Below are 144,179 nucleotides of genomic sequence, written 5' to 3'. Positions count from 1 at the left end.
ACACAGGTATAGTCCTGTGATTGTTGCTTCAGTCTGTGAGTCATAACTTTTGCTCAGTTATTACACAGAGGAGCTTTTTTTCTTCTTTCTTCCCCTCTGTCTCCATCACTCATTGTTTCTTTTCTTCAATGATGCTCCCTGAGCTCTCGACAAAGGATTTGATGAAGACATAACGTTTTAAGATCTTCCATCCAAGACTCTCTTACTCTGTGTAATATCTGGATCTGGGTTTCTATTTTTGTTCCATTCTGCTGCAGAGAGAATCCTCTCTGATGATAAGCATAACAGATTATCATTAGGAGTCATTTTAGTGTTGCTTTTGATTTTTTAGACCAGTCCTATGAGGATTTACTCTAGGACTTATCTAACCTCTACCATGAGGTGTTATCCAGAACTCTGGTTATTGGTCATACAAGCAGTGTCAGGTATAACTTCCATATCATGGTAATGGGTTACTCTCTGAAGGTTATGGCCAGCATTGCCACAACATAATTTGCAGGCTGGGAAGATTGTACATCTAAGGTTTTCTGGTTGGGTTACTACTTACTATTTTCATTTGTTATCCTGCAAATTACCTTTCTATGTCATAGATACTAGAACATGGGCATGAAGGTTGTATATAGGCACCAGCTTGATCTCATCATGTTCAGTGAATTCTGTGGGCGTTTTCTTCAGCAGTGGAGTCTTGTGGTGAGTTTGTGGAGAGCGACCCATTGTCTTTCCAATACACTGTGTTGTTTGGGGGTTTCTAAAGGACCCTTGAGACAATGACTCAATAGGATGAAATCTCATCCTAGGTCTTGAAGCTTCCTTTAGTGACAAGAAAGGGCCCCTAGGAGTTCAGTCTTCTAAATTATCTGGAGACTAATTTAGGATTGCTTTCATATATTATCAGAAGTTTCCACCACACTAGGTTTTTATACTGCCCTCAAATGCTTTTCAGTTCTATCCATCTCTCTCCCCATTGTCTCCTGCAATGCTATTTCTCCTCTCTCCTGCCTTTTGGTCCTCTCATTCTTGTTATCCTTTGTGGTGAGTAGAGCACAGATCTTGGCAATATATACCTTGGAGTCTAATCAAGGTTCTCTAAAATAGAAGAATTTTACGACATGATTTAGTCTTTCCATGGTGTAATTCCTCCTTGCTATTTTATTATTTCTTTTTTTTTGGAACAGGAGTGTTTTTTGAAAGGTATTTTTTTTTTTGAGGAACTATGTGACAATTGCTATCAAATTTCAGGTATTTAAAATTGTGAAGTTTGCTTGCATTTTAAAAGAGACTTGGAACTTGAATAACGATGGAACTGTTGATACCTTAGTTATTTTTGGACATGAATAAATTGTTTTTCCTGCCTTGTCAAGTGGATATAAACTTTTCTTGGCCAAGAACAGAATGGCATGAATAGAGAGCTGTTGAGACAATTCCAGTGAACTAGAATTGCACGATCAGCTTATGCTCTACTTCACAGCTCTCTGGGAAGTGACCAAGTCACATAGATCTTGCTATGTTAGGTGAGTAAGACGAATGCTGCCAGTTCTGAAACATCAACATCCTATAGCAAAGCTTGTGTGCTCACTTGTGGCATAATTGGCTGATGTTTTCCCATCGAAGAAGTTGGGATGAATGGAAGGAATTGAAGTTCTTTAATGTATCTATTCAGTGAATATTGGGCCTCTGTCTGTACTTTTTAACACTCTTCCTGGATCACTATGAGAATGATACATTTTCTCTATGCCGTTTCTCACAATTACTTTCTGTCTAATTAATTTGTGTTGTTATGCATTGAATGCATGTTTGTTTAGATTTCCTGGTCATAATTTGAGACATCTGGCTGTACACAAACAACCCTTGCACCTAGCCAGATTTTAAAGCATTTTATTCTAAGCTGTCCTTCCAATGCTTTTACGCTATTTTTGTTTATACTCTGGCTCTTCCATTTAGTTGTATCACTTAATTATATGTGTTTCCACAGTTCTTTTTTTTTTCTTTAAAACCCTTGAAGTTCTCATAAAAGATAGTATAGAAAGCTATCTCAATTACTCTTTTTCAAAATTTACATAACCTGGGAGGGAAGAATGGAAGGATACAAGGGATGGGATAACCATTGAGATGTAATAAGAATAAATTAATAAAATAAAATTTAAAAATAAAAATAAATCAAATAAAAAATAAAAAAATTTACATAACCTATAATTCCAGGTTCTTCGGAGACAGAGGTAATGTGTGTATAAGTATGAGATAAAAACATGTCATTCTCACACTGTAGGATTTTCTTTAAAACAACACTGAAGTGTGTAGGTTCTGAAAAAGCACTAATCCATGAAAAATAAAGAAAATTGAGCAACAATTTCAGGCAATTAGAGGCTAAGAGGTAACAAGTGAGTGTATTTTTTTTGATTTTTTGGGACAAGGTTTCTCTGTATAACAGTAGTGGCTTTACTTAGACCTGCATTTGTAGAACAGGCTGATCTCAAACTCACAGAAATCTTCTGCCTCCGTCTCACAAAACTAGGATTGAAGACATCATCACCAAGTCCAGCTGTAACATGTTATTTTAAATCAGGTTATGGAAGAAAAAAAGATGAGGCTTTCACTCTGGAAGGTATAGGCACTGAGTGTGTCAGGATCCTGGGGGAAATGGAGTGTTTTCTAGATCTTTTTATCGATTGGTGTCCATGAAGGAGGACCAAAGGGAAAGACATTAGAGATCACAGTTGGGATTTTGTGACTCAAATTTTGGTCATTAACTACAATGAAAACAACAAGCATTGAATTTGGAAGAGAGCATTACAGAATACATGAGAGGGCTTGAATGGAGGAAAGGGGAATGGAATAGCATTAAAAAGGTAAAAGAAAAAAAAACTAGATCTTCGCTAATAATGCTCTCCATTGTCATTCACCCAGTTAAAAACAATTAAAGCAAATTATATGACTTTGAAGCCAGGTCAGATGATGCACTCCTTTAATCCCAGCCATCAGAGAGGCAGAGGCAGGAGGATCACTGTATATTGAAGGCCAGCCTGGTTTACAAAGCAAATCCAAGACAGCCAAAGAGACACACAGAAACCGTATATTTGGAAAAAGAAGAGAGAGAGAGAGAGAGAGAGAGAGAGAGAGAGAGAGAGAGAGAGAAAATATAGAAGACTTTAATGATTTTGATTGTGCACACAGTATCCAAAATAGACACCACACCTTTAATTTACAAAGTAAGTCATGTATAAGTGTTCCATAAAGAACGTGAGTGCAGCCCATACACTAGATATATATTTAATTAATTGCAATTCCACACTTTTGAAGGTAAAAAGAGAAAAAATATCCCAGTTTGAGAAAACAATTGGCATATCATGAGAAGGTTCTATAGAATACTTCTTTCCTAACATGTCTGTGTTTTTGTATCTGCATAATCACAAACCTGGCACCCATTCCACCTCCAGGATAGATGAAAGCTATAAACAGAGAATAGCAAAACACAAGATTATAGAAAGAAAAAAACCTCAAAATTTGAAACTGTATCTTTTTTTCCCATTTCCCATTTGAAGACAGAGGAATAGACCTGTGCAGGAAAAAAACGAATTTTTTTAGCCATTGCAGGTACACGTCAGGATGATCAGTCAGGTCTTTTAGCTTATGTATTCTATGTGGGCACAATGAAACTATAGCAAGCCCACATGGCAATTTTTCCTTCATTTTGTTAATGTATTTCTCAGCCAGAGCTGCTGTGGCATGTACTCTATCAATATGTTGTTTACATCTGTATCCCATGCACTGCTTACTTCAACCAGGACATGTTCTTTGCTTAGTTTCAGCCATGGCTCCTTTACCAGTGATGTTATTTCTCACAATTCTGCTGCTACCATCAATGTTCATTGAAGGAAAGGTAAGTTTTAGGTGGATAATTACACCAAATGTTCCTGATAATTTTGTAAAATGATACACTATAAAAATACAGAAATACTAATGGTTTGGTGGTTACAACATTCTCATTGTGGTTTTGCAGAAATTAACAGGACTATGGACATAGAAAGTTTGGTTGTGCCCTCCACCACTGGCACCTATAGTACCTATTAGTGACATGTGGGAAATGAGCACATGAAAAGGGAGATGTGCCACAAATATATGTCACTTACCAGACATCAAATAGGCACATTAAGGAGCTTGAAATATTTGTCAGTGAATAAAGCATTAAAAGTTGAGTTGAGATATAAAGCTTGGCTTTGTGAAATGTGAAGCTGGGGTGGAAAAATCCAGCAGCAATAAAGGACCTTAACTCAAATAAAGTTGAATATGAGGACCAACAGGCAAAATTCTTTTTGTAATTTTTTTAAAAGATTTATTTATTATTAAGTATGCAGTGTTCTGCCTGCATATGTGTCTGCCAGCCAGAAGGGGGCACCAGATCTCATTATAGATGGTTATGAACCACCATGTGGTTGCTGGGATTTGAACTCAGAACCTCTGGAAGAGTAGACAGTGTTATTAACTTCTGAGCCATCTCTCCAGCCTCTTTTTGTAATTTTTAAATTAATTAATTTATGCACTTTACATACCAATACTAGCCCACCCTTCTCTCTTCACAACTCCACTCCCTTCTCTTTTTCCCTCTTACATCCCTTATTCATAAAAAAAAAGAGAGACAGAGAGAGAGAGAGACAGAGAGAGAGAGAGAGAGAGAGAGAGAGAGAGAGAGAGACAGAGAGAGAGAGAGAGAGAGAGAGAGAGAGAGAGAGAGAGAGAGAGGAACAGGAGACCCCCTACCTACCCAACAACTCTAGCTATTCAAGTTGCATCATGACTGAACACATCCTCTTCCCTGTGGTCTGATGTGGCAGTCCCTCCAGGGGGCAGTGATCGAAAAGCAGACAACAGAGTAATGTCAGAGACATGCCATGCTTCCCTGATTAGGAGACCCTCATGAAGCCTGAGTTGTGTGTCTGTTACATCTGTGTAGGGGGGCTAGCTCCAGTCTCTACGTGGGCTTATTTGGTGCTTCAGTCTGCAAAAGCAACTGTGAGCCGTGGTTAGTTGGCTCCGTTGGAATTCTTGTGGAGCTCCTGTCACCTCTAACTCTTTCTGCACATCTCCCCACTTTTCTACAGGACTCTCTACACTTTTGCCCAATGTTTGGCTGTGAGTCTCGACATTCTTTGGATGCACTGCTTGCTGTGGCCTCTCAGAGGACAGCTATGCTAGGATCTTGTCTGTGAGCATAGCGGAGTACTTAAATATTGCTCTTCACCATAAGCCTCCACATTTCTGTGTAAATTCATACTTACATCTTGTTCAGACAATTCACAAGCATTTTCATACCTCTGCACTTGATCCCCACATACACATATCTACAAGATAATGCATCAGCGGGAAACAGTGCTAATAGCTCATCAGTTGAATTTCTAACACTAATCTGAGCAAATAGAAAAACAACCAATGCACTAGACTAATTTACTGTCCCCACATAGGTTAGATTTTCTATTATGATCTGAAAGCTGGATGTTGAGCAGCCCTGTTGGGTTTGCTGCAAATCTGTGAATTAGCACGAGTAGAGTACTGAGTGAGAAACCTGCTCTGGAATAAGCATAACCCCCTCTCTCTTTAGATAAACTGGAGGCCAGGGATCCCCGTAAAGTCTATTGTAAGTCTTGAGCTCACAGTCCCTTCCCTTGACCTGCTTTTTGTATAAGTACAGTGGATAGGCTTGTGTTCCTTCTTGTACAACTTGCTATAAACAATGTCCTCCTCCTCATGCTCTTGCACAGACTCCAAAAGAATCTTCTGCTGATCAGAAGACAGGTCCCAAGGCTGACTGCCAAGGTGAACGACGTGACATAGAGAAGCTGGAGAAGATGCTCTGTGCCTCCCATCAGCACCAATTACTGTCTGAAGACCTGGCCAATGCTGAGCAGCTGAAGCCAAACCTGTGTAAAACCTTCACTGTGTTGAGAGAATGTTTTCCTCACAAGCAGCAAGAGGGCTCTGTAACCTTTTGGAGAAATGCCAATAGGACTCAAAGGTCCCCCAAAAGGCGCCAGGAAGACAGTGGGGTATTAGAATTGAGCCTGATTATAGGTAGAGTGTTAAAAGTATTTGTAGTTTTTTGGTTAACCTATATATCGAAGTAGGAGCTTCCTGGCATCCTACCTGCTGTGCCTCTTATCGTCCTCTTTTGCAAATTCTACAACTGCTTTAGGCAACAACGAAAATAAAAGACAATAGGGTCATTGTTGTCATTTTGGTTTTTATGTTTAATTTTGCTAAATTTAGTAATAAAGAGTATTAGCCACACCTGATTCTCACCACAACAAATGCTTAACGTCAGTTCAGAGGAAATGAAGACATCTCTATTGGGTTCAGTGTTTCAGGAGCTTCAGTCCAGTTGGTTCACTCTAGCCCACACAACTCCAATCACTGACATGACCTAGTAGAGATGCCAATTATCCTGTTGGATGTGTATGAATAACATCCTGGTTCCTACTAATATTCATCACATAAATGTTTTAACAAAGAACTATCATATACAGTTAATGCTTAATACAAAGGAGAAAGTAATAGAAGCACAAGACAAGGGTGAGTCATAAGAGCATGGGATAATAGCAAATACAATAAAATTTTCTTCTTTTAAAGTTTATTTTTCTCTCATATAATACAATCCCAAGCACAGCCTCCCCTTCTGTAGCATACTATTGATGCTCTGAAAATAATAGTGGGACAATGAAAGAGCTTTAAAGGGGAGGGGAGAGAAACATAATCCAGGGGGAGAGGAAAAGAGAAGAAATAAATAAATCTAAGATTATGTACTATTTCCTCTTCTATTTATGATAGAGTACCATAATCAAGGCAACCTATACACAATAATGTATTGAGGTTTCTAACTTGAAAGATACAAGAGTTCATGAAGGCAGAGCAGAGGCAACAGGCACGTAGAAAGGACTCAATCAGAAGCAGAGACGCTCTCGCCTTGCTAAGTGGTGTCCTCTTTATGTTCATTCTACACCAGTTTTGCCACGCCTCTTTCTTTATTGCAACTCCTCTCATAATACTATTTCTAGTAAACTGGCTTGCTCCACATTTACTCTAATTTAAACAGAGAATACATTAAGTTGTCACCACAAATAAGAGAGAAGATTACCCATTTATCCTCTTAGCCTGCATAATCTCACTCAAGACCTTTATCTCAAGTCCTTGCATTTGCCTGAATATTTCATGATTCAATTTTTCTTTTTACTTGAAGAATAAGCCATTGTGTGTATGTCCCATAAGTTTCTTAATATTATTTTAATTAATAAATTAATTAATTCACTTTACATTCTGACTTTAGCAGCCCACTCCCTCTTTCTCTCCTGATCTCATATTCCTTCCCTCTTGCCCTCTCCCCAACTTCTATTCCTCGTAAAAGAGGAGACGCCCCCACCTCCTCCAGCTCATCAAGTCTTATGAGGACTGAGCCCATCCTCTTCCCCTGTGTCCTGCCTAGGTGGCTCCACCAAGAGGTGGTGGATCAAAAAGCAGGAAACAAAGTCCATGTCAGAAATAACTACTGCTCCCCTTACTAGGCGACCCACATGAAGCCTGAGCCGTCCATCACCTCCATCTGTGTAGGATGCCTAGGTCCAGTCTATGTATGGTCTTTGGTTGGTACTCCAGTCTTCCCAAAGAGTGCCCCATTCTAATCATGGAATACAGGTGATGAACATTCAGATTATCGCTATTTCCCCACTACTTTGAACACAACAGAAGAAAACATTGTTGTGAAATATTGGTACAGATGGATAGAAAATCCTTTTGGTATTTGGCAAGTGAACATGTCATTGAATCACATGGCATGTCTAGTTTGGTATTTTTGGCCAACCAAAGGCTGATTTCTATGGGTGCTGCACTTACTTTTAGTTGATTTATTGTTTACTTTTCCTCTCAAATGTTGCTTCCTCTGCCTTCACTCCTCCCAGGCGATACCTCTCATCTCTTTCCCCAATCCATCCACGTACCTTATGGAGGGATAAGAGGAGACCTCCCATGGATATCAACCAGCCTTGGTATATCAAGTTACAGTAATACTAGGCAGATTTTCTTCTATTGAGGCTAGAAAAGGCAGCCCAGTTACAGGAAAGGAATCCAAAAATAGGCAATGTAGTCAGAGATAGCTGTGACTCCCACTTTAGAATACTGACATGGAAACTCAGCTGCATGCCTGCAACATATGTGCAGAGGTCTTAGGTACATAACCATGCTATGTAGCTCAGTTCAGTTGTAGTTCAGGCTCTAAGAGCTACACTATTGAAACAAGTTTTTCTTAAACTCACCATCCCCATTCCTTCTTCTCCCATTCCTCTCCTATTCCATCATCACTTCCCTTCACCCTCAAACTTACGTGCTTACTATCTTTTCTTCTTTAAGGCTGCTGGGTCCATTTATTGCTACATGTATGTGCATGGGCACAGAACCGTTACAGGTGCATGGGTAGACTTTCAGGAAGGATTATAGGCCTAAAGAAAACTTATTCTTCCTGCCCAATTATTATTGATGGACCACAGCTTTTTAACTAATAGGAGAACTTTTGGACCTCCATCTAGTCACAGTGTGGTTTTCCCTGACTTAATTTCTGCAAGTATATATTGTTCTTTTTTGCATATCTCTGATTGATAAAAATTATGAGCACTTCTTAAATCATTTCCTATATGTTTGTGCTTCTTCTCTTGAGATCTCTCTATTTCATAAGTTCCTTTTTATTTTGGCTATCTATTTCTTGGATTTTAGTTTCTTGAGGTCTTTATATATTCTAGACACTGATCCTCTGTCAGATAAATAGCTAGGAAATATTTTCTTACCATTCTGAAGACTAGACCTTCTCTTTATTAAGAATCCACCTCAGTGTACATAAGCTTTTTAAATTTCATGGCAAACATATGTCAATTTTTGGTCTCATTCCAAAAGGCTTTAACATTGCCTATTAGTTGAAGGTACACTCTACATTTTATTTCTAGATATTTCAGGTTATCAAGTCTCATAGTGAAATATTGATCTATTTAGGATATAGTTCTATGCAAAGAAAATGATAAGCATTTAGTTTTATTTTTCTGGACTCCATGGTGCCCAGCACCATTTGTTTGGTTTTTTTTCACCTTTATTAATTTATTCTTGTTACATCTCAATGGTTATCCCATCCCTTGTATCCTCCCATTCTTCCCTCCCTCCCATTTTCCCTTTATTCCCCTCCCCTATGACTGTTCCTGAGGGGGATTACCTCCCCCTGTATCTGTTCATAGGGTATCAAGTCTCTTCTTGGTACCCTGCTGTTCTTCCTCTGAGTGCCACCAGGTCTCCCCCTCCAGGGGACATGGTCAAAGGTGAGGCACCAGAGTATGTGAGAAAGTAATATCCCACTCTCCACTCTCATTTGTTAAGGACAATATCCTTTCCTCAAAGCCTACTTTAGATGGTTTTGTCAAAAATCAGGAAGCTGTAGTTCTGTCAACTCCTATCTTGGTCCTCTGTTCTATTCATTGATGTATAAGTATGTTTTGCATCAGGATCATGCTGTGGTTCTGTATGTACCTTGACATGAGTTATAGTGATACCTCCAGTGTTGTTGATGTTAGACAGGGTTGCTTTGGTAGTGTAGGGGCTTTTATGATTATACTTAAATTCTGAGACTTTTTGTCATATCTATGAAGATTGACTATGGGGCTTTGATTCATTTGTATTGAGTCCATGTATTGCATTTTATAGAATAATCCTCTGCATAAAAACAATTTTCCTCTTTCATTAACTGAATAGCTATTTCTTTCTCCTAGCACCTTCTCAAATTTCATTTTTAGTGTTTGAATGTTATCATTAAAGAACTCTTTAATTTACATGGATGTATTTATTGGCCAGGCATTTTTATGGGATCTTTTCATGATTATTTGCATATAATATTAGGACGGTCTCTCTTTGGTGGATATTAGTTTTGTGTTCTGTCAACTTCATGAAACTGGATCTGCTTTAAGAATCCTAAGATATTGTAGTCTCCTTTCTACAGAATCATATCTGAAGCCAAGATCCTCTGAATTCCTGTCTTTCTACATGTATTCCCTAATTTCTTTTTCCTTATGGTTCTAAGACTCAATCCGTACAATGAGTAAACACCTTCATTTTTTTTCTGACATTATTGATAGCATTCAACTCCAATTTGAATTCAAATGCTAATAATAATAGTAAAGAACCTTTCTGTTTATATAAACATCACAGATTAATAGGTAATGTTTTTTGGTGAATGTTGACATGCAGAAGAAACTACACAGATCAAAGTGATTGAGAGTATACAGGTACATGAAAGTATTGAATAGAACCAGGACTGAGAACTCTTTAAGACCCCAGCTACCCAGACCAAGTTTACACTTAGCATCTGATCTGTACAACTCAAAGCAGCAGTTCTCCATCTCTAGGTTATGACTCATTTAGGCATTGCACTCAGACATTCTGCATATCAAATACTTATATTCTGCTTCAACACAGTAACAGAATGATGGCTAGTTAGTAGCAACAAAAGAACTTTATGGTTGGTGGTCACCACAATATGAGGAACTATGTTAAAGGGCCACAGCATGAGGAAGATTGAGAACTTTTGAAAAATTATATGTTACACTGCAAAGGCCTTGACCACGCCAATCTGTCTTCTACATATCTAATGTATTCATTAGCACACAGAGGCAAAGAACTTCCAACTATGCAGGATTTCCACTCAGTTTGTTAACACCCATTGATGTTACTGCATGGTTGTATTGCAACCTATTTTGGCAATGGTTTGTATATAGGCATAAATCTTATGCCTCCTTGTTATACCTCCAAGGACCTGTGCCTTGTCTCTGAAGCTGATGCAGTTCTGAGGCCAGAAACAGACTTTGTCCTCATGACTTGGCACTTCTAAAGACCAGCTAAATCAAATAATACCTAAACTAAATATCACAGTAACACTTCTTTGACGTGTATATCACGTGTTTTCTGGGAGTCAGAACAAAGACACACTGTTCCTTGACCATCAATCAAGCAAGGATTGAACCTCACACTGGCAGCGGAACTCCGTCTTGGAATGCAGGGCTCTAGCTGGCCTGGGCATGGCAAACACAGGCCTGCTTGTTTTTGTTTAGTTACTTGGACCTTGACTCGTTCCTGAGATAAAACACCAAAGTACAACAATCAAAATTCAGTATTTGGATAATACATCCAATTAGGATTTACCAACTAAGCCTAACATACAGTGCCCCCTTTTCTCCTGAAAACTCAATTCCTTCAGAAACAGTCTTTTATGCTTCTTTTGTTTTCTTCCTATCATGTAACTGTTATTGCTGCTGCCTCTGCTGCTGCTGCTGCTGCTGCTGCTGCTGCTGCTGCTGCTGCTGCTGCCGCTGCTGCCACATTTCCAGCCTCCACAGCCAACCACTGCTTTCCTCTGCAGGGTACTAAATCTCATTTGTGCTGAGAATGTGGTGTCTGGGTTTGTCCTGTACCAATTCCATCAGTAAGAGTGAGCCAGGTGGTACTGGTTTTGTAGGAATGAAGGGACCATGAGGAGCAGCTGAGGTTTGGCACTGAGAGAGACAAGCAGAGGCCATTGGTGAAGGTGTAAACTCCATGGCAGTTGAAGACCTAGACTGAAGTGGTCATGCAAGATGTTAAGACTTGACACCATAATTAGAGCTTATGAGAAGCTACTGTTAAAACTGCAGCCCAGTTAGAGCAGTAGATCCCAATGCTTTAGAGAGGTCAGTACCCTAGGAGAAGTACATGAGCAACAAGAACAGCAGCAGTGAGGTGAGCCAGCCGTAGCTTTAAATACATGCTTGGGTGATGCAAAGGGCACAGATGGAAAAGTGACTCCAGCTCCTTGGAAGATCCCAGATGCTGGTGAGTGAATGCCAGAGAATAAGATATTGACTTATGTACACTGTGGCAGTTTGGTTTCCTTGGTTCAGATTGTGACTGTGTACTGGCTCTGCCTTTTGGAAGGAACTTAATTTAATTTTGGTTTCTATAGGAGCCCATAGCTGAAACACATTGAACATTAAAACTGAACTTAGATGAGTAGAGAAAATGGATATTCTAAAGAGACTAATATTTTAATGTGTTTGAATATTTAGTAATTTTCAATTTAATTATGTTTTTAATATGGAATGTTGGGTATGAACCAAAATGAAAATGTGTAGCATAACAGTTGTATGTTTTGGTGTCAAGGTGACAAAGGGTCAGTTGTGACGGCTTGTCTTATGTCAACTTGACAAACAAACTAGAATAATCAGAAATGAGAAAATCCCAACTGAGAAAATGTATCTAAAAGATCAGTCTGTAAATAATTTTATTTAGTGATGAAAGAGTTCCCATCCATTGTAAGTGGTTCTAATGAGAGTGATCACTAAGGAGTGTGGGGTTGTGTGGTTACATATGGAAAGGAGCTCAGATGAGTTTTGCAGTTATCAGTATACACCATATGAAAAAGAATCTATTCCCAATAAAATCGATATTTTAAAAAAGAAAAATATACAAGTTAATTAACTTACAAAGTATGAGCTCCATAGCCTTATTAGCTAATAGTTTATTTCTTTTTCTGTTTGCACGTTTTAAGAATGCACTGACCACTTCCACACATCCCTTCACTTTATTGGCCTTTCTCTTGCCCCTGCTTTTCCAATACCTTTTGCTGATTGGAGCTTTCTGCAGTGATAGGCGCCCTCTCCAAAGTCATTTCATCCGTGTAATACTAGCCCAACTTCATTCAAGTAATTCCTCCCAAAATATAATTATAGCAAACTGGATTCATCTACATTAGCTCTAATTTTAACACCAAGAGCACACATACCTATCCCTACTCATGAGGGGGAAAATGGAGCATTTATTTTTCTGAGCCTGGGCACCTTCACACAGTCTCCACTTCCTACCATTTACCTGTGGAATTCATGAGTTAATTTTTCTTTACATTTCAATAATATACCTTTGTCTACCTGCACCACACTTCATCAATTATTCAGATGTTGGACATCTAGATGGATTCAAATTCACAGCCATGGTAAAACCAGAAGAAATTAGCATTGACTTTCAAATATTGGTAGGGAGGGATAAAAATTGAGCCTGCTTGACACTGTGGCCAATGAAAATGGGTTGGCTTGGAGCACTGTTGTTAAACAATAAATTCTGTCACTGTAGACAAAGAAGAGTCCACCTATTTCAGTGGTTCAATATACACATAACAATAGGTGTTTTTCCTCACTTATATTCCAGAGTCATATTTTTATAGGAAATCCATACAGGCCCACACAAAAGTGTGCTGTACAAATCTCCTTGGCAAGATTTATTTAATTTATAATAATTTATTCAGATTATGTCCTGATATTATACCTTATCTTGAATTTTCCAGTTCCCACACTCTTTCCTTTTTCTGCCCTATTCCCAACCTAAGGCCTCTGACAGAAGAGGACCTCCTTCCCCAATGCATGACCCCAGCCATTCAGGTGTCTTCCAGATTGCCTGCTACTGCTTCCTTTTTAGGCTGCCAGGCCTCCACATCAAGGTGATATGATCAAATCAAGGGTACCAGAGTTCATGTCAGAGGCAGCCCCTGTTTTTCCCACAACCTAGGAATTCAAGTCTTTCTTCCAACTAAAAGTATCCACCACATTAAATGTTTTTAATCAAAGAACTTAAAATATACTTACTAAGGAAAATAAAAGTAATGCTCAATCAAAAATTATGGAGAAATCATTAACTAAAACAATGTTTCTACTTTCAAAATAGAGTAACATCATGAGAAATGTGACTCTCAAGTGATAACTTTGTGTTTTGGAATCCTTTTACTGTTGCAGTTAATTTTTTTTAAAAACATTTTTATTAATTTATACATATTACATCTCAGTTGTTAGCCCATCCCATGTATCCTCCCATTCCTCCCTTCCTCCCACTTCCCCCCTACTCCCCTCCCCTCCCCTAAGTCTGTGTCTGAGGGGGACCTCCTCCCCCTGAATATGCTCATACGGTATCAAGTCTCTCCTTGGTGACCTATTATCTTTCCTCTGAGTGCCACCAGGCATCTCCGTCCAAGGGACATGTTCAAATATGGGGCACCAGAGTTTGTGTGAAAGTTAAATCTCCTTCTCCACTCAACAGTGGAGAATGTCCATTGGCTAGTCCGGGTAGGGGTTCAAGGTTTTTACTGCCTATTTTTTCCTTGGCTGTTGCCACAGTTTGCGGAGGACCCCAGGGCCCAGACTCGCCTGTAGTTTTCCAGGACCCACTGGATCCTTCCATTTCCTCTTTCTCCCAGGCTTCTCACACCTAAAGTTTCAATAGGATGTCCTCCCCTCTTACCCACTATTCTGGTAGGTACAGTTTTTCATGGGGATGTACACCTTGGACTAGTGTCTCGATATAAGTGGTGGCGCACACCGGTAGGATTTGCTGAAGGAGGCAGAGGCAGGAGGATCACGAGTTCGAGGCCAGCCTGGACTACACATTTGAGGGTGTGGAGAAAGAGGAACACTCCTGCATTGCTGGTGGGAATGCAAACTAGTACAACCACTTTGGAAAGCTATCTGGTGCTTTCTCAGAAAAATGGGAATAGGGCTTCCTCAAGACCCAGCTATTCCACTCCTTTGAATATACCCAGAGGATGCACTCTACACAACAGGGACATATGCTCAACCATGTTCATAGCTGCCTTATTCATAATAGCCAGAACTTGGAAACAACCTACGTGTCCCTCTATAGAAGAATGGATAAAGAAACTGTGGTACATTTACACTATGGAATACTACTCAGCTATTAAAAACAAGGAATTTCCAAAATTTGTGGACAAATGGATTGAACTAGAAATTGTCATAATGAGTGAGTTCACACAGAAGCAAAAAGAGCTAAATGGCATTTAATGTTTTAAGACCAGTACTATAGGGATTTACTCTAGGACTCTGTGCTATCTAGACTCTGGTTCTTGGTCACACAAGCACTGTCAGGTATGAATTCCATATCATGGTAAAGGGTCTCAATTACAATCAGACATCAATGGGGTTCCTTCCACAAGGTTGATGCCAGAGCTACCCATTGTCTTGCCCAATGCATCATGTTGTTTGTTCATTTCTACAGGACCCTTGAGACAACAACTCAATGGGATGAAATCCAGTCCCAGTTCTTGAAGCTTCCTTTTGTGACAAGAAAGGGCCATGAGAGGGTCAGTCTCCTACATTGTTTGGAGACTTCATTAGGCTTGCCTTCACATGTGACAGGAAGATTCCATCCTACTGGATTTCCATACTGCCCCTCAAATGCCTTTCAGCTCTCCCTGTTCTTTCCCCATTACCTCCCACAATCCCTTGTCTGCTCTCCCTTGTTCCCCTTTGTGGTTCCAAGACCACAGATCTTAGCAACATATACTTTGGGTTCTGATCACGGTTCTGCAAAATAGATTCTATTTCTACAAAATTTCACCCCAGGTTTTAGTCTACATTGGTGCGATTCCTACTTTATATTTTATTATTTCTTCTTTTTTTTGGAACCTGACTTTTCTATAAAAGGTATTTTTGTCGAGGAAATATGTGACAATTACTATAAATTTTTCAGGGGTTTAAATAGTAAACTTTCCTTCTGTCTTAAAGGAGACTTGGATAATGTTGGAACTGTTCAGACCTTAGTTATTCTTGGATATGGATACATTTGTTTTTCCTGCTTTGTGAAGCAGATATGAGCTTTGGTTGGCCAAGAACAGAGTGGCATACATTAAGAGAATAACAGGAACTAGAATTGCATGATCAGCGTATGCTCCAGGTCACAACTCTCTGGATGGGACCAAGTCGGATAGATCTTGCTAAGTTGGGTGAGTAAGACGAATGCTGTCAGTGCTGAAACATCAACATTTTTGATTTATCTATTCAGTGAATATTGGACCCTGTCTGTACCTTTATCACTGTTCCCCAGTCAGTATGAGGACAATACATTTCTCTTCTCTGTTTTTGTTAAAATTACTTTCTGCCTAGTTATTTTGTGTAGTCATGCTTTTAATGCATGCCTGCTTAACTTTACTCACAATTATATGAAATATCTGGCTGTATAACACCATTCACTTAGACAAGTTTTAGAAACACTTTATTCTAAGCTGCTCTTCCAATCCTTTTGCACTGGCTTATTTATACTGCGGCAGTTCCATTCAGTTATATCAGTTTATTATATGCATTTCTACAGTATACAGTTTTCTTCAAAAATCTTGAAGTCCATTTAAACGTACTATAGAAAGCTATCTCAATTAAGCATTTGTAAAATTTCTTCAGCCTATATCCCGGATACTTCTGAGACTGAGGCAGTGTGGGTATAAGTTAAGAACATCTGTGATTCTCCTACTGTGGGATTTTCTTTAAAATATCACTGAAGTGTGTGGGTTCTGCAAAAGCACTCATTTATGAAAAATAATGAAAACTGAAAAATAATTTCAGGCAACTAGAGACTAAATTGTGACAAATGAACTGTTTATTTTATTTTTGAGACAGGATTTCTCTGTGTAATAGTACTAGCTGTACGGAAACTTGATTTAAAACCAGGCTGCTCTCAAAACACACAGAAATCCACTCCTTCATCCTCCCAATTACTGGGATTTAAAGAAAGCACTTCCAAGCCCAGATGTAACATGCTACTTTAAATCAGGTTATGGAATGAAAAAGATGAGGCTATGTCTCTGGAAGATATGAGCAAGGAGTGTATGAGGATCCAGAAGACCTGGAATGTTTTCTCGATCTTTGGAATTGATTGGTGTCCATAAGGGAGGACCAAAGGAAAAGACATGACAGATCACTGTGGAGTTGTTTAGACTCAAATTTTGGTCAGTAACTACAACAAAAACAACAAGCAGTGAATTTGCAAGAGAGCATTACAGAGTACATGAGAAGGCTTGAAGGGAGGAAAGGGAATGGAATGGTATAAAAAGTTTAAAATACTTGATCTTTGATGATAATGCCAGGTTACCAAGAAGAGACTTGATACCCTATGAGCATATACAGGGGGAGGTAATCCCCCTCAGGAACAGTCATAGGGGAAGGGAATAAGGGGAAAATAGGAGGGAGGGAAGAATGGGAGGATACAAGGGATAGGATAACCATTGAGATGTAACAAGAATAAATTAATAAAAAAGGAAAAAAAAAGATAATGCCCTCCATTGTCATTCAGCCAGTTAAATTTTTGAAGCAAATTATATGACTTTGAATCCGGCCTGGTGGTGCACTCCTTTAATCCCAGCCATTTGGGATTAATGTAAGTCATGTTTATGTGTTCAAGAAAGAAGGTGAGAGCAGCCCATGGTAAGGGGTCTTTAGCAGCACCTAAAGGATGAAGGACTTGGTGACTCATTGAGAACTGATATTTTGTGCAATGAACAGAGGGTGTTTAGACCTTAATAAAAATATCAAACAATACATCTAACAAGATAGGGATTAAGGTAGCTCAAATACACTAGATATATGATTAATTCATTTTGATTCCATATTTTTATTGAAGGTAAAAACTGAAAAAAATATTCCAGTATTAAAAAAATTCTCATATCATGCAAATGTTCCTTATAAGATCTCACTGCTAATGTGTCTGTATATTTAAATCTGCATAATCACAATCCTGGCACCCGCATTCACATCCATTATAGGTGAAAGCTATAAACAGGAAATAGTGTAATAAGAGATGATAGATGGGAGAAAGTCATATCCCACTCTCCACTCTACTGTGGAGAGTGTTCTGTCCATTGGCTAGATCTGGGTAGGGGCTTAAGGTTTACCGCCTGTATTGTCCTTGGCTGGTGCCTTAGTTTGAGCGGGACCCCTGGGCCCAAATCTGCCTATCATAATGTTCTACTTGTAGGCTTCTAGGACCCTCTGGGTCCTTCTACTTTGCCTTTCTCCCATGATTCTCTCATCTAGAGTCTCACTAGAATGTCCTCTCCTCTGTCTCAGTTTCCTGGTAAGTGAAGGCTTTCGTGGGACATGCCCCTTGGGCTAATATGCAGATATAAGTGAGTATATACCATTTGAGTCTTTCTGCTTCTGGGTTAGCTCACTCATTATGATCATTTCTAGCTCAATCCATTTATCCACAAATTTCGGGAATTCCTTGTTTTTAATAGCTGAATAGTATTCCATAGTGTATATGTACCACAGTTTCTTTATCCATTCTTCTATTGAGGGACACTTTTGACCATGTCCCCTGGAGGGGGAGACCTGGTGGCACTCAGAGGAAGGACAGCAAGTTACCAAGAAGAGACTTGATACCCTATGATCATATAGAGGGGGAGGTAATCCCCCTCAGGAACAGTCATAGGGGAGGGGAATAAGGGGAAATTGGGAGGGAGGGAAGAATGGGAGGATACAAGGGATGGGATAACCATTGAGATGTAACAAGAATAAATTAATAAAGGAGGAAAAAAAAGACCTAAAAAAAAAAAAAGAGATGATAGATGTAGACTAAAAAAAAAAAAAACTCAAAATTGAATGTTTTTTCCTGTTTCCCTGTTGAGGGCAGAGGAATAGACCTGGGCAAAAAGATAGTAGGAATTCTTTAGCCATTGCAAGGACACTTCAAGACTATCAGTCACATCCTTCACTTGTGAATCACACCAATTAGAGGCAAGGTGGGCAAGATGAAACTTGAGAACTCCACATGGCAATGGTTCCTTCGTTGTGTCCGTGCATTGTCAGCCAGAGCTGCTGTGGCGTGTCTTCTATTAATGTGTAGGTTGCCTCTGTGTCCCATGCACTGCTTACATCAACCAGGACATTTTTCTTTGCTTAGTTTCAGCCATGGCTTTATCACCAGTGATGTTATTTCTCACGGTTCTGCTGCTGTCGTCAGTGCTCACGGAAGGCAGGGTAAGTTTCAAATGGAGAGTTACCTCAAATGTACCTGACAAATTTGTAAAATGGTACACTAAATAAAAATACAGAAATCCTGATGGTTTGGTGGTTACAGCATTCTCACTGTGGTCTTTCAGGAGTTAAGGGCTCTGGAGATAAAAGAGTATGGTTGTTCTCTCCCCCACTGGCACCTATGGCTCCTACTAGTGACACATGGGATATGAGCGCATGAAACGGGACATGTGACACAAATATATGGCACTTGGCAGATATCAAATAGCCATAATAAAGGGCTTGAGATACGTGTCAGTGAGTAAAGCATTAAAAGTTGAGTTCAGATAAAAAAAAAAAAAAAGCTTATACTCTACTGCAATTATAACATTCTGAAACGTGAGGCAGGGTCCGAAGAATCCAGCAGCAAACAAAGCACCTTGTCTCAAATAAAGATTAACATGAGGACCAACAGGCAAAAGTACCTTTTAAAAAATTTTTAAAATTCACTAATTCATACCATTTATATCCTCATCCTAGCCCCTCACTTCTCTTTTTCCAGCCCCGCTCTCGCTCTCCACCACCACTGTTGCTTCCTTATCCCATTCCTCAGAGGAAGGGAGACCCATCACTACCCCACCTACCCTGGCTCATCAATTTGTACCATGACTGTGCACATCTACTTTCCATGGGGTCTGGTGGGGCAGTCCCACTAACACGGAGAGAAAATCAGACAACAGAGTCCATGTCAGAAACAGGCCATGCTCCCCTTACTAGGAGACCCGCATGAAGCCTGAGCTGCTATCTGCTACATCTGTGTCGGTGTCCTAGCTCAAGTCTATTCATGGTCCTCGGTTGGGGCTTCAGTCTCCTAAGGCCCCTTCTGGGCCCAGGTTAGGTGGCTCTGTTGTTCTTCTTGTGGAGTTCCTGTCACCTCCAGCTCCTTCTGCCCTTCCCCCAACATTTCTAAAAGACTTCCTACACTTTGCCCAAAGTTTGGATGTGAGTCTTCACATGTCTTTGGATCCACTGCTGGCTCTGGCCTCCCAGAGGACAGCTATTCTCGGATCTTTTCTGAGAGCATAACAGAGTGCTTACATAATTGCTCTTAGTCAGAAGCCTGAACACTGCTATGTAAATTCAACCTTATATCTTGTCCAGAAAATTCACAAGCATTTTCATACCCCTGCACTTGATGCCCACATACAGATAATGCATCAACTTCAAACAGCGCTAATAGCTCATCAGTTGAATTTCTACCACTATTCTGAGCAAACGGAAAAACAGCCCAGTCACTAGACCAATTTACTGTCCCCACATAGACTAGATTCTCTGCTAGTATCTGAGAGCTGGATGTTGAGCAGCCAGCCTTGTTGTGTTTGCTGCAACTCTATGAATTAGCACTGGTAGAATACTGAGTGGGATATCTGCTCTGGAATTATCCTAACCCTCTCTCTCTTCAGCTAACATGGGTGAACAGAGATCCCTGTAAAGTCTACTGTAGGTCTCTTCCCATGATCTACATCTTGTATAAATACAACGGATAGGCTTGTTTTTTCTTGTACAACATGTTATAAACAATATCCTCTTCCTCGTGCTCTTGCACAGGCTGAAAACGACTCCTCCCCCGCTGCTGGCCACAAGACAGATCACAAGGATGGCTTGAAGAAGACTGACTACCAAGGTGAAGTACATATCAGGCCAAACCTGAAGAGCTTCCTAGTTAACATCTATAAATTCCAACTATTCCCTGAAGATGAGGATATGTTAAGCCTGTATGAAATCTTGTTTGCCCCAAGCATAATTTTTCCTCAGGAGCATCAACGGGACTCAGTAACCTTCAGGAGATCTGCCAATCAGCTTCCAAGGCACAGAGTCAGGGTCCTAATGTACATATTTACAGGAAGAGTCAGGTATTCTTTTGGTGCTTTTAGATACTTTGATTTCAGGAGATGATTAAGTAGAGGCCTCCTGGTGTCTAACCTGCTGAGCCACTTGCTGTGCTCTTTTGCCAGTCCTACAATCTCTTTAGATAACCACCAATAAAGAACAGTATATTAACACAATAAATTAGCCTCTCCTTCCTCCAGTTAAATACTGAAAATGGCCAGAGGCAGCAAAGAAGGGGTTCTGAAGAGACGTAGAAGGAGAAGGCAGCTAGAAATTAGCATCTCTTCAAAAGCCAATGGCCTCACCTTCCTTTCTGTAAATTCTCATCTTATTTCACAGCAGATTCCCAATAAGTTCCTCATAAGCCACTTACTTTTTCTCACTGTAATCTGATAAAATGTGAATGGAAATGCTTTATGCTATGAACTGTAGAGCTTTGTAGTTATACGAAATTAAATGTCAGGTTATCCCTTTAACTTGTCTTGATAATGTATATAAGATACATTTGATCCCACCTCTCAGACTCTCTTATTTCCCTCGTCTCCCATGAAGTGCAAACTCTCTTCCCAATAATTTATTCCTCTGTCATGACTTTTTGTTTTGTTGTTTGAGAAGGCACTGTGTTTAAGCAGGGATACACACAGGGTTATGTGTATAAAGTGACTCCTGGAACAACGCAAATCACCAGTGGCTAAGACACTGAAGATACTGACTCCCCCTACTCCAGAAGCTATCAACATGTAATGACTTCCTGGAAATGGCCTTTGTCTCTCTTTTATCTATTATTGAACTTTGATAAGCTCAGTATTGTGCATAGCCTGTTCATACAAACCTTTGTCCATTTCTCCACATAGACAGAGAATAAGTTGAGATGGATGTTCATATTCGTTCAAGTCAGTTCATCTCTTACAAAGCTGATAAAGCACTTGTTCTTGAAGACAGGCCTTTATAATCAGAACAGCCTTTACATGATATTTAGATGGCTGCTCCTCAACTCCTACCATCCTCTCCGGGAGCAAGTACTCCTCTACTTGCTCATTGTGCATACTAGCTAGAACATTTGATGTCAGCATTGAGCTTGTGAGGGTCTACTCAGAGAATGCCTCTGCTTGATACTTTTGTCACAGAAAGGCCTAGTTGCAGATGGAAGCTTCCTAGTCTGTGTAGCTTTCCATGGAACTTTTGATAGTGGATTCTTGGCAATTGATTTTATTTTTATGTATATCATGTACAAATTTATACAAAGTGATTTACCATGAGATTTTGAATTTTTAGTTCACTTGAGGATTTTCTACTTGACAGGACAGACTATCGGCTACCAAGCTTTATTACCCAATTGAAGACAGTACAATATGATTTCATTGTATATTATAAATTGTAGTTTCATATGCATTTTTAAATTTTTTACATAGAAATTCACATAGTATATTAAGGAAGGAAATAAATCAGTAAGATAAATATCAAAGCTTTTAAATCTGCTAACAGTGGTTTTCTGCAAATAAATGGGAAACAATAAAAATTTTATCAGTAGATTTATATTACATAGGAGATATATCTCATTGTAAAATGTTACTCAAACACTGTTCTGAATGCAGAACTTTTTGGTCTTTTCCCTAAATAACCCGGCATCACAAACTTCTAATTCATTATAAACAGACTAATCTGTAACACTATTTTTACTAAAACTCTGCAATTCTCTCACATGAAAATGTATCATTATCTATTCTAGTATAAATTTTCTGCTGCTAAAAACCGTAGTTTATTTTTTAGTAAAACCATAATCCACTGTGTTTTTTGTGTTTGTTGTTGATGTTGTCTGTTGGCTCTGATTCTTTAACTATTCTACTTTATTAGGGATTTATTAATGGCATGTACCTCCCTTACTACCCGACTACCCTAATTAGGAGAGAAAGGAGATTAAGGGAAACAAGAATGAAACCTTATGGGTATCAGTTCTGTGGGACAATTTCCCTGGCATTCTTCTCAGGAATCTAGCAGATCATCTATCTGACAGAAGAAGCCAAACTGTCTATTGAACTATCTTGGAAGTATCCACCTATCACAGCAGCCAATCTTGAAACTTCAGGTGCCATGGGCAGTAACGTCAAATCTCCCTCTCTGGTTCCCTAATTTTTCTCTCTTCTCTCTCTTCCTCCTCCAAATCCATGGTCGTTTTCTGCCATACAATACACTGGCAGGAATCGCCTGCCCTTTGTATTTTGTCTTGAGCTAATACTTCCTTCCTCTGAGTCTATAATAAGATGTTTATCAGTTTGTAGAGACAAAGTCTGAGTGAGGTCAAGCATCCCAAGACTGTTTTCACCTTGGGCCCAGACTAAGGCAAGATTACATTCTCTTTACATTGTTTGTTGGTCATTGTTGGGGTTGTGGTTTTTATGTTTCATTCTTTTAGAGTGGTAATAAAGGAGTATTAGCCACATCTGATTCTCAAAAGGACAAATATAGAAAGTCAGTTCACAGGAAATGAAGACATCTCTATTTGGGCTCAGTGTTCCAGAAGCTTCAGTCCAGTTGGTTCACTCTAGCCCACATTAGTCCTCAATCACTGACATGACCTAGTAGAGACGCCAACCATCCACTATACTTTGGATTTGCCTTAGTAAAATCCTTGTTCCTATTATAATCACTCATCCCATAAGTGTTTTTAATCAAAGAACCATAATCTACACTAATGCTTAATAGAAAGAAGGAAGTAATGAAAACTCAACACAAGGTTATGTCAAAACCCTATGGCACAGGATCAAATGCAAATAATACAATTTTTCCTTGTTTTAAAATATCTTTTTCTCTCAGATAATACTTCCCTAGCAGTCTTCCCTTCTTCAGATCTTCCCAATCACTCTCCCCTTACCCCGGATCCACTGCTTCTTCACTTTTCTTTCAGAAATGTGCAGGCCTCCAGGGATAACAATTTAACAAGGCCTAACAATAAGACTAGGCACAACAATTATATCAAAACTAGACAAAGCTGATCAATAGGAGGAAAACGAACCCAAGATCAGACAAAAGAGTCAGAGATACCATTACTCCCACTGTCAGGAGACCTACGAAAACCCAAGCTAAACAACCACAGGTCATATAAAGAGGAACTAACACAGACCAATACAGACCCCATAACTGCTGCTCCAGTCTCAGTGAGCCACTGTGAGCTCTGCTCAGCTGACTCTGTGGGTTCCATGATACCCTTCTTTACATGGAAACAAACAGAAATGGAAAATTTTACACTGGATGATGGTAATCTAGACCCAGAAAGACAAACACCAACATATTCTCTTTTATTGATAGATACTCATTCCATATCTTAAGATTTTGCTATATAACTTGAAGTCATGGAACAATCTGGGAAAACAGAAATGGACCATAGGGACAGGAAGTGAGAAGGGGATGCAGGGATGGGGACAGGATAATACTGATGTTATGAACATATTAAGGAGAAAATGCAAGGGCTTTAACTGGGAGGGGAGAGAAAGGTAATGCAGGAGGAGAAGAAGCAGAGAGAAATCAATAAAGCTAATATTGTATACTCTTTATCCTTCTAGCTTATGATAGAATTCCACAGTGAAGGCAACTTATAGATAAGGGTGTATTGAGGTTTGTGACTTGAAAAACACAAGAGTCTATGGAGGCAGAGCAGAGGCAACAGGCATGGAGAATGACCTCAGTCAGAAGCAGAGGTAGATCAGTGGGAATGAGATGAGTCCTTGAACCTGAAATGCCAGCCCCAGTGACTTATTACCTCCACCTCACCTCCTAGAGCTCTCCAATCAGAACCACCAACCTGGAACTGAGTGTCCAAATGTCAGACCCGGTGAAAGAACTTGCCACTCAAACCACCTTAATGTACAGAGAAATAACACATACAATGTATGTCCCGATACAAATGCACATATACGTTTAATGGAGTAACATTCCATCAGGTCACAGTGCTCTCACCAACAGCCATTAACTATCTAATGAAAATGCCAGTTTCAGTCATGGCAAAACTTCCCTCAGGTTCTTGATTAAAGAAATAGAGTTGTCTCCCAAAAACAATATGTGCTATATCCTTGCATGGATGACTTGTTGAAACAAGACTGGTATTTTTTTTAAGACTTCATGTTCTTTGTACATGGAACTTATAGGAACTGAACTGGAACTAAATCTAATAACCTCTGTCTGAGAGCTGTCTCCAACTGTATAGGAAGGAATTATTCAAGATGCTAAGTGAGAAATAAAAATCAGTTACGTGGAAGGACAGAGGGAACTGGGTAGGAACGGACATGGGGACAGGAACAAGGGTGTGGATTAGAAGTAGGGAGAACAGGGATGGGAGAAATTTGGGGTTAGATTCAGGTGGCAGAATGGAAGTCAGGGGTGAGGGCATCTGAGAAAAGTGTCAGGGAACTGGAACAAGGGAGGCCCTTGGAAGTCTATGGGGGAGGACCCTAGTTCTGGGGATAGGGAGCCTGGAGTGGCTACCTCCTGTAGCCAGGAAGGACTTCCAATGGAAGGATTAGGACATCAACCTACCCACAAAACCTTCCACCCAACATTTGTCCTGCCTAGAAGATGTGCAGGGACAAATTTTGTCCCTACAAGAGACAAAATGAAGCAAAGATTGAGGGAATGGCCAATCAAAAAAATTGGCCCTAATTGAGACCATCCATTGGAGAGAATCAACTCTTATTTTTGAGATTTTTTTTTATTCATTGAAGTAATTTATTCAGATTGCATCTCAATTGTTATCCCCTCAGTTGTGTAATTTCCTGTTCCCCCATCCCTCTTTCATCCTATTCCCCTACCCTAGGTCTGTGACAAAAGGGGTCCTCCTCCCACATCATATGACCCAGTCTTTCAGCTCTCATCCTTGTAGCCTACCCATCCTTCCTTGAGTGGCACCAGGTCTCCCCACCAAGAGGGAAGTGGTCAAAAAGGGGGCACCGGAGTGTATGTCAGAGTCAGTCCCTGCTCTCCACACAACTGTGGAGAATGTGCTGTCCTCTGGATAGATCTGGATAGGGAGTCTAGGATAACTATAAGCAATGTCCATGGTTGGTACAGTAGTTTGAGCAGACCTGCCTGGGTCCATCTCTGCCAGCCTTATGTTCTTATTGTAGGATTCTAGGACCCTCTGGATCCTTCTATTTCCCCATTCTCCATTACCTCTCTCACCTGGAGTCCCAATAGGAAATCCCAGTATCTGTCCCATCTCCTGCTAAGTGAAGACCTTCAGGGGACATCCTTGTTGGGATAGGGTACAATTATACGTGAGTATATATCTTGACACTATAAATGTCACTCTGCTATTCTTGTAGACAGGAGCCTAGTAAAACTCTCCTAGAGCCATAGATGGCAGCTGATGGCACCAGATGCTGAGACTCACAGCCAAACACTAAGCAGAACTCAGGGAATGTTGAAGAAGATTAGGAGAACGATTGAAGAAACAAGGGTGGGGGAGTCAAGCATTCAACAAGAAGACTTACAGAATCAACTAACATGAGCAGTTCAGGTTCACAGAGACTGACACACCAACCAAAGAGTATGCATGGATTGCTCTAGGTCCAATCACATATGTAACATACGCACAGCTTCATCTTCATGTAGATCTCCCAACAACTGGAGCAGGTGCCATCTCTGATTCAGATGCCTGCCTTTGGACACAGTTCTCCAAACAGGGCTGCCTTGTCTGGCCTCAGTGGCAGAGGAGGCTCCTAGCACTACAGACACTTAATGTGCCAGGGGAGGTTGGTACATGTGGGGCATCTCCAACTGCTCTGAGGAGAAGGGGAGTTAAAATGAGGAGAAGGGCTGTGTGTGGGAGGACTGGAATAAGAGGTGGGGCTGCAATCAGGACATAGGTGAATATATTAACTGATAAACTAAAAACTAATGGATATAATAATGGATATAATATAATATAATATAATATAATATAATATAATATAATATAATATAATATAATATAATACAATAATGGATATAATAAAACCGTGATAAATAGTATTATTTTTAAACTTCATAGACTCTAGACTCACCCAGGTAATGGGCCCTGAGCATGCCTGTGTGTGATTTTTCTAGCACACTACTTTAGGTGGGAGGAGCCATTCTGACTATGGGGAGGACTATTCCCTGAGAACAGGATCCTAGACTACATAAAGTAAAACCCAAGCTGAATACAAGCTTGCCTTTATACTTTTCTAATTCTTTTTATTGAATGTGTTGTGTCCAGTATTTTGAAGGATATTTCTGTGTAAGAAATTATGTTTCTGAAAGGAATATTTTTAGCAAATAAAACTGGGCACGGTAGAGGTTTCTACATGTTAGTCTTATCTGATGAAATGAAATACCTAGCCATAGTTCCTTTTAGGTCTCTAAATTGGGAAAGAAACACATGTGACTAGACAATACCATTTGCTAGTCTGCATTTCCCAAAGAAGACATGAGTGAGCACAAAACAAGCAGCGCAGGGACAAAATCTCACTAACAAAGACAAAGTCATTTATTATGAAAGATGGAATCTCCTCATCAAATGATGCTAGAAACAGACGTTGTACACGTGTGTAACAAGATGAATCTAGACATCTAGAAGATGTCACACCATTAAAAATAAATTCAAATATAATCAGAAATACACATTTAAACAGTACTGAAAGAGCTTTAATAATACATGGATGAAGGCAGGAATATCTTGCTTATTTGTTTCAAGCAAAATGGATCACCTCAAGCATAGGCAAATTCTAGCAGGATTTTTCCTGAATGTTTTTCTGTTTCTCTAAAGCTGCAAACTAAGTGATACTTGATGCATCCGAATGCCCATGCTTGAGAATACTGTGATACTAGTTTGTAATGTTTGCTTTTGGAGAAAAAAAAACACATAGAATAGACATCCTAGTTCAAAGAGAATTGAAAAATTTTTTGTTAGCCTGTCATCTTAACATGTCAGAAAATGAAGAACACTTTGACTTTTAAGTGTTACTTCATTAGCTTAAATCTGTGATGTCTTTTCGCTACCTAGTACTGGGTGTTCCCCTGACTAGGAGCGTCTCTCTTCCTCTTGTTTCTCTCTTCCTCTTTTCCTCTCTCTGTCTCTGTCTCTGTCTCTGTCTCTCTCTGTCTCTCTCTGTCTCTCTCTCTCTCTGTCTCCCTCTCTCTCTCTCTCTCTCTCTCTCTCTCTCTCTCTCTCTCTCTCTCATTAAAAAATGTTACTGTCCTGCTTTGAGATGTCATGAATACTAGGAAAATACAAGCTGGGATAAAGGGATATGTAGAATTATCTAAGCCCTTTTTCAGTATCTACACTAAAAAAGAAAGTGTCCTCCTCTCTGACACTTAAAAGTCAAAAGTTGAAATACTTTTAAAATCTTACCAATTCCCTACTATATACTGACCTTGCCTGTTACAGAATGGTGTCCTGAGCTTTTATAGAAGGACTGGTTTTAAATATATCGAATGTCTACATTCTAGACCTCTCTGTCAACATCTAGAAATCCAGAAACTTCTCTGCTTCATTTTCTGCTTGTGGTAGTTTAAGGTAAAGTGGCCCCCATAGGCACTATTAGAAGGTGCAGCCTAGTTAGAATATGTATGTCTTTGATGGAAGATGTGTGTCACTGTGGAGTTGGGCTTTGAGGTCTTAGATGCTCGAGCTAGGACCAGTGTGCCACACAGTCCCCTTTCTGCTGCCTTTGGATCAAATGTAGAACTCTAGGCTCTTTCTCTAGCACCAGGTCTGCCTGTGTGTTGCCATGCTTCCTGTCATGAGGATAATGGACTAGACCTCTTAAACAGCAAGCCAGCCCCAAGTGAACGTTTTCCTTTATGTATGTATGTATGTATGTATGTATGTATGTATGTATGTATGTATATATATCAGAAAAATGTATGTGATCATTAGGTTTTCAAAAAACTAAAACTGTCATGTAAAAGATAAATTCAAAAGTATGAGATGACATTTGTACATTACATTAAAAATCTGTACACATATAAAAGAGTGCTACCACAAACAAAGTGCACCACACACAATACTGAAATGAAAATGGAGTAGATAGCTCAGTAAGTAAAAAGCCTTTGTTTCTGTGTGTCTGAACATGAATTTAGATGCCCATAACCAACACGAAGGCAAATTCAGAAGCATGAGCATCTGTAATCACAGTATGCCCATCCTCAGTGTTGGGAGCAATCATAAAAAAGGCACTCACAATCAGGAAAAAATAATCCATAACCGCAGTCTATAAACATTAGTTATTATACTTACCAAACATGATGAGTCTTCGTTGCTCATCCAGAAAACTTCTCTTTGCACTACAGAAATGCACAACTAAGTAAAATGCAGAGATGTGGATCCCAGTCTGCCACCTAAGGCTTAGAGAATATAGTTCAGAGAAAATGCCCCAGAAAATTGAAAAGTAAAATAATGAAATTAAGTAGCAATCAGGTCTGGATAGGCAGACTTTAAATACTGACATACTGTGTACAATAAGAAAGATAGATTGATGATGGTATTGCACAATATAAAGTCATTTGGCCATACCTTTCAGCAATCTCTAATAAAACCTTGCAATGTAGTCAAAACTTTGATTCAGTAAGCAGCCCTCTTTGAATATACCCAAGGAATTTTAATATCGCCTCCACTCTAAAGTCTCATAACTTTAAAAAAATTCTTGTGAGATGTCTTCCATTATGAAAATGTATTCATAAACTGTGGTTAATCTAAACAACAAAATTTTATTATTATTCTATGCTTAGTGTTCAGCCATGACAACACAAGATAATATAACATGTATGTTATTAAGTGAAAGATTACAGTGTGCAAGAGTGACATTCTGCATGCAATTCCAGGTAGGGAAAAAGAATTGTGAACATAGTAAAAAGAATCGAGGTTGATGGGGAGGTATGTGTTCTTCCATGCCCAGTTTCAGCATGAGCTCATATTGATTTGAGGATTTCCAGCTGGGCCTCCACACTATCTGGAATATTCTTTACAAGAATAGGAACAGCTGTGGTCAGAAGCTGCAGGGTGAGGACCCCATATACCAGAGGTCTAGAGAGAGAAGAATGGGCAGAAGAGGGAGGGAGGGTGGAACAGGAAGATAAGAGTGAGGGGATAACAAAAGAATAGGGAATTACTCAAAAGTAAAGTTAATGTAAAGATGAGATTCACATTATTTTCAGCTGTTTCACAAATAACTATTTTAATAGGTATACTTTTGTTTCAAATGTGTAGAATATAAATCAAGAATCATATTCAAAGAAAACTAAAAGCTATGTCAATTGCTATGACACCCTCCACCACTGACGACTGAATGTTGACAAGCCCTATCTAGTGCAGGCCTGTACTGCAAAACATGTCCATTTTTTCATGTGGAAAAGTCTGAGCTGGATGTTCATACACTTACAAGTCAGTTAAGTTCTTTCAAAACATAAAGAAGCGGATGGTAAAGTGCTTGTTCTTGAATATGGTCCTTTGAAAATACAACAGCCTCTTATATTTCAAACTGGCTGGCTACCCTTCTGCCTGGCCACATATCCTGGAGGCCTAGTAGGGATATTTTCCACTAAATAGTCATTGAACAAACCTACAGAGAATTTAAGGTAAGCTTTAAAAGTGTTGGAGTTTTTCTCAGAAAATGCATCTCTTTGACGGTCGTATCACAGAAAGACCTCAAAGCAGATGTAAAATTCACAGTCTGTGTCACTTCCCATAAAGCTTTGGATGGTGGACCCTTGCTGTGTGAATTTGTTATTGTCTATATCTTTACCTATTTCTTAGACAGTGATTTGAAAAAATAAAAAAAAAATGATGTTTTAATTTGCTAGATTTCTTTTCAACTTGTCAGGACAGAGTATGGTCCACTAAGCCTGACTCTTCAACTGTATCATCTATTGGTCCAGTGGAAGACAGTCAAATCTGCTTTTAATTTTGTAATTAAATTGAAGCTTAAACACAGTTCTAAATTCTTAGCATAGACATTCACATATTATTTAAAGACAGGAAAGAAAATTGGAAGATTAAATGAAAATTTTAATGTGCATACAGTGGCTTATGTTCAGGTAAAGATAGAGCAAAGCAAGTTTTACCAGTAGGTGACATTGCACAGGCACTTCTCACTCTACAATGTAACTCACACTCTCTAGACTGCACATTTTTTCCCTTTTACCCAATTACAACTCTGGCTCACAAACTTCCAGTGCAATAACAACTGGCTCATCTATAGCTCTAGTTTTACTGAAACGCTGTATTTTCTGCTCTTAGCTGATGGCAACAACTACCCTCCAGCAAGCATACAGAAAGATGAACACTTTGAAAATTATTATTATGAACATATATTTGAAACTATGACATACAAAAGCCAAATGAAAATGTCTATCACTTAAATGTATCACAAAGGAATATGAATGTCAAAAATTTTAAATCCCTTCAAATTTTCATTTGACATTAATAAGGACATTTAGGGACTATGTAAAATCTTTCCTAAAAACAATAGAAAAATGTCTGAGTAACAATAAGGCAGAGAAGAAATTAAGATGAGACAACAGTTGCCATTTTGCCTTCCTTAAGAAAACTATCTCATTCATCGGGAAAAGATGATCAATTCATGGAAGATTATGATCTCCTAGGAGATGACAAGCCAAACCAAATATTTTCTGCTTATATCAAAGTAATGAGTTGTTTCAGTTTGTCATACCCTAAGCACTCAGATTTCACTCTTTAAAATCATTTTTGTGTTCCTCCATCCCCAATTTTCACTTGTGCTTATACGGATTTGAGGATTTCCAGCTGGGCCACCACACTATCTGGAATATTCTTTACAATCGAGACTTGATACCCTATGAGCATATACGGGGGGGAGGAGGTTCCCCTCAGACACAGTCATAGGGGAGGGGAGTAAGGGGAAAATAAGAAGGAGAGAGGAATGGCATGACACAAAGGAGGGGATATCAATTGAGATGTAATATGAATATATTAATAAGATATATTAAAAAATAAAAATAAATAAATAAAGGCTTTATCAACATAAAAAAAGGACAGCTGTGGGCAGAAGGTAGGGGGAGAGGACCCCACATATCAGAGGTCTAAAGGAGAGGAATAGGGCAGAGAAAAGAGAGAGAGAGAGTGGGAATAGGAAAATAAGAGGGAGGGGATAACAATCAGGATATAATATGAATAAATTATAATAAAAATTGAAAAAAAGAATAGAGAGCTACTCAAAAGTAAAGTTAATGTAAAGATGAGGTTCACGATCATGTTTGAAATCCACCTTCATTTTCTAATCTTTCACAAATAATTATTTTAATATATAAATTTTTGTTTCAAATTTATAGAAAATAAATGAAGTTATAGTCAAAGAGAAGTAAAAACTGTGTCAGTTGGTAACAAAACAAACCACTCCACACTCCGAAAGCAATGTTGCCATCTTCTGGCTACATGTTAATTGCAAATTTTAAATTATTTGTGTTATTTCAACACAGTTTGCCACTGATGCTTAATTTTTACAAACTATGATGTCCATAGACTTGTAAGTCCAAACTGTTGGGGTGCATAGGCACATGACAGTGATAAAACTTTTCTTTTAAACTACATATGGGTGTCTATTATGGAATCTTCCTAATATTGGTGATGGCCTTAAATGTACTCTCAGAGGTGAAGAAACCAAATACATTAAAAATATAGCACACACACACACACACACCCATACATACACACACTTACAGCTCACACACCAAAAGACCATGGAGTGTGAAAGTAAACTCTGTGGTAATTTGACAGTATTTACAATGTTAAAATTATAGTTGTTGGTGACACATCAGAGCTTCAGTCTTTGAAATATAGGAAGAAACCATGGATCTTCCCAGGAATCTGGGGGAAAAAAATCTAGTCACGCAGGAAGTAACAAAAGCAGCATACTGATGGAGAAAAACTCAATTTCATGCATTTCCTCATCTGCTCATGATAGAAAGAGTGAGGCCACATTGCCTAAAGTTTCATAGAGACCACAGGTCCTACTTGCAATTCACTCTTTGCTGGTCCACCCAGTAGAAAAAAAAATATCATTACTCTGTAAGGAATAGGCAATTAGTATGCGGTGATTCAGGGCAAAGGAGAATGTTTCCTATTCCCTTGTGGTTATTTGTGCCTATAAAGTAAGAGAAAGAAAAACGCATTGCAAATATTTATGGAGAGATTTTGACTCAAACTTTGTCATAAATGCCAATGAAAGAACAGCCCATAATTTGAGAGATAGAGAGAGTGTGTGTGTGTGTTACTGAGTGTATGAAAGGGTTTGAAGAGAGGAAATGAGTAAATGGCATTTTAAAAGGTAAAATATACATATATGCACAGTGTCTATGCATTTTTCAACCCAGATAACATTCTAAAGCAAATTACTTCTGAAAAAAAGAACTTATATGCCTAATGTGCACACAGTAAACAAAAGAAAGTACCTCCCCTTTAATTTACAAGGTAAACCATTTCTATGAGTTTCAGCAGGAGGGCTAATACATCCACACTAAGTGGCCTTTAGCAGAATCTAAAAGTATGAGATGCAGCAAATCCTGATAGTGGGTATTATGTGAATTGAGCAGACCGTGGTTAAAAGTTAATAAAAATGTGAAATCACCCACCTATCAAAGCATAAATGGGGTGAACTAAAATAGAACATACAATTCACTAACTGTGTTTATATTTTCTTATTGAAGAAACAAAGTGAAAATTGACTCAAATACAAGAGAAAATAACTTGTACTTACAACTTACATAACTTACAACTATTCTTCAAAAAAGTCTTTCTAAGGTTTCAGTATATTTATTTCTGCATAATCCCAACCCTGGCACACTGATTTATGCCCACTACAGATGAAAGCTATAAACAGAGAACAGCAAAATAAAAGATGGTTCACAGTGAAAAACGACTTTCCAAAATTTTTAATTTTTCCCCCTAATATCCTCTTTTGAAGACAGAAGACATGTGGAGAAGAAACTAGGAGTTCTTCGACTTTGCGAATAGTCAACAGAGACATCAGCAGAGTCCTTTAGCTTTTATATCATCCCAATTAGAAGCAAGGTTTGTGCAGTTACACTACAATGACCCCACCTGGCATCTCCTCAGTTGTTATAGTGCTAACAAATTTGCCACACACAGTTGCTTTGGCATAAATTCTATTTTATGTTGGTTATTCTCTGAGTCCCATGCACCAAGACATGATCTTTGCCTAGGTTCAGCCACGGCTGCTTTCCCAGTCATGTTGTTTCTTATAACTCTGCTGCTGCCATCAATGTTCACTGAAGGCACTGGGAGTTTAAAATGGAGTTTAATGAGTTTAAAATCTCAGAGCTGACAACTTTGTGAAATTATACACTGCTTGAGAATAGTGAAACCCAAAGAGTCTGATAGGTTACAGCATTACTGAGGCGGTCCTAGAGCACTTAAGAGGGCAAATGTGATATGGGAATAAGTACAAAGTCTCCACCACTAGCTCTAAAAGAGCCACAAGTGACAGGTAACAACAGGATACTTGAAAATGCAGATGCGTTACAAATAGATTTGGGCCCAGGGGTCCCACTCAAACTAAGGCACCAGCCAAGGACAATACAGGTGGTAAACCTTAAACCCCTACCCAGATCTAGCCAATGGTCAGAACATTCTCCACAGTAGAGTGGAGAGTGGGATATTACTTTCTCACATACTCTGGTGCCTCACCTTTGACCATGTCCCCTGGAGGGGGAGACCTGGTGGCACTCAGAGGAAGGACAGCAGGTTACCAAGAAGAGACTTGATACCCTATGAGCATATAGAGGGGGAGGTAATCCCCCTCAGGAACAGTCATAGGGGAGGGGAATAAGGGGAAATGGGAGGGAGGGAAGAATGGGAGGATACAAGGGATGGGATAACCATTGAGATGTAGCAAGAATAAATTAATAAAGGAGAAAAAAAGAAAAAAAAGAAAAAAGCAAGCAGTGAATTTGAAAGAGAGCATTAAAGAGTACATAGGAGGGATTGTAGGGAGGAAAGGGGGATGGAATATTACTTAAAAGGTAAAAAAAAAAATACTAGAACTTTGCTGACAATGGTTCTCCCTTGTCGTTCAGCCAGTTAAAAAATTGAAGCAAATTATATGACTTTGAAGGCAGGCCTGGTGCTGCACTCCTTAATCTCGGCCATCTGAAAGGGAAAGGCAGGAGGATCACTGTGAGTTCAAAGCTATCCTGGTCTACAAAGCAAGTCCAAGACAGTCAAGGGGACACAGAGAAACCCTATCTGGAAAAACAAAACACAAAACAAAAACAAAACAAAAAATCAAAAACAAAAATAAAACAATGAAAAATAATTAGAAAAAACAGACTTTGACAACTTTGAAAGTACACACATTACACAAAATAAGACACTACACATTTAGTTTACAAAGTAAGTCATTTTTAAGTGTTACATAAAGAATGTAAGAGCACCCTATGCTAAGTGGTCTTTAGCAGCATGTAAAGGATGAACAACTTGGTGACACATTGTGAACTGATATTATATGCCATGGGAAGAAAGTGTTTAGACATTAATGAAAATATCAAACAACCCATCTAAGAAGAGATGGATTGAGCAAACTTTCATACACTAGATATACAATTAATTAATTGTGATTCCATATTTTTATTGAAGGTACAAACTGAAAAATTATTCCAGTATAAGAAAAAAATTGGTATATCATGCAAAGATTCTTTGCAAGATTTCATTAGTAACCTGTCTGCATATTTATATGTGCATAATCACAACCCTGGCATCCAGATCTATATCTATTATAGATGAAAGCTATGAACAGGGAATAGCAAAATAAGAGATAATAGAAAGAAAAAAAAACTCAAAAAATTGAAATTGTGTCTTAGTTCCCATTTGAGGACCAAGGAATAGACTTGTGCAGGAAGAAACTAGGAATTCTTTAGCCATTGCAGGTGCTCTTCAGGACTATCAGTTAGGTGCTTTACTTTATGGATCCTACCAACTACAGGCAAGGTGGGCAGAAGGAAACTGTAGAACTCAACATGGCAGTGCTTTCTTCATTGTGTTCATGCATTCGTTGGCCAGAGCTGCTGTGGCATGTCTTCTATCAGTGTGTTGCCTACATCTGTGTCCCATGCACTGCTTCTTTGCTTAGTTTCAGCCATGGCTTCCTTACCAGTGATGTTATTTCTCACAATTCTGCTACTGCTATCAATGCTCATCAAAGGAAGAGTAAGTTTAAAATGGAGAGTTACCTCAAGTCTACTTGACAATTCTGGACAATGGTACACTAAATAAAAATACAGAAACACTAATGGTTTGATGGCCATAGCATTCTCACTGTGGTCTTGCGGAAATTAACAGGACTATGGAGATCGAGAGTATGGCTGTGCCCTCCACCACCGGCAGCTATAGTACCCACGAGTGACATGTGGGAAATGAGCACATGAAAAGGAAGATGTGCTATGGCTATAAGACACTTAGCAAAAGCAAATAGGCACATTAAGGGGCTTGAAATTGTGTCAGTGAGAAAAGCATTAAATTTTGAGTCCAGGTCTAGAGCTTGTCTTCTGTTGCAGTTCTACCTTTGTGAAATGTGAGGCAGGGGAAGAAGAATCCAGCCGCAACCAAAGCACCTTGTCTCAAATAAAGATTAATATGAGCACCAATAGCAAAAGTATCTTTTTAATATTTAAAATTAATTTATGCGCTTTACATCTTGATTCTAACACCTGTCTTCTCCCTTTTCATCCCCACTCTCCCTCTCATTTTCCACTTCCCCCTCCCCTAGACCTCAGAAAAGGGAGACACCCTCCTCACCCACACACCCCCAGCTTATAAAGTTGCACCAAGACTAAGCACATCCTTTTCCCCTGGGCTCAAGGGTGGAATCCCCACCAGGGGGGAGTATTCCAAAAGCAGGCAACAAAGTCCATGTCAGAGACACCCCATGCTCCGCTCATTAGGAGATCCACGTGAAGACTGGGCTGCTATCTGCTACATCTGTGTAGTGGTCCTACCTCCAGGCTATGCATGGTCCTTAGTTGGTGCTTTAGTCTCCAAAAGGCACTCCGGGCCCTGGTTAGTTGACTCTGTTGGTCTTCTTCTGGACCTCCTGTCACTTCCGTGTCATTCTCTCCATACCCCTACTTTTCTCCATGAGTCTCTACATTTTGCCCAATGTTTTGCTATGAGTCCCCAGATCTCTTTGGATCCACTGCTGGCTGTGGCCTCTCAGAGGACAGCTGTGCTAGGATCTTCTCTGTGAGAATAGCAGAGTGCATAAATATTGCTCTTATCTGTAAGCCTCCACACTGCTGTGTAAATTCAACCTTACATCTTGTACAGACAATTCACAAGCATTTTCATATACCTGCACTTGATCTCCACATACACATATCTACATGATAATGCATCAACCTGAAACAGTGCTAATAGCTCATCAGTTGAATTTCTACTACTAATCTGAAAAAAAATGAAAAATAACCCATGCACTAGGCCAATTCACTGTCCCCAAATAGATTAGATTTTCTGTTACGATCTGAAAGCTGGGTTTTGAGCAGCCTGTGGGGTTTGCTGCAGTTCTGTGAATTACCATTAGTAGAGTACTAAGTGGGAAACCTGCTCTCGAATTAGCATAACCATCTCTATCGTCAGCTAATATGGTGACCAGAGACCCCTGTAGAGTCTTTTGTAAGTCTTGAGCTCACAGTCTCTTCCCATGATCTGTATCTTATATAAATACAGTGGATAGGTTTGTGTTTCTTCTTGTATAATTTGCTATAAACAAATCATCTTTATCATGCTTCCATGCAGACTCAAAAAAAGCCACCACATCTGCTGACCACAGAACAGATCCCAAGGCTTCCTTGGACAAGACTGACTGGCAAGGTGAAGTACATAAGATAGAGAAGCTGGAGAAGATGCTCTGTGCCTCCCATCAGGACCAGTTATTGTCTGAAGACCTGGCCAATGCTGAGCAGCACAAGTTAACTCTGTGTAAAATACTGACTACTCAGAGCAAATGTTTTCCACAGAAGCATCAAGAGGATTCAGTAACCTTCAAAAGAAATGCCAATAGCATTCCAGTCAGGATCCAGAAAGGCACTGTACTGCACGAAGTCATATACTCGGTGTATAGAACTCTGAAAGTATCCATAGACTCGTGGATTTCTTAGTTATTAAAGTAGGAGCCTCCTGGTATCCAACCTGCTGATCCTTTTATTGTGTTCTTTTGAAAATACAATCTCTTTAGATACACCCCAAAATAAAGGATAGTAGGGACAGCAAATGAACACAATAAAGTCACAGAGTCAGGCATGTTGGCTCAGTGAACTGCCTGCCCTTTTGAATAAACTTGACAAGCCAGGACTTTTCTGATGCTATGGAAAGACAAAAGGACAAGCCACCTCTAAGTAAAAAGGCTACATAATATTTTTAATGATAGTTTTATTTTAAATATAAAAAAGGAAAACAAAGGATCAACCAAGGGTCAGGAAGACCAAGTTTAGGGTATCAGGTGAAGAGATTGATCTTTGATTTATTAACTATATGCCAACTTAAAACAAGATCAAATAGAGTTGCTTTGTTTAACATCTTTTGTAACCATAGGGCTTTATGATACCAATCATGAGGAAGAAAGTTTTAAGGTAAAGAAAGCTGATTGTATCCTAAAGTTAATTTTTAGTTCTCAGGAAATTTGCCATCTGCTTGCTTTGTTCCCCTTATTCCTATATACTTATGTAACCGAAAAAGATTTCAAGCTGCGCAATCAATGATTAAAGTCTTTAAGGAAACGACTTTGTGTATAAATAAAGCTTACAAGAGACACAACTTGTCAGAGCAGGTAAAGCCATGGTGTCCCATGTCTGACTCTTTCTTCCCTCCTCACTGTTACATTCACCCTTCTTCGGGGCTTGAGCTCCGGGCAACCAAGGACTATGTATGATATGGATCTAGACCCACTGCTCAGATTTAGTAACACAGTCTCCTTGTGAATCCCAGGTGTGGAGAGGAGGGACTACTTCGAACATGCACTCTGGCCACCAAACTTAGGTCACCTGCCCCTAGCAGGGTGATCTTGCCAAGCTACAGAGGGAGAGGTTACAGGTAGTACAGATGAGACTTGATAGGCTAAGGTCAGATGTTAGGGGAGGAGAGTTCCCCTTTCTGAGTACAAAGGGAGAAAGGGAGAATGGATAAGGGAGGGGGGATCGGGAGGGAATGAAGGAGGGGGATACAATCAGAATGTGAAGAATTTAAACTGCAGAACAAGGAGGGAACATATTGCTAATCACACTATATGGGACTAGCTCTGAGGCTGGCTGAGACATGAATGTCTAGGTATAGACAATGCTTCTTGTTGGCTACAGACATTAATTGCTTTTAGATGCCGTTCTTCATATGGCATGAATGAAGATTTACTCATGTCTTTTTTTTTTTCCTGCTCATACAAAGAGAAAAAAAAACAGCCTTAATTGTTCTGTGAATCACACACACACCTTATACACTTAAAATTTTAGGACTGTATAATGCTTGTGAGAAATTATATACTTTGAGAACAAAAGAACCAGACACTGACATAGGATCAGTCCTCACTGGATGCATTCCTCTCAGCATGCTGGACACTGACACGCTGTATCCTTCTTCATGTTCCAGCACCAAGTGCTTCAATTACTGTTCCTCATCAGAACACGACAGCTCCCAGGACACTTTAAAGAAATCTTCCAATCCCAATTGGTCCAGCATTTCAGACTGTCCCACATAGGACTCTAATTAAGCCTGGAATTTCTCAACATTTAGAAACTGGACCACAAATGTGATTCCTAGATTGTTTAAACATTTCTCCAATTTTATTTGTGCCCTTAACCAGGTATTATTCATCCCAAATCAGCCTGAAGAAACTTTAAGAGAATGATGCCCCATTTCCTTTAACGAAAATCAGGTGGTTTTTTGGTTGTTTCTTATGCTATAGAGGGTTATTATGAATGGAAATTGGTTACAAGTTTTTATTGTCTTATTTAGAAAGAAAACAAGATTAGGCTCAGCAATGTCTCTCTTTTCCCTTATCTTACACTCTTAGGTAGCGAGATTGGGGTTGAAAAGAAGGGGGAAATACAGAGATACATAAAGAAGATAGACCAAAAGTAGATTAGTGAATCTACTCCTCAACTTAATGCCTTCAACACTCACTCATAAGGTTATTCTTCACACAAGGATGATGAGCATCAAAGAACCTCCTTATGGAGATGGCTTCAAATGTGGCAAACAAGGCACAGAGGAAGATGTCATTTCTACCACAGACAGAGTTCTGCATAAAATAAGGGCAAGCTTGGATGCAGGCAGAGTCAATAGCCAAACTCTGCCAAGTCAGGGTAAGCAAGTCCTCAATAGTTCCTGCCTCATAAATATGTCTGTCAGATATATTGGGCCAGAAAGCTGACGAAGATGCTCCCACATCATACTGAAATTTCCCTGACTATGCAGGTAGAAAACTGTCTCTGTCACCTTCTCATTTGGAAAACTACTAACTTATACTCCTGGCATACTCAGTTAATTAAGTTTATTACTTCTTAAGACTTTGATGGAGTTGGAGACCAGGTAGCTTAGTTTTACAATGAAGTTTAGTTGTTTAGGGGTTAGATGTTTTAGATCTAGGTAGATATTTGAAGTTGATAATGACAAAATGTTATGGATAATGATTTACACTCCGAATTTTAGATGCACCTTGATAGGAAAGATGTTTTCTTCAAGGCTGTCAAAATACAAATAGCCAAAACACTAAGAATGTAACGTTTATATAATTCCTGATTGTGTCACAGTTCTTCTTGCCATAGGTAATCTATTGTATGTATGTGTAATAATATAAATGTATATCGACAAAAATAAAAGAATTAAAAAAAATAAAATCATGTCCATGTAGGAGCTTGAGTTCTTTATTGAAAGAGGTGGTTACTTGTGTTTAAAGGAACATAATAGAAATGCAGATGCCAAGCTTCATCCTGCTAGACACTGTGGAGTAAGTTGATTGTGATGTTGCTACAGACATTTCTTCCAATATTAATTGTTTCTGGACACAAAGAGTTCTCTCTTTCTCCTCTCTGTCTCTCTCTCTGTCTCTCTCTCTCTCTCTCTCTCTCTCTCTCTCTCTCTCTCTCTCTCTCTCTCTCTCTCTCTCTCTCACCTTTTTTCAAAGTTCTAGAGGTTGAATGAAAGACCTGTTTTGGTACAACTTTCAAAATTCTCCACTTGAGTCACTTCCCTTACATTTAAAGTACCAAAGTTGGTCGAAATCCGACGCTGTCATCCTAAGTGAGACCATTGTTTAAAGGCTGCGTGAAGAGATGGCTGTATAAATCCAGGATGGAGAGAAGTCTGGTCATTTGGGATCCGCCTTGTCACTAATCTATGTTCCCCTGTCTCAGCTACACCTGTACCCCTTCTCTGGTAGTCCCTCATGCTTCGCACAGGACATGTTAGTGAATTTTGCCTTCGCACAGGCAAGTAGCCTGGCACTTTTCCTTAAGCAGATCATGTTCACAGCCTGCTGAATTCTTCAAGGATTCACAGTTACTGAGGAAATCTTCAAAATTACAGCTATTGGCTACAAAGAAAGCAAAGTCAGTTATTGTCTTGACATTATCTGAAGGAGCAACAGAAAACTCTACTCACTAAAATGCCCAAGAGAGGTCGGAAGGAGAAACACACTAGCATCTCACCGCTGTGGTGGGTCTCCAGTGACACACAGGGGACCTTGGCTGAGCTCAGTGACTCATCACACACACACACACACACACACACACACACACACACACACACACACAATGTCTATCTGCTGAGTCAAGTACAGAACCCATTAGGTAATGTAGCTATTTTAACACATGGTGAGTTAAATAAGCTTCTTGGCCCAACTTTTAGCCCATTTCAAGTCCCCACAGGACACATGTCCATTAGTGGCTGTGCTTATAAGGCACATATTATAAAGACTCTTTCTTTCATCTCACATTTTGGAGACACAACTTTATGCTTTCAGGAGTAACTACCCTTTGTAGATGGGCTGAAACAAGAGCAATCTGTCATGTTTTCCTCTGAACTCCTCAGACCTTCCAAATTGATTGCTCACGGCCATGGTCTGCTCACATTCTTCCTACAATCTCAAGGACATGGAATTCCAACAATGCATTTAAGTCTGGAGCAGAAACCAAGATCCTCCCTATTTCCTTTACTTCTTACCAGGATGCCCTCAGCACTCAAACACTGACTGTTCCTTTGGCTTATATCGAAATAATACCCAGTGCATTTAAAGTGCATTTCCACACTGCTTCTGTGTTGGCTTTCATTTATGATTTCTTTATACTGGGGTCAGGAAGTTTTAGAGAACTTGAGAGATAGTCTCTTTTGTTTAAAATTTGAATATCCATTGAAAATAAGATAGATTCCAAACTGTTTAGCAAGTAGAATTCAGCAGAGGCACAGTCATTCAACATGTTTTCTTATTAATTTGTAGCTTTGATACTAATGTTTTACATTTTTGGTACACAATTAAGTCAAGAAGAATGCTAAATAAAAGTGAACACACTTGAGCTTCTTAATTCTATCATAGTAATTTTAACAAAAAATATCTGAAATGCTAAAACCTGATAGTTATGCCCATTTCTATTTATTAAAAAATAAGATGCATGGTATTTATTGTCTCCTTTATTTGCAGCCATGTCTTTTCTATAAGCCAATGCTGTAGGCAGATTGGATATTGTAACTCAATGTTTGCAAAAACTATCATGTATTGATAGAAAAAGTGATCATTTTAAAGGTAAACACTATGTTTCTGAGTATAATAATATAGAAATGAGAACATAAGCATAGTGAACTCAAAGACTAGCATTGTGAGATGTAAGATTAATAAAACATAGTCTCAGTTCCTATAGATATACATGATTTAATTTTTTAAAACTTTTGTAGAGATACATTTATTTATTATGTATACAGTATTTTGCCTGCATGTGTGCCTGAAAGTCAGGTGATGGCACCAGCTCTCATTATAGATGGTTATGAGCTACCATGTGGTTGCTGGGAATTGAGCTCATGACCTCTGGAAGAGCAGACAGTGCCCTTAGCCACTGAGCCATCTCTCCAGTCCAATGATTTAATTTTTAATATTTAAGTTATATGTATATATATATATGTGTGCTTGCATATCTGTATCTCCAACACCTGTATTCAGGTACCTGCAAAGGGCAGAAAGGACACTAAATATCCTAAAACTACAGTCATAGTCAGTTGTGAACCAGCAATGCTCAGTCCCTGAAATAGAATGTAGGTCCTCTGTAAGAACACCAAGTACTCTTAACCACTGAAGTATATCTACAACCCTATGTTCTTATTTTTTAAATACCAATTTGGGCCTACTGATATTAAATTTAAAGAATGATTTGTTAAGGACGGACACAGTGAATAGTCTCAGCACATCATAGACATTGAGGTAAATGTTCCATTATGTAACATACATAAATTTATTTTCATTACAAATAACAAGTTACTAAGCTGTATAAAATATTTATCTTAACATTCCTTGGGTAGGTTTTTCGTCTTCCAAGAATATACCAATTTAATCAATTATCCAGTCCATAGAATAAAATAAAATGCTAACTCTATGATAAACAACCAATAGATCACCACACACTTACTGCATAGTCCATTTTCACAGTTATTGGGACAACTAGCACAAGGTTCCCCTTGCTGGTAAGGGGTGGTCTTTTTCATCACGTTGTTACCCCTGGAATTTGAAACATAACAATTATTTTTCCCTTGGTCTTGCTTGTATGCACTGAAGCATGAATTAACATGCATACATGGTTATGCACAGTTTTCAGGTTTTGTAAACAAAACTAAAAATTAGAATTTCAACAGTGTAATTCAGACAAAAATCCAAATTAAGAAAACACTTCATACGTGAGCCCTTTGTTCTAGTATGCTGTCTGTTGCTGATATAAACATTGGCTAAAAGCAGCTTGCTGGGGAGGAAAAGGCTTGAAACAGATCATAGGTTACAGTCTATTACTGAAGGAACCGAAGGCAGGAACCCTGAAACCGAGACTGGAGAAATGCTGTTTACTGGCTGCCTCCAGGCTCAAGTTCAGCTATTTTTCCTTTGTAACGCAGGTCTACCTGCCTAAAGTTGGTATAGGCAGCAGTGGGCCAGACCCTCCTACAATAATAAGCAATCAAGAAAACGCCTCACAGACTTGGACACTGGTCAATCTGATATAGGAAAGTCCTCAACCCAAGGAGAGAACCAAGATTAACCATCACACCATTTCTCTGATGGCCGTTCATCAAACTGAGTAAAGAAATTGTGGTAACTGGCATCCAGAAATTTCCCCTTTGTTGCCAAATGGATGAAACAGTCACTAAGGCAAGACCCTGCAAAGTTTGGGCTAAGGACACACATGACTCCAGAGAAAGAATAACTCCTAAATGGGAGTGGTGACGGAAAATTGCTCATTGCTAAATACTGTTTGAAACTGATATATACAAAAGTTACTCTAAAATAGAGCGTAGAGTTTCAGTGTTTGTTTCTTATTGCCGAGGGTGAATATATTGTTTGTGTGTGGTTAGCAACATGTACTTAAGCTACTCAGGCCAGTCCTTAAAGAGATATGTGCAAAATTTTGATTTTCACTAAGAAACAAGGACAGTTTGCAAAGTTTCAACATGTGCCAACATCTAAGGTATCATATCTTATAGGAATTAATTTGTGACTCGTGATCGTTACCACGTGGGTCAGTTGATGAGTGTGAACATATATAGGACTCTAAACCTTAGTTGTGCGCATGGAACAAGAGGCCAGGTCAGTGCAGCTGGGTCTCAGTGTACTGAGTGAGCACTTAGAGAAACTACTGGGTTCCTAACAATGCTATGCAGGTCCATTCCCCATCATCTTTCCAGTATTCATTCTAGGTACTGTTTCTTTTTTTTCTATTTTTTATTTTTTTCTCCTTTATTAATTTATTCTTGTTACATCTCAATGGTTATCCCATCCCTTGTATCCTCCCATTCTTCCCTCCCTCCCCATTTTCCCCTTATTCCCCTCCCCTATGAGTGGGATATTACTTTCTCACATACTCTGGTGCCTCACCTTTGACCATGTCCCCTGGAGGGGGAGACCTGGTGGCACTCAGAGGAAGGACAGCAGGTTACCAAGAAGAGACTTGATACCCTATGACCATATACAGGGGGAGGTAATCCCCCTCAGATCTTGTTTCTTATGCCTACCTGTGTGATGCTTTTATGATCAAGCAATAGATTTAGGTATTTATAGCCATGGTCTGGGAATCTTCTCTAGTAAACCCTAAAAGATGTCTGTGCGGAAAAACAAATTCTCAATTGAAAACCTCTCCTAGTATAGTTTTATGTCACCTGAGAAACCATCTCAAAAAAGAAATCTGACAGGAAGTGTGCTTCCCTGCCCCTCTCAAAAAGTAAATGTTTAATTCAAACTAAAAAAATATGTTGTGGTTACATATTTAGAAGAGCAGTCTCTCTTTTTGTAGATAGTAAGCAATTAAAATATTTGAATAGAAACAAAGTAGAAAGCAAGGTGTACCATTCCTGTTTGTAAACCAACAGCTGAAACCATTTGTTCTAGCATCAAACATGGCCAGTCCTGGACTGTGAAATTAGCCAAAGAGATAACATGACATCTTAGAGAAGTCCACAGCACAGACGGTCTCTGAACGTACATGAGCCCAAGGAAGGATAACTGAAAGCAAGGACATCATATCTTGAACAATGAAGGAGATCTAAGATCTGTACATTGAGAACTGTGGAACTGCTCTCTTCTCTGACAAATTCAAGTTGTCTCGATCTTATAAATGAAAAGCCCTGAGGGCTAGAGAGATGGCTCACATTCACCCGTCCCTTGGTGGAGCTACACTTGTGATTCTAGTTTGCTTTATATAAGAAATTTCACATATTAAATTGCATGTCAAATTATACACATTTAATTCTGAAGTGCATACTTACGCAGGACAGTAGTGGCAGACATAGAAGTATTTTAGGATATCTTGGTTGGGACAGTAAGCAACTCCACACCCAACTTTGAAAGATGAATACCAAACAAGCTACAAGTCCATGGTAGATAAAGAAAAAAAAAACATGAATACTCATTATAAAACTGGTAAAATACTCGAAAATAAATATTAACATATCTAACACATAAATATGTGGGTGCTTTATTCTATACAATATGTCTTGTAATATATTTACTTTTTGAAATCACAGTAGTAAAATTTATTTTTAATACATTTTAAATACTGACCATGCAATGTGGGTTCCACTCTTTTTTCCATTTATAATGAAATATGTACTATATGCTTTCCTATCAACAGTTTTTCAGATCTATATACCTTAAGGTATCAATTAAATGATAGGACTATATATATAACACCTACTCAGCCTGTCCCCTCCAACTGAATATAGGAAGGGTCCATAAGCTAGAGAAGCTTTGGTCCGTTATACCTCAGTTACTGCCATCACCACATGCTCTACCCACCTGAGTGTAGTGTCCAACAGCTGCATTGGGTCTAGCCCCCACACCATACGTAAAATCTTGTTTTTCGTCATACCAGCTTTGAATCACAGTTGGCCAGGAGGTAGGGTCACTTGACATATAGAGATTCTCACCACATCTTATATCTGGGAAGGCATGTATTTATGAAGAAAACAATAAACGGCAAGGTGGCAAGATAAATTGACTACAAAAATGCAAAATGTTATACTTCAGCCATCGGGAGTATAGTGGGAAACTCTTGATTCAGGTAGGAACAGAGTGCCTGTTACTTAGGTTAACTACTTAATTATTTAAATAATTGATTAACTAATCAGATGAGAAGTCAGCCATCTGATACAACCAAGGTGGCCTAAGCAGGCAAACATTTGAATAGACTATGAAACCCTATTCTTTTAAAAGCCTTCTCTATTTGTAGTGTCAAAACTGCAGTCTTCTAGGCACTAAATTCTTCATGTGTGTATGCCTTGTGTCCTGTCATCTTTATGATGTAAGCTTTGTAAAGTCAATGACTAACAATTTGCGCATTTTCTCCTCTGTCACATTCATCAGTTTTCACAAAGAAAAGTCTGGTTTTTTAATCGGACAAAGGCATTTGATGCAGTTTTTTAAAGAGGCAACTGTCAAGCAAAAAGAGGGTTTCACAGACTCAAGCCCTTTCTTGGAGAACTAGGCACAGCCAGAACAAGCCTCATGGTAACCACATCCTCAATCTGTATAAACTTGAAATAGTCATTACTGCATAAAATGACTATCAAGCATGCTAGAGTACCTCCATTAATAGAAGGGAAAAGGAACAATATAATAGTACACTTGATCTCTGAGACTCTGTCAGTCTTCTACTGATCTGATTATCTCTTCACAGTTCTGTTATTATTACAGCAGCAATGATAAAATAACAGTAGATCAATGGAAACAACACAGTGATGACTGGCCACTTTTACAGAGGGCTTCTCTATGTGTAACATGCTTCAAGATATAAGTAAACGTTTTATGTTAAGTCTGTGCATCCAGCTGCCTCCCTCGTGTTTCTGTGCTACTCCATCAAATGTGTCCTGTTGCTCTTTGGAGTCTTCGACACTAATCTATAAGTCCATCAAACCCACAACACAGAAAACAATACTTGTGTTGGGCTTGGGATTGCACATCATTAGTCCCAGAATTGGAGGTCAGAGACAAGAGGATCACAGAAAGTGAACAGCCAACCTGGTCTACATAGCCAGTTCTCACACAGCCAGGTTTACAAAGTGAGATCCTGCCTAATCAAAAATAAATAGATAAATGAAAGGAAAGGGAAAGAAAGAGGAAAACCACTTCACTGCTTGACATAATTTTAAAATAACATCAACAAAATATTCAGTCTACATAGATTTTGAATGTGATTTCAAAACATGAAGTATTTTGCAGCAAAATTAAGCAACAACTGACAACAATTATATACCATAAACACAGATATCAAAATGCTGAACAACTGTGCAATATCAAAATGAGGGGGCAGAAGATTAGACTTGATAAAGCTTGAAGAAAAATATCTAGTATGATATGACTTCAGTGTATTCTCTGGCTTGTCATTTTCTTCTAAATGTTGTTTTTCTAGTTTGAGATTTTTTTAAGGATAGAGATGATCTTCTTTGCTTATGTGCTTGAAGACAGCAAATGATAAATTCCATGGATCATATGTAAAATATAAATGAACATGAACTATATTACTATAACTATATCTGAATACATAAGTAAATGATTTTGAGAGGTTGTATAAAGAGTATTTATGTTCAAAGTCTTAATGAAATATCCTACAAAGGACTCAATATAGAATTTAGTCATTTATTCAGTAGCCATATGTAAAGTACATACTGATTTTCCGCTCTTCCGCAGTACTGTGCTCTAAAACACATTTATTAGCCCACTTTTGAGCATTTGTTGTTGCTTCTATGCTCCATTCCTAAATATCAAAAGAGGGGAGGAAGAGAGAGAGAGAGGGAGAGAGAGAGAGAGAGAGAGAGAGAGAGAGAGAGAGAGAGAGAGAGAGAAGAAAAGAAAATTACAATGATCCAACAATAATGAAAGCATATAATTTGATTAATTAGCAAGTCTATATAACTTCTGTCAAAGTAGTTTCTAATTATCACTAATATTTAAATTAATTAATAAAGCTGATTAATAATGAACATTAAAAGCAAGCCTCTTTCGTTTGTGTAATTACAGTATATGCCAGTATCCACATAAAAACAAGTCCATTAAGGATATATATGAGGACAAACTACATTAACTGTAAAGCCACATTTAGGATGTGTGTAAATTATGCTAAATGTTGATATGTGTGAAGTATTCTAAGAATATTTTAATAATCTAAGCTTCTCTGAGTTACTACAAGTTCTCTAGTGCCCGTTGCTTTCATAGGTTAATCTTCCATTAACAATGCCCTGGGAAATGCTTCCCATTAAGAAGGGTATGAGCTTGAGAATGGAGAGATGGCTCAGTGGTTGAGAAAACCAGCATCCTTGTCCATAACCAAGTTCTATGGGGAATCTGATGCCTCTGGTCTCCACAGTCACCTATGCACAATATTTACATGTGCCGGCACACATACGCGCACAGAGAGAGAGAGAGAGAGAGAGAGAGAGAGAGAGAGAGAGAGAGAGAGAGAGAGAGAGAGAAGAGAGAGAGAGAGAGAGAGAGAGAGAGAGAGAGAGAGAGAGAGAGAGAGGCTGGCTTGTGATACATGCTGAGGAAAGACAATGAACAAAATGTTTCACACAGGATGCTCAAAGATTAGGCTTCTAATTCTTCCTAACTTAATAGATCCCAAACCTGAAAAGCAATTTAACCATATTAAAATGAAAACAATACAGTCTTTCTCACATAAAAATATAAATAAAATAGCAAAGTCAAAACAGAAATATTTTTGTTTCTTTTTTTAATATATTTTATTAATTTATTCATATTACATCTCAATTGTTACCCCATAAATATTTTATTTAAACCATAATGGAAGCCATCACCAATGGCTTCACCCTCCAAATCTATATCCCACCTCCACATCTGGCTCACACCATTTCAACCACAGTCCCTTACCATTTTCAGTAGGTTACTGGCAGAAGGACTAACTGCTCTCCTCAGTTCATTGTGTTTACTTACAATCTCTCTTTGGATATCTTTTTGGGTGGTTATCAAAGAAGCAAACTCTGGATTCTGGAGGAAAAAAAATTTTTGACATTTTTCTGAACATCTTAGACAGCTAAAAAATTACTTGAACAAAAATCACTTTAAAACGATGAATCACATAATAGCATGCAAACAGAAAGGGAAATATTAGGTGATTTGCAATACTAATAAATTTAAGTAAGCACTTAGTTTTAATATAAATGAGTAGGCAGAAGACTTGGAAATGAGTAATTCACTGCAAGTTAAAAATTCCTCTGAGGCCACAAATGCTAGCTCTAATATTGTTTCAGCTTTGTTTGTGTGTGTGTGTGTGTGTGTGTGTGTGTGTGTGTGTGTGTGTGTGTGTTTTAATTAAATCCACAGGAGGGTTTAGGGAGGATGCTTGAATTTCACTCAGAAAGGGGAAACAGAATAGATAGTGAAAGTAGTTGGAGAGGAAGGGTGGAGAGAAATAAAGATAGGTATCACATGTGGGGAGAGTTGGGCAGGGCAGGACAGAGGGCTTGCAGATAGAAGATTAACTGTGGGAGGGCGCATCTCTAAGACAAGCTGAAGACCTTCAATACAGTATGCTCCTGGGAGGATATGGAAGTGACTCTAGCTGAGACTCCTAGGAGAAGGGTCACGGAGACTGAAGAAGACTAGACTGAAATTATAGTGGAGGAAGGAGAACACCAGTGCACCCACAAAAACTTCAACCGAAAATGTATCCTGCCTACAAGATATGCAAGGATAAAGATGGAGCAGGGACGAAGAGAATGGCAAACCAATGCCCAGCCCAAGCTGAGACCGGCCCCATGAGAGAGAGCCAACCCCTGACACTATTAATGACAGTATGTCTGAGAGGCTCCACTCAGTAGCAGGTCAAAACAAATGCTCAGAGTCACAGCCAAGCATTGGGCTGAGGGCAGGAAGCCTTGTGGAAAAGTGAGGGAAAGGACAAGGGCTTCACAAGAAGACCAGCAGAGCCAACTAACCTGGTGCTGGGAAGGGAGTCTTGCAGAGACTGAAGCACCAACCAAGAACCATGCATGGACTGGACCTGGGCCCCCTACGTATATGTACCCAATAGCCAGCTTGATCTTCTGTGGGTCTCCTAACAAGGGGAGTGGGAGTGGAGGTGTGGGGTGTCTCTGACACAAACTCTTTCGCCTGATTTTTGCCCACTTCCTGCAGGTGGGGCTGCTTTGCTGGTCACTGTGGAACTTGATGAGCTAATGGAACTTGATGAGCTGGGGTGCGTTAGTAGGGGTTGCTCCCCTTGTCTGAGGGGTAGGGAAGGGGGAATAGGGGGTAGATAGAGGGAAAATGGGACCAAGAGGAAAGGAGGGAGGGAGCAACAATTGGGGTGTAAAGTGAATAACTAAATAAATATTAAAAAAAAGAAAAAGAATATATGCTGTAAAAGGTCTTATTGGGTGGTATGCTGCACATGACCTGAGAAGAAAGGTAATCAATACCAGCCAGATACAAACCTTCAGATTTACAACTACAATCTGCCTTCATTATACGCTGCTACAATATGGCACTAATATTATGGAAGTAACAGAAAACATTTGTATTTTATTTAAGGCCTACTCCACGAGATGGAATCCATGCCTGACTCTGCTAAAATGATAAAGAGCCTGAGATCTTATAGGTCCATGTGGTCTAGAGGAAAACCTACTATTACTCTGCCAAAGCAACATAGCAAGAAAATAACTCCTGAGGACATATTGTTATACCCATAGATCAGTGCATCATCCGGGCCCTACTAGAGCAGCTTCTCCTTTCAGTAGATGGGATTTAATACAGGCCTACAACTGGACAGTGTGCAGAGACTGACAAACTTCAGAGCACTCAGTCCTAAATGAGATGTCTTCGTCAAAGCCCTGCCATCAAGGTTCAGGGATCTATGTGGAAGAGGCAATTATGGATCCTGTGTCCTTAGCAGAGCTGCCTCGTTTTGCCTTAGTGAAAGAGGAGGCACTTAGTCCTGATTTAACTTGATGTAGATCAGTAGTAGGGGTGAGGGTATGGGAGAAGTGGGTAAGAGAGTAGGAGCGGGAGAAGAGGGGGGAGTGGGGTTTTGATTGGGATATAAGATGAGCAAATAAATGAAAAAAAAAATGATGCTGAGAACTAGCGGTGATAGATGTCTCCAAGAAAACAGTGCCTTCCAGACACAAGACCAACACACATGTGAAGTCACAGAGACTGTGGCAGAACACACAAGACCTGTACAGGTTTACCAGGCAAGAATCCCTGCACTCAAAGGGGACACTGGACATGGGGTCACACCCCTGAGTAGTGATTTGTAAATGATATATGCTTGAAAGGAAAAAAAGCAGTCTTCTCCGATGGAGTGTCAGTGAGAGTATCAACCATACTCGAAAGCAGGCGCTAGGCCTAAGAGCAGTTGGCCAGCACAAAAGAGACTCTATTGGTTTTGTCTTGTGTTGGGTTGGGTTGTTGTAAACTTTTTGCTTGGTTTTTGGCACTTTTGTCTTCGTTTTGGATGTGTTGTTTTTTGTTTGGGGATTTTGTGTTGATTTTCCGAAAGAGAGAAAGAGAAAGAATAAAGTTGGGTAAGGCAATGAGGTGGGAAGGATTTGGGAGTTGGTAGAGGAGAAAATATAATAAATATATTGTATGAAATTTTTTAGTGAAAAATGAGATAATATTGTATTATCAACTATTCATAGTAGGGAGCCTAAGACGTGTCTATTCACATTTGATCACAGTCACACCACAGTGAAGACTAGACTTTAGAGGGAACATTGCTCTCCATGACATCTGCACTCACATCTGAACATTCAGATTCAGTCCAAATTCATGTCTCCCATCCAGGACTCTAGCAAAACCATCAGACGACTCATTTCCCAAAGTATATACTCAATATATACTTTAAAAATATTTGTGTAAATGTTAAATGTTCTCCACACAATTTGAGGGCAACAAATTCATCTACTCAACGGAATGTTCCTCACTTTGCTCAACTTAGTAATAAATGGAATCAGTACATCGTTCATATTTTCAGATTATTTTAATGACTGTGTATATACAGCAGCTAATTCTAAGAGCAGAAGGGGGATTTTGATTGTTGGGTGATTTCTATGCTTAAGTTCATAGATGACTGCAATATTTCATGGGTGTGAGCAAGATTCTGTAGTCTGTCTGGGAGACACATCACTCATAGTAGGTTTTCTGATATTTTGGAGTATTACCTACCCCTCCCCAATACTGAGCTCCCTCAAGACTCTCAAGTTTCTGTCCTCATACTTCTGACCACACAACATTGACCAGTTTTTACTCTGTGTCTGTCTACCTCCTGGTTTGTGTTCCTGCTATTTGTAATAAAACAGAGACTGCTAGGTAATGCTTTGAGCATACAGATGTGGCACAGCTGCATGTTCTTAAGGCATAGTGGATTCTCAAGCCAAGAATCAACAACGAACCATCCCTGAAACATCAGACATTGCGATGTTTCTCCTATGATCCTCAAAATGTCACTTAAACTTCAAAATACAAAAATGGTGGTTTCTTGGGATAAGAAATTATTTTCTGATTATTATGCCATTGTGTTTCGTACATGAAATTTTTACTTGTAGATGTAATTATTGTTTTTTAGATGAGTACCAGCAGAGCTTTTATGGGAGGATCAGGAATTAAAATGTGTATCAAGCTTAAAACAAAAAAAAAATGGCATTTGTCTTTACTGAGTTCATATTGCATTATAAAATATGGCTTCCTCAAATCTGATAGGTTCAGTCTATATGAGGACAGATCAATCATTGAGGATAAGGAAAAGTTCACAAAAGATGATTCTGCATCGGGATTTTAAAAGATGGACAATGTCCATAGGGCTGCAAAGAAGCACAGAAAGTTACGATGCCAAGAAGCACAAGAAAGCATTTAGTGGTGCCAAAAGCCCAAGAGCATTTTGCTTTGTAATTTTATGATTTTATGAATGAAATCCAAAATTTAGACCAGAAAGTGAGAAGAGAATTATGAAGTTTCGGCGGGAAGGGGGAAATCAATTTAGGAGAAAAGATGGAAAACTGATATAAGAAAGTTCTGGGAGGGTAAGAAGCAAATTCTCTCTAGTCTAAGTATTTGACTATCTTCACGGACTGATTACGGCTATGAATGCCAAATGAGGTCTGAACAACACTCAAAGTGTCAATGCTAAAAGTCAGAGCAGAGTGTGAGAAAAGACAACAAGGACCATGGCACCTCATACTCACAGGCTTCCATACGAGGAAGTGAACTCCATGTGTAAGCCCTCCACACTCTGACAAGGATGACTGCCCTTACTCCGGGATCATTAAAGCACAAAAGCATTTGTGAAATCAAGGGTCTGAATTCAAGATTTCTCACAGTAACAATGTTGTACATGCTAACTTCATGGTCATTGATAAACACAGTAGAAAGAACTTAGTAGCAGATTTTTTTTTTCAATTTAAACACTAGTCCAATTATTTGTAAGCAATAACTACAAGAGGTAAATATAGTAATAGAGGAAAAATGCAAATTTGAGATTATTTTTAAATTTCTGTAGCAATCACATGGAAATGGTATGAAATAAAGAATGTTGAAAATACTTTGGGCAGAAGACTCATAATTAATGAACTCTTTAAACTTATATAACATGCTATCTTTTAGAAATAAAATTTGGGGTGATTCGTGACTTCAATTGGAGATGGCTCTATTGAAGTGTAAAAGGTTAATTTCAGCAATATATTTATCTGTAATAAGTTCAGTGATTGCCCTCTAAAGATATTTCCATATCCTAATTCAAAGGACCAGTAAATATATTCTTACTGGGGAAGAAAAAGTCTTTACAGAAGTAATTGAGATTGGGATCTTGACACAATGTTTTCCTAAAATGTTCAAGTGGAACCTAAATCTTGTGTGAAGTGTTTTCATAAGAAACTTAAGAGCGGAGATGTCAACATGAAGAAGTAGACCAGAGTGACATGGCAACCTGTTGAAGGACAGCAATTGGTACAAGTCACTATAAGGTAACGAGGGGGGGACTTTCCAGGCAAGCCTTGACTTCAGACATCTGGCCTCCGCTGCTGGAGAAAATACATTTCTACTGTGGGTAGCCAGCAAGTCTTTAGCAATCTTAACAACAGTGCTCTGAACTTAATACGTTATTTGACCAATTATACAAAATAATCTTCTCTCGTTCTTTAACAAGGAATACTTGTGAGGTTTCTTGCTGTTGAACTTGTGCTACATCTTTGATGCCTGTTAAGCTCATGCTTGGAATACATTTTGCCTTTTCGTGTCCCCAGTAGGCACATGCAACTAATGGCTGTCACAACCAAGAGTGATAGAGCGAATATCCTTAGTTCCCTCTTTCTGTTTCCTTGTAAAGTGCTCTGAGCTTCCCACTCGCTCTGTGAAATCTATGTCACCTATCATACACTGTGGAGTCTTCTGCTCTCACAGTAGCCTTCCATTTCCCAAAGTGGCAGGCTACTCTGAGAGGATGTTTCTGCTTTACACTTACCTTTCCTTCCGTGGGCAAAGATTGCAGCAACAAAGCAAAGAGAAACAGCATCGCCTGGAAACAAGCCATGGCTGGAAGCTATCAAAGCAAACAAAGGTCTTCACTGAAGTCAGCAGTGCGGGGACTAGAGAGGGGGGGATCTTGGGTGACCTAAGGTATGCCAAGCACCTATAACTTAGTAGTTCAATGACAAGAGTCACTATATAGTGCAAACAGAAATCACAGCGGAACCACACTGTCTCTAAAAGGGACATGAACTAAATAAATTGATGGTTGCCCTTGACTTGTATGTGCAATGGCTCAGGAGTTCCAAGCGTCTTCCTGCAAATGGCAGTTGCCCTTTCTTCATCCAAAGGGGAATGTGAACAAAACAGATTCCTTCATAACTAATTGTGTTGCTTACAGTCATCATCTGTCTCGTGGTGGGAAAAGGGTACAGTTCCTTTTTCACTATGTCTCATCACTCAACTTCTTAGTCTCGGTAAGCAGGAGAGCTATCTACTTATCTACATCAGAATTTATTCAAGATATCAGAGTTAAGATTATGCAGACACAAATGACCAAACACCTTAGAATCAGCTATTTCTCTGAGAGCGATTAGAAATTGTCTATATTTTTTTCCTTGTGCTTGTATTATCATCAAAAGGCCCTGTATAGAAAAGCCTGCATAGAAAAGACCTTCTCTGCTCAGTTCTAGGAAATCCACAACTTGGTACAAAGGTTGCTTAATATTATTGCATTTAAAAGACTTTCTTGCTTGCCCCCATATTGCTTCTTCTAAATAGGATAACACCCTTAGGATAATACTAAAAGCAGCTCAGGTGAAGAGATACTCATCTTTCCTGTTACCACCTGACTTCAATTCCATTATACATAGTTAAAAATAAAAATCAAGGTTTCACTTTTAAAAGAGCAAGTCATTAATGCAGCTTCATGGAGCCCCTCTATCCTGGCTTTAATAATTCTTAGCATGTAATCTCATATTTTAAGTTATAAACATCATTAACACTTTTTCACTTTTCCAGTAAACACAGTTCTACTGTGGGTGTAACAAATTAAAAACATAAGGGTCAGATATACTATCTATTTACATAATGATATGAAAAGTTAATTTCTATAAAACCGATATGATTGTTTCTGTAATAGCATTGTGAAAGTTCTTATTGGTACCACTCACAGAACAATTTCTGGGTTTTCAAACCATGGCTTTTTTACTCATGGCAACATTAAAGTAATTGGTATGATAAAGCACATTAGAATGGTCACTTACTGTTTGTTTGACAGAAGAAATATCTGCCTTATCTGTGTCAAGAAGGAAGGTTGAGAGAGAGGACAAGTTATACATCACAACTGTCGCTGGGCACATTCCACATCATCAAGTCAGTCCCAACCAACACTGTCCTGAAATGGTATTGTTCACACCAGCAGACTCAAATTTCACCACTGGATGTTTGTTATTTGATTCTGATCTATTAGCATAGGTAGACTATACCTTTCTTCCTTCTTACCACATAAGTTCTTAAGCAGAATACATTCCAGAGTCTAGACTCTAGATAGTGTCTCTAGAGCCTTGTATTTTCATACTGACCACCCAATAACTCATTCCTGGATCAACTTTCTTTGACTTCTATTTTCTATCTGTAGCTTATTGTTCATTAAGATACAGTCCTTGGACACCATCAGGCTTGAGAAATCCACCAGAGTGTGTTCTCTTACACAAAATGTGAATTTCTTTAGTTTCACTTTAAAAAAAAACAAAGACAATTTTCTAAACTCCTAATACAGTGCTCATATGATATAATGTACATAACCATAAACCTTTAATATCTGTATTTTTATTATTTTTTCAGTGCCTAGAATTTCATAACCCTATCAGATATTTCCATAAAATGTGTGATTTGATTAAAAGTTCACTACAATTTTCTTTGAAACCTTTCTTTTATTCTTCATGGTGTCATGGGACGAGAAGGGGTGGGGGATGTGGAGAGACAGTTTATTCTATAAGAGAATCAAGCACTGGAGACCCAGACCTCCTTAATGAATTAACTATTTCTTCACTGAAAGACATATGCATGAGGCTGAAGATTTTATACAGCATGTTTGTATTGTATGACCCACAATTCCAAAGTCCAGTAGACCAGGAGGTCAGCACATTCCACTCCCATACCATCACCATATCAAACTGTAGTCATCTTTGTTGAGTCCAAGGAAGGACACCATTGCTAAAAGTGTGTTCAAGGAAAAATATCTTATGTACTCTCTCGTTTTCTGTCTTAGTCTTGATGCCTATATAAATACTTAGTTGAAAACTTGACCATTATTCTACATGAACTACATATGATCAGAAGAATACCTTGTTCTTTCTTCTGATGTTTTCAGATCAGGATGACATGGTTCATCTAAAATGTCAAGGGCATGGTGCTTGCTTTTCTTGTCCTAGAAGACAGAAACAATGTTTGAAACAAAGATGTAAATATAGCATTATACTGTCTATACTCTATCATAAACTTAGAACCTGTCTAAGAATGTCCTCTTAATTCTTCACTATTTGATGTCATTGTTAACACTATAATCTGCTTTTGGAACCAGACTGTGCTTCAGCATCTTAGCATTTTCTTCACAGTAAACTAAAAGTCTATTTCGTTACAAATTCAGTAATCACTAGTTGGCTGCTACCCTAAAAAACCTGCAGCATACACTAAATGAAATGTCCCATTTGCTTGAGCATTCAGTCTTTTTGTTCCTCTTTGATTTCTTTTTTAAATATTTTATTAATTTATTCATATTACATCTCAATTGTTATCCCATCCCTTGTATCCTTCCATTCCTGCCTCCCGCCCACTTTCCCCCTACTCCCCTCCCCTATGACTGTGACTGAGGGGGACCTCCTCCCCCTGTATATGCTCATAGCGTATCAAGTCTCTTCTTGGTAGCCTGCTATCCTTCCTCTGAGTGCCATCAGGCCTCCCCATCCAGGGGACGTGGTCAAATATGGGGCACCAGAGTTTGTGTGAAAGTCAGTTGCCACTCTCCACTCTACTGTAGAGAATGTCCTGTCCATTGGCTAGATCTGAGGTAGGGGTTCGAAGTTTACTGCATGTATTGTCCTTGACTGGTCCTGCTCAAACTGTGGCACTTCAGGTCTTAAGATACTTCAAAAGATGTTCTCTATAACTCTAACAGTGTTAACTACATGCATCGGCGTTTGGTCAATATAGCTTTCTTCATATATTCTTTTTTGGAAGTCAGTCACAGGAAGTTCAGAAGAGCTAGTGACTCCAGATCCAATTACTAAAGTCATATAAGCACACATCCACACAATAAAAGACTGACATTTATAATTTGCAGAAAATTCAGACTTCGAAATGGTTTCAAGCTTTCTCCATGATTCAACAGAAATAATATACACAGGATGACTTCTCTCCTAAGGTCAAGGAGACTCTAGCGGATTCTTGCTAAGAAAAGTAAGCTAACAGCTGTCCGTGAGTCCGCTGACAGTCCCTAACCTCATACATCTTTCTCTACACCAGACCTCCGACTCCGGTCGCATCCTCTCTCCTGGTTGGCTCTAATACTTACCCTGGCTACACAGGGCAGATCTTCATGCTATCAGGAAGGGGCCTGCGAGACCTCTCGCTGACCCTCCTCTCTGCGGGCAAGATAACCGCCTCCTGCGGCCACGTGGGGGCGACGTCATGAGGCTTTTTGCCGTCAGCATAAATGCTCCTCTTCATAGAATCTCTCCTCCTTCAACCAATGACTCTGTTGGATGCCACAAGTTCTTGCATATTTTCTCTGTGAACTATGAAGTTCTCTTTTGCTATTGCCATTTTTGAGGATTGATGGAATTGATTTCTGTTTACACAACAGGGCACTAGGAAGAGGGGAAAGAAAACACATCAGACATTTGGAAGTCCAGGGAGGTACAGCAGAGACAAGCGCTTCCTTTCCAGGATTCCTGAGTGAATGAACTTCAGAACTGAAAACAAAAATCAGAACAGTCTTACTAAGGGCTTACTTAAATTTTCAGAATTGCGGCTGGTCTATTTTTCCATTATTTTTAGCATCTTTGTGTATATTGGTTTCTTTATAATGGGGTAATGTCGATAATTGTTCTCCAAACTAAAAAAAAAAAAAAAAAAGGAAGGCATAATTCGTGCTCCATAAAGGTCCATTTTAACTAGTACTTTGAGAATGTTTCTGTTAAGCATTGGAGCTAGAATGGTGGTTCAGTAATTAAACTCTCTCCTCTTCCAGAGATGTAGAATTCAGTCCCCTGAACCTAACCACCTGTAGCTCCAAAGGATCTATTTCTCATTTCTAAGGGCATCTACACACATGTCATACACACACACACACACACACACACACACACACACACACACACGTTAAAAGCAAAACAAAGTATGGAGATAATCTGTGTTCACTCACTCTTCTGCCTTCATCACTAACAATTCCAAGAGTCCATCAAGCAACTGCTGCATGCAGTGAGGGGCACAGATGTCTGCAACACCTGGTGGAAGTGTGCTAGCCACCGTAAGTGACTATTAAAGTGTGACAAGTGACGGGAAACACAACAGGTCTGTGTGGTGAAACAAGGAGTGGTTGCAGGATAAAAGAGTGGCTTAGGTTCTCTGGGATTTCTCTTAGCAGCACAGTGGGAACATAGAGGACACTGGGAAGAAAACAGAAAACCATGAAATGCTCAGTGGAGCTGTTTCTACTAGCTGTTCTGAACAAGAGACACAGCATGCAATGCTACCCACAGGGCCACTCTAACCATAGCAGGAAGCTGCCAAATAGCAGGATGAAATGAGCAATGACTGTTTTCAGTAAAAAACAGACTAGCAGTGATACTCAGGGACACAGCATTCAGGGAAGCTGTGGTTTTGCCAGGTAGGGCCAAGCAGTGGCAAATGTTGGCAGCACTGTACTCGTCAGAGTGAGTAAGGCAAAGAAAGCACTCAAAATACAATGAGAGAATTGACTAATTCTAGCGCCTCCTCTAAGAGAAAATGCCAAGGTCCTGGGCTGGCAAAGTTTCTCAAGGAAGCTCGAACCCCTACACTGGAAAGCGGACTTCCTAGTATGACTGTATATGCTCCATAATTAAAAATATTGCTTGGAGTCTGCAGGAACTCTTGAAAGAGAGGGTTTGAACTACTTCCCAATTGATAAATGTTTCTTTCTCTTTAGGGAAAGGCAGACGGTTCCTCAAGGGAAGTGTGAGATGTCTCCTCATCTTCGGTGATGGGGAAAGGAAAACTGTGAAACTGAACCATGACTGTGTTGGTTTCCGGGGATGCAGCAATGTACCACAAACAAAAATCCTTAAAATAATGAAGATGTACTTACCTCAGTTTTTGGAGACTGGAAATCTGAAATGACAATTTTGTGATGCGAGTTTTCCAAGAAGCTCTGAGGGGAGAAGCTGGTGGCTGCAGTTTTTGGACGGGCATAGCTTGACGTTTCTTTCATCCATTTTCTTCTATACCCTTCACCTGATTATTGTCCAAAGATGGGATTCTTCTCTGGCCATTAGTCTCCTTCTTCTCCGGACATCACTTCCTGGATGTAGGGCCTCTGGGTCTAATTTACTATTACTTTCCTTCGTTTTGATTACATCTGCAAAGACCTCATTTCCAAGTGAGGCTACTCTTACTATTTGGGTTATTGGGTTTAAAATTTAGAGGCCGGGTGTGGCGGTGCACGCCTTTAATCCCAGCACTCGGGAGGGAGAAGCAGGCAGATCACTGTGAGTTCAAGGCCAGCCTGGTCTACAAAGCGAGTCCCAGACAGCTGAGGGTACACAGAGAAACCCTGTGTAGGAAAAAACAATTTAAGCATATGTAAAGCATATGTAGGGGATGGCATGTGGGAAGCAAAATTTAAGCCATGAAAGATCATTTTTCCTCCCTGAATCCCTCCATCTCTGTCTCTCTGTCCATCTCTCCTCTTTGCCTTCTTCCCTAGTACTTAGTACTAGGGCAGTCTGTTCATGAAACCCTGCCTCTCAAAGCTGCTTTCCTTGTGCAGCTAGCCTCTGGCAAGATCAGTGAGTCACAGACCAATAATCCTGTGTTGAAAGGCTTATCTGGTTTGACTAATACAGTTTATTATAGTAATTTTTAGTTATTAACTGTTGTGTTTAAATTAATCATCCAACCCATGCCAAAAAAGTCAATAAAGTTGTATCTGTAACAGTTTATAACTTTAATAATTTTGAAGGTGTTCATTAGCATGCTCCCTTCTGCCTGTGGGCACTGTACAGGGGCATGGTGAGAGTCTCTCTTCTCACAATAGTCCTTTTTAATCAGAATACAAGAAGCTAAGATGTTCATCAGAGGCCTTAAAGGGCCTAACTGGATGGATCAGTTATTCTTAGTGGAACGTTATGTCCCGAGTAATTGATCTGTAAAGCTGGAAGCTGACGTCAAAACAAGCGAAGTCATATACTACTTGAAGTAGACCAGAACAAAATAAACATACATTTCATACAACTTAAGCCATGATGAGTGAAAGGCTTCTTTAGCCATAATAATAACTCAGTATCAGTTTGGAAGAGTCTCCTTAGAAAAGCTAGCCACAGCCTGTTGTGGTAATAAGCACCAGGCTTAGCAGATCTGGGCAGGCAAAGGCAGAAACAACATCTAGAGTTCAAAGTCTGGGCTGCATAATGAGACCCAGGTGCAAAATGATCAAAGCCTGAGTGAGACAAAACAAAAAATGGCTTAAATAGAAATCACCAGGTTATTTACACTTAAACACTTTCCTGCTTATCTTCTTTATCCTGTGTGTAAAAGTGATTGTGAAAGAGGGCTGGAGAGATTTCTCAGTGGATAAGAGCATTGGCTGCTCTTCTAGAGGACCCAGGTTTAACTCCCAGCACCCACATAGCAGCTCACAACTGTTTATAAATTCTGTTCCAGGAAATCTGACACCATTACTCAGACTTACATGCAGTCAAAAGACCAATGTCCATCAAGCAAAATTGAGAAAAATAAATTGTAAAAAGTCATTGCAAAAAAAAAAAAAAAAGGTACTTGTTGGATTCAGAATACCTTTTAAGAACACAGATTGAGAGACATTTATATTCTTATTTACCGTGAAGCAATTTATTTTTAATTTTTCTTAGTTCTTTGTGAGTTTCATACATTGTATTTTGCCTTTATTCAGCCCCCTCTCCCAATTGTTTTTTGGTTACCCTGAGCCTTCTGTATCCACCCAACTCAAGATATGTCCATGGGAAGTTTTCAATGCTGTGAGTAAGTAGCAAGTCAAAGAACGGTGCAGGGAGAGTGCTGCTGCATCAGAGGCTCAGTCACCAACTACAGAAACCATGTCTTCTCTGACAAGGAAGCAGGATCTTTTGGAAGGATACTTAGAAGCTTACAGAATCAACCAAAGACCCAAAACAGGAAGAAGAGTTCCACTAAAGCATCTGGTGTCATATCACTACAACATTTGCATAGAGACGCCCTTAAATGCTGCAAATTGTGGGTCAGAGGATACAAATGACTGAGACAGAATCCAAGTGGAGAAGGGTGGGAAATGTGCATCCCAACCTCAATATTGAATGCAAGTGTTTTGTTTTAACATTTCTTCAAAATACTCTTGGCTGTGAATAGAAAAATATGACAAGTGTAGGACTGATAATGAAAGTGACTTTGCCCCTCATATATCTTGTAATTTGCTAACTCTTGAACTACACCAATATTACGGTGTTTGCCATAAATAATTTTGACATTGTGGAGTAATGGTGTCTCTAACTTTTAGAGGAAAAGTCCAGTGACAGAAACTAGAACTTAACCAACCAACTTCACAAATCACAGGAAGGTTGAAGTTGGCCTGTGCTATCTGGATGCAAGGCCTGCCTGCCATTCTTAACTCAGTTTTATACTGAATAGTTCAAAGTACCCTTTCCTACAGGGTCAAGTACATTAAGAATCAAAACGGAGCTTTTATCTGGTGACTTGGAATCTTCCAATAAACATCTTCAGTGACATATTAGGTTTTATGCATTCACTATCAAATATGAATGTTATACACTTATACTCCACCAAGGGAAAAAGCTCATGAAAGAGTTAAACCTAGAAAAACAACGAGCTTCCTATCATCCTGCGTATTCTCCCGCATTGCTGAAGTGCTCACCATCTGCATTCAGCCTTTCCTCGTCGTCATCTAACAGCTGCCCTTCCTTGTTCTCCTTTCCACATGTCACACTGTACCAAGATGTGCATTTGTTCCCATACATTGTTACTCTAAATCTATCCCTTCTAGCTCTATATAACTTTTAAATCTATTTAAAATTTAAATCTATCCCTTTCCCTTGCCAGTTCAGCCATTTTGTTTTTTGTTTGTTTGTTTATTTTTTGTTTTGTTTTGTTTTGTTTTAGAGCCAGATAGTATTCCATTTTGTTCATGTAGTATAGTTTCATTATCTAGTCATCTGTTGATGGACTACCATGCTGGACCTGTTTTCTTGTTATAGTGAGTAAAGCAGCAACATTTTTGTTTTTGTTGTCTGAGAAAGCTCCGTGTGCACTCCAGCTTGGTTTGAACTTAATATGTAGCTGAGGATGCCCCTGAGCTTCTGATCTACCTGCTTCTACTTCCCATGTGTTCACGTTAAAGGCTTGTGGTACTGAGTAAGGCCCAGTGACTCTGGGTCCACACTCAGGTCTTGGTACATCTTAGACAACTTCTATACCAACTGACCTAGGACCCTATCCCGTTGGGCAGCTTACTACCAAAATCTCAAAACACGGGCTTTGTTTATATTAAGGTAAATTTTTATTATCTTTCCAAATTAAAAGGTAAAACTGCAATTCTAAAATATATGGCTAATTTACTAACATATGAAGCCATGGGTAGGCGATATAGCACAGTGGAGGAAGTACCTGCCTACCAGGCCCTCTGGGTTTGATTCATCTATACGTAAGGTGCCAGGTATCATGATACAGGCCTGTGATGCTAATTAATGAAGAGACTGAGGCAGGGGGATCAGAGCTTATGAGTCAAGATCAGACTGGAAAAAATAGTAAAATTAATAGATATAGAAAAATGCTGTATTTTAATATTTTCAAACAAGGCATATGTCTGTGAAAACATTTACATGTAAAGATATACAAGAAGACCAGAGGGTGACTATCAAACTATTGCCACAAGTGTAGCATGAGCAAATATCCATATTTATTTTGCATACTATGAATTATTTTAATTCATTTGTACATGTTATTTTTGGCATTTCTGTGATATAATACCTGAAACACTTCATAGAAAAGCACCATTTCAATTAGCTGGGGGAAAAAAAGGCCTTAGAATGAGAAAGGTTTTCTTTTGCATTTAGGTGGTGGGATTATCAAGCTTGCATTGGAGTTCAGCAACTCTGTAGAAGCCCACCACCCCAGTGCTTTAAGGACTGGCAAAAGCAAAGCGCCTCGCAGGTATTGGCTGGCATAGCTATTAGCAATGCCATCCAATACCCAAACTACACGAATGCCTAGGCTCTGCAAACACATTGAGAAATGTGGTGAAGAATGAAACTGAGTTTTAGAAGCAACAAAAGTAAAGACCTGACATTTTCCAGGAAGCCCTTCAGATCCACCCTTATCTTTGAAAGCAGCTTGTGCACGGCTACCTCTGCTATGCATGACTTCCTTTCCGTGTAAGCTGGATACGCTAAGAGCCAACAGCCAAGCCTCTGATCGGATGGGTATCTCTGGAGCGCAGAAGCAAGTGTCAATGCCTGCCCCCATCCTCACCACCTTCCCTTTCTCTAGCTCCTCCTCCCCCTCTAACTTTTCATTTCATTTAGGATAGTGAATTTTTTGTTATGTTATTATTCAAGAATGTTCTCATTGGAATATAGCCCTAAAACAAAACTTTTCTCCACTTTAACCAAATAATTTTAGTAAATGTCAGCAGTAAATGCTCTTTCTATTGTTCCTCCTGATGTATGTCGTGTGATGAAAAAGGCATTTCACCTCAGGGGCACCTAAACCACACACCCCATAACCCTACACTAATTGGGAAAAAAATGAAAAGCCCCAACAGGGGGTAAGGGGGACATCCTACAGAAGGTCTAGGAGGTTAGTCTATAAAGATTCAAGGGAGATTAAAGGCAAGCAGAGACAGAACAATTTTCTCCATGATGGGAGATTCAGATGCTGCTGAGTTTGTGGTGCTTTTATATATCACATTCCACAGGACAGCCTCACACCCAGAAACACATATATTTAAATAAATTTAATTACAGAGAAAGACAGACAGACAGACAAACAGAGAGACAGAGACAGACAGAGACAGAGAGACAGAGACAGACAGAGAGAGAGAGACAGAGACAGAGAGAGAGAGAACCCAAATTTGGTTGGGTTTAGGAAGCAGAAGCAGATCTGAGAGGAATTAAAGTGAGGCGGTTTGGTTACAATAACAACACATTGTGTGAAATTCTCAAAGAGTTGATAATAAGTATCACAAGACTAGGTTTATGAAACCACGGCTTACACTCTAGAGCAGAAAAAAGAAAGATGCTAGAAAAAGTACTAAAGCTTATTAAAACTTGTTTTATATCAGTGCAATTCAATTTTAATATAATTAGGCTATTATAATTACAATGTCATGTTGACAGTAGTTAGAGATTAATATGAGCAGAAGCTGAATGAAGTGTGATTTTTAAAAAAAAACTTCTCTGGTATCTTTGCAACTCTTCTATGAACATACAGTCACGCAAAATGAAAACTGTAGTTACCTTCGAGATGGAGTAAGAGAGGGGTCTGAGGCTGTGGTGGCTCTAATTCAAACATTATTTGCTGATAGAATATGCAGAAGAAAATTAAACTTCCAGCAGCAGCTGTTGATGCAGTTTCCATGTTTCTGTTAATTGAGACAAAGTGATTCTGTCACTTTTCTAAAGCCACTGTAGCAGGTGAAGGCTGGTCTTTACCTACCTGGGAATCTGGCTACTTACTTAGTTGATACTTGGTGACTTTACCTCACTCATTAAAAAGCATCAAATGAGAGGTAGCCTGTGTTTCAGAAGATGTGGTGCTAAAGGACACCCCAGCTCTCTAACCTGCTCTTTTTACACCTTCAGAGAGAGATTTTTGAAAAATGCAATCTAATGTTTCCAGACCCACGCTGTCCTGTTGGCCTCCAGCCAGGTTTCAGGTCATTCCAAGCATCCTGATGTGAGGTTAGTAGTCAATTTTGCTCCTGGAATGGAGGTAGCAATAACAAGCCCTTGCTGTTGGAACAGTGAGGCCTACAGTATCCAAGTTACTGCAAAGATGCTACAGTATCGTATATATGATTGACTAGATTATGGGCCTTATAGCAGTATATAGCTATATAGCGGTAGATAGTTAGTGTATAGCTAATTACATCCTACTGCTCTGAGACCCACAATCTAATGTTGAATTCCTTAAGGTCTGGCTACCCCTCCTCCCTTCCTCGCACTGTTTGGTACTGTTCTCTAATCCTTTCTTTCTTCTTCAGGTCCATCTTAGCTTACTTCATCTTCATGAATTGGTCGTGTTTATACTTTTAGGTACATTACTGATAGTAGACATGCACCCTGCAAAGGAAACAGAATCTTGTCCCCAGAAACTAACAGGTCAGTTTGGGATTTGTTTGTTTGTTGGCTTGCTTGCGTGTTTTTCCAGTATCTTTTTTGTAAGTTTTTTTTTTATTTTTAGAAATATCCATGCAATATACTTAGATCACATTTTCCCTCCACCAGCTCCTCTCAGACTCCTCCCACCTCCCTCTCCCCTCCCCCACTCCATGGTCTCTTTCCTCTCTCTGTATCTCTCAATATTTCTTTATCTCCCTCCCCCCTTTTTCTCCAAAAATTAAAAAAAAATCCAAATCCAAAAAATAAATAAATCAATAAATAAACAAATAGAACTAAAAATAACATAACAAAAAGCTCACAAAAACAGAAACCACCATGGAGTCTGTTTTTTGGTTGGCCAACTATCCCTGGGCATGTGGCCTGCCCTGGCGTGTGGTTGATGTAGTTAGCAACAAACCATTGGGGAAAAAGCTGGGGTTTTTTTTTCCTTTCCCAGATAGCTTCATTTCTAGGTATAAGATTTGTGCTCACTTCTCATTATCAATGCTAGGATTTTGTGCATTTGGGACCTGAGAGGGTCTTATACATGGTGTTACCCATGAGCTCATATTGCATTAGTCCTGTTGTATAAGGACACTACTGTTTCGTTGGAGTCATCTACCACCTCTGGCTCTTACAATCTTTCTGCTCTCTCTTCCACATAGATCCTTGAGCTTTAAAGGCAGGTATTTGATGAAAGGATCCCATTTAGGACTGAGTACTCCAACATCTCTCATTCTCTACACATTGTTCACATGTAAGTCTCTGTGCTTAAAAAAAAAAACTTAAAAATTTCATACAAACATAGTACATACAGAAAATACCATAATATGAGAAGCTACATGTGTCAAAAAGTCTTGGACCCCAGGTAACTGTACTTAGAGGCAATAACATCGTCATTGTTTGGAAACAGTAGCTCCTTGTGGGGCAGCTCACTCTCATAAGGCTCTGTGAGTGCTCATCCTCTTTTTTTTTATTTTTTATTTTTATTTTTTTTAATTTGCTTTTGGCTACAAGAAGACCAGTTCCCTCCGACAGGCATGTATCCACCTGAAGCTAAGGCAGTAAGTAGGTCAGACCAGATTTTAAGTAAAACTTCCAAAACTTGAGCTAGAGAGGTGGCTTAGTGCTTTAGCACATTGGTAGTTATTCCAGAGGACCTAAACGCAGTTTCCTGCACCCAAGGGTCAATTCACAGCCTCTGTAAGTCCAGTTTTAGGCAACACCCTCTTCTGGCCTTCCTTGGTACCAGGCACAAATGTGGTACACAAACATACATGGAGTCAAAAACTCAGACACATAGAATAAAAATAAATAACCATTTTAATCTCTGAAGCCATGAGCAAAAGTGAAGGTTTTTCTTTTCTTGCAATTTAATTGTCCCAGAAAGCAGGCTAATATAAAAAAACAAACAAACAAACAAGCAAAAACAGCAAAACAAAACAAAACCAGTGAAGTCCTAAAATTGTAGAGGGAGGATTTTTGTTGAACAAGAGAAATTTTTGTGACTTTAGTGCTGAAGAGTGGCATGTGTGGAGACAGGAAACACTGTGAGGACCTTGTTCTAATTAGAGAAAAAAGTGTGTGTGTGTGATAATTACTGAGAGGTAGTTCCAACAGGTCACTCATGGTGGAGTCTATTTCAATAAACAGTTAGCATCATTCAGGGCAAGGCCCGAACTCCTCCAGGTAAACCATTGAAGACAAATCCTCCACAGCAACTGTACAGCTAGAAGGTCCTGTTCCCACAGTGCTGACTAGTTATTAGATAAGCCTGATAGGTGTTGAATTACATGTTACACTTTTTCACTTTGTTATATAGTTTAGAACTACACTGATTTATGCTACTTATACAGGTTTATGGCGTATAATTTATTACTTGGTTTACAAAGGCATTTGTATAGTATATTGACATAAATATTTCAGGTGTACTATTCTTTTGGAATCTCATAAACACTCTTAAGGTCACCACAACATCAGAAATTAGTGTGGCAGGAGCATGTATTCCCTCAATCAGACAGGCAGCACACTCCTGTTGTGATTCTTCAAGTCTTCAACTTGGACATTTACAAATTTTCAGAAGTGATTTAGTTCTACAATCTCAGGTTCTACCATGGAATTAGTTCCAGATAGGCACATCCACAAGCGCACCTTTGCTCCATTGGGTGTATTTGCCTGATCATGTGTGTGTGTGCTTGTGTGCTCGGGCGAGCCATGTGTTTTGAAAGAGGATCTCTCACTGGACTTAGTGGTTGGTGATTGGCTGACTGGTTGACCAGCAAGCCTCAGAAACCCACCTATCTCCTACTCCATAATGCTGGGATTACAGGTGCATGCCACCATGCCCTGACTTTTCATGTGGATGCTAAAGACTGAGCTCAGGTCTTACTTGCAAGGCTAGCCCTTTATCCACTGAACTATCATCTAGCAACTCAAACCAAGCTTTGTTAAAAAAAACAAAAATAAAAAAGCAAACAGTTGTCATGATGTAGACTATGAATGATTGAACATACATCTGTACTTTCCTTCCTATTTTAAATAGGACTTTGTGAAATGAGGTTAAGAGACAGTAATTTTATTTAGCTGTTATCTCTATATTCTCAAAAAACAGACCTATTCTACTAAAAGAACAATCCCCAGTTGGAGGAAAAGTCTTCCATCCACATGGTAGTTTTATCTTACTTATTAACTTATTAATAATATTTTGTCAAGATAATAGATTAGCTATTTGCCTGATTAAGTTCACACTTTCCTATGAGGAGATAACTGACATTTGTGTAAATTAGTGTGCGGTGAGTTGAATGACAATGGCATACAAAGGGCCATATATTTAAATGCTTGATCCCCAGTTAGTGGAACTGTTTAGGAAGGATTAGGAGGTGTGGCTTTGTTGAGACAGGTGTAGCCTTTTGGAAGGAAATGTGTCACTGTGCCACTGGGGTGTCTTTGAGATTTTAAAGACCATTACAGGTTCGGTGCAGCTCTCAGCTACTGACCCGTCATCATGTCTGTCGGCTTCCTACCATGATGGACTAGCCCTCTGCAACTGTAAGCAAGCTCTCAATTAAATGCTTTATTTTATAAGATTTGTCTTGTTCATGGAATCTCTTCACACCAGCAGAAGAGTACCTAAGACACACAGTGTTTAGGGTTAAAAAAATAGATTATCTGCAAATGCTGGTTCTTATTTTGTTATATATATATAAAATCTTGTAGCCATCAAGGTACTAACTAACATCCAGCATCCTCAATGCTGTGTGCATGGCCCTTGATTACATAATCAGTCAACAAGATAGCATTACTTCCAGCCACCCACTCTTCCCTCCCAGTCTATTTTCCAAGTTTGCTTAACAAATAGCCATACTCACAGCAACAGGCTGGTTGATCAGTGGAATCGAATCGAAGACCCAATATGAATCCACACACATATGGTCACTTGATTTTTGACAAAGAAGCCAAATCCATTCAATGGAAAAAAGGATAGCATCTTCAAGAAATGGTGCTGGTCTAACTGGACGTCTATGTGTAAAAAAAAAAATGCAACTGGACCCATATTAGTCACCTTGCACAAAACTTAAATCCAAGTGGATCAAAGACCTCAACATAAAACCAGAGACACTAAGTCACTTAGAAGAAAAAGTGGGGAAAGAGCCTGGAACATATTGGCACAGGAGACAACTTCCTGAACAGAACACCAACAGCCCAGGCCTTTGTGTCAACAATTAATAAATGGGACCTCATGAGGCTGAGAAGCTTCTGTAAGGCAGGAGACACTGTCAAGAGAACAAAGCGACAGCCTACAGACTGGGAAAAGATCTTCACCAACCCTACATCTGACAAAGGTCTAATATCCAAAATATATAAAGAATTCAAGAAATTAAACAACACCAAACCAAATAACCCAATAGAGAAATAGGGCTTGGAACTAAACAGAGAATTCTCAACAGAGGAATATCAAATGGCCGAGAAACACTTAAAGAAATGCTCAACCTCCTTAGTCATCAGGGAAATGCAAATCAAAACAACTCTGAGATTCCATCTTACACCCATCAGAATGGCTAAGATCAAAAATTCAAGCAACACCACCTGCTGGTGAGGATGTGGAGAGAGAGGAACACTCTTTCATTGCTGGTGGGAATGCAAACTAGTACAGCCACTTTGGGAATCTATCTGGCGCTATCTCAGAAAACTGGGAATAGGGCTTCCTCAAGACCCAGCTATTCCACTCCTTGGAATACACCAAGAAGATGCTCCAGCACACAACAAGAAAATTTGCTCAACCATGTTCATAGCAGCCTTATTCATAATAGCCAGATCATGGAAACAGCCTAAGTGTCCCTCGGTAGAAGAATGGATAAAGAAATTGTGGTACATTTACACTATGGAATACTACTCAGCTATTAAAAACAGGGAATTCCAGAAATTTGTGGACAAATGGATTGAGCTAGAAATGATCATAATGAGTGAGCTAACCCAGAAGCAGAAAGACTCAAATGGTATATACTCACCTATATCTGCACACTAGCCCAAGGGGGCATGTCCCATCAAAGTCTTCACTTACCAGGAAACTGGGACAGAGGGGAGGGCATCCTATTGGGACTCTAGATGAGAGAAGCATGGGAGAATAGCAAAGTACAAGGATCCAGAGGGTCCTAGAAACCTACTACAAGAATATTATGATAGGCAGATTTGGGCCCAGAGGTCCCGCTCAAACTATGGCACCAGCCAAGGACAATACAGGCCATAAACTTCAACCCCCTACCCAGATCTAGCCAATGGACAGGACATTCTCCACGTTGAGTGGGGAGTGGAATATGACTTTCACATGTACTCTGGTGCCTCACCTTTGACCATGTCCCTTGGAGGGGGAGACCTGGTGGCACTCAGAGGAAGGATAGCAGGCTACCAAGAAGAGACTTAATACCCTAGGCACAGTCATAGGGGAGGGGAGTAAGGGGAAAATGGGAGGGAGGGAAGAATGGGAGGATATGAGGGATGGGATAACCATTGAGATGTAACAAGAATAAATTAATAATAAAAAATTAAAAAAATAAAAGTGTTCAAGAAACATAAGTACTTTAAAAAAATAAATTTCTGAAAAAAAACAAAAACAAAAACAAAAAACAAATAGCCATACCCTAAATATATCATGTTTTTCTAAGATATATACTGTTCTATCTACGTTTTACAGAAAATGCCATTAGTTTCCATACCTACTCCATTTTACAAGATAGTGATCTTGGTTTAATATAAAGTATATTAAAATTAAAATTATGCTTTGGTAGAATGTATAGTCACTAAATACCTTGATGCACTATAGAGGTAACAGTAGCATTTGCATTCCTTAATTATTAATTGTATGCTTTGCAGGCCATGTTAAGGTAACTCAATGCCTATACAGTTGTTATATACTATATATATTAATCCAATTGAAACACCACGTATCTCCAATTTGTCTGTCACTCACTTAATATGATGAGATTTTGAACTCTTCTAGTCATTTTGAAAGACATCGTATAAATATTCTTTCATCTCTTATTTGTTTTCATACAGCCACTTGCTTATATTTCTATATTCTCAAATAAATCCCCAATTTCTTAGAGGAAATTGGTACACCATTGTATTTTTTATTTAAATTTGTATCTTTTATAGAGCCTAGGAGAGTATTTGGCACTTAGTAAGAACTGAAGAAGTAGCTATTGAATTTGGTTAAATACAATTCTAGACACATATGCAGCACCTACATAGTATAGTCCTCGACATTCAAATTATTACATAACAGAAATTAATGTTTTCAGTGGGTGGAACATTTTAACTAGTCTTGTCTTTTTGTTTTGTTTGTTTTGGGTGGTTTTCTTTTCTTTTCTTTTCTTTTTTCTTTCTTTCTTTCTTTCTTTGTGTGTGTGTGTGTGTGTGTGTGTGTGTGTGTGTGTGTGTGTGTGTGTGTGTTAGTATCTTTGGGTTTCTCTAACCTCCGAATGTGCAACCTAATTCCTCATACATAGCCGTCCTTTGCTCTTATCAACACCACACAGCCTGTGAAGGCCTCACTGCAACTTTGTCGTTCGCCACAGTCATGAGGTTCAAATTCTCTCTCATGGCCATAGGCCTGGAAGTTGTTATGATAGTTTTATTTGGATTATTTGTTGAGTATGAGACAACTCAGAATGCTTCCCAGAAGATCAACGCCACAATGCCAGCAAAGGAGGACCGATTTTTTCAGTTGTATCCCTGTGAGTAAGCAGTTTGCTTCTTATCCTCTTTTGGGTTCCTCAGGGTCTCAGAATGTAAATATTTAAATACTGTCATATTTATCACACACCTTAGAGGTGCTGGTGGAATTGTATGGTGGTTATGTGTACCATGGGTATTATAAGTTTCCACTAGTACATTTTTATCTTCTGTCTATGATGAAAGTGTTTGGTCAGAATCTGTGTTTGTTCGAATGTCAGAATAATAAGCTCAAAAATAACGTAATTTATATGTGTTTTTAATTCATTGCATTACTAACACTAAATAACCATCTTTATTATTTGGGTTTCTTTGCTCATTCTGTAAGAAATAAAGGTGTTGGTCTCCTTCCTTAAATGAGAGAGCCAAAGGCAAATGCTGTACAATAGAGATAAAGGCAAGACGGAGTGAAGAAAGGGAAGCCAGAACTCCACCGTGGGTCCTTAGGTATAAGAAGGAATATTTAGGCTGATGAAGGAAGTTACTGGAGCAATAATTTATGTTTTCTGTGTTTTGTAATATCATGAAAAAGACAGTTTTTTAATTGAAAATGGTGAACAGTTCACCTAAAAATAAAATTCTTCACTGAGAACAGACACTGAAGGAGAACAATTGAGCTTCCAGTTAAGCGAAGCAGACTAGGAAATAGGTAATATGCAGTAAGAACCATCTACTGAAGGGTTATCATGAGCCTGACACACTTATTAGCTCCTCTTCCAAGAGAGATAATAGTAGACCGTTATTTCTACATTTTAAATGAGGCTCAAACAACTTTAAATGTTTAAGTCATTTAAAATGGTTATTTTTATTATTGTTTGTGACACCTGTTTAAACTTCTTAAAATAATGCTTTCATGTCTATGTTTTTCAGTATAAGCTACATCTAGTATAAGCTTTCTCATTTTTGAGTTATGACCAAGGATAACTTTGCAAACTACAACATTCAAATTTAAAGGTAGATTTAAGATTACAGGCCACATTCTGAACCCAGTCGACTTTATACTTCAGAGATGTTTGATAATTTTATACTTTTCATTTCAGAGGCAAATAAAATAAATAGGATTACTTCAAAATTGCCCCAATATATATTTTATTTTTCAGCCATTCACTCATTGACTAAATACTTTGTTGTTTGTTTATTTCTTTTCAAGACAAGATTTCTCTGTCCACATTGGCTCTCTTGGACTCACTTTGTAGACCAGGCTGGCCTCAAACTCACAGCGATCCACCTGCCTTTGCCTCCCTGAGGCTGGTATTAAAGGTATGCCTGGCTTGGAATAAACACTTTAAGTAGCAAGAATGCACTATAAACATTTAGTCAAAGATAAAACAATTGCAACATCACTGTAGTGAGACCCCAATATGTGCTGTACATGGGAACAAGAGGATATAAGACAACATATTTTTAAAAGCTACTAAGAATACTCTCGAAGATTAATGTTATTAAAATAAAATTATACAGACCATAAGAATTTAATAATTTTCATAATTCAAGCTGAAGCATTGACCCTGGTGTGAAAGAGTCTAAGCAAATTTTTATTTCAAAATGAGGCAAAAGGGAAGGTAGGGAAAATGTTAATTATTCCCTAGCTTAATAATAAGTGATGAATTTTTGACAGTTTAGTGTGTAGACTGCCATGGGCGCTAATACTGTATCTTATACTTGCAAATTTTTAAGTCCATATATCTTAAATCTCACCACACACATATATAACTGTAACTATGTGGAGGTAATGGGTATGTTAGTTGAATTGATTTTCAGGGTCCTGTAATATTTATACCCTAATATGTATGTACTACACTTTTATCTCTGTTGATTATATAACAAAATGCCATTTAAAAATATATACTAGAAATTATACATTATTTGAAAGAAGGGAATTTCAGTAGTAGTATAATATATTTAAAAAAATATTTAAAGCCAAATGTGGTGGCACACGCCTGTAAACCCAGCACTCAGGAGGCATAGACAGGCAGATCTCTGTGAGTTCATGTTCAGTCTGTACTACAAAGCAAGTCCAGGACAGCCATGGCTACACAGAGAACCCCTGTCTCAAAAACCAAAAAAACACAAAAGAAAAAGCAAAAATGAAAAAAAGAAAAGGAAGGAAGGAAGAAAAGTAGATAGATAGGTGATATACCTTACAATAAGATATAAGAGTACTGACTTTGAGTACTGACTTTAAATTAAAAAGTTCTATCCTTATGGGAGGTCTGGAAGCTATAGACACAGCTAGACCTTAAAAATTGTTGCAGAATAACTTTCTCCCTTCTGGTTCATTCATGAAATTCTTGATTTAAAACGGAAACAACCTCCAGGCAATGGTGGCACACACCTTTAATCCCAGGACTCAGGAGGCAAAGACAGGTTCACAGCCAGCGTGGCCTACAAAGTAAATCCAGGACAGGCAGGGCTACACAGTGAGATCCTGTAAAAAAAAAAAAAAAAGGAAACAATGATAATATAAGGTAATAAAAGTGATAAAAGTGCTTATAGGCAATAGGAAACATTTCAAAGGAACCTAAGAGCTTTCTGACTGGTTAACAGTTTATTTCAATTAGGGATAAATAAGATGGTAGAAGCAGTAAGATGAAAAAATAAAAATTAAAAATAATTAAAAAAAAGAAGTAGTAAGATGGTAGCAGGAACTGAAAGGGGACCAAATAAACAACTTGGAATTTTCTATAAAAGGAGGACAGTGAAGAATACAGAATAATTGCCCTACAGGGAAATTACAGCTAAATATAAAAAAGAGTGGCATGAGCCAAGAGAGCTGGCTCCATCAGGTAGGGTGTCTACCATAAAGCCCGACAACTGATTTCTATACCCAGATGGAAAGAGAAAACTGATTCCAACAAATTGTCTCCTGACATCTATTTGCATGCATAGATAGAGATAGACAGACAGACAGACAGTTAGATGACAGATATATAGATAGAATATTAGATAAAGGAAAATATTATTTCATTTTTAAATATATTTATTTATTTACTTTACATCCTGGTTGCGGCCCCATTCCTCCCAGTCCCACCCCTCTCCTCACACTCTCCCCTCGCTTTCTCCTTAGAGAAGGGGAGGGGTCCTCATGGGTACCAACCCACTCTGGCACATTAAGTCACTGCAGCACTAAGCACAACTTCTACTGAGGCCAGACAAGGCATCCCAGTGAGGGGGATGGGATCCACAGGGAGGCATCAGAGTCAAAGAGGGGCCTCACTCCAGTTGTCGGGACATCTACATGAAGACAAAGTTCTTTATCTTCTACATATATGCAGGGGGCTTAGGCCCAGCTTATGCGTGCCCTTTCGTTAGTGGTTCAGTCCTTGTGAGGACCCATGGGCCCAGGTTAATGGATTCTGTAGATCTTCTTATAGAGTGTTTGGCCCCTGTGGTTCCCTTCAATTGTTCCCTAAATTCTTCCATAGTGCTCCACGAGCAATGTCTATCTAAGGTTTGCTGTGTCTGCCTGCATCTGTTTCCATCGGCTGCTGAGAGAAGCCTCTTAGAGGACAGTTATGCTAGGCTCCCGTCCACAAGCAGAGCAAAGTAACATTAATTAGTGTCTGGGATTAATTATCTCCCTTGGGATGGGTCTCAAGGAGAGCCAGTCTTTTCTTAACCATTCCCTCAATCTTTATTCCATCTTTGTCCCTGCACGTTTTGTTGGCAGGACAAGGTTTGGGCCAAAGGTTTTGGTAGTGGGTTGTTGTCCATATCTTTCCATGGAAGCCCTGTCTGACTATAGGACGTAGCCACTTCAGGCTCCACATCCCCCGTGGCTAAGAGTCTCAGCTAGATTGATGTCCATAGACTTCCTGGGGCTTCCCCTATCCCAGGTCTCACTGGCCTTCTCTCCACTCTCTTCCTACTACCAATCCTCACTCCTGTTCCCCTCCCCACCCCCTCTCTAACCCAGATCCCTCCCTCCATCCACCTCCAATGCCTATTTTATTTCCCTTTCTGAGTGAGATTCAAGCATCCTCCTTTGGGCCCTCCTTATAACTTAACATCTTTAGGTCTGTGGATTGTGGCATGGGTGTGCTGTACTTTGGATTAATATATAGAAAAAAAATCACACTTTTGGCATTACTTATGTGCTTGTATATGCCACCACCAATCAATTTGGAAATCAATGAATAAAGGTTGATGGAGAATATTCCATTCATGTAATCTGAAGCAATCATTGCCAAGATCACTGCTAGTTATAAGGCAAAGGAACATTTATAATGGAAAGATCTGGCAGTACGTGATGTAACTCATCATTCCAAGTGCTGTGTCTCATCATGGATCCAATAGGGTAGGGTAGGGTACAATACCTCCTGTATACTGTCAAGATAAAACATTTAGTATGATTTTAATTATGATGGACAACCAAATGTGTCCATGTTGTAAGATATGCTACATGAACAGGGAAGTAAAACAACCAGTAAAAGGCACATGTGATGATGATTGGCCAAAATTTAAATTATCTAAGCAAACACAAATAACAATGAAGACACGTAAACACTGAATGGTAACACATATAGAAATTCAATTATAATTTTATAGAAGACCTTCTTGGACCAGGCTTGCAGCTCTTGGATGCAGGTATTCTGCATGACTTATATGTAGACTAGCCATGCTGAAGTTGTTAAAGACGTTGTATTACATGACCAACTTGGAGCTCATGCTGCAGATATTGAATATAGGTACATATAGCCCTACTTGTATGCCAATTTCCAAACAAATCTATCTATATAATTTCTCACTCCATCATTTTTATCTGTAGACTTGCCTTCCCTTAAGGAGTATTTCCTAATGGAATATATAGTTGGATATGTTCCATCTATTTGAAAAATGATAAAGAAGCATTTAGACAACAACAGAGATAACATAAACAAAAGAACTACAACAAAAAGCATCTGTGCAGTGTAATGGTTATGTGCCTTTACACTGCGGAGAAGATTAATTCTTGAAAGAAGTCTAGACTACTTTGAGGAAAAGAAGTGTTCAGTATAGGACAAAGAAGACATTCTGAGATGAAAAAATAAATGCACGTAAATTAAGGAAAATGAGGATTTTGATAGATCATGTTTGGTTTGGATGCTATACAGCTAGGTATAAAAAAGTTTCATTTTAAATTGTTGAACTATTAAGATTTGCAAGATATTCTATTGCAACATGAACATGGAAGTAAAACAACAAAATAAATAAAACTGTGCTAAGTTAATAGTAATGAAAGGTTTACTGCTGCTCCTACTGCTGCTGTTGGAGGTGATGGCAGTGATGGGGTCGATGATGTTGCAATGGTAGTTATGGCGATAATGGTCATTAGGAAGATGAAGATGGGGATGTGGAGGAGAAAGATGGTTGTATCCTGTCAGGTTTTGATGTCAACCTCAAAGCCAAACCCTTTGGTCAGGACAATGTACAGAATCCAAAATTCAAATTATTTTTGAAAAAGTAATAAGAAGAAGTTAGGAAGATGGCTCAGTGGTTGTGGCACTTGTTGCTTTTTAAGGGCCCAAGTTTGATTGCCAGCACCTACTTGTGAGCAGTACATGGCCTTCTCTAACTCCAGTTTCAGGGCATCCCACACCCTCTCCGGCTTCAACAGACACTAGGTGTGTGTGTGGACATACATGCAGGCAACCACACATACACATAGAATAAAAATAAGTAATTCTCAAATAGTAATGCCAGAACAAAGTTGATTTTAGCTGAAGTACAGGAATAATTCAGCACTTATGTTCTCATCTTCAAACCAACCCTTAGTATATGTTACAAAGAAATACCTTTGATAAAATTGGGCTTAAAGTTATTAAGTAGTTTTCCAAAAGTTAGGTGTTTGGTAGAAAGACACTTAGTTGGAACTCAAATGATGGGGTTTTTGTTTTGTTTTGTTGGGTTCTTTTGTTGCAGGGTGGTATTTATTTACTTACTTGGGGGATTCTTTTTGTTTTATTTTGTTTTTGCCTTTAAAGTTATGGACAAACTACTGCATTATATAGCCAATTTTTTTTTTCAATTTAGAATGAAGATTTATCTATCAACATAAGCCCTACTATCTCCAACAATTTCATCAACAAAATATTTGATCTCCACTAATGTTAGTTCTTCTCCATTCTCTTGGAGGAAGAGAAGGAGAGGGGGAGAGAGGTTCTCACTGACTCGCCTTCTGTCACTTTGTCTCTCTCACTGTCTATGTCACTGCCTCTCTCTCTCTCTCTCTCTCTCTCTCTCTCTCTCTCTCTCTCTCTCTCTCTCTCTGTCTCTCTGTTCCTCTCCCTCTCCCTCCCCTCCTGCCTCCCTCCAGCCTGCCCTTACATTCTGAGAGAAGTTTCTTGCTGAATCACTGATGACGCTAGCTACTCAATGAGCCCCAGGAATTCCCCTTCTCTGCCTTTCCAGAGCTGGGATTACAGGCACATGCTCCTGCATGCAGCTTTTTGTGTGGGGTCTGAGGAGCAGAGCTCAAGTCTCTGTGTTTGTACAGAAATCACATGGCCAACTGTGCTGTCATCCCCGGCTCAGTGTCAACCAGCTTCTAAAGGGTAAAAATACATTCTTCATGGGATAAGAAGTTTACTCGGTGAAACTAAGATTAAATGTCTTATTTCCTTTTACTCTGAATAAATTATAAAGCTTAAAAGCAGTTTTAGATACCCATGGAAAAAAATGACTATAAGCTTAATGTCACAGAAACTATAAAAAATAAATGTGCAGCTACTGAAATTGACGCTTTTGGGTAATATGATTTTGTGAACTTTTAAATGGTACTTTGAAGAGAGACATATTAAAGAAATTATGTGCTATTAGAAAAGCCGTGTTACTAGAACTCATTTTTTAAACAAAATGGTCATCTGCATTTTTCATGGAATATGTTTTTGAGAAATGCTTGTATATTTTGTATCTGAGAGGTTTTAACTTGAAAACAGGAAGAAATAAAACATCTAGAAATGTAAAATAAATTAAATTTAGTAATTGGGGGAAAAAAGAAAGGAAAGGAAGGAAGGAAGGAAGAATGAATGAAAGAAAGAAAGACCTTGAAAACCCTTAAAAGTTAAAAAGTAATCTGCCCAGCCTACAAACCCCTAAATAAATCCATCTCCCCCCTCCCCACGTTATCACTTTATTATTTTAAAGGCAGAGCCTTGCTGCACAAAACTAAGTGGGCATTTGCCCAGTTTCCAGTCACAAACTCTTTTAATACAATCCTGATTTTCTGAGCTGTTTAATCTGTACCTATCAAACAGGTACTGTCAACAGCCTTCAGCCCCCATAAACTGAGGCACTTATGCCCTCTAGTGGTAGGAATCAGTAACACAAATTGGAGGCAAAAACCAAATAAAAATAGAACTTTGGTTTACAGATAATACATGGAAACTTGCTTTTTTTACTTTATTTCTTCACTTTACATCCTCAGTGCAGCCCCCCTCCTCTACTCCAAGCCCTTCCCTCACACCCCCTCCCATTCTTCTGTGCCTGTGCTATAGGCCAGCTCCAGGACACAGGGTAAACCAAGGCTGTAACTTTAACTCTTCATCTTTCAGACTGGCTATTTACACTTTAACTCTTAAAGTTCCAGGCTGGTGGCCTTGCTAAGGGTCTTCAGATTCAGAGTCTGAATCCTTCATGTCTTCTCGCTTTCCTGCTGCCAAAACAGCTCTCTAGGTGAGAACCTTTGTTGTTTAACAAAAGGAGATCTTAATCAACTAAATCTGGTGGCGAGCAAATGAGGGGTTGTAAAAGGGAAACCTCAGTTCCTTTTGATTTGATGGTTTAGCAGTGAGCAGAGGCTTGCTGAAAGCTAGAGACCTAACTAAGAAGGCCAATAAAAGGGTGGAGAGATAGCTCAGAGGATAAGAGCACTGGCTGTTCTTGCCAAGACCCTGAGTTCAATTCCCAGCAACCACATGGTGGCTCACAACCATCTATAATGAGATCTGGCGTGCAGGTGTACATGCAGGCAGGACACTGTATACATAGTAAATAAATACATCTTTAAAAAAAATAAGAAGGCTGATAAACACTCTAGACTGCTTATCACTTACCAAACTTACTAAACTTAGAAGCATGCAAAAACATACGCACGGTTTGGCAGACAAAGCAAGCAGATTTTACAGGCTGCACACCCACATTCACACATACAATCAATACACAAAACAAGGGAGCTCCCAAAGACAGCACTCATCCACATATACGTCAATAACATATATAAATATATTATATATGTAAATACATATAAACAAAACATACAGATAATTAGTCATATAAACAGACAGACAGATGCATATTTTTTTGGATGAAGCAAACAGTTTCAACAAACATTTAATTTGGTCTTGGGTTCTTTTTGGGGGGGGTTCTTAAACTGCTAACAAAAAGGTTTTCTATGTAAGGGCAAATTACCTCATTCAAAAATAGATACAATTATTACATAAATAGAGTTACAGCAGGACTATTTATTCTAAGCTCTCTAACTAGAACTATATCTAACTAGATACTTTTGTTTATTATAAATTTAAAGCAATGGTTTTTTTCTATAAGCCCATTATGAGTTCAAACTAGTTTTATCTTTTTCTTATTTCAAATGTATGTTATGTGTTCAAAGAAGGAGGTTTTTATGTCAAGGGATTTCCAAGAAACAGGTGCTTGTCTTGTCTCATATAGCTAACCATTTATTCTTTGTTTTTATATTCATATGGTCTTTCTCATTATAGTATGCACATGGGCTTTACCCTTGGACTAAACCTAGAATGAATGTATCTCCTTGGTCACTTATTTGTTTTATCTTGTTTTCCCTCTCAGTGTGAACCAAGTGCTTGACATATGCAGGTTCACAAAGCTCTTAGTAGTTTTTGCTATACTGTAGGAAAGTTTTTAAATTACTTGAATCAAGTCAGAAATTCTTTAAAAATCATCATCAAAGATTATGAAATCATCAATTCATTAAAATAGCACCATGTCATTCAGGTATATCTTCAAATTAATCTTCAGGAAATCTGCCCGGCAGAGTGAAGCGATAGACAGTGTGGGTCTCTGTCGCGTCAGATACATGAGACAACCACGGAAAGGCAGTTTAGCAACAAGAAGCAGTCTTGAGGCAAAATCCTTGGGGCCTTGCCTAAACCAGGGACACACCCATTTATCAGCCATACAAAAAAAATGAGTAGGCTGCCTCCAGGAAGCTCGCTTGCTTGCTTCTGACAGTCCAACATGCAATTGCTCCCAGCACTCCAGTCTCCTTATCAGAGAAGGGGCAGGTCCACCATAGGTACCAACCTGCCGTGGCATATTAAGCCATTGCAGGACTAGGCACGTCCTCTCCGACTGAGGCCTGACAAGGCAGCCCAGTTATGAAGAACATGATCCAAAGACAGGCATCTGCGTTCAGAGAGGGGCCCAGCTGCAGATGTTGGGGATCCACATGAAGACCAAGTTGTGCGTGTATTTGCTACACCTGTGCTGGGTCTAGGTCCAGTCCATGCATGCTCTTTGGTTGGTGGTTCAGTCTCTGTGAGGCCCCATGGGCCCAGGTTAGTTGATTCTGTAGATCTTCTTGTGGTGTTGTTAACTCCAGCTCTCTCAATCATTCCTTCCACTCTTGCCTAGGACTCCAGATGCTCTGTCTAATGTTTGGGTGTGGCTCTCAGCATCTGCTTCCATCAGCTGCTAGATAAAGCCTCTCAGAGGAGTTGTGCTAGCCTCCTGTCTACAAGCATAGCAAAGTATATAGTGTCAAGGGTTGTTTTTCTCCCATGGGATGGGTCTCAAGTAGGGCCAGGGTTTTGGTTGGCCATTCCTTCAATCTTTGCTCCATCTTTGCCTCTGCACACCTTGTAGGCTGGACAAATTTTGGAATCTTTTGCCACATGTAAAATGTCTAGTTTTCCATAAATAAGAGTGAAGATATAACCTGCAGGGCATTACAAAATTAGATAAAATATTTTTATTGAGTACGATATTGAACAATTTAAAGCTAGTAGATAACAGAAGGGAACAAAATAACTCTAAGAAAAAAAATAAAAATATCTTTGTCTCAGAGATTTTACTACTGCAACAAAATAACATGACCAAAGAGCAAGTTGGGGAGGAAAGGGTTTATTCAGCTTACACTTCCCTATTACTGTTCATCGCTGGAGGAAGTCAGGACAGGAACTCAAATGGGGGCAGGAACCTGACAGCAAGAGCTGATTCAGAGTCAACGCACTGTTTACTGGGTTGCTTCCCCTGGCTTCCTCAGCCTGCTTTCTTATAGAACCCAAGACTACCAGGGCAGGCATGGCACTACCCACCATGGGCTGGGCCCTCCCCCATTGATCACTAATTAAGAAAATGTCTTACAGCTGGATCTCATAGAGGGATTTTTCTCAACTGAAGCTCCTTCCTCTCTGATGACTCTAGCTTGTGTCAAGTTGACACACAAAACCTGACAATACAACATAGAGAGAGAGAGAGAGAGAGAGAGAGAGAGAGAGAGAGAGAGAGAGAGAAGAGAGAGAGAGATTGAATACTGAATTAAAACATCAGTATCAGTAAAGTATCCAAATGAGACATCTGTGTCACATGCCCTCCTCCCCAAGGCTGAGAGAACATCACATAGGAGAGGATGGAAAGACTGTAAGATCCAGAAGTAAGAGAAGTTTGCTGCAAAATAATCTTTTCAGGACATGACATTTGCAGTTTTGAAATCACAGCAACTGTGGCTTCATGCACAGGCCTAAGTAAGATCAAGCCAGTCAGTGCTGCAGCATGGAAGGGCAGGGACCCAGGGTCCCATGCCTCCAGATGAGTAGCTATCAACAGTTGATGGTCCATTGGGGAGGAAGTGTCAGTTTTCTTCAGGTTTGTGATCCATAAGAAGTTGCCCATGCCTGGCATGGTGGCACATGCCTTTAATCTCAGCACTAGAGAGGCAGAGGCAGGTGAATCATTGTGAGTTGGTCTACAAATGAGTCCAGGACAGCTAGGGCTATCACACAGAGAAACCTTGTCTCAAAAACAAACAAACAAACAAGAAGAAGGAGGAGGAGAAGGAGAAGAAAGTGGAGAAGTTGTTGCCCATGCTCCAGTGGGTGGTGCCCTATACCCATGAGACACAATGGATTATTTTACCAAGAAGAGACTTGATACCCTATGAGCACATACAAGGGGAGGAAGTCCCCCTCATGAACAGTCATAGGGGAGGGGAATAAGGGGAAAATGGGAGGGAGGGAAGAATGGGAGGATACAAGGGATGGGATAACCATTGAGATGTAACAAGAATAAATTAATAAAAAATTTAAAAATAAATAAATAAATAAAGGAGGAGGAAGAAGAAACACATGAAGAAGAGAGTTCTGATGAGACATAAATGCATTTTATTCATGTATGCAAATACCAAGGGGGAAATTAAATAAGTAAATGATAATGTAAGGAAAACTGGATCTGTCTATTCTAGCATTATGATTACAAACAAAAACAAGTTCCCTAACCAGACTTTGGGCTCCTAATCACACACTAAAATAAAATAAATAAAACAAAATACAGGGCTAGATGACCATTTGGACACTATACAATCCAAACTGTCCTTAAAAGAGGAGATAACATAGTTCCAGAAGGATTTGGCAAGGTCATGGTAAGGAAGAGCAATGCAAGCTTTTTGTTGCTGTTTTGTTTGGTTACAGCTATTTAGCAGTAAGTATCTTCCGGGTTCTGAGGTTCCTGAGCGAAGTACAAGGTGAAATTAATGCCAGTAACAATGGGAGACACATTTGGGGAGAGAAAGGCCATGGTTAATCCCACACAGGCTCATGGCTCAGCCAGCATCAGGGAGTACTTACTCTCCCGCCCTAGAAGAAAGAACAGAATGTGTAGTCCTGTATCAGTTTCGGTGAAAACTGCTCTGGGACAGGGCTATGACTTCAAACAAGATAAGAGCATTTTCCAGAGTGACTGCAGAATGTAGGGCTGCCAACAGGGGAGCTGGGGGAAATGGAAATTAAAAGCCTTTCTAAATCGTTGAGTCTCGTGGTACTTAGTAACCTCAAGCAAAGTAAGCAAGCTTCAGTGGAGACTAGGGTCTCTAACTTGCAGCCTCTCAGCTTGATTATAGAACAGAGGAAAAGAGGTGCTACAGGCTAAGGAAGACTTACTTAATGCCTACCAAAGCCAGTGTTCTGCTTTGGGTATCTTGACACTCCTACCTTGTTTAAATACCGAAGGAATTGGAAAAAAAAAAAAAAACAGACCTGAATTCAAATGTTGCACTACCGTTTGTGTAAATCAGTTTGACTTCTAACATCAGCCTCACTGAGAAAAAAAAAAAACTTCTAGATACATCTTCCCTGTTTGCCCATTTCTGCCTAAATCTTGGCTTCAAAGTTTAATGTCCATCCACCAGTTACATATTTCAATTCTCTCTGCTTTTGCATGTTTCTGACTTTATCTCCAATCAACTTATTATTCTACGTATAAAATTGAACCACAAAAATTCTCTAACATTATCAATGCCCTTTTCTTCTTTTAACTGAAAAAACAATTGCAGAATATGTTCTGATCACACCTTTCTTTCCCTCAACCCTTCCCAGATTCTTCCTACCTCCCCTTCCATGCCACTCCACACCCTTTCTCTCTCCCTTACTCTAGAAAACAGACTAGGAGGCAAAAATTAATTAATAGATAGATAGATAGATAAAAATTCCCACAGGAAACACACACACACAAAAAAAACCCGACAAAAACACAAAATTAAAAACCATATTATACAAGCAGAGCAGTAAGACCAATAAATAAATAAATAAATAAATAAATAAATAAATAAATAAATAAAAGCCCAAAGTGATATACATGAAAATATTGTATCAATGTTAATTTCATTGTTAAAATGTAATTTTATATGGTTTGTTCAAGTGTTATGTTTTCCAACTATAAGCTTGGCTTCCTCGGGCTTCATTATGATTTATTTGAACTGTATCAGTTCAGCAGCAAGTCATCTGACTGGAAATAATCCTGTAAAGTTGGATTTTTTTCAATCTTGCAGAGTCCCCAGACAATAAGTGACTTGAGCAACATCACAAATCTACCTAATAGAATCAGGAAGGCTAAGCTGAGGATTCCAGACAATAAGACAAGGATTTGCTCCTCAAGAGGAAACAGCCTGTATGTTGGTTATGTGCTGCTACCGGATGACTTTAAAATGCTACAAAGTTATTTTCTTGTTTGGATAAAATTCCCAGAATGTATACTATTACGTGCATTTGAAAAGTGGAGACTAGGTTTCCATCAAACGCTCATTATTTTTGTCTCATATGCAAAGCCATGACTCTAAGTTCAAGGGAACAAAGGAACAAGAAATAAGAAACAAGAAATAATAGGAAAGGATTAAATCCACTTCTAAGGTCATCACTGAGGGAAGTCATGGTAGGAACTCAAGGCAGAAAACTGAAGGCAGGAACTGTAGCCAACGCCATGGAGGATAGCTACTACCTGGCTATGCCTATGGTGGGCTCAGCCAGCTTTCTTATACCATCCAGGACTGCCTACCCAGGGATAGCATGGCCACAGTGAGCTGGCCCTCCCACATCAGTCATTAATCAAGAAAATGCCCTACTATCTTGCCTATAGGCAATGTGATGGAGGCATTTTCTCAATCTAGGACATTCTTCCCATATAACTCTAGCATGTGTCAAGTTGTAAAAAACAAACAAACTAACTAACTAACTAACTAACTAACCATGGCAATTAATGATCTCCTCTTGAAGTTTTATGCAAAGGTAAAAACATTTACTAAATAGATTAACAAGACTCCTTGGGTTTTTTCCTCAAATCTTTTCCCCCTCTACTCTTTTTCAGTATTTCAAGATGTGCATGTCATGATATTTGTTGGGTTTGGCTTCCTTATGACCTTCCTGAAGAAATATGGCTTTAGCGGTGTTGGTTTCAATCTCTTTCTTGCTGCTTTGGGGCTCCAATGGGGTACAATTGTGCAGGGACTCCTTCACAGCCATGGACAGAAATTTCACTTCGGAATCATGAAGTGAGTATCTTGGAATCTGAGGGCTTGTGGCCTCACCTTCGAGGTCATTTGTTGAAATCTTAACTCCTAGTCAGGTTCTGATTAAATCATGAAGACAAAATCTCAAGAGCAGGATTAGTACCTCATTCAAAGATACAGCTTACTATGGTATTTCCAGTGTGCAATTTACTCTTTATTCCATTTACTCTTTCTTTTGCCCTTAGTATGATAAACGCAGACTTCAGTACAGCCACGGTTCTTATTTCTTTTGGTGCTGTCCTGGGAAAAACAAGCCCCAGCCAAATGTTGATCATGACGATTCTAGAAATTGCTGCCTTTGCTGGCAATGAACATCTGGTTACTACTATATTTGAGGTAAGGGTGAGAAAATATATGCATACTATGCTTGGACTATCATTTCTGGCCACCACAAGCCATGGGTACCCACTCTGCCTAAAGGCAAGAGAGACACTACACCAAATAGTAAAAAATAGCCACTCTCTGGGGAGTGCTTATGGCAAAACAAGGCAAGAGGTGTTGCACATGATTTCATCTTATCTTTGCAAAATCATGAAAGGTAAGTATCATTGTCACTACTATTTGTCCACAGTAAAATGGTCACAGATGCTAAAGGCTTCACCTGAGTCTGGAGGAGAGCCCCATTTTTCTAACTATGTCACTCATTTAAGTACACTGTCTTGGCTGTCACTAACTAATATACACTTATATTTGAACAGCTATGCAAATAGTCCCACATAAAGCCCTTATATAAGCTCATTTTTTTCTTCCATGAAAATGTCACTGATTTCCTTGAAGATAATAGTATATTTCTTACCACTCTGATGTATATTTTTTTATTTATAATTGTACTTAAAATTTGATTCAAGAGCTAATATTTTAACTTTCTTTCAAGTATTGGTGATTTACCCCAAAACAAAATGAGTTAAGGTTTCTATCTTTATAAAACTTAAAGTGCAGTGCATTAGACAGAAATCAAATAATTATATATCCTCTCCATGTTAATTTTCTGTTTGTGACAAATTGTCTGGGAAGAGAAAAAAGATACATTTCAGTTCATGCTTTCAGAGTTTTCAGCCTATAGGACTTTGGCACCTTTGTTTCTGGGCCCATAGTGAGGCAGGCCCTAAGAAGCTTTCCTCCTGGCGGACAGGAAGCAAAGGGTCTGGGGACAAAAATCCTTCTCCTAATGACAAATTTCCCACAGTTTTCACTGAATTCTAATTGCCTGCTCAATTCTGATCCTTCAGTCAGTACATCCATTGAGGATATCAAGTCCCTCATGATACAATTACATTCCCAAAGCCACATCTCTGAACACTGATGCACTGGGGACCAAACTTCCAACACTTGAGCCTTTGGGAGACATTGCATGTCTACACTGTAGCCTTCACACACACCCAACGATATGGCATACACACAGTGGGAAGCGGAATTATGAGGAAGACTACTGAATGTAGACTGAAAAATCAAAAAAGGAATTCTCTGAGGAGGTAACAATGACGCTAGCATGTTGGAGTTTCACAAGTCACTAAAGAGGACAAATGCTCTTAATGCCAAAGAAATCTCATGCACAGAGGTTCCTCAAGAGTAGAGGACTAAAGCAGAACTTGAGTTTCAGTAGGATGAGAGGAATGGGCCAGATGCTGGTGAGGCCACCATGGTATGAAGAGGAGATTGAGCAAAGGCCCTATAGGCTCAATATGTTGCTTCACTGAAGCGTATAAGTAGAAGGGTTGAACTTAGTCTTGTTACAATTGGTCCAAATAAGATAGTTACTGAGATAATTAGAAGTGTTAGAGGGTTAATTAGTATGGGAGGGATTTAAACCAACATTTTCGGGGTATGGGCCCGATAGCTTTATTAGCTGACCTTACTTTGTTAGGATGGGGTGTATTGGTAGCACGTAGAATTTTGAGTTCTAAAGTACAGGTCCAATTCCGGCTGTCCTAGAAATAAAAGGGTTTAATCCTTTTTAATTTACTCTATCAAAGTAACTCTTTTATCAGACATATTTCTAAGTATAAGGGCGAATACTTGAGAGAAAGATTGGCAGTGAGATATACCATATGCCTAGTGCTAGTGTTAGAGGCAGGAAGTTTTTTCATAGAAGATGTATCAGGTGGTCATATCAGAATCGGGGGTTGGAGGCTCGAATTCATAGAAAGAAGGAGGTTAGGGTTAAGGTTTTTCTTATAAAGTCTATGGTGCATATTTCTGGGTAGTTTGTGTTGTGTGGTGGTCCTATAGATAGAATAGATGATAGAGCGTTTATTAAGATAATGTTAGTGTACTCTGCTATAAAGATTAGGGTGAAGGGTCCTGGAGAGTATTCTACATGGAATCAGGAGACTAACTCAGACGTCCCTTCAGTTAAGTCAAAGGGGGCCCGACTTGTTTCTGCTAGTGTGGAGATATATCATATTATGACTAGAGGTCAGGTTGGGATAATTAGCCATATGTGTTCTTGAGTTATAATTAAAGTTTGAAGGGAGAAAGAGCAGTTCATTAGTAGTACTGATAGGAGAATAATAGCTATTGTTACTTCTTAAGAGATGGTCTGGGCGACTGCTCGAAGAGCCCCAAATAGTGAATATTTAGAGTTTGATGCTCATTCTGATCATAGGGTAGAGTAAACTGAAAGGCTTGAGAGTGCCGAAGTTTCTCTTCAAGAGCGCTGGATCTTTGTCTAGTCAAAGACAGAACAAGACAGGAGACTCTTCTGTTTATTCCACTCTGAAAATCTGAAGTAAATTTGGGATGCTTTCATTCACTTACCTTAGTCTGTATAAAGAATTGCTCCTGGCTCAGCATCGTGAATTTTCTCTCTACAAACACAAAATGGAGAGTACTCGATTAAATCCATATAAGATAAAAAAAAAGGGGGGGGGGGTTACAAAATGCATCTCTTCAAATCAGTTTTGGAGCTCAGTGGGTCTTCATGTAGTATTCAAAAGAATGTAGAACCACAAAGGGAAACTGGCCCTTTGGAGGTTCCAGTTTTCATGTTACAGTAGCTGCAAAGCCAAAATAAACATAAGTCATTTTTGCTTTGTGTCAAATGCAACACCTCATAGTTCACTGAGCATTCCTGGGACCTGAAATAGCCTAGCATACACTGCGTGCCCAGTCAGGACCTGGCTCTTTAGGAAAATGGTCTCACCTGAGCACCAACACAACTTTATTAGATGAATAATATATCGCAGTGTTACAAATCCTGTAGTTCAGGGACATTTAGTAATTTTTTTTTTTTTTTTTAGCAACCACATCACGAGAGGTACCTCACCACTGCATGTCTGCAAGAATTTGCAGTACTTTTTCTTATTTTTACTACCTGGTTTTCTCTTTTTAACATCTGCCCAGGCTATTCTTTCATTGCCTTTTTGCCTATAATGTGACACAGTTTCACCTTCATTTATGCAAATGCCATTTTGTCCCGACAGGCCTCTGACACAGGGGCATCAATGACAATCCATGCCTTTGGAGCTTACTTTGGTTTAGCTGTGGCAATCGTCTTATATCGGCCTGGCCTCAGATATGAACACCAAAATGAAGAATCCGTGTACCACTCTGACTTGTTTGCCATGATCGGTGAGTAAAAATGTACCTGATGCTTGTGTGTTTGATGATACCTGAACTTGAACGTGCGTGTGAAGATACTCAGAAGGCCTCTTCTGGAGTCACTTTGTTTTGTGGTGGGTAAGTATTCCTGGCTCTGCCTGGATTTTAGATGATGAAGCTTAAAATCACAGACATCAGTTCCCGGAGCACACTGCCCTCTAAGGTGGTCTCTCCTATAATAAGTAATACCATTTATGATTTACAGGAACACTTTTCCTGTGGATATTTTGGCCCAGCTTTAATTCAGCAATTGCTACACCTGGAGATAATCAGTACAGGGCCATTGTCAACACATACACATCCCTTGCTGCCTGTGTGGTCGTAGCCTACGCCTTGTCAAGCCTTGTTGAGCGCCGAGGCAGGCTGGATATGGTACGTAACAATATTAACCAAATGAAAACTTCAGTGTCAACAGTTGTTCATATAAGAAAGTCATTATTTGTCAGACCAGGACAAACTACAAAATAGAAGTCTTTGGAGAATGGCTGGAAAATAATATCCATTCATTCACAATCTATTCTACAAAAATGAAGTGAAGGAATTTGAAGTTTTGTAGGATATGCAGTCACATACAAATCAGACATATAGGGATTTTTTTTTATTTCATAATAAAACTAAGTGCTCTTAGAAATTTCCCATCAAGACTTGATTTGTCCACCAGTAGGTAAGGGTCGATGTTGGTTCTATTTTCCCAAATGCAAGTGTTCTCCAAGTACTAAAGATCCAGTGCAGTCACTGGTAAATTTTCCTTTCTCCGCTAGATGGCCCCACACCCTTGCGTGGACGAGCAGCTCCACCTGGACTTAGTGGGGTATCAAAAAATGTGAAGTCTCTTCTTGGTAGGCTTGACACCCTCTGAGCATATAAAGGGGGAGGAATTCCCCCTCAGTCACAGTCATAGGGGAGGAGAGTAAGGGGAAAGTGGGAAGGAGGGAGGAATGGGAGGATACAAGAGATGGGATAACCATTGAGATGTAATATGAATAAATTTTTAAAAATGAACCATGAAAAAAATGTGAAGTAGGGAGGGGCCATGGTATAATACACATAATAGTCGAGGAGTTGGAGGAGGAAAGTAGGAGGTAGTTATGACTATATTTGTATAGATGCATGATTTTCAAAGAAAAAGGTTAAAAAACAAACAAACAAACCAGAAACAATAATCCCAGATAAGGCTCTAGAAAATAAAAATGAAAATTTGAGTGCTAGTCAAATCCAAATAAGATACTTAATAGGTTGGGGTAATGATAGATTTATTTTTCTGTGCTTATGTAAGGTGTCAATGCTGGAGGAATACAGGCATATAAAATTCTCCGAAGTAATCTTTGCCACATTCATGTGCCGAAAAGTAGCATAACATCTTTTTTTTCAGTTCAACTCCTTCCTTTGAGCTTCTTGCCTGTAAGTTAGAGAAATGGCTGTACAGGGCAAAACCACACTAAGCCCTCTCCCTTTCCAAACTAGGGAAGGAAATGAATGCTTTGCTGTATGTACATATTTTTAAGATTTATGTATTTTTGTTTTAAGTTTATGAATTTTTGCCTGCAAGCATGTCTTGTACGACATGCATGCAGGGTCCATGGGGCCCAGAAAAGGACATTGGATCCCCTGTCACTGAAGTTACAGACAGTTGTTAACCAGTGTGGGGGCTCTAGGAACTGAAACTGGGTCCTCTGCTAGAGGAGCCAGTGCTCACAACTGAGTCATCCCTGAAACTCCTATGCTATATATATATATTTAAAGCAAGGTTGAGGACATATATTTCAGTTTTTTACAATTTATGTCATAAGAGACAACTGTCAACACATTTTTTTTTTTGAAAATCATACTCAACAGGTTCTGTTTTCAAAATGACAGACTGTAGCTTCTGAGAATTCCACGGAACTAAAATTGGTTCTCCTTCCAATATCAGACATTTACAGCCAGATTGTGCCTCAAAAAGAGAAAAAGGGGTGTATGTGTGTGTGTGTGTGTGTGTGTGTGGGTGGGTGGGTGTGTGTTTCAACTAAGAGCTAACATAGGCCTTCACTGCATGCTGCCTTCCTCCTGTTTTTGTTTGTTTGTTTATGTTGTTGTTGTTGTTTTGATATTGCTCATGCCCCTCCCCTCCATGCAGGTCCACATTCAGAATGCTACTCTGGCAGGAGGGGTCGCTGTGGGCACCTGTGCGGACATGGAAATCAACCTGTATGCTGCTATGACCATTGGAGGCATTGCAGGACTCATCTCTGTGCTTGGATACAAGTGCCTCAGTGTATGTATGATACGTATATTGAACCAAACCTTAAATGTGCCCCACCGCCTCCCCAGTGAGTGGGGAGAAAAGAGATGTGGCACTTTGTTCCCTTCATGCCTTTCCCTGGAGGCCACTTGACTTCCTTTCCGAAATACTGTTTATATTGCCACCGTGCAGTGACTCTCTTTCCTGCCCTCAGTGTGGCAGGAGAAAATCTAATAGTGGTTATTAGTAATTTATTTTGGTTACTAGTAATTTAGCATGAAGTCAATGCTAAAGGCTTGCCTTGGTTTCTTTAGAGAGGTTCCAGAGAATATTTTACTCCTGTGGCTTATTTGGGATTTTAAGGTCTAATGAGGCAAGTGACCTGTTCTTAGAAGGTGCAAAGGCGAAGACACTCCATTCCAATCCAGTCACTAAGGACTGTTTTATCACCAACTGTATTTCAGGTGTTGTTCATGAGTGTATTTCTATTGCAAAGGAAAACTGAGCCTTAGATAAAATGTCCCCTTCTGAGTCCAGGAAAAAATGGAGACATGAGGCCAGAGAATACAAACTAGCAGACAGCAGAGGTGTAGGGTAAACAAATGCTGAAGTAGAGGAGAACGACAGGGTTTTTTTCCCCCCATTTTTGTTTTTGTTTTTTTAATGTACTATGTGTGGGATTTATGCTAATGAGTAGCTTTTAGCTGCTTCTATCAGGAAATGAAAAAAATTTTAAGCGTCAATGTGGACATGATAGAGACACAAATTTGGTTCATTACAGCAGTATCTTAACCCCCTGCTTGTATTGTGTAACATCATAGTGTATGTTTTATAGGTGCACAATAAGATTATAAAGTTACACTCTTCTGCACAGTTGTCTGCTTCTGTATGGAACTCTGCGTGCCTCACAAAATAATGACCTTCCTCTCCTTTACACCCTTAGCCACTGTTAGCTAAAAAACTGATGATCCGAGATACATGTGGAGTTCATAACTTACACGGCTTACCTGGTGTGTTTGGAGGCCTTGCTAGCATTGTGGCCATATACTTGGGAAAGTCTAATGTGTGAGTAAACTACCAATGGGTATTTCTTACCTCCGGCTTCGAAATTGTGTTTGTTGGAATACAACACAAGTGTGGGGGCCCTGTTGTTGTTGCTGCTCCTCCTGCTGCTGCTGCTCCTGCTGCTGCTGTTCCTGCTGCTGCTGCTGCTGCTGCTGCTGCTGCTGCTGCTGCTGCTAACATTCTAAGCTCAAAGAGACATAAATCAGAGAATGCCATTGATGAACCTTTTCTAGTCACCTCATTTCACAGCCTCACTCCTTTAATCTTTTATCAACTCTATTACCTGCCTGCTTTGAGCAAAGCACTGTGCTATCGATACCACCACATTCAAAGCTCACTTGCTGCTTATTTATTAGCCTTATGCATTTCACAGCCACTTATCATATTCTTGTATGCCCAACTCACAATGATGTTTTACAGTTTTACATTTATTTATTTACTCTGTGTGTGTGTGTGTGTGTGTGTGTGTGTGTGTGTGTGCACAAGCACCAGTATGCAAGTGAGCATATGCACGCCATAGTGTGCATCTGCAAGTAAGAATACAATTTGCCCGAGTTGATTATTCTCTTCCTCCATGTGGATCCAGGGATCCAACTCAGGTTGTAGTGCTTGGCATCAATCTTCCTTACACACTGAGCCTGCTCTCTAGTCCAATATTTTATTACCTTTATTTTAAGCCAATGGTTCTCAAACAGTAAGTTGTGACCCATCTCGGAGTCAAAGAACCCTTTCCCAAGGATCACATCAGATATCTTTCCTATCACATATTTACATTACTATTCATAACAGTAACAAAATTACAGTACCAAGTAGCAATGAAAATAATTTTATGGTTAGGGGTCACCACAACAGGAGGAACTGTATTAAAGGGTCACAACATTACAAAGGTTGAGAGCCAGTGTTTTAAGGTTACTAACTCTAGTATAAACAATGTATTCTTCAATTTCTTCAGTGCCTTCTCCTTAACATATATGCTGAATTCAGCTTTTCTGTTATTAGTGAACCTTCTAATTTCACTCTTAATTGTTTATGTAGAGTGGTGAGGAAATGGCAGCCATGTTATTTTAGACATGATTTCACCTACTCTGTCTAGAAGTAGAAGAACTGATAATAGCCAGGCGTGGTGATGCATGCCTTTAATCCCAGCACTCAGAGGTAGAGGCAGGTGGATCGTTGTGAGTTTGAGGCCAGCCTGGTCTACAAAGTGAGTCTAGGACAGCCAACAGAGAAACCCTGTCTCAGAAAAAAAAATGAACTGATAATTAATAGATATTTATTGAATGAATCAAATCAAAAATCGATTCTTTGGAATTCCTTAATTCTTCCTAAAGAATACTTTAGTAACTATGGCTAGTGGTTGACAAAGAAAATAAAAATAGAAAAAGAAAAAAAGCAAAACCAGTGACTACACATTTGCTTGTATGTGAAACAATAACTTGTCCTCAAGATGATGAGCACATATCCCTTCAGTGGATAAGGTTTGTTTGCTGTTATTCATTCTTAGAAAGGCATCTAATCCTTCTGTTTTGATCTCATAGGTCCACCATGGCTATGCAGGCAGCAGCACTGGGCTCTTCCATTGGATCAGCAATTATTGGAGGTTTGGTTACAGGTCTGCATCAAAACTGAACATTTATCTGGGTTTTTTGGTACATGCTTGGGAGGTACAGCTACTTGGGAGGTTAATATGGAAGAGCTTGTACTTCCAGACCACTGTAAGATTACCTCAAAATAGCAGGAATAATAAATACAATGTGAAGTCTTTCCAGTACCCCATTACTCCTTTACTTAGAAGAAGAGATGAGCAAGGTGTAAGTTCATTTGTAAGTTCCCAAATGCACTAAGCTTCTGGTAACTGATTATGTTGTCTAACGTGGATGCTTTGCCAACAGTATTTTAAGTAAGGAAGAAGCCTTCTTTCTTCACGTGCTTTGCTATCCCTCTACCCTCACAGGTCTAATTCTGAAGTTACCTATCTGGGATCAGCCTCCTGATGAGTACCTCTATGACGATTCTGTTTACTGGAAGGTAATGGACAGGATTCAAAACAAGAGTGTAAATGATGGCTCTGTCACGGTTCAGGTTGCCAGGGATGCTTTTTGCTCCTCCACATCAACATCATGGGTAGGCAAGGAGGAGTTCTTCAATTGCTGGTCTCCAGAGACTTCTGCTCTTTTCTGTTTGTCAGCATCTGCAGGAACAGCAGCTAGGTAGAAACAGTGGCAAATGCCCTCTGGAGTTAAAAGATAGCCCCTACGTAGAATTGGAGTACCAGGACCGTTATTGGGATTAATACCCTACCCTTGGCAGTGACCTATGCTATTGTTCTCATCCTTGGCCTAGATCCTTGGTCTAAAAGACTTGATCAGGCTTTTAGGTCCCCTTTACTGACTCCTCGCCTTCCCCCCTTCTTTAGTCTTAGCTCTGTTTTCTGCTGCCCCTCCCCCCCCCCTTCTGTTGGCCACCATCTCCTACTTTGGCTGCTTTAGAACTATCCAACTTCCTGTTCATCTGAGATCCTTTCAACAACTTGGCTGCCACTGGGATGACTAACCAGAGTGCCATCCTTTGGCATATTGTTTCTGGTACATAGTCGGGAGTCAAAGCTACATTGGGAAACAGACTCGGGGCACAAATTAGGCCTCTTGGATGCTGGGTGCTCAAAACCACTCACTGAAGAGAAACCAGGCTTCTGTGGGGACAGGTCCGATCTGGAGGCAAGCCCTGCCAATAGCACTCCTCTGCTAAAGCTTCTTATGGATCCGCTGCTGAGTCCACTGCTACATCTCCAACTTTCCAGCTGCTGGCTGCCTTGTTGTTTATCCACTTGGCCTGTCAACTGCTAAATTCTTGACACCATGTCAGCTGTGGCGGTACACACATCTAACTAAGAACCTTCAACTTCTTTTTGGACCTCACATGCTGCTTTTCAACTTCACTTTGCTTTCCCTCAAAGCATTTTCTGCACATGTTAAGTGGCCACAGATGCTTCAACAGAGTATTGGGAAGACTGGGTTTGGGAAAGAGGGACTGCACTTAAAGTCTGTGAAATAAATGATTTGTTTTTATATTTTACTTTAATTCAAATAATTTCAATTTGGAGCTTTTCTAAGCTTAGATAACAATTACAGGAGATGCCATCGCCTCAGGACCAACTCAGGACAGGCTCAGTGACAGAACCATTAAGTGTCCCACTATTGCTTTTGCTTTTCAAGGTTCCCAAGATCAGAGAACTCGATGATCACTTCTTTCAGCATGCAAATCACAACCATCTGGAACATGAAGTCTAAATGCCTTTCCTGAACTCAGCATCCTCCGAATTACCATGAAGAGTCAAGTTTTAAGTTAGCAGAAACTTAGTATCCAAAGAAACAAAGATGGCGGGCCACAAATGGCCAGTGTGAAAATGCCTTGCTGTTTCATATCCTTCCCTGAAGGTCAAATGATTTCTCAATTGACAAGAAATTGCTGTATCCCACGCTCTAGAATGACCTTGTGAATGGGCAGGGGCATAGTAAACAAATGGCTGTGCTCTTGATATTTTGAAAGGGAGATAAATCTGCATAGAGATCCATATTTCTTGATGGTATCACACTTTATCCACTGTTGGCTCCCATCACGGCATCTTTGTGCATGTGTATCATTAGCATAGAGTTCCTGTTCGTTCTCCTACACACTGCACCCCCTTGTAACTCCCCACCCCCTCCAGCAGAGTCCCTTTTTTCCTCCAGCTGGGTATTGCTTATTTTATTACATGTATTCCATCTGCATCTTTTCAGCTTCTTTATGTACACACCATGTCTTCAATCCCAAAGAGTATATAAAGCTTAAGTCAAAGAAATGGCATACTGAACTATATAGAAAAATAAAAGAAACCATTGTTAATATAAAGTAATTTTATCCAGGTGCAAAGGCACACGCCTATTATACCAGCACTTGGGGAGAAAAAGGCAGGTGGATCTCTGTGGGTTCGAGGCCAGCCTCGTCTACAAGGCAAGTCCAGGACAGCCAAGATTACACAGAGAAACCCTGTCTAAAACAAACAAACAAAAAGTAATATTAATGTTCTAGTTAGCATCTTTTTAAGTCTTAAAAGCAGTCATGGTAATGTTACACTGTTGCTTGTATATTCTTATTCTTGATCCCTTTTTTGGTTATTATTTGTAATGAGAGCTTAAAAGCTATCTGTATAAAATTTCAAATAATTAAATATTATTGTAAAATAAGGTATTTGTCTTTATCTCTTCTTTATATGATGACTGAAATCCATTTTATGAAGAAGCACATATACACACAACTTATACTTAATGCATATTTAATTTGAAGATATTACTTATCTATTAAGTTTAAAAAGCAAGTGGCCTATGCAAAGTATAAGTTTCAAAGCACTGCATTTAGAAATGTCAACTAGCACAGTCACATTAAACCAACTTTATAGAAATCAAGTGACTTTTTTTTAATGTTTGGAGCTTTTGTGTTTTGTTTTCTAGCCCCCCAGTCCTGAAATCTTAACAGGAAGCATCTAGGTGAGGAAAAGGATACGATCCCTGCTGCAACCAATGGGACATTCCTTTCTGAAGGTTAGAACTTAAAAACTATGGGCAAAGGTAAAATACTTAATATTTTATTTCAGGTAAAATGTTTCTAAGTCATAGATACATTGTGTGGCATGCAGGTGACTTCTGGCACCATACTCTCTCTCAAATGTGCTTTTCAAATGTGTCATATAAACAAAATCCACAACACCTCCCACTCCGTGACCTTCACAAGAAACATCTTTGTTGCCAGGGTATTCAAGGTTCCTTCAACCTCCATGGATCACAGAAAAAAAAATTAGAGGGTCTGGTAAAACTAAGTTGTAAGAGAACTGATCTGACAGCTCAGTAAGTGTGTTGTGATGGCAACTATGTCTGGCTTGTGAACACTAAAATTTGTTTGTTCAAACTCTGACTTAGCATTCTTTTATTCACAGTAGTACATTGCATTTCTTTTTGTGTACAGAATATTTTTATTAGGGACAAATAACAAAGCATAGTCTTTAGCAAAATTGTTTAATGAATCTCTCTCTCTTTCTCTCTCTTCTCTCTTCTCTCTCTCTCTCTCTCTCTCTCTCTCTCTCTCTGTAGTTTCATTTTTCAAGAAATGGATTCTCTGTACACAGAGAAACCTTGGCTGTCCTGGTCTTGCTTTGTAGACGAGACTGGCAATGAATTCACATCGACATGCCTGCCTATGCCTCTGTGAGTTCTAGGAGTAAATCCTTTTCATAATTACCATTTTATTGGTGTGTCTTTAGTTTTTCCTTTATCATCAAGTTTAAAGGGGAGGAGCTGTTAACATTAGGAAATACATAACATAAGGTTAGTTCCATCACTTTCTGAGTCTTGGATGCATTGCCCAGGGTACTACATAAAAACCAATGATTGTTTTCTCATAGAAAGGGGGAGAATATAAAACCTTGCCATATTAATAAATGGAGTCAAAGATACAGTACATGTATTCTACATTCATTTTCTCTGAAGGTTAGCAAATTATTTTTATATGAATATATATGTTTCTAACTCAGATAAATTCATGTTTATTGTTTGTGAGTTTATCCTGAGTTTATCCTGAGAGTCTTCAAGCTTCCCCAGGTTATTCATTGCATCTATCCAACTATGTTCTGTTTGTTTTAGTAGATCCGGAAACATTTTATGTGCATGTATTCTGGCTGTGTGTTTTAGTTATGTTTATTTGCAGAAGTGGTTTTTTCCCCTCAAGTTTGAAGACTAAACCCTGCTTTGTTTGGTTTGTTTAACACTTAATTAACATCACTTTCATGTCACTTCCAAAGCAAAATTCAATATGCCAAGTCTATTGCATCAGTTCATAGAATAAAATTAACTTTATTTTATTAATTTATTCATATTACACCTCAATGGTTATCCCATCTTTTGTATCCTCCCATTCCTCGCTTCCTCTCTCCCTATTTCCCCTTACTCCCTCCCCTATGACTGTGACTGAGGGGGATTTCCTCCTCCTGTATATGCTCATAGGGTATCAAGTCTCTTCTTGGTAGCCTGCTATCCTTCCTCTTCCCCAATCTAAAGAAGGGATAAGTTTCAAGGTCTATTTATATGATCAATTTCAGAAAGTTTTGTGATTGCTTTTGACTACATCTGAAGGACTGACCCAGAATTAATAGATGCAATTTCAGAAAGGTTTGTGAAATTTAAGATATCTTCAGAGTTCTCCAGCCCTTGTTTCCACAGCCTTTAAGCCGGTGTCACAAAACACCTGCTCATGATGCTTTCCACTTCGCTCTCCCTCATTTGTTTCACGCTTTGCCTGGAATCAGCCATTTCCTTAAGTAATAGGTTCTTCAAGTGCTATGCAGCCGCCGAGATGTAAACTTAGATGTGTTCATTGTTATTGTGGTGTTTGTTCCCCCTGGTCTTCTCTGTTGTCAGAAATAAAGGAAATAAATGATGTGAACCTATATGTACATGTTTGCGTCAATGATTAGTTCACTATATATAAGTATTTATACATAAAATGTGGATTATTACTTGCTTTGAAAATGTGACTTTATTCAAGTGTAATTGACAAGTTAAAAGAAAAAGTATAACAAAATTTGTATTTACACACATTAGATTTTATTCTTTAAAAACTCTAAAAAATTCTCAAGGAACTTTTTGATCACGTAATTCCATCTAGTAAATAATGGCATTTGCATTAAAATCAATGATGTGCACATATAAACATATTTATGCATGCCTATAGAAAATAAACTAGAAAGTGGGCAAATGCTATATCTAAAAAGGCAATAAACTCCTGTGAAAAAGAATTTTGTGGGGAAGAGATTTTTCATTTGCTCTTAGCAACTATTAGTACTGTTCGCCTACTTTTGTGACAGTGTTGTAAGTGATCATATAACACGAATTAATGCAGGTTAAAGAAGCGTTTTTAAAAAGACAGGCTGGTCAATGGTGGTGCATGCCTTTAAGGCCAGCACTCAGGGAGGCAGAGGCAAATGGATCTCTGTGAGTTCAATGCCAGCCTGGTCTACAAAGCAAGTCCAGGACAGCCAGGGCTACACAGAGAAACCCTATGGCAAAAAAAATAAAATAAAATAAACTGCAACAAGACAAATATGACAGTCCATGAAATATAAACATATATGGTGAGTATTTGTATGTACCTACACACACACACACACACACACACACACACACACACACACACCTACCTTTAAGGTCTAACACATGTTTCAGCCCATTTTCTGTGTACCACATCTGATGATCACCTTTTGGCTTCAAGCCACCCTAAGTGATGGTTAATCTCCATTGTCAATTTGGATTTAGAATCACCTGGGAGATATACCTCTAGGCTTATCTGATATGATGCAGTCAGAGAACATTTAGAAAACTCACCCAGAAGGCAAGTAGCATCGTTTGATGGGCTAGGTTCCTAGAATACAAAGGGGAAAATGAGGAAACTGAGCACAGGCATTCGTTTCTCTGCTTCCAGAATGCTACCACAATGTGACCAGGTGCCTCCCATTCTTACCACCATACACTCTTGGTTGTCTGGCATGATTTTCCATGATACTAAGGCATATGTCACAAGAGAACTGATACTGTTCAAAGCTACAAGGTCATGCAAATATATGTCAATTAAGTCCAGGACTGTAGAATTCTTGCTAGTCATTTCTTTAGTGGACCCCATTTCTTCAATATAAATCTGACTTCTACTGTTCTGATTACAAATACCTGGTTGTTCAAATTGTTTTTGCAGACCATCTCTCATCACTAATATTGCCTCATTCTCTGTCTTCACAGAGAATGAGGCAATATTCACATTCAGGCATCCAAATTCAGGCTTCCCCTGTGTGAATTCCATTTTCCCCTTTGGCAGGCATTAACACCCACTGCACCAGGCAGTATCTATATCCTCCCTGCCCAACTTAGTGAATATATAAGTGGGTGTCTTGTTAAACGAAGAAATGAAAGGTGGTGAAGAAAAAGCCAATTGCAGCTGAGGGCAGAAGAATAATAAACAGATATTACCATTGGTTATTTTATCTTGGATTTGCACTATGAAATATGTTCTTGTATAATTGTTCCCTTCCAAGTGGATGAGAAAATGTCATCTTGAATGAGAGCATCTGTGGGTGACCCTCATGAAATTGGGTCTGATGGCATCCCTTACTGGAAGGAGGTGGGATTTCATGAGGCTCATGGGTTTCACTGGCCTTCAGGAGCTCCTCCCAAAGCTCCTCCCCTCCCTAAGTTATATAAGAGGTAAACAGTCAAGGCAGGTAAAACTGCTGTGGTGCAGCTGTGACTGAGGGGCTTCCTGAGAATTTAGTTGGCTGTCTTTAATCACTCAAGATCCTACAAGTAACCCAAATAAACTCAATGGGCCATCAAGTTGCTCTTGGAACAATTCTTTCTTGATCTGTCAGTGCCTCCTCTATTTTGGAAGGAAAATCACACAACAATTATACTTTAGAAAAAAATTTAGAAGGACTGAAGAACTACAAATAATCAGCCAATCTTCTATTAATAGTCCAGTGCTGTATCCACAATATGAAGAATAAGCAACTAAAAAATAATGATCCAAGCAATGTCAAGAGGACATTGACAGTCAATGGGATTAGGGGAATCCATTGTATAGTGGGTTTTAAGTAGAAAGGGACTTTTAGCCCAGAGTTAGTTCCTAAAAAAAAAAAAAATAGTTTTCCATTTTTATGGTGATGATATATAGAAAACTGATAGGCCTCCTACAGGTAAAATATTGTAAAAGCAGAAAAGCTACACCCATGCTGACCCTTCTGGATGTCAACAGCCTATAGTCAGTTCATGATAAAGAAAGCATGCAAAACAGTTGGTGAATGTAGTCCAACATAGACATCCTCTGAGAGATTCCACACAGTAAGCGATTAAGACATGTAGCCAGACTCTGGGTGAAGAACTGCAAATTGTATGGAAGAGTTGGGGGATGGAAATGAGGGCGGGGGGTCAGGAGCTCCACAAAGAAAACTATCAAGGCTTGCGGATCTGGACCCGGAGGGGCCTACACAGACAGATGTACTAACCAAGGACATTGCAATCAGAACAACTAGACACCTTGTTCAGATGTAGCCAATGTACAGCTCATTCTCCACAGGCAGGGTAGATTCGGGGTGGGGCAGAGTTGGAGACTACCTCTGACAAGAATTCTCATGCCCTTGATTTGCTGACTGCCCCTTAGGGCAGAGGACCTATGGGAGCACAGAAGAAGGGGATGCAAGCTTTCCAGATGAGACCTGATAGGCTGTAGACAGACCAGACGGTGGGGGAGGAGGTCTAGGGGAAAGGAATAGAACAGAAGAGGAAAGAGAATGTGAACAGGAAGAAAAAAGCAAGGGGATTCCAATTAGGATGTAATGTAAATAAAGTATATTTATTATTATTATTATTATTATTATTATTATTATTATTATTATTATTATTATTATTTTAAAAAGAAAAACATTTTCACCATCACATCAGAGACTTTATATGAAGATCCCACAGTGCATCTTTTTTAATTTATTGACTGTGTGTATGTATTTTGAATGATAAATATCTTAAAATATTAATTAGTAGATTTTGACATTTTGAAGACTCTTCAACATCTCCAAACTGTCCTGTGTACAAAAAGAAAAAAAGAAAGAAGAAAGTTAGTGAGTTTCAAGCATCATTATTCATTGCTACATAATGATTACCTAAAACTTGTGGTGGTGACACACACCCTTAACCCCAGCACTTGAGAAGCAGAAGCAGGCGGATCTCTGTGAGTTCGAGGCCAGCCTGGTCTACAGAGTGAGTTTGAGGACAGCCAAGTCTACACAGAGAAACCCTGTCTCAAAAACCCAAAACCAAACAAAACAAAATCGGTCTCAGAGTTGTGTGGAGATGAAAGTTGGGAGTGGATCTTAGAAGAGTTTTGGGAGGGTGAGTATGATAAAAACACATTGTACAAAACTCAAAACTCAATACAATGCTTACACTTTATTAGTGTTGTTTAGAAGAGTGAGAACTGCTATGTTCTATGTACCAGAAAGTACAATGCCATTTTACCATTCAAGTAAGTCATTAGAAAGACACAAAATTTAGAAAAGATAATGTATTGGCAGCCATAGTCTGTTGTTGAAAAAGACACAAAGTAAATAATATATGGACATGGATGTATGTGCTCAGGATAAGGCCAAGAGAATCCAGGTACAGGCTCCTGGATATTTGGGCCCCACAGAGTCAATCAGACAGAACTTACTCTTAACAATGACTTCCGGCAATACACAAACGTACACATCTCTTGAAAGAATGCATCTTAATTGAGAAGACACTTGTATAAGCTTGGCCTGCAGGCAAGTTTGTGGGCATTGTCTTCATTAATGGTTGATAATAAAAATAAGAAAGCAGGTAGAAGATCTTCGAACCTAAGACCTACATTGTATAAGAGAGCAGGCTGAGCGAGCCACAGGGAGCAAACCAGTAAGTAGAACTCACCCACAGTCTCTGCTACAGCACCTGCCTGGAGGTAGAGCTTAGATCTCCTTCCTTGGAGACGTCAACTTCCCTCAGTGATGGAGTGTGACTTGAGAGTTACTGGCCAGTAAATCACACTTTTAGAATACATCTGAGTTTGGATAAATACTCAGCATACTACATATCGAGGCACAGACAGTTTGAGTACTTCACCACAAGCGGCCTAAGAAAAGACAGAATGTGAATTCAAATTCAAGTCTGTCAAAAAGCCACACTTGAAGTCACTCTGCCGTGTCAGAAAATCATTGTCATGGTATAACATTTGGAGTTCATGAAGGAAACCCTTTTGGCTATACCTCATGAATACAGACACCAAACTGTGTTTGAGAGGTGATGGTGAATAGACGTCATACACGTCAATCAGCACTAGGAATAAAATGATGTCATTTTAAAGCATAAAATGCAGGTGCAAAAAAGAACTTCGGGACCATGTGCATACATGCCTTAATGAAAAAATAAAAATAGAAAGATGGCAATTGGACAACTTTACCTAAGTCCCCACATTTAGCCCTGAAACTTTTCAGTTCAATAGTCTTTGCCCAGGCAGTTCTGTGATCTCCTATTATTCCATGCTTGCTGCTGTCTTGTGACTCCCTCTTGTGGATTTCAGTATGGCTGCAGGAAAGAACCCATGAGGGTATGGATACGAATTCCTCCGTCTCCTCCTGGCGGTCTCCGTCATTTCATGTCAGCTCTTAGATGCTGATGTGCACTCTCTCTGACTTGGAGGCTGGAGAACACATCGGAAGTTGCTATCAGAGACTTCATTCCTCTTTTCTGGAGAGTTAACAATAGTCAGAACAGGAAACACCTGGCTTTCTTAACTGACATACATAGATGCCCGGAAATAATATTGATAATGTCCAGCAATTATCCTAGACATTCTGAAGAACAATTAAGAAACAGTTATGGCTACATATCTTTGTTATTTGTTGTAGTCGGTTTCAGATGATACATTAATCATGGCCAGATGTGAACCAGATGTGCTCATTGTCAGCACTGGGAACCAGTGTCACAGAGATCAAGAGCATTCAAATCAGGAGACCGAGAATCCTTGTACTGGCCTTGATCAGATAACCCACTCCTTAAAGCCTCCATTTCCTCATTGGTGACATTGTATAATAATCATATGGTCATAATAAATAAAACTATTGTCAATTCTTATATAACAATTTGAAAAAAATCAGCTACAGATCCTTTTCATCTTGCCATTTCCCCATTTTGACATTGAACCTTTTGTTTTCCCCTTTTGTTCTTTGTACTTGAAAAACCACTCTAGTAAATGCTGTTGCTGCTGAAAATATCTTTGAGATTCCAGCTAGACTCTGCACAGTGAAATGCTGCTCTTTGTTCTGTGTGAGGAGCTGCCTCTTTTAAACTGTTCAAATACTCAAGACTTGGGTTGAGAAGGTTTCCACTGCTGCCTGACAAATGGGGTAATCTGGGACTGTAATCGAGCATTCTGACATTTTCCCAAGTATAGAGGCTTTTAAATATGTGGGAGGAATATTTAGTATCGTTTCATTAACCCATGTGATACATAGAGCATCGTAGAAGGGCCAGACTTAAGCTGTGCTTGCGGCCATGCTAAAATAAGTAGCTAACTATATCTTTACCAAGACCCCTGATCTCTTTGTGTTCACTGCCTTCACCCATACAATCGCAGAGTTTCTTTTATATGGTCACATGATTCTTCCCAGTCCAATATCCCTAAGATTGACTCTTCTAAATGTGTGAAATACATCAATCCTTCATTCAATTTTTAATCTAACTACTAATTTGACAAATATTCATTAAGGGATGAGTCCAGTCTTAAGCACTGCAGTGGGGGGGGGGGCGGAGAGACAAATCAACATTAAAATGGAAAAAAACTGAGCATGGTGGTAAAGGTCTTTAATCACAGTACTTAACTCAAGAGGCAGAGACAGGAAGATCTCTGTGAGTTCAAGAACAACTTGATCTACATAGAGAGTCCCAGGCCAGCTAGGGACACACAATGAGATCCTTTCTCAAAATTAAATATGAAATAAAATGAATGGTAGAAATGAAACACCCTCACTTTAACAAATTTTCATTTGTAACAAAGAGCAAATGATGAACTCTCTATGAGCTATTGTGGTAAAACAAGTGAACAATTGAGGGAAAGTGTTCTCAAGAAATCTGGCAAATTAGGTGACAGTGAAGAAAGGCTCTTCCTCAGAAAAGAATGCAGACACAAACAAGAAAGCTTTCCAGTGAAATAAAAAGGATGGATGCAGGATACTGAGTCTTAAATGAACACCAGGGCCTTCGCACACATTATCCATCACAGTACTGCAATTACTTATGTACTGTACTGTTATTATTTTCCTCAGTGTTGGCTGAGAAGTAAAGACTCAATAAAGATTATATATGCAGATAAGGTAGTGCACACCTGTGATCCCAGCGCTTGAGAGGTTGAGACAGGAAGGTTGCTGGGTTAAATTCTGTGTGAGCAAGATCATATGATACAGCTCCTAGGTCCACACCTGAAAGAGCCAAAGTCAGACTGTAATAGATCCAAGCACACCCACATTTATTGTGTCATTATTCATAATAACTGAGTTATGAAATTACCCTAGGTATGTAAATAGATAGATAAAGAAAGCATGGTATGGAGGTCAATGAGCTGGCTCAGTAGTTAAAAGAGTCTACTGCCATGTCTGATGACCTCAGGACCCATGCGGTAGGAGAGAATTGCCTACCACTAGCTGCCTTCTGACCATCAGAAAATGCACATACATGCATGCATACATACACATATACCTACATTCACATGTGTGTTAAATAAAATGTAAAACAAAGATAGGGGCTGAAGGAAGAAAGAGAGAGAGAGCAAGAAACAGAGAGGAGGGAAGGAAAGAGGAAGAAAGGAAGTGGGGAAGGAAGGAAAGAAGGAGATATGTGTATATTATAAAGTATTATTCAGACATAAAAATAAAATTACGATGTGAATGGAATAAGATATAATCATACTAATCAAAACAAACAAGTCTCAGGAAGAAATATTACATGCTTTCTCTCATACACAGAATCTGAATTTTTTTAGGACAAGAAACAGAAGGGGAACTATTTAGAAAGAGGAGGGACCCAGTAAGAGGTGGAAGGAAATAAAAAAAGAGGGTAATTGGGAAGAAAAAATCAAACTGTATTCTATGTCTGTATTTTTAAAATTATGACAGTTATTAGAGTTAGACTAAGCTCATAAAATATATAACAATATTTTTAAAGTTCTATATAACTGTACCATGTAAATGAAGTAGGTCAATGCACCATCATTCCCCTCCATTTCCTTTAGGTGACCCCAGTCTCTCAGATGTTTTTAGAAAAGACTAATTTACTGAAGACTTGAACTAGAGTCTGTGCCCAGTACTTACTAAGTACTGAACAAATAAGTTCCCTGTACGGGGCGTCAAAGGGGAGGAAGCCTGAGATCAGATAACAGCGTAAGAGACGGAAAGTTCTCGGTGTGGATTGCACACCCAACCACCATGCAGAGGTCATGCTGCGCTCTACTTACCAAACAATGCAACTGATCTCATTGTGCAAATGTAGACTTTGTCTTCAAGGATTAAGCAGATGTGATCTATCAGGAAACATGAGATTAATCCCAGTTTTACATGAAAAGAAAATCCAGGTTCAACTGATCAGGTTGAACTGGGAGGGGAAAGAGGAAAGGTTAAAAAAAAAAAAAGATCAAAACAGGGGAAGGAGGAAGAACAGGGTTTATCTTGCTTTCATTATAAAATAGGTGAAAGACAGACAATGGCTATAGCAAACGTAGCAACGCCTTGAAGTCTTTGATTTTCATCAGAAGTGTTGATTCTGTCTGCTTGTAACTAGAAAGATCTCTAATTCCTTAATGGTTATGTTGGCTTAAAGATAATGAGTGGGTTTGACTCTTCTGCTGTGCTGGCCCTCCTGGGCCTCATTCTTGTTCTTATTTTAAAGATTAAAGTCTTAATGGCAGAAGCCTCCAAACAACAGTCTCCTCCAGGACCCAAACCATTGCCAGTTATTGGAAATCTACACATCCTAAACCTGAAGAGACCATATGAAACCATGTTAGAGGTAAGACATGAAGAGGTAAGGTTGTTCATGAGGTGTGCATGTGTGTGTGTGTGTGTGTGTGTGTGTGTGTGTGTGTGTGTGTGTGTGTGTGTATGTGTGTGTGTGTGTGTGTGTGTGTGTGTGTGTGTGTGTGTGTGTGTGTGTTTCTCTAAATAATTCTTGACCTGAGATATTTATTACCTTACATGTGCTAAGAGCTCATATATATGTTTTGAGGTCACCAGCATTCAAAATTAGCAGAGCTGCTTAAAAATGCATACATGCATTTAAATTTGTGTATATATATCATATATATATATGAGTGACTGTGTGTATGTAAATTAGCTATCTAATATGATTCAAGGGCTTAAGTGGCAATTTTATTCAGAAATATTTATGGCATATAACCTTCATCACAAATGTTTTGGTCTACAGTTTTTTCATATGATGTACTACAAAGCAGTTCAATTTGATTATTAGTTTATATGCAAACGTCAAATTAATTTCTCAAAACTCTACACATAAATAATATAAAAATCTGTTATAGATCCTACAGTTTAGACCTAGGTCTTCCAGTAATTTGAAGAATGAGTTTAGCTTTTGTCTTCTATGTCACTCTCTTCTAGTTTACAGACCTGGTGCAAACACCAGACTAAATCTCTCCAGTTTTTCACTGAAAAAATCTATAGTTAGTGATTATAGCGATAAACAGTGTGAATATTTTGAGCTGGCGTTTGGCTATAAATTCTGTAGTGTTTCTAACTGAATTGAGCTGTCATAGAATTTGTACCATTTTTATTTTTAAAATCTTATGAAACAAAGTATTGATGAGAAAACTATAATTTCAACTCAATCAGCACAAAACAAAAACACATTGAATTTGTCTTGTTTTTTTTTTTTAATTTAATAAATCAACACAAGAACTCCATATTCTCCTCCTAACTAACCTGGGGTAAAATAAGATGGCATTTGTATCTCCATTTTACAGATAAGGGTACTTCACAGAAATTAACTTTCTAGAAATGAAATCAATACTCAATACAACATTGTGGCTCTGTTTACAGCCAAACTCACAGGCCAGGTTAATCCCTCATAAGAATGGGATCTTCTTTCAACAAATCCCTTGGTCTAACTCCCTCTTCCTCAACATTATTTCCACACTATTCCTGTCTTTTGCTTATGTATTGACCTGACTACCTCCTTCTCGTTAGTACATTTCTTTTTCATTTCCACAGACACGCCAGTTTTCTGAACTACTTTCACCTACAGAAAAGGAGATTTTCACTCTTTTCCATAACAAATATATATATATTATTAAACTTCCCCTTGAATTGACTTTCTGACATGAGATAATTTACCTTGTGTAAAGTAATTCTTAGACAAGACCCTCTGTTCTCAAACTCCCATTTTAACTCCTACTTCGGAAACATTAATCTTAGTTGTACCAATTTTCTAAATCGTGTGATCCTTCGATTCCTGTTGCAACTTTAAATAGGTCAACTTCAGTAAAGAATGTTACTAGTGATGGAGCAGTGATTGGCCCTATAATATCATAGAAAATCCTAAGAAACAGAATGTGTACATGGAATACATCAGTGTGGTACCAGAGAAGTCTTTTGTCTCCCTGGAGTTCCATTTGGGAATTTTCTGTTTTCAAACAAAAACATAATAGAGAGAGACTATAGGTCTGTTCTGTAGTAAAAGATAACTCTTACTCTCAGATTTAAAAATCAAAGAGGCCAGGGTCCACCACTTGGAGGAATCAGAGTGGCTCCAGGATTTACAGTGGCTGGAGAAGTAACCCTCGTAAAGCAGTCCGGAGGTCATGATCCAACTTCACTTTTTATTATACTGTGATGTTTTCATTGTCTCTCTGCTTTTTGTACACCAAAGCTCTCCAAGAAATATGGCCCCATTTACAGCATTCAAATGGGACCAAGGAAGGTGGTGGTGCTTTCTGGCTATGAGACGGTGAAAGACGCCCTTATTAACTATGGCAATCAATTTGGGGAGCGTTCTCGAGTGCCTATATTTGAAAGGATTTTTGACGGAAAAGGTAATGACCTTTAAAGTTCAAATAAAGCACTTTAGTTAAAGTTATTAACTCAACTATGTTGTGTTTATTTATTCCTCTCTCTTTACTTCGGTGGTTTTATATGCTCTGGACTACTTGTTCTCACTGGAAAATAATGAATTTGTTTGCAATTGTTCATTGACACCTTCATCACACCTAGCTTGATATAAGAATAAAACAAATATTTAAAAATCATGTACTGAATTTATTGAGAAAAGAATACAAAATGTTTTCGTAACCCAAAGGTCCTTGTTATATGACTAGAAAAAGAAACGTGCTTTACAACTTGCCACTGTAAAAACAGGAAGGAATTCCTTTTATATATTGGACCGGATGTGTTCCAATAAATAAAATAGAAATGCATGTTCTCAAGATAAAAAAAAATAGATCTTACTCAAGATATTGTCTTTTTTAATTGGACTCAGAAAAACAAATTCATCATATATTCTACATCAACTTAGATTCTACATCAATCCTCAAAAAAAATTAAAGAAAACTAGATTTCCTACTCTTTTGGGGGGTAGCATTATTTGTGGGTTTTTTGTTTATTTGGTTCTTCTTTTGTTTTTTATTTTTCTTGCAGAGAGACAAAACTAGGATTTTAAATATGCCAGATAAATTCTCTATCGTTTGAGTAAACTATCAGCCCATCCTTCCCTTATTTCTGTCAGGGCAAAACAAAGCTTCTGTTTATAATTTTTGTTTGTCACTGAGCACTAAATTTGAAACTGTTGGAGGTAACTTAAACAGACTCTTTTCTCTCTAAGGAATTGCCTTTGCTCACGGTGAAACCTGGAAAACAATGAGAAGATTCAGCTTGACCACCTTAAGGAACCTCGGGATGGGCAAGCGGATTATAGAAGACACTATTATAGAGGAATGCCGGCATCTCATACAGAACTTTGAGTCTCACAAAGGTGTGTGGAACAAAATAAAGCCATTTCATTTGTCATGCAAAAGGTGTATTTTGTCACTTGGTTTGGCATAATTTAACTTGTAGAAAAATCCTAAGAACAAATACCCAATCTTGTCTACTCCAAAGCTGTCCACATCAAATGTAAACATTTGCTTTCATTCTCTCCTTTCCTGCCCCGTTCCCTCTTCCCCTCTCCTTCCCTCCCTGCCTTCCCCTACATACATGAATCTATTAAAAATCATGTTTATAGAAAATACATTTGTACTGTTTGACAGTACTTTGAAAACATGCAGTCCTTTTTAACTTCAGACAATGTACTTTTAACAGTAATCCAGTCTTCACATACCAAAAAATTAACTTAGACATAATATGTAGTATCTGGGGGCGGGTGACACAATGACATTTTCCAGCTTTTTAGTCTACCACATAAAGGAATTTAAAAGCTTGTCCACGATGGTTAGTTGGAGAACAGATAAGAGATGCTTTGGGCAACAGAGCAGGTACATCTTTCATCTGAGTAGCTTCCAGGAGGAGGTTGATACAGATAGAGGAGGCAGCAGAGTGTGCTTATGAATGGAGAAGTCAGAAAGAAGGCTGGATCAGTAGCAAATGCCTGTGAGCCACTATCCCCAAGGCTGGGATTTTCACATCATCCTCAAGTGTACCATAGCTTTTATTTGTTTGTTTGTTTGTTGGTTGGTTGGTTTACCTTTGGAGTTCACCTGACCTTCCCTAGCCTATAATGCTTCTTGTCCTCAATGTAGGAGGGTCCTTTATTTCAAAGGATGTCCTTAGCTTTTTCCAGACAAGGGAAGTACTCATTACAAAGAGTAGAACCAATCACAGTAAGAATGTAAGCTTTCCCCTAGTGTGATGGTTCACACCTCTAATCCCAGCACTCAGGAGACAGAGGCAGACAGATTTCTGTGAGTTTGAGGCCACCCTGGTCCAAAGAACCAGACCTATTACACAGAGAAACCCTGTCTCAAACAAAACAACAACCAAGACAAAAATAAAACAACAACAAAAAAGAACCAAACCAATCAACAAACAAACAAAAAGAATTTAAGTTCTCTGCTATTGCTCTAGTTTCATGCCCTGCCATGCCTGTCCCATAGTAGTAATAAACCAATAGACTCTAACTCTCTGAAGTTGTAAGCCAATTCAATGCTTTCTTTCCTAAGCCGCTTTGCTCATGATGTCTTCACAGCAATAGAAAAGTAACTAAAACTGTCAGCCATGATCCTTTAATCTCAGCACTCAAGAAGCAGAGGCAGATGGATCTGTATGAGGTCAGTCTGTCTATATAGAAATTTCTGGACTATCCAGGGCTATATAACGAAATCACGCCTCAAAAATAAATAAACAAACAAACAAACACAAACAAACCTGTTTTCGGGAGGCATGCTAGCTAATACCCAACCTTGTAAAAGCCTCTCGTTATACATTCAATATGCTATTTTTTTAAAATAAATAAATAGTAAATGCTTATCTCCTCAATAGTCTCATAACCCAAGTAGGGTTTTGGATATGTATTTTGGGGATGTAACTGGGTAGTGGACTAAGGACTCATGCATACTCACCAAGCATTGGGTCACTAAGCTACAGATACAGCCCTCTTTTTGCTTTTTATTTTTCATTTGAGTCCCACTAGGACTAGTGACTAGGCTATCTAAGCTGGCCTTGAACTTAGTCTATAGCCCTGGGAAGCCTTAGACATTAGATCTTCCTGCTTTAGCCTCCCCAGTAACTGGGATACAGATCTGTAATACCAGGTCTGATTTCACACTCTGTAGATTTTAGTAATGCAGAAAACATCATAATATTGTAGAATGTTCTACTCCAAACTTCAGTGCAGCCAATGATAGTGAATGATAGTTTCTCATACATTATGCATTAACCACTGTCTCTACACACACTGCACACCCAGATACACTCACAAATCTTAGAGTGCCTCTGCCACAATATTATTTCTTTAACTGAGCTAAATGCCCACTTTTCTTTTACATGCCTGTTGAATTTTCTCTGTGGCAAATTCTTGGCATTAGTCAAAGCCATAAAAGACACAATCACAAATAATCTTCCTATAAAACCTTACTGAGTAGGCTCTTCCAATCAACCCAGCACTCGTTTCGTGCTGGGTATTCGAATACTCCTGACCTGTTTGATGACTTGTCTTATAGGAAAACCCTTTGAGATCAAAAAAGTCCTGAATGCTTCTGTGGCTAACGTCATTGTGTCCGTGTTGCTTGGGCAACGATTTGACTACCAAGATCCCCAGTTCCTGAGACTCTTAAATTTAATTGGTGAAAATGTGAAACTCATAGGAAACCCTGGAATTGTGGTAACTGTCTTTCCTTATTTGACTTGATTTCTTTATTTGAGTTTGATTGTTCAAGAGACTGTCAAAGGATGTCAATGTGTTGTAAGTATAATACTATAACGAACATGCTTGTTTAACTTATCTGATGGTTCTGTCACCACAAAGCACTGCAGTAAATACCTTGATGCATGGATTGTGAGTCACACTAATGTTACGTGGCTTTGGTGTATCTTATCATTGTAGCTACTGTCTGTTGTTTGCCTACATCAACCGTCGTTGAAAGAGTATGAACTAAGCATCAGTTAAAGAAGTCTATACTAGAATTCAGTTAGGAAAGAGGATTTAACAAGGAGAACTAACAAGTGCACAATGAAAAGTGATAAAATAAATGTTCTCTCAATGTTTATGTTGATCAATACATGTTCACAGTGGCTCAGCAATCTCATTCATCTTCTAGGGGCTGGAGAGATGACTAAGCAGGTAGCAACACTGGCTGCTCTTCCAGATGATCCCAGTTCCATTCCTAGAACCCACAAGATGGCTCACAACCATCTGTAACTCAAATTCCAAGGGATCAGATGTTCTCTTCTGACCTATGTGGGCACCGGGAATGCAAGTGATACATGATATCCATGCAGATTAAACACTCATACATGAATTATATATTTAATTAAAAAATAAGCTTGTAAAATTTTGAATAGTACCAATACAGCTAAACATATCATTTCACTTTGGAACAATTTATCCTTTTTCTATAAATGCAGACCACCTCTTGATATTGATGCTTAGAACAGACACAGGCAGCTATCTCATACAATCTTAGATGAGATCTTTTGCTCATTAAGCCATCTGGAGAGGTCATGAACTCCTTTGAGAACATGGCTAAACACCAGATCTTGCCTATCCAAAAATAAATACTGAGAAATGCAAATCTTAGCAAACAGTAAAGTTGAACCTGGAATAGCAAAGTTTGTTGCTATCACATGCAAATGAAACGGACAAGTACTAAATCTTTAAAATTAGCTTTACTCAGAGAGCCATTAACATGCAAAATCTGTCTTACACCTCATTTCCAGGCATCAGATGAAATAGGCAGAAGAACAAAAAGGAGAGGGGCTAAGCAAGTCAGTCTTTTAGAAAGCTCGGCCTTGACTTTCTTGAGGTCCACTCCATTTCTGAAACTTCCTTAGTCTTTGTCTCTCTCGTCAGCATCCCTTGCAGTCTTCTCACATTCTCTGGGCATCTGAACTGAGTGAGAGTTTCTTGAAATCAAGCTGGTGTCTGTTGGTATCAACCGGATACTCTCCCAGAAGCATCTGGGCTGGGAGGTGCTTAGCATAGAACCAACCAACCACGAACAGTGTGTATGAGCTAAGTTAGTAATATCATGCACATGATGGTTCTTTTGCAGAACAAGGAGTACAAGCATGCCCTTATAATACACACAATATAAAAGTGTCCTTGCCAGTGTCTTTGAACATCTTAAGTATCATAGAAGACTTGATTAAGCTGTGCTCCTTGATGGAATCTTTAGATAATATAAGTTACAAACTAAAGTATTTCTGTGATTCTACAAATAATAAGTACATTTATTGTGCTGTTCAGACATAAAATAATTTGATTGTTTGCCTGGATTCACAAAAAAAAAATTGTGAGAAAAACACTGGGTTTATCACTTTCAACATAAAGCTGATATTACTATCTGTTTCAACCTTAGGCATATTATCCCCACAGATACAATATGCAAAATACTGTTCATACCTAAAACTTATGAGCTGCATTGGTTTTCAGTGTTGATTGCTTAACTCTGAGAAATGAAAAAGCATCATTATATAATCCAGTCTATATTCTTGGCTGGGTAAAAATCAAAGGTGTTAATTCTGTGATTTTTTTCCCCAATAATATCACTTACATTGTCCAAACTAGTTTGGGCCTATATTAAAGTACTTTCTCTTTATATTCCTTTAGCTTTTTAATATGTTTCCTACTTTGGGATTTCTCCTAAGAAGCCACAAGACAGTACTGAGGAACAGAGATGAATTATTTTCCTTCATAAGGATGACCTTCCTAGAACATTGTTACAACCTTGACAAAAATGATCCCAGAAGTCTCATTGATGCTTTTCTGCTCAGACAGCAGGAGGTAATGGTGTTTTCCTAAGAGGATTCTTCAGCCAATATTTACTACTAATTTAACTCATCACTTCTAGAACAAAACAATCCTTCAAAGAAAAAAGATAATGGACTCAGGTTAATAGTGGGTATTTTATAGACTCTGAAGTGCTGCTCATTACACTTGCATACAATTTCCATATTTACCTCTGGGGAAAATATGTAGATCTTTCCTATTAGCTTTTGAAAATATTCTGTATTGACAAAATTGAAATGTACTTCAGCTGCTAAGTCTAAGAAAAATTACTTTGTTAAAATTTATAATAGTTTAGTAACGCAACTAAAAACTAGCTTCCAACTTTTCAAAACAGAAACAGCCCTTGTCATTTTCAGAATTGTTTGGCACCATTAGCATCTGGGATGTTCTCTGATTCCTCAGCTTCTGCATGGCAGCTGTACAATTGTTATAACTTGAAGAATGAAATACCTGCTATTTTGTTGGTGTTTTGTTTTTGTTGTTGGGTTTTTTGTTGTTTTATTTTGTTTTCTTATTTGGTTTTGTTTGGTTTGGCATTTTTGTTTTTGTTTTGAGACAGCAGTTCTCTGTTTTATCCCTAGCTTGCTTGGAATTCACAGAGGTCCACATGCCTCTGCCTCCCAAGCTCTGGGATTAAAGTTGTGCGCCACCACCTCCCTGCTATACCTGGTAACTCATGGTAATTTGCTGTGATGACCCGTTATGAAGTTATTCCATGACTAATGACACATTTCACCATCTCAGGAAAACGATACATCTGCTAACTATTTCAATGAAGAAAATTTGTTAGCCCTTGTTAGTAACCTGTTTGCAGCAGGAACTGAGACGACAGCCTCCACACTGCGCTGGGGAATTATACTCATGATGCGATACCCTGAGGTCCAGAGTAAGTCCCTAAGATTCAGAGCATTACCCAAAGGAAGGGAAAGAAAAGTCTCAGAATCAGAAAGGCAGAAATCTGCAGTCACACTGGATGTCTGTAAATTATAGCCTTGACAATAGCTTGCACGGTTAGCATTAGAAAGGGAGCTTTGGGCATGGGGAAATGGCTCAGTGATTGAGTGTGTATACTGCTCTTGCAGAGAGTCTCAGTTCAGTTTCCAGTTTTCACACCAGGCAGATTCTGGCTGCCTATAACTCTGGTTCCAAGGGCACATTCTTCTGGTCTCCATGGGCACCCAAATTCACATTCACACATCCACAAAAAGATGCATATTCATGCACACACACACACAGAGATACATACCTGCCCATACATGCACATGCACATACACACACATATGCACAAACACAGAAGCACGTACACACACGCTAATACCCATATGCATACACATGAATGCACACACCCAAACTGAAAGTCAAATAAATCTTTTAAAACTTATTTTTCAGAAGAAAGTAGGATATGCTCTATAAGCATCCTAAGATGTTCTGAAATCCTCCCATACTTGTTTACAGAGCAGCCTTAGAAACAGAAGCAGAGTGGTGATGTTGTATGATTTAAACCCAGCACTTGAGAAGCAGAGGCAAGTGAATCTCTGAGTTTCAGGCCAGCCTGGTCTAAAGAGCAAGTTCCAGGACAGCCAAGACTACACGAAAAAACCCTGGCTCTAACCACCCTCCAAGCCCCCCCCCCAAAAGAAACAAAAGTAGGAAGGATGAAGGAATAAGCACATTTGGGTTCCAATTTCCTATATAAAGAAAGCATGTACAATCACTTGAATCTATGTCCAGGTCAGATACTAAACTCTAATTGCATTGTATCCAGAAAAGGTCTGTGATGAGATCAGCAAAGTTGTGGGCTCAGCTCAGCCTCGGATTGAGCACCGAACTCAAATGCCTTACACGGATGCCGTAGTTCACGAAATACAGAGAGTCGCTAACATTCTGCCCATGGGCTTACCCCATGAGACAACCACAGATGTTCTGTTCAAGAACTACTATATTCCAAAGGTAAGGGCTTAAGCCGGAGAGACAAGAGAGTATATTCCTGATGTTTACAATTGTAGAAGCACTCGGATTGAAGTTCAAGGACCATCTTGGCCCGTCTTTCTCTCCTTTCCTTTTAATATCTCTCTTCTTTCTTCTGTCCCCATCATTCAAAACATGTGACACACATGGACACACATTGAACCTGATGACTATTCTCTAAGGCTTTATAAGATATTATTCTATTTTATGTTATAACTGAGAACAAATGGGACTCAGAAGATTGAAATCTTTTTTGGGAACGAAAGGTTGCTCTTTGAAGGAACCAGGTTTCAAGTAAGCTGTGTCATGCTCTGAGCCCTCTGCCAACCACACCCTCACATGCAATCACACACACTGATTCCCAGGTATTTCCTAAAACTAGACTGAAGGCAACAGTGAGCAGAAGGTAACGATATACACAAGGCACCGATTCTTTTCCTCAATACCTCAGTACCTAGTCTGAGCATTGCTGGTGGGCCCATGTCTACATAAAGCCATGAGGCTGCTGGTTGTTCAAGCTTCTTCCCCTCTCACCACTATTGGATCCTACTCTGGGAATACTTTCTGAGCAAGACCATGCTTGTCTTTGGAGGCTTTCCTCTCAGCCTCCGTTAGGCACACTATTGAGCTAAGTTAATCAGATTAACAGTGAAACAGAAAGACAAGTGCAAGCAATGTAGCATTAGTCAGCTCCACGTTACTATAATAAAATACACAAGGCAGCTAATTTGTAATGAGAAACAGTTCATTTGACTTAGAGTTTTGCCAGTTCAAGTTTAAGATTAGACAGACCAGCCCTATCTAAATAGTAGTGGTGAGAGCAGGAGGTGGTATTGAGAGGGGTGTATGGAGAAGCCAGTGAACAGAGAAAGGCTGACAGAGTAGAGTCCCAAAATTCCATAGAAGGGAACACAACCGCTGGATAAGGATGGGCCTCCCCATGGTCGTCACCTCATAAAGGATCCACTGTACCCTTTGGAACAAACCATGATCATAGGCATGTTGGAAGATTCTGCCCATCTTCAAACCATACCAAAAGTGAAAACAGAAAAACAGTATTAAATGTGATCTACAAGGAAAAGGAAAGAGGTAGGATTTTAGTTTTAACTGCGTACCTACCGTGCTACCATCCAAATAAAACATTGTTCTCAAAAGGATTTTGCAGGTACAGGGATCTAATTAACATGCTATAGCCACTGGGTGGTTGGCTGAATCTTGGCACATTTCAGTCAGCTCTTGGGGGAAATGAGTATAATGAACATGGTTGTTATGTGGCAGAGAAAGTCTGTATACAATGTGCAGGTACATATAATCTAGATAAATAAATAAATATGTTGATGATGATGATAATGATAGATATATAGAAAGATGATAGATGATTGATAGATAGATAGATAAATAGATAGATTTTAAAAGAAAATGGTTTTACTCAACTGTCTACTTGAATAAAAGAAAAATTCACAAAGACTTCATTTGATAAAATAGTTAACCAAACGATTATATTCCAAAGCCTTACTAATGTTGTAGCTATCGGGAGAAAGTACTGAATATTTTCTTTAATTAATGTATTTATTTCCTGATGGCTAACCTTGAATGTTGTGCATCCAAGGCAAGCTTTCATAAGTATGTACTATACCTCCTGCTTTGAGTGATGCTTAATCATTATTCAACTTTGTTTTGTTTGCATTCATTCTCAGAAAGTCTTTTCCTATACAATGAAAACCACTCCTTTCACTTATAGAAAGCTGTTCTACAGCACATGACATGATATAAAAGCAGAGAACTTTGCTGGGCATGGTGGCACACGCCTTTAATCCCAGTACTTGGGAGGCAGAGGCAGGCAGATTGCTGTGAGTTCGAGGTATGGTGGAACCTTTATGAGGTGACAACCATAGGGAGGTCCATCCTTATCCAGTGGATGTGTTCCCTTCTATGGAATTGTGGGACTTCACTCTGTCAGCCTTTCTCTGTTCACTGGCTTCTCCATACGCCCCTCTCAACAGCACATCCTGTTCTCACCAGTACTATTTAGATGGGGCTGGTCTGTCTAATCTTAAACTTGAACTGGCAAAACTCTGTCTATAGGATCTTTCTTGATTTCCCATCCGCCGTCACTGACCTTGGGGATGAAAGAGCAAACCTTTAGTGAGCCATTGAACTTTCCAGAAATTCTACCAGGTTCTTTCATTTCATTTCATCTTCAACTTACAATACCAGGGAGGACAACTTAATTTTCCCCATGCAGATTTAGAAATGAATTTATTAAAAGTTAACAAGCTGCCTTGGGGAGGGGGCTTATACTGCAAATATAGCACACAGGAGGTTGAACATCATGAGTCCGAGGCTGGCCAGGCCTACATAGTAAGTTCAAGACCATCCTGGGTCACCTAGGAAAATCTGTTGTATAACTTGTTTTTCGTGACGTAACCAGTAGACACTAAAGGTTCATTTCCAGGTACTGCTTTTAGAAACTAAAAAAAAAAAACTTTGGTAACTAAAACAAACATTCCATTACTGAACTTAATGCTCTCAGGGAAAGACTATTGTATTTGCTTCCAGAAGACACCATATCTGGAAATTTACCAACCATGGTTATAATGCATCATTGCAGAGGGACATCTTAGGAAAAATTTTGACTTAATTTTTACCACTAATAGTAATTTTATTTCTAGGGCACAGAAGTCATCACTCTGTTGACATCAGTACTTCGGGACGAAACACAGTGGGAAACACCAGAGGCTTTTAACCCCGCTCATTTCCTCAGCTCTGAGGGGAGATTTGTCAAGAAAGAAGCTTTCACGCCCTTCTCAGTGGGTAAGGTGTCTGACTGGACACAGCTGGTTTAAGTAGTAAGAGAGACGTCACCTCATGTTCATGCTGAGGTCTTGTGCTTTCCTCTATGAACACTTTTGCTCTTCCATCATGATCAATATGATGTCCAAGCTTGGCAGGATTTGCATACACCATGAAGCCTCTTTGGATCTTTAAACAAGCAGCAGTCACCCATATTTAAAATGACTAACCTGTTTGGGGATTTTACTCAATTTATTGTGGAAATTTCTGTGTGTGTGTGTGTGTGTGTGTGTGTGTGTGTGTGTGTGTGTGTGTATGTGTGTGTGTGTGTGTGTAGAACAGCAGTTAAAAGAGATTTTTGTAAAGGGACTCAGTTTGTTTTTTAGTATCCATATCTGGTTAATGACAACTGCTTGTGGCTCCAGCTTCAGGAGTCCCCAGTGCTTCTAGGTTCTACCAGCACCTGCACGTTTGTGCACATACCTACCCACAGACATATAGGTATATAAATAATTAAAAATAAATCCCCAAAAAAGGAATGTTATTGTGGTCTTCAATTAAAGAAAGCTAGGAGTGCCAATGCTATTTTCCTTGGTTTTGTTGTTTTTGTTTTTGTTGTTATTTTGAGACAGAGTTTCTTTATATGGCCCTGGCCATCCTGGAACTCACTACATAGACCAGACTAGCCTCAACCTCAGAGAGATCCACCTGCCTCTCCCTCTGGAGTGCTAGGATTACAGGGATCTACCCCCACTCGCAGCCCACTACTATTTCATAGTCTTAGATAAGTAAGTAGCAGTCAAACTATAAGGAAAAAATAAAAAAATAAAAAACCTCTCTGTCCTCCTGTCCCTGCAGTTGTGGGGACAGCATCCCTCCCTTCCCTTCCATTTCCATTTCCAGCCACACTGTTTGAAGTCTTGATCTCTGATGGGCTTTTATGATATAAATGTTTTTACTTGTTTCCCGAGATCATTCTCAGATTCACATATACAGTAAGAATCTCCAGCTGGGGTTGTAACCTATCATACTATATGCTTTGTCTTGTTGGGCTGTTCAGCATTCACCATGAAACCCAATGAAGCTTACTCAGAAGGTCATAATTAACATCCCAAGTTACTTTATTTACAGTCTTATTAAACACCATTCAATTATGTCCTTATGTCTTGGGAGATGAAAATATCTAACCCCAAACCTATATTAACTGATCCTTCCTCAGACTCCTCCATGGCTTGTGACACTGTATTACATACAATGACCTGTTTACCTGTTGGTCACCTGTTAGGTGACCTGTTACACAGGCAAGCCCATAAAAACAATAGCTGTTTCAAAGCCAACCACAATAATACCTGTGTCTTGTTGACACTGAACTTGTGTGGCCTGAGTGGTTAGCTATTTTATGGACATTTCTAAGCAGAGAGAAATGACCCATGACCTTTCACCCCATGAAAACCTTGCCTCGTTACTGTGCCCAATAAGGAGATGTGTAGTTACATGTAGAGTTATTCTATTCCATGTAGGTCTCAAATAAACCAAAAAAGCTAACATGAGATCATTTCCCTCTGTTGTAAGATAGAAGTCTCCCAAGTTTTAGTACATTGCTGATTTATGTTCAGGGAAATAAAACAGATCTTCAACTCTATTAACCACAAAAAGTACTGGTCCTAACATAAGCAACATGTTAAAGACTTCCCCCGGGGAGCAAGGCAAATAGGTCTGGTGTGTCTTTAGAAGCACATAGAAGCACATTTCAGCTGGGCACGGTGATACACACCTTTAATCCCAGCACATGGGAAGCAAAGCCATCAGGATAGCTTGGTTTGAGTGAGTTCCAGCACAGCCAGGGGTATGCAGAGAAACAATTTCTTGAAAAACAAAAAACAAAAACAAAAAAGAAAGAAAGAAAGAAAGAAAGAAAGAAAAAGAAAAAAGAAAAAAATGCTACATTTCATTCACATATATTGCCTTCAATCTGTAAAACCAATACAAAGATCATTATGTTTAAGCTAAAACTAAGATTGTTCTGAACACAGGGAATATAAATAACTACCAGGTGTCCATTATTTTAATAAGCTTCTACGAGGAAGGTTTCCTTTCTCAATATTATTTCATTTTTAGACATTCCCCCAAACAATTCACATTTCCGAATTATACCATTGGGTTTGTCTCACCAAGATGTTTCTGCAGTATCTTTTCAAGACTGACATCATATTCAAGACCACTGTGGCCTGGTTCCTCCTCCTTCCTCTTGCTTCCAACCCAAGACAATCTACCTCATGTTTCTTGTGCAGTAAGAGTCAGTGATCATCCAGCCAATGACGCACAGACCTCATCCTCACCTTCCCTCATCTTCACCTGGAATCTTCATCTCATCCTTTCTATCAAAGCTTAGTTACAAAGCTCTCATTCAAAGAACGAGTCTTCTTCCCTGGCTTCTTTCCACCGGTCTCCTCGGGACTTTTGACACTGTACTATAATTGCCTATTTATCTGTAGGTCATCTGCTACATAGCAAATCTCATGTGAACAACAACAGACTCCTGAACCTAGATTAGTAGCTGCCCTGTACTAAACATTAAATATGGCTTCGTGGACTGAATGGCTACCTTTCACGTAGAAGACAAATAGTGTGCTTTTCCCTCATGATCTTGTGTTGCACGTGACTTTGTCTGTCAAAATATATTTTCAGGTTAAAATATTGTTCTTGGTTTTGTTTGTTTGTTGTTTTTTTGGTTTTTTTTTCTGTTGATGTAATGAACTCCATGACTAAAAAAGCAACTTGGAGAGGAAAAGCTTCACGTTGCATTATTGAGAGAAGTCTAGGCAGGAGCCTGGAGCCAGAGGCCTAGAAGGAGCACTGCTTCCAAGCTCCATCTCTGGTTCATGCTCAGTCAAGTTTCTGACACAACCCATACCCATCTGCGTAAGGAGGCTCTCACGCAGAGGGGGCTGGGCATTCCCATATCACTCATCGCTCATCAATCTTTCAGCGACATACCATGTACCAGGCTGATCTGGACAATTCTTTATCTGAGGTTGCCTCTTCCCAAGTGACTCTCATTTAAAAATAAAAAACTGAGCTTCCATTTGGATCTTTTTTTTTTTAGTGTATTTCCAGGTCTTACTTTGAAATAAAACCAATAAAGCTCAGAGGAGGTCGATGACTGATTCATTCGTTCAAAGACGAGAAATAATGTGTGTTCTGATCTTGTGTTTGTCGGTGTTGTTGAGGATTTTGTACTAACGTCTTATAACCCCCTATTTTGTCTCTGTCTCCAGGTCGTCGGATGTGTGCTGGTGAGTCACTAGCAAAGATGGAGCTGTTCCTTTTCTTCACCAGTCTCATGCAGAAGTTTACTTTCCAACCACCTCCTGGAGTCTCCCATCTGGACCTGGATCTAACTCCAGACATTGGTTTTACCATTCAACCAAGGCCTCATAAGATATGTGCCCTGCCCCGAGCCTTGGCTCTTTAAGTTTACTACAGCCGCAGCTCTTGGTGTGATCTTGTGGTCCTTGGCACAAAAGCTTTCCTTTCCTTCCTTTCTCCAGCTAAGGCATTCAGTCAAATCCTTCAGGATTATTTGTTATTTCAGTTAGCCGCCTTCTCACAGAGGGCTGTCTTTTCAAGTTAGAATGAGTTCTCTGCTAACTGCTGTAGAAGCTCCCTACTGCTATTGATGAAGACAAAAAGTGAACAGTTAATGTCACAAGAAGAACCCAAACATGAAACCAACAAGGTCACATAAGGCATGAGACATTGAGGGACCACCAGTCAAGAGTGATAAGTGTGTGCGGGGGTGGGGTGGGGAGGGAGGGATGGTATACAATACATTAATATGATCAGAAGAGCAGTAAAGAAAACTCAGCTCTTAGTGATGCATACACTAAACATAAGGCACTGTTTTTATTCTGAGAGTCAAGAAGCAGTGGTTAATAAGAGGTAATTGGTTGTGAGTACAGCCAGTTTGATGAGATCAGAAAGTATTAATTAATCTGGGTCCTACCTGATGGGTAGGTGGGGCTTGGGAAAGGCATTTGCCAAGTAAGCCTTGACACCAGAGGTCTTATCTCCAGAACTCACGTAACGGCCGAGAGAGAACTGATCTCACAAATGTTGTTCTTTTAACTGCACATGCATGCTATGCCATGAATAGGTACAGAGAGAGAGAGACTAGTAGTATTATTAATAATAATACTTGTTTTGGAAGGGAAAGTATTCATCTGCGCGCCTAGCATATCCAGAATGTTCAGAGTCACATCTCTGTGTTTAGCATTCCAAAGTCCCAGTGAAGTGAAATAAAATGGACCCAGAAGCAGAACAAAGGAAAACCATTTTGTTCCCCTGATGAAAAAAAAAACCTCCGGCTTTCATAAAGACACCATCAAAAATAGGTGCTTCTCCCCTGCGCTTATCCAACTGAGGATAACTGAGGATTGCCCTAGACAAAGAAGACTTTATTTAAGGTTTTATAATAGGCTAGAACTTGGTCAGAGCCCAACTCTGGAGAAGCACGGAGCAGAAAGGCTTCCAGCAATGGGGTGTGCCATGGAAAAGTACCAGAGGTTGGGAGAAAGCCTGATCAATAGGCTGTGTCTGGCTCATGGAATTACTCCCTGCATTATCACATCTTTCTTTGGAAGGCTGTCTGTACTTGCCCATTTGACCTTTTCTTTTTATCCTCGCTATAAAGCCCAGGACTTAGTGCATGGTTAGCACACATTCTTCCACTGAGCTACAACCCCTGCCCTTGAGCATCAGCTGGAAAGCTGCTGCTTCACACAGAGAGTAGGAGTCAGGAGTCTTCTCTTCCTTGAGTACAGTGTCAAGGAGAGCACTTGGGTACTTAAGAACTATAGTCTGCATCTGTGAAACTGGCAAGAAATATTTTTTAAAAGACCTGGATTTCAAAGGGAAAGATTAAGAGAGCATTTTCTCAACTCCAGCCTCAAGAGAGAAGTCCCTGCCATCAGGAAGTGGTCCAAATACAGTTCAGTAAAAGGACATAGAAAGTTAGGTCACCTAGTTCAGCCCCAGGATACCATTACCTGCAAAGCCTTTGCATGGGAGGCCCTTACAGAGCTACAGGAAATGAAGAAATGGAACATAAGTTTCATCTGGACTCTTGTTACTGTTTGAAACATGGGAAACTGCACTTTTGTTGTTGTTGTTCTTAGTTTATTTTGGGGGTTCAATGGTGTTTTAGTTGGTTCTGAATCCATAATCAAGATTAGTCGGTGGTCTTGTTTCCCTAATTGGAAAGCAGTAGAAATAGTTCGAATCAGGGAGCAGAAGACCCAAGTTTTAGTTATAACCTTGTGGACTTTCCATTTTTATGACATTATGACTACACAGTGATGAGGCGTACGTGCTCTGTCTGCTGCCAGAACCAAGGGGGAAATAATGTTTCGTGATAAACATAATAATCTAAAACAAATAACTACCTTTGCCATAGTCAGAGAATAAAATGACATCCACTTATGTAATTGTTAAGTATGAAATAAGTGTTAATAACTAAACTAATAACTAAACTTCAATAAAGCAAAAAAATGTGAAATGTAATTGAGAAAACTGATTTCTACTAATGTAATTTTTTCTCTTGATTCATTCTTTAATAATAGGGATTATAAAATAAATTTCTTTAAACTATTCATATCTAATAAAATTACACTTGTACAATAAAATTATTACATTTTTATTTCTCTTAAGTTTTACTCGTAAATTATATATCACAATCAATATAACTTGAGTTTTTCCCTTAGTCACCATAATTACTATGTTATTATCTATATTAGACATTTCAAAGTTTTCAATATTCTTGCTACATTTTCTTTATTTTATATACACATATGTAAATCTCTTTTTCCAACAGTGGATGGAATTCTAGTGGTCAGGCTTGTCAGCAAGTGCCTTTTCCCACTGAGCCATTCATGCTCCATCCTCTAATTTATTGTTATTGTTTTGCAAAGCTGAAAGTCAAAACCATCTTAGACAAGAGTGCCAACACAAGCTGAAATGTAGTGAAGGCTGAAGAAAAAGTTCACTTGAAGGAATGCAACCTTCAGGAAGGTCCTCTAGCAATGCATGTGAGTGTGTGTGTGTATGTGTGTGTGTGTGTGTGTGTGTGTGTGTGTGTGTGTATGTGTGTGTGTTTGTGTATATGTGTGTGTGTGTAAGAGAGATGGGGAGGCACAAATACTGGGGAGACGACAATAAGTGCTCTTTAAAATGATCTTACATAATAAAAATAGTAAAAGGAAAATAAAATGTGTTACTTTAAAGTTTACATGTGCCTGACTAAAATTCAAACGGCAACCACAGCTAGACTTTCCATGGCATTCAGAATGGAAGCTGCGGAGCTTCACATTGAATTTTACACTTTCAGTTTATTATACACATTGAGTGGTGCAGAGTTTGGGTCTGTTAAATTTTATGTGTGATGCTTTTATTCACTTATTTATTAGCATGTTTTTAATGATGAAGTTTTTAAATAAAATAAAAATCAGCTCAATGACTTTTTAGAGAAGCAAATATCTTCTCTACGCACATGGTGATAATAAAAGACAGACCAACTTGAGTCTGATTAATGATTTTCGTGAACTTCTTTGTTTACTCCTTAGGACAATCCTCCATCCCCATTGCTTAAACCTTGACTCAACACCGAATATGGGTTGCAGAATCCTTTCTTCTACTCCACCATAATTCCCAAAGAGAAGTGTACCATGAGATTATTTAACTTATGCCTTTGTCATTTTCTTACACAGTTGGGATGGAAAGGCTTTGACATTTGAGTCCTTATAACTTCTAGGACCTGGGGCGACATTAAGGTAGCCTGGCCTTACTTATTCTCCAGCCTTGTTATTATTTCTAACCCCCAGAAACCTCAAGCTTCTTCATAATTGAAGACCTATAACTCCACTGTAGGGAGCATATTTTGTGCTTGTAAGGCCTTGGGTCCAATCTCCAACACATGTAAAACTCAAGGAAGAAAGAAAAGGATGAATCTACAGTCAGTTTATGCAGTGGACTTGGTGGATATACTGAGGATCAAATTCAGGGCCTCAGACATGTAACGCAAGCATTCTACCAGAGCCACATCCCCAGCCCGAAGTTAAAACCATGCCAGCGGTGGCCAGATCTTGTATGGCAGTATCTGAAAACAGAAAAGGATCTCGGCAGAAATTGTTCCAAGTAATTTGCTCTTTATCATTTGGACGGACAGCGCGGGGATGCTGGTAGGATTGCTCAGTGGTTAAGAACAGGCACTACTCTTGCTAAGGACATGAATTTGGTTCCCAGCACCCTTGTTTGATGGCTTACAACTGCTTCAATTTAAGGGGTTCCACTGCCCTTCAAGGGCACCTGCACTTAAGTCCATATTACCCCCACAAATACACACATACAAAATAAGTAAATAAATACAGGTGGTAAGAATGAAGGGAGGAGTAATCATCACCACCGTGACTGATTGCTACTAGGATGATAATAATAGCTAATTTGGGTGTTTACTATACGGCGGGCACTAAGTAGCTTTCATTAAACTTAATCTTGGAGAATTACTACCATGCTGACAGAATGCCACTGCTGCCATCTGTCCCAAACGGCAGGATTACTCAATAACTGCTAGCTTTCTGATGTGCCCACCTTGTCACGCAGCCCCTCCCCAATTTAAGTTTATACCCTCTGAGAAGCTGTCTCTCTAGACAGTGCCCCAAATTTTTGTTGCCAAGGATATGACAGTAATACATCTCAGCCCCCTCGCACCCCTTTTTTTTATGTTTAGTCTTTGCTATTTAAATAAGTAATCGAGCCGCATTCAAACAAAGGAATACTTTATTGAAGATTTTTATGTTTAGGGGAGGGAGAATAAAAAAGTGTTTGAGCCCGATGGCCGGAGAGCTTTTAAACTGTTGAGAATGCCCTGAAGGATTCTGGGAACAGGTTGGTCACTATGATTAGGTCATCTGTGTTTGTCAGCTGACAATTAGGGAAGTTAAGCTTCTATTCTCTCACACAGGAAAAGGGAATTTGGAATCCTCTCTGCCTCGATGACTTTTTTTCGAAGAAACGGCTCCTGGGCCTTAGTCAATGGACAAGAAAATGTAAACGTTTCCACTGCCTGAGCTCAATCACTTCCAGCCAGCCTGAGAGATGTTAGTCAGTTTTCCTAACATTACTACAACCTATTTTGTCCTTTTAAGATTTTATTTATGTGCACGTGTGTGAGTGTATGTCTCATGTGTTTGTGTCTGAGGAGGTACAGGAAGGAAGTGGAGGCTCTGGAACTGAAATTGTATGTGGCTATGAGATGCCAAACATGAATACTGGAAACCTAATTCAGGTCCAACAGTGAGCACCCATAACTGTTGAGCGTTATTTAATAACTCTCTCTCTCTCTCTCTCTCTCTCTCTCTCTCTCTCTCTCTCTCTCTCTCTCTCTCTCTCTCTCTCTCTCTCTCTCTCTCTCTCTCTCCAGCCCTCTATTATTCTCTTTTAAGGCGAGAGGTCAGATTCTGATTTCAAATTTACTTTCGTGTCCTGAGCGTTGCTGAAAACTATTTAGCTGGAACAGTGCCAATAACCGAAACCTACCTCCTCCTGCTGCCCCAAGTAATCTGAACAGTTCCCATTTTTAATCTTCATTTATGAGATTATGTAGAGAAATATGCTTATAAAGAGTCAGTCTTCCTAATTAAAGAGCAAAGTACCGGCTGTGGCTATAGAGATTTCAGGGTGTTCCAAAGTCCCAGTCCTGTTTTCTTACCTGCATCAGTTGGTTGAAATTCAAGCTCCACCTTTGCCCCACTCCCTCATAATTCATCACGAGTGACTGACAAGCTGTGACTCAGCCTCAGAGGTCTGCAACTGTGCTGCCTTTAATGACTTCCTGCCCTTCCTCCCCTAAGGGGCTTTTGACAAAAAGCCATTTCACATTCTTTGATAATGAAAGAATCATTCCCAGTTAAGGGATCCAATAATCCATCAATAATAGTTCATTAGGGATAATTATAGAATAATACAGCTGATTAAAAAGAGGAGGTTTTTTCCCCCAATTTGCAAATTCTTATGAACTGTTTTGTATACCCTTTTATAAACACTAAGTCTCTCCATCCTCCTAGAAATTATTATTGCCCTGGCACTGTTAAGAATTAATAAGAACTTCGTATAAATATTTTTAGTTGGAGTGCATTACTGATATGTTAAATAAACTTGAGGGGTGGGTCAGTGCTCGCAAAACCTTAATATGAATCACCCAGGGATCTTTGCAAAAATGCACTGAACTGACTCAGCAGTGCAGAGAGCAGGTTCTGCCTTGGAGGGCCCCTTGCTGCAGAACCAGCAGGGGCACAGGCCTGCATGTTAGCTTATCACGCTGTCTCCTTTCCCCTGCTATAATAAAACGCTACGACACAAAGCAACTCAGGGAAAGATTTTATTTCTTCTCACGGTAACCAGCTAATGAACCAACACACTTACATAAAAGTATCACTCACAAAATACACATAGGTCACACTAGGATTGGTTTTTGTAAGTTATTCTTACAATCAAATAAACGTGTAAGTACGCATTAACTGAAACTAAGACACACACAAAAAACACACTTTGAAGTAAATATTCTACAAGGCTGATTAATTAATTAACTAATTAACTGACTGTAACTTCAATGATTATAGGGAGTTTGAATGTTTCCGATTAAGACCCAATGTATCTTGTGTTATGTATGACCCTAGGTATGTGTGATCTAATGTCCTTGGAGTGTGCAGGCTCTTGGCTTCTACTAATGGCTAATAATGACATTAGACTGCATCTGAAGCCTAGAGCAGAATCTCCCACTTTGCTGTGACCCATCAAGCACTGTATGTAAAAAGCCTGTGGATTTAGGAGCTTTTTATTGTCCTGATTCTATAGAAATGTCACAAACCCACACTGACATATGGGACTTGGCATAAGCTGAATCGCTGGGCCACGGTCACTGATGTTTGGTTTAAGAATTAAGTCTTTTATTCCCTTTGAGGTGAGAACTGAATGTTTTGTATCAACATAAGCCCACACATAAAATGAGACTAAAATAAAACAATGTTGAGGAGATACTAAATATTACAAGAGATTTAGGATCATGAGAGAAATTTTTCTTGTCTTTTAATCTAGCTTTATTAAGTTCATAATATCTTTTTAATAATTCTCTGGATATGCAACCACTTTCTCATTTCCTTCCTTCCCTCCTTTCTTTCTTCCTTTGCTTTTCTCTTTTTCACTCTGAATCCCTGCTTGTCTTAAATTCACAGAGCTCCTCCTACCTCTAGGCCTCTAAATTGCTGCAATTAAATGCTTATGCACTACACCAGGCTCCAAATTTTTATTTTGAAAATAAAGCTTATTCTTTCTTCTGTTTTTGTTTGTTTGTTTTATTTTGTTTCTCAAGACAGGGTTTCCTTGCGTAGCCTTGGCTGTCCTGGACTTGTTTTGTAGACCAGGCTGTCCTTGAACTCACAGCGATGGTCTTGCTTCTGCCTCCCAAATGCTGGGATCACAGGCCAGCACACAGTCTCTTCTTTTAAGAGTCATTTTCAGGATTGGACAAATAGCTCAGTGGTTAATAACACTGGCTGCACCTACTCAGGGCCTGGGTTCAGTTTCCAGCACTCACGTGGAGTCTCGCAACTACCTATCCTTCAGTTTTAGGGAGTCTAGTGCCGTGTGTGTGTGTGTGTGTGTGTGTGTGTGTGTGTGTGTGTGTGTGTGTGTGTTTTCCTCTGTGGACAACTGGCATGCACAGTGTGCACATAAACACATTCAGGCAAACACTCCTACACAAAATGAATTTAAAATTTAAAAATATTACAAAAAAAAAAAGGAGTCACAGTGAGTTTTAGTAGCAAGAACCTAGTATGGCCCCTCAACACTACAGCAAGTCTAATGTAACAAATATCACAGGTGATAACAGGTGTGGATAAATGGGTTAAAGGGAGGTGGCTGTCAGGCGTTCTGGCACCCACTGTAATCCCAGTGTGGGGGAGGCTGAGGTGGGAAAATCTCCAGTTCATAGGCTACACCAAGTCCAAAGTCAGCGTAGGATGCGCAGGGAGACATTGCCTCAAATATATTAAGAAACACATACTACTACTACTAATAATAAAAGAGGTAGACAGTTGGCAGGTGACCTTGACATTTGTCCCCAGTCATAAGGTGTCCAGACGGGCCTCTGGGAGTCTTTATCACAATTTAGCTAGCACAGTTTTAGATGAACTTGTTTTTCTGTGAGATGAACAGTAAGTAAAAGACCTAAGACCCCAGCATCCTGAGAGATTCGTGGTACTGTGGACTAGTCCAGCTGCTCTTCCGACACCTGTGCAAAGGAAAATGTTCTTCACCTGGAAAGCAAATCAAGACAGTTCAGCAACTACTTTTTGCTTTCAATGCGACATCTATTTTAAACCCGTAAACATGTTGTAGACAGCTAACAGGAGAGTTAGAGTAACTTAAAAATGGTTTTTCAGTGAGGGCCCTTGTGCCTTTAATCCCAGCAATTGGGAAGCAGGCTGATCTGAAGCCAGTCTGATCTACATAGTGAGTCATAGGCCAGCCAAGACTACATAACATGACTCTCTCTCAAAAGAACAAGCCTGTCAATGAGGCAGCGATGGCTCTTCAACCACTCTGTTCACTTAACATCATGACTGTGGTCCTCCAGTCTTAGCTGAGGCCTTCCATAAGGCGCAGAAGTCATTTCTGAGGAATTTGGAAAATGTACTTACTGATCCATTAATGATGGGGAAAGCTAAAAATAAGTACTTTGGGTAATATAGGAGAAGTCTTGGTAAAAACCAATAGTTGGATTTTTGTTAGTTGTTTTGTTGTTGTTTAGCTTTTGTGATTTCTATACTACATTATTAAATAAAATCTAAGTCCTAGTGAGGAGAAAAGTGGTTTAAATGCAAACAACTGCACTAGTTAGTATCCATAAGAGTTAATGCTGAGTGTGTATTCCATGTCAGGCAATACTCTTAAGTATTTAACTAAATCCTACCCAAAAAGCCCAAGATTTGTTAACCCTACTTAACAAGTTAAGACATAGCAATTAGGGACCTTGTCTTGAGACTCCTAGTTAGCAGGTTAGTAAGAGCCAAATAACTCCAGAGCCTGCCTTGGAGAGCTGAAGATGCTACTGTTTTGTGTCACTGCAAAAAGTGTTCGTTTTTCTTGTCTTCCTGCAGTGCTCAATCACCTGGGACCAATCCAAAAAAGTGCAGATAGGACACTTAACAGTCACAATGAATCCTACAAAGGAACCATGCAAAATTTCTTCAAAAGAAAAATTTTTTGGCGGGTGGGGGGGGGCGCGGAAGGGGGTTGGGGGGGAAAGCTAATATCTGCCTTTCCAACTACTCAACAAATCTGTAGATAAGCTCAAGGCCTAAATCCCTCCCTCAAGGGAAGCTATCCCAGGCCTGAGAATGGCTAGTGGTCAATCTCCAGCCAGCAGGCCCAAATCATCTCCATCCCAACAGCACGCAGGCCCAAAGAGGACTGCGGTGCACTCAGATATCTCTGCTTTTGAGACAAGGTCTCTCTGTGTAGCACAAACTGGCCTAGAACTCTAATTCTCCTCCTGAGGTATATTTGGACCCCTAGAAGGAAGACCCACCAAAAGCTGTCCACAAATCTTTAGGAGGGAGATGACCACACCCCTTGTCTACTTAGTCAGCACATGCAACCACTTGATCATGAGCTACATAAGCCATGTGACCCCTAGGCAAATGTTAGCTCATCTGTAAAAGAAGGATGCTTTCCCACCAGACAAAACACAAGGGGAGGAACAGATCACGGCATTCAAGCTCTAACTGAAGACACCTGAAACATCCAGGACAAGGGGAGCTGTTCACTCTTCACCGCACCCCTACCCCCACCCCAAGCAGAGCCCCACTCCTTCCATACCTGTCTGTTACCAAATACCCCTCCCACAGGGGCAACTCCAGCCCCTCCCCTCTCTTCAGGAGGTGCTTTGCTTGGTCCACAGAATTCCAAACTAGATCCCATTACTAAAAACCTTAATAATGATGTGGGGCACTTCCTGTTCTTGCAGAGGACCCAGGTTCAATACCCAGCACTCACAGCCATCTCTAATTTCAATTCCAAGGGATCCAATAGTGATTTCTGAGAGGACCAGGAAAACTAATGGTACATAGATGTTCATGCAGGCAAAACACTCACACAAATAAAATAGTAAAGTTTAAATGATGCTGTCTGATGACAAAGGGAATACATTTAATAAAAAGAGTGGTAGACTTAGATCATCCATTTTTACCACCAGGAAAGAGACTGGAGAGTGGGCTCAGTGGTCCAGAGCACAGACTGCTCTTGCAGAGGACCAAGTTTGGTACCCAACACTGAGCTCCTCGATTTCCTGTAGCTCCAGCTCCAACGGATCTCATGTCTTTGGCTTCCAGGCACCTACCTGCACCCACGGTTACATTCTTATCTACCTGTACATACATCTAATTAAAGATAATAAAAAGAAAACTAAACTTAAAGCAGCAGAGCTACTGTCAATCCAATGTTAACTACAAATCTTATTCGTTAAAAACCATGGATGATAAAAAGACATGGAGCCATTTGTGATATACTGCACACAGCCTGTCCACTTTTCTTGTTACGGAGTAAACTAAGTAAGATGTCCTCTGGGAGAAAGCCCTGTTAAATGGCATTTCTTAACGTGGAAATATGAAGGGTGGGAATGGAAACTTCACACTAGTATAGACTACCTGGAAACGTTTTTGCTTCGCTTCCTGTTCATTTTATTTTATTTTTTCCATTAAAAAAAAAGCGGGGGGGGGGGTTCTTTAGGACTTTCAAAGCAAGCCTCTCTCTGCACCCACTCCACACACCACACACATCCCGGAGAGCATACCTCAAAGTTTCTTCTGCCTTTGGCTGCTCAACAGGAAAGACGTATGCAGACAACTAATAGGAGACACTTGCATTTAAAAAAAAAAAAAGTCAACAGGTGAGCTGACTAAGGTTTTGAGCTTTTAAACTCCCATGTACCGCGAACGTAAAAATGCCTTTTCTTCGTTTTAATGACTGTGAGACACTTATGGCTGCTTAAAATTGGTTCTTCAAGCATTTTCTTATATCCAGTGCCCTGCAACACTTCTCAGGCTCCAAGAGGATCTAGGTGTCGGAAATCAGGTCCTTGGCGCGATAAACTATCTTCCCTCAGCGACGCCAGGTACATCCGGGTTTGCCTGGGGTCCCGGTGCCCCACAAACTGTGTCATTCCCTCAGGGTGCGAAAGGTGACTGCGGTCACAGAGCGCTCCTCGGTCCTCGTGGTCATCTGCCCCTTGGTCCACGCGGTTCGCAGCACCTCCTGCGTCGCCTGGTAATCCACCACCCGCACCAAAACGGACCTGGGTGTGGCTTCGGGGTCCCTGGGCTTGGATCCCGGGGCAGTGGCAATGCGCCTGCGGGAAAGCTTGCGATCCGGTTCGGAATCCCGGTGGTCTCCAATCCTCGCGGGAAGGTCTTCGCTGTCTACTAGCTCTGCATTAACAGGGTCCGCTTGTGTTCCCAACCACCTCTCAGGGTGGAGAAGGAAGAGTACTTTCTCTCTGACCCAGGACTGGCAATCCAAATTCCCTCGAGTCTGCGATCGTAAGTCCCCACTTGGTTGTAATAGGTCCCTATCCGTCCTTGCCGGCGCCGGATTCGGGGCGCCGGAGTCCAAGAGTGGCCCACACCCCACCCCGCGCGGAGAGCACCCGGCGCACCCCCGGGGTCTCCCGGCCTCCATTCCGGTGAAGTCATCCATGAATCCTTGTTTCTCCTTATCTCGCAGGAAAACTCCAGCTACGCTAAGAAAAACCAAAGTCGGTTCAGGCACTGGGTGTGGCCTGAGCGAGTCACGAACCAGAGGAGCAGCCTGCGGCCATAATCATTGCGAATTCTGTTCCGGCCTCCTCTCTTCTTTTAGACCTTTAGACCTCATGGTTCTCCGCCCACTCAAACACAGTCCTTCTTCCTGTATTTCCGACCTTGACTTTAGCCGTGATTCTTTTATGGCGTATTTGGCTCCAGCCCCAAGGTCTGCATCGTCCTGCATACTCATCCTTTTTCTCTAAAACTGAAATGAGAAACACTCGTACAGTGACCTTCTCAAATTCTTAAAACACTATTCCTTATTTCCTTTCCGTGGGTGTTCCAGCATAAAGAAACAAGTGAGCTTAGTTTGTTGTTTGGTTGTTTGGTTGCTTGGGTTTTTGAGACAGATTTTATCTATGTAGCCTTAGCTGCCCTGGACTCACTTTGCAGACCAGGCTTGGTACAAACTCACTGTGATCCACCTGCCGCTATCTCCCTGAGTGCTTGGGTTTACGGACATGGAACACTGCTCCCGCCTGTAACCTTGGTTTTTATTTTTTTTTAAACCAGAGTTTCAACGTGTACCACAGACCGTCCTGTACTCTGTAGACCAGGCCTCAAACTCAGAGATCTGACCCCCTCTGCCTCCAGAGTGTTTGGATTAAAGGCTTGCATCACCACTGCCTGGTGAAGATTTGTTTTTTTAAGCATCTGATTTAATCAAATTCTTCCAAAAAGAATATTTATTCATTTGAGAAATGGCCTCATGCTGTAGACCCGGAACTCCTTGGCAATATCCCCCACCTCTCCCCTGCCCCTCAAGTCCTCAGCTTCCCGTGTGCTTTTCAAGATTCGCTGTCCCCTTAAAATCCTCCCGTACTCTATTGTACTCCAGGACCACAGGGTGAGGCTGGATCAGTTAAGGTCTTAGAGAACAGCGATTTTAGTTAGTTTGTGCTTTTCCTTTGGAATGCAGCGATATGTGGGGACATCAGTCACTGCTCTCTATATTTTAATTGTTATCAGTTATCTCAGAAAGAGGCTTAGCGGCTCTGACTTGAAACAAACTTCTGGAAAAGAACCGAAACAAACAAGAACAAATCTCTAAAAGGTGCTTCAGAACTTACATTCTTGTGCCTCTGTAGATTCCACTCCGTTCAGCCATCTTCTCCTCTTTTAATCCCACAGATAATACATGCATACCTATGTTCCCCTGTGTGCATATGTCTAAGTGTGTGGGCATCATGCTCAGAGCCTATGTCACAACACTCTATGCCTGAAGTTCATGGAGAACATTAGCCAATAGGAGAAAAGATTCATATGTGTAAATTCTAGTTCTTCCTTGGTAATAGCTGTTTGTTTTACTCTAAAATACTTTTGTATTGTCTGGTTTAGCAAAACAGCCCCCATTGTGAGAATTTCTGCTCTTAACCTTTGGTATCACCATGGACTTGTGGTGTTCCCAATTCCCCACTGCTGTCTGATACCAGCAATTTCGTTCTACAAGGGCTAAATTGTAACTACTCCACTCCCTGCACCCCCACCTTGTGGCCTAGCACCTGGGAATCAGGCCTCACCCTGAGCACTGTGAGCTACCCATGATGGAGAAATGTGACCTTGGGACCCTTGATCTCAAGGTTGGTCTATTCTTGGCCAGAAGCAAGTAGTGCCTGGACTGACCCATGGGCATGGAACTCAGACCACCTGCTAGACGCTGAACAGTGTATATAGATGGAGTAGGTTTTATTTAGGAACATATAGTTACATACATATATGCATACAGCAACAGTTAGTGAGAAAAGAGGCCATGAATTTGTAAGCAAGCATGCAAGGGTATACAGGTTTTGGAGGCAGGAGAGGAAAAGGTAAAATTATGTGTTTATATTATAATATATTTTATTTTATTTTAGAAACAAGCCAAAAAACACAAGTCATGAACTTGAGAAAGGCTGGTAGAGATGGGCAAGAGGTAGGCATGCAAGGGAGTTTAGACACTGCGTGTATTACTTTGTCAAACATTCCAGGGTCATTTTGTTCCTTTGAAGCAACAAGCAGAACATTGTTCCTTCTTTTCGGGAAAACTGGAAGAGTTCTCACAGAGGTGTCTGTGTCTGAAGGAAATATAATGTATGTATGTCACAAGATTTATCCCTTCCAAGTGGTTTTCTATCCTCAGGATGAGATGAAGAATTAAAATGTGGAATGGAAATTGGAGGAAACGGTTCGCTAAGGAATGAGGCAGACACACCCGGCATACAGCACCTGCCTTTTTAAATGAGAAGAAATTATGTATCAATGCATATATGACCACGAATGGGAAATATGGAACACAAGTCAGCAGAGGTCCTCTGGGATGGTGTTTGCCGTGGGATGGGCGGCTACGTAACCTCCAGATGGAAATGTTTTCTCATGGCAGAGAAGAGGGATGTCCATGATATTGAGGGAGTAAACAAAACTTAGGAGGGTCTGGAAGCTACTGAAAAGTAGGCGATTCTGAAGCACCCCTAGAGTTATATACACAGCAGCAGCTGCTGTGGGGGGAACAGCAACTTGACAGTGGGGATCTGCTAGAATGCAGTTTGGTGAGTCATCACTCACTCTGGGTGGGCTTTCCATCCACGTAGCTCCCTTTGGGTTACCTATCCTCTAGTAATTAACCCCAATAAATTCACAAGTTAACTGAGGGAGATTTAAATGACATCATGTTTTTGGCTTGTCATCCATGCCCCTTCTGGGCTGAGTGTACACTTGTTCAGTCTCCCTTCCATAAGTCACACAACACTGTGTTTTAATGTAGCAAAGTGATTTATAAAATGTATAAACCTACTGGCCTTCTCTCTTTGTTACTTATAAAAGCTGCCAGCATGGTGGCCAATGAGGGTTGGTGAGTCAGTCTATACTGAGCTATACTGAACACTGATGATGGTGAAACTCCCAGTTTGCACTATATCCTCAAAAACCAAAAGAAGATTTTTGTTAATTCAATGTGAAAAGCTATACCCATAAAGTCTCACTACCATGACTACCCAAACATGAGCCAACCAAGGATAACACCAAAGGACAAGACAAAGTGAATGAGGGAAAGGCCCATGAGGCCTCAACCATGTACACGGACTACAGGCAACTGAAGAAGGCCTGGAGTGGGAGAAATAGTCTTCCTCAGGGAGAGTTCACCAGTTAGTCATCCCTCCCTCACCAAATGGTCAGGACAGAAAACATACATAGAAGCAAAATGTTATGCAGTCTGAGCAGGATATATTTAGGAATCTATCTATCTATCTATCTATCTATCTATCTATCTATCTTTCTATCTTTGTATCTTTCTTATCTATCTATCTACCTATTTATCTATCATATATTTATCTATCTAGCTATGATCTATCTATATCTACGTACATGCATGCATGCATGCATACATACATACATACATATATACAGGCTTGCATGAAATGAGCACGAATGAAAAAATAGGCCATAAATTTGAAAAAGACCAAGAATGGTCTATGAGAAAGTTTGGAGGGATAAAAGCGAAGGGAGAAGTGTTATATTATAATGACAAAAATAAAAAGTAAAACTACAATCACCTTTTTCTCCCCTGTAGTATAAGTGTATACTTTTGTTGGTGGCTTTATTTTATGGGTTAGACTCAGAATTATCTCTCTTTTCCCTCTGCCTCTCTCTCCACATGTATACCTAAGGGTGTGTGTGTGTGTGTACTGGGAAAGGCACCCAGGGCGTTGAACACTGAACATTATAAATAAGCACTCCATCACTGAGCAACCTCTCTGGCCTTTCGGAGTCTCAGTAGGTTTCACAAACTTAGAATGCAGCATTCTTGTCAGCTGTTCTAATTCCACTTCCTCTAGATATACCATCTGTGTGCAGCTCCTGTCTTACCTTACACCCACATTAATATTTCAGCTTTCTTCCCTTATCAGGCCTAACATCCGAGAGTTGAAAAACTGGTCAAGCAACCAGTTCTTAGCTTATGGGAAAGTAGCTGCGGCCCTTTCAGCAGCCAGGAAATGATGAGCATAATGGAATGCAGTCAATCAAGCCTTCACAGAGCAAAACCTCTACCCATCTCCAGCTGCCTTGTAGCCAAAATGTTCAAGTTACAAACGAGATTAAAATTCCTCAGTGCACCTCAAACTCCAGTGGTCACTGGAATAATCTAGAAAAGTGTTTTAAAGAGATGTTATCTGATCTCCCCTGAAAGATTTTACCATAACTCTGCTGGAGTGTGGCTAGAGCATATGTTGACATCTTTCCAGATGGTTCTAGCAGCCACTACATTTCAGAATCATTGGATTAGATCATCTTTAAGGCAACAGTAAATGAAGAAAAAAAATAATAAAACATTGAAAATTTCCTCTGAATGCTGATAAAAACATAAAAACTACTTTGTGTTCATTAAAATATGCTTTTTAAGTGGAACCACATCTGAGGACCTTTTAAGACTATCCTCAGGCCTCCTTATACATAAGAATGTACACACGTGCATACACACACACAAGAAATAAATGAAAAAATAAGTAAAAATACAGAGAACAACAAATACTGATTTACCCACACAGTGAAATACTGTGGGCAATAACAAGAAACGAATCACGGGCTCACAATGGAGTATTATGAAGAAAAGGCCATATAGTGTGCAGTTTCACTTATGTGAGATTACGGAAACTGCCAGTAACCCGAGGTGACAGAATACGTATCCGCTACTTCCTAGAGGTCCAGTGGGACAAGAACAGGAAGAAGAGCCCGTTATATTTCTTATTGTGATGTCAAAACCTTAGCAAATTGCATGCACTGCAGATGTGCAAGCAAAGGTGACTGAATTTTATTATGATGGTTCATTTTCTTTGGCATTATTTTGGTGATGCCATTTGAGTAAAATTTAAAAAGCATGTATACTTCATTTTAATAGTATAGAATGTACATTTAGGACTGCAGCTTAATATGCAGAACTTAGAGTAAACAAAAGTCAGCAAGGGGTAAAAAGTAGATGAAAGCTCGAGTAGTTGAGAAAGCCTTTTGGACAAAGTAGAATTCTACCCATTTTTGGTTTGGGGACTTTTGCTGGAAGCTGTAGAAACTAACAGCAGTGGGCTGAGTACATACCTCCTAAGCACACGAATTGAAAATGAAATTCCAAATGTTACTGAAACAGATCTTCAGTAGGTAATAAAGGTACCATGCAGCCATTAAGGGGACTGTATCAGACAGGAAGAAAAAGGGAGATGGATTTCGTCTTTTGCCACTGGAGGATATTGCTGGGGGGTGGGGGTGGGGGGAACAATCCATAAGGCAGAAAGAGAAGCTTCAGCAGCCCCACCTTGGACTATGTTAGCACCCAGCCTGTAGAGCCCCTAACTCCCAACTTACATTTGTCCTTATTTATCCCACCCATTTTATGGTACTTTGATATGACAGTCCGACCAAGTGCACCAACCCAAACCTGCTTAAGGAGAACAGGCTTTGTTGTAAGAATTTAAAATAAGCAGGAGGAAAATATGCTACAAATCGATGGCAAGCTGGTTCTGCAGTCTTAGCAGGCTCCATGTCTCAGCTGAATGAAAAATTCTTGTCCCTAGGACTTGATGGGTTTACCCTGTAATTAAAGCCCTACTCTGAACCAAACTGGATCTGCTTACACAACCTTATTCTTATTGTTTAATATTATCTATTTATTATATTTATGATCATCATCATAATTATTATTAACAATGAAACAAAAGATACATTTAAAAAATCTTCTGGGGACCACTGTTAGGATACTTTAAACTAAAAAATATATATTTACAATTATATGTTTGTACATGTCTATGTGTGGATGTGGACACATGAATAAAAATACCTTTAGAAACAAGAATAGGTCATTGGATGCCATGTAGCTAGGGTTACAAGTAGTTGTGAGCAGCACACTCCTAAGCGAATGCTGGGAATCAACTTCTGCTAAAGTGTTAAGTGCTCTTAACCACTGAGCCTTCTCCCCAATGCACTGTCTTTTAGAAAAGGAAGCAAAGTTAATGGAGTAAGAAAGCTGCAAAATCTGTACTAATTTCCAACATCTTTCACTGCCTCAAAGGTTGAAGGCTGGTGGATGTATTCGAGAATGCCCAGGAAAACTTTTGGAGGAGAGTCTAACTGGAGAAAGTATGTCACTGAGGTCATACCATTACGTCACATCCTGTTCCGGCTCTGAGCTGTCCTCTGCTTCCTAACTGCCATGAGGTAAGTGTTCCCACAGTCCAAATCCTTTGGCCGTGGTGCTGACCTTCACAACAGTCCCACAGCAAGGGAGCCAAGCAACTCTTGTCTCAACCTTGGAAACGGTGAATCAAAATAAAAATTTCCTCCTTTTAAGTTACAGCAAGTATTTTGTCATAGTAATGAAAACTGAACCAGCACACAACTTAGATCTAGGGATGGCAGAGTACTCTACATAAGACAGCATTACGGGCCACAATAAAATGGTAAACAGACACATTTGAAGAGACCAATTTTATTTATTTATTTATTTATTTATTTATTTATTTATTTATTTCTACTTATTTGTCTAGGCAGGGTCTTACTATGTAGCCTTTGTTGACTGGAAACTCACTATGTAGATCAGGGCCTTGAATTCACAGAGATCTATCTGCCTCCACCTCCAGAGGGCTGAGATTAAATTCATGCACTAGATTTTTTGTTGGTGGTGATGGTGGGGTTTTTTTTTGTTTTGTTTTGTTTTGTTTTGTTTTGTTTGTCTGGTTGGTTGGTTGTTGGTTTGGTTTGGATTTTCAAAACAGGGTTTCTCTGTGTAGCCTTGACTGTCCTGGAATCACTTTGTGTACCAGGCTGGCCTTAAATTTACAGCGATTGGCCTGCCTCTGCCTCTGCCTCCCAAGGGCTGGGATTAAAGGCGTGCGCCACCAGCGCCTGGCCTTGTTGTTGTTTTTAGTAGTTATTTTTACATTTCTCCACCACAGTCCACAATGTTGTCTATACTCCTGACTTCACTGTATCCTGCATTCCGATCCTTCTCAAGTTTCCGTTTATAGTGAAAATAGCTATGAGCAGCCGCTCACTTCCATTCTTATAGCAGACAACACTGCCGTCTCAAACCGTTCCCTTCCTCATCTGAAACGGAATCGCGCCTCTGGCTTGTAGCTTGTTTACCATGTGACTGGCAAGGCTTTACGTGTGAGAATGTGCTTTACTCCACTGATGCTGGTTTGGCCTCATGCTCTGTGAGTCTATGACACTCAGAGACACGTGAGCCTGGAAGGCTGGATGCAAGAGCTTGCAGTCATTGCAAGGTTGACCCTGAGCTTGACCTAAATCAAGAGTCTCATCTTGGCCACGATCCCAGAATGAAGACAATGCAATGAATAGAGCAGACTAGAACCCAGCAGGGCTGGGGAGGCTGGTACATCTCTGGAGAAAGAAATCACTTATGTTATTATAACCCAATGAAAACATGGGGCTTGTTTCTTACTACAATTTGACCTAATTTTACCTTCATTGTTTTAACTCTCTTTCCTCAGTAGTTAGCAGGACTGCAATTTTATGTTCCTTCTTCTCCCTCAACGACTCCTCCCCCACATACCTACTATTTAAAGAAATATTGGAACTCTCACTTCCTTCCTTGGCATTTTTGGTTCCCTCTTTTTCCTTGTTTTCCTTTTCTGTTCCTTTCTTCTTTATTTCTCACAGCTACCCACTCCAAAGAAAGAGAAAAAAAATCTCACTTTATCCAACCAAATTACTACATATAATGGATCAAATACCCCAAACAGGAACCTAATAAATATCGATAAGCAGAAAGTGTAGTTTGAGAAAAAGGTGAAGTGACTCAGTATAAATTAAATCTAATTTCATTATAAGTTTGAAGACTACATGTCAATGGGGTGCTTAATCACATTTCTTTTTATAGTTGGTGTTCTTGTGACTAATACACCCTTACTGTGAAATGGAAAACAAGCCTTTCTTCACATTCCTCATGACTTCAACCTGTGCAAATGCTTCGCAGTCATGGTATGAAATTAAAATGCTATAACCTAGCTGAGTGTGGTGGTGCACGCCTTTAATCCCAGCACACAGGAGGCAGAGGCAGACAGATTGCTGTGAGTTGAGGCTAGCCTGGTCTACAAAACAAGTTTAGTACAGCCAAGACTACACAGAGAAACAAAAAAGAAAAAAAAGGGGGAAAAAAAGGGGGTGTGATTAATAATCTGGTAAGCTTTTCCAAATCACCAAACATAAAAATATAAAAAACACTTTACTTTTTAAGGCTGTGGTTTTCTCTTAAAATGAAAAGCTACTGCATGTTTTTAAGTATACATTAATTTATTTATTCATTCATTTTACATTCTTGTTGTAACTTCTCAGAGTAAAGGGCTGGAAAATGGCCACTGTAGTATCTAATAAAATAGACTTTCAACCAACACTAATCAAAAGAGATGGGGAAGGACACTTCATACTCATCAAAAGAAAAAGTACACCCAGATAAATTATTCCTTGTACTGCATTCTTTGTCTTTTAACCAGAAATTTAAAAGCATCTCAACACTATTATAAACAGGAATTGCCATGTTTTCTGTGGCAGGAAAGTACTTAAATGTCTCATGCAATATTTCTATAGCGAATGTTTTAGAAACACAGAACACATGTTAGGTAAAGCAAGTTTCCTTTATCTTCTCCCAGGAACATACATAGGGGGTAACTCAAAGCGTTAAACAAAAAAATCCGTGTTTCAAGCATTGTCTCAGGGGCAGCCAGCCAGATGGCTCATCTGGTAAAGGCGCCTACCACCAAAAC

At 39.4% G+C, this 144,179-nt stretch overlaps 4 protein-coding genes across 8 annotated transcripts; 2 read left to right on the top strand and 2 right to left on the bottom strand.

Moving 5' to 3' along the window:
• Nucleotides 1–40,599: 40,599 nt before the first annotated feature.
• LOC311580327 (cysteine-rich secretory protein 2-like) lies at nucleotides 40,600–58,632 on the bottom strand. 5 transcript variants are annotated; one of them, XM_084751799.1, is made up of 10 exons: nucleotides 58,509–58,632; nucleotides 57,283–57,365; nucleotides 56,200–56,231; nucleotides 54,930–55,027; nucleotides 49,340–49,456; nucleotides 48,119–48,206; nucleotides 46,250–46,392; nucleotides 45,721–45,818; nucleotides 43,383–43,471; nucleotides 40,600–41,302 (listed from the first exon to the last, which is right to left on the bottom strand). In XM_084751799.1, the coding sequence occupies exons 4-10, from the start codon at nucleotides 54,996–54,998 to the stop codon at nucleotides 41,175–41,177; spliced, it is 732 nt and encodes a 243-aa protein (XP_084607925.1). In that variant the 5' UTR covers nucleotides 54,999–55,027; nucleotides 56,200–56,231; nucleotides 57,283–57,365; nucleotides 58,509–58,632; the 3' UTR covers nucleotides 40,600–41,174. The 5 variants fall into 5 exon arrangements, with proteins under 5 accessions (XP_084607925.1, XP_084607924.1, XP_084607926.1 ...); XM_084751798.1 differs by having other exon boundaries at nucleotides 54,930–55,007; XM_084751800.1 differs by lacking the exon at nucleotides 56,200–56,231.
• Nucleotides 58,633–72,605: 13,973 nt separating this feature from the next.
• Nucleotides 72,606–97,799, top strand: RHAG (Rh associated glycoprotein). The gene is made up of 10 exons (XM_084753180.1): nucleotides 72,606–72,776; nucleotides 86,587–86,770; nucleotides 86,974–87,124; nucleotides 90,211–90,358; nucleotides 90,594–90,760; nucleotides 92,505–92,642; nucleotides 93,553–93,674; nucleotides 95,213–95,286; nucleotides 95,629–95,702; nucleotides 96,890–97,799. The coding sequence occupies exons 1-10, from the start codon at nucleotides 72,620–72,622 to the stop codon at nucleotides 96,962–96,964; spliced, it is 1,290 nt and encodes a 429-aa protein (XP_084609306.1). The 5' UTR covers nucleotides 72,606–72,619; the 3' UTR covers nucleotides 96,965–97,799.
• Nucleotides 97,800–106,904: 9,105 nt separating this feature from the next.
• On the top strand, nucleotides 106,905–123,992 carry LOC311581805 (cytochrome P450 2K6-like; the record flags this gene model as incomplete). The annotated part of the gene is made up of 10 exons (XM_084754338.1): nucleotides 106,905–106,931; nucleotides 108,128–108,331; nucleotides 110,189–110,351; nucleotides 111,137–111,286; nucleotides 113,469–113,629; nucleotides 115,577–115,750; nucleotides 116,501–116,642; nucleotides 117,522–117,706; nucleotides 120,397–120,538; nucleotides 123,796–123,992. The coding sequence occupies 10 exons, from the start codon at nucleotides 106,905–106,907 to the stop codon at nucleotides 123,990–123,992; spliced, it is 1,545 nt and encodes a 514-aa protein (XP_084610464.1).
• A 5,952-nt stretch (nucleotides 123,993–129,944) lies between these two features.
• LOC311582106 (uncharacterized protein C6orf141) lies at nucleotides 129,945–135,599 on the bottom strand. The gene is made up of 2 exons (XM_084754856.1): nucleotides 134,427–135,599; nucleotides 129,945–131,889 (listed from the first exon to the last, which is right to left on the bottom strand). The coding sequence occupies exon 1, from the start codon at nucleotides 135,326–135,328 to the stop codon at nucleotides 134,792–134,794; it is 537 nt and encodes a 178-aa protein (XP_084610982.1). The 5' UTR covers nucleotides 135,329–135,599; the 3' UTR covers nucleotides 129,945–131,889; nucleotides 134,427–134,791.
• Between the last annotated feature and the right edge of the window lie 8,580 nt (nucleotides 135,600–144,179).

This window comes from Acomys minous (assembly GCF_964271855.1).
Source record: "Acomys minous genome assembly, chromosome: 13".
Classification (NCBI taxonomy): Eukaryota; Metazoa; Chordata; class Mammalia; order Rodentia; family Muridae; genus Acomys; species Acomys minous.
This window is presented reverse-complemented; position numbering and strand designations above follow the sequence as displayed.

Bases quoted from the DNA above. Each gene is read 5' to 3' on its own strand.
- RHAG (XM_084753180.1), top strand. From the start codon at position 72,620: ATGAGGTTCAAATTCTCTCTCATGGCCATAGGCCTGGAAGTTGTTATG. The intron at 86,771-86,973 runs GTGAGTATCTTG...TTTTGCCCTTAG, and splicing joins TTTCACTTCGGAATCATGAA to TATGATAAACGCAGACTTCA. The intron at 90,761-92,504 runs GTACGTAACAAT...CCCTCCATGCAG, and splicing joins GCCGAGGCAGGCTGGATATG to GTCCACATTCAGAATGCTAC.
- LOC311582106 (XM_084754856.1), bottom strand. From the start codon at position 135,328: ATGGATGACTTCACCGGAATGGAGGCCGGGAGACCCCGGGGGTGCGCC.
- LOC311580327 (XM_084751799.1), bottom strand. From the start codon at position 54,998: ATGGCTTGTTTCCAGGCGATGCTGTTTCTCTTTGCTTTGTTGCTGCAA. The intron at 45,819-46,249 runs GTGGGTAGAGCA...ATGGACTTGTAG, and splicing joins CTGTTGGACACTACACTCAG to CTTGTTTGGTATTCATCTTT. The intron at 43,472-45,720 runs GTAAGTATGCAC...TTCAAATTCCAG, and splicing joins GTCTGCCACTACTGTCCTGC to GGGTAACAACGTGATGAAAA.